This window comes from Ursus americanus, chromosome X (genome assembly GCF_024610735.1).
Source record: "Ursus americanus isolate L20-20 chromosome X, mUrsAme1.1.p, whole genome shotgun sequence".
Lineage (NCBI taxonomy): Eukaryota > Metazoa > Chordata > Mammalia > Carnivora > Ursidae > Ursus > Ursus americanus.
Genome location: NC_142164.1, coordinates 114,243,650 through 114,387,828, shown reverse-complemented (window position 1 = coordinate 114,387,828; position 144,179 = coordinate 114,243,650). Strand labels below are relative to the sequence as shown.

The window sequence follows — 144,179 nt, the reverse complement described above, 5'->3', positions numbered from 1 at the left end:
TGCCACATAAATAAATAAAATCTTTAAAGAAGAAGCCCACATCCCTAAGATCCCTATAAAACAAGGGGCACGGCCTGGGACCCAGTCAATAATTTGGGCTTTGGAAACCCCGCAACCTCTCTTCATCAGAATGACAAGAAGGAGAAGCCCCCCCCCCAGCAAAGAAAAGACAGTGAGACTGTGGCCTCTGCCACAGAAATAATGGATATGGATGTAACCAAATTATCAGAAATGGAATTCAGAGTAACGATGGTCAAAATGATGAGTAGAATTGAAAAAAGTATAAACGAAAAGGTTACTGAGAATATAGAATCCCTAAGGACAGAAATGAGAGCGAATCTGACAGAAATTAAAAATTCTATGAGCCAAATGCAGGCAAAACTAGAGGCTCTGACAGCCAGGGTCGCAGAAGCAGAGGAACGGGTTAGTGAATTGGAAGATGGGTTAATAGAGGAAAAAATGAAAATAGAAGATGGTCTTAAAAAAATCCACGCCCACGAATGTAGGTTACGGGAGATTACTGACTCAATGAAACGATCCAATGTTAGAATCATCGGCATCCCCGAGGGGGTGGAGAAAAACAGAGGTCTAGAAGAGATATTTGAACAAATTGTAGCTGAAAACTTCCCTAATCTAGCAAAGGAAACAAACATTCGTGTCCAAGAGGCAGAGAGGACCCCTCCCAAGCTCAACCACGACAAACCTACGCCACGTCACGTCATAGTGCATTTCGCAAATATTAGATGCAAGGATACAGTATTGAAAGCGGCCAGGGCAAAGAAATTTCTCACGTACCAAGGCAAAAGCATCAGAATTACGTCAGACCTGTCTACACAGACCTGGAATGAGAGAAAGGGTTGGGGGAGCATATTTAAAGCTCTTTCAGAGAAAAACATGCAGCCAAGGATCCTTTATCCAGCAAGACTGTCATTCAGAATTGATGGAGAAATAAAGACATTTCAGAATCGCCAGTCACTAACCAATTTTGTAACTACGAAACCAGCCCTACAGGAGATATTACGGGGGGTTCTATAAAAGTAAAAAGGCCCCAAGAGTGATACAGAACAGAAAGACACAGCCAATACAAAAAAAGACTTTACTGGCAACATGGCAACATTAAAATCATATCTATCAGTAATCAGTCTTAATGTAAATGGTTTGAACCATCCCATAAAAGGCCACAGGGTTGCAGATTGGATAAAAAGAAATGACCCATCCATTTGCTGTCTACAAGAGACTCATTTCAAACCCAAAGATGCATTCAGACTGAGAATAAGGGGATGGAGTACCATCTTTCACGCAAATGGTCCTCAAAAGAAAGCTGGGGTAGCAATTCTCATATCAGATAAATTGGATTTTAAACTACAGACTATAGTTAGAAATGCAGAAGGGCACTATATTATTCTTAAGGGAAGTATTCAACAAGTGGATATGACAATTATAAATATATATGCCCCCAACAGGGGAGCAGCAAGATACACAAGCCAACTCTTATCCAGAATAAAGAGACATATAAATGAAAATACATTAATAGTAGGGGACCTCAACACTCCACTATCAGAAATAGACAGAACACCCTGGCAAAAACTAAGCAAAGAATCAAAGGCTTTGAATGCCATACTCGACGAGTTGGACCTCATAGATATATATAGAACACTACACCCCAGAACCAAAGAATACTCATTCTATTCTAATGCCCATGGAACATTCTCAAGAATAGACCATGTTCTGGGACACAAAACAGGTCTCAACCGATACCAAAAGATTGAAATTATCCCCTGCATATTCTCAGACCACAACGCTCTGAAATTGGAACTCAACCACAAGGAAAAATTTGGAAGAAACTCAAACACTTGGAGACTAAGAACCATCCTGCTCAGGAATGACTCGATAAACCAGGAAATCAAAAATCAAATTAAACAATTTATGGAGACCAATGAGAATGAAAATACAACAGTCCAAAACCTATGGGATACTGCAAAGGCAGTCCTAAGGGGGAAATACATAGCCATCCAAGCCTCACTCAAAAGAATAGAAAAATCTAAAATGCAGTTTTTATATTCTCACCTCAAGAAGCTGGAACAGGAACAGAGGGACAGGCCTAATCCACGCACGAGGAAGCAGTTGACCAAAATTAGAGCTGAAATCAATCAAGCAGAAACCAGAAGTACAGTAGAGCAGATCAACAGGACTAGAAGCTGGTTCTTTGAGAGAATCAATAAAATTGACAGACCACTGGCAAGACTTATCCAAAAGAAAAGAGAAAGGACCCAGATTATTAAAATTATGAATGAAAAAGGAGAGGTCACGACGAGCACCATTGAAATTGGAAGGATTATTAGAAATTTTTATCAACAGCTATATGCCAATAAACTAAGCAATCTGGAAGAGATGGAATCCTTCCTGGAAACCTATAAACTACCAAGATTGAAACCGGAAGAAATTGATTCCTTAAACAGGCCAATTAATTATGAAGAGATTGAGTCAGTGATAAACAACCTTCCAAATAACAAAACTCCAGGCCCGGACGGTTTTCCTGGGGAATTCTACCAAACATTCAAAGAAGAAATAATACCTATTCTCCTAAAGCTATTTCAAAAAATAGAAACAGAAGGAAAGCTACCAAACTCATTCTATGAGGCCAATATTACCTTGATCCCCAAACCAGGCAAAGACCCCCTCAAAAAGGAGAATTACAGACCGATTTCCCTAATGAATATGGACGCCAAAATCCTCAACAAGATACTTGCTAATAGAATCCAACAGTATATTAAAAGGATTATCCATCACGATCAAGTGGGATTCATACCTGGGATGCAAGCGTGGTTCAATATTCGCAAATCAATCAGCGTGATACATCATATCAACAAGAAAAGACTCAGGAACCATATGATCCTCTCAATCGATGCCGAAAAAGCATTTGACAAAATACAGCATCCTTTCCTGATTAAAACCCTTCAGAGTGTAGGAATAGAAGGTACATTTCTCAATCTCATAAAAGCCATCTATGAAAAGCCTACTGCAAATATTATTCTCAATGGAGAAAAGCTGGAAGCCTTTCCCTTAAGATCAGGAACTCGACAAGGATGCCCACTCTCGCCACTATTATTCAACATAGTACTAGAAGTCCTTGCAACAGCAATCAGACGACAAAAAGGGATCAAAGGTATTCAAATTGGCAAAGAAGAAGTCAAAATGTCTCTCTTTGCAGATGACATGATACTCTATATGGAAAACCCAAAAGAAGCCACTCCCAAATTATTAGAAGTTATAGAGCAATTCAGTAACGTGGCAGGATACAAAATAAATGCTCAGAAATCAGTTGCATTTCTATACACGAATAACGAGACCGAAGAAAGAGAAATTAGGGAATCCATCCCATTTACAATAGCACCAAAAACCATACGGTACCTTGGAATTAACTTAACCAGAGACGTAAAGGACCTATATTCTAGAAACTATAAATCACTCTTGAAAGACATTGAGGAAGACATAAAAAGATGGAAAGATATTCCATGCTCATGGATCGGAAGAATTAACATAGTTAAAATGTCCATGCTACCCAGAGCAATCTACACTTTCAGTGCTATCCCGATCAAAATACCAAGGACATTTTTCAAAGAACTGGAACAAACAGTCCTTAAATTTGTATGGAAACAGAAAAGGCCCCGAATCTCCAAGGAACTGTTGAAAAGGAAAAACAAAGCTGGGGGCATCACAATGCCGGATTTCGAGCTGTACTACAAAGCTGTGATCACAAAGACAGCATGGTACTGGCATAAAAACAGACACATAGACCAATGGAACAGAATAGAGAGCCCAGAAATGGACCCTCGGCTCTTTGGGCAACTAATATTTGATAAAGCAGGAAAAAACATCCGGTGGGAAAAAGACAGTCTCTTCAATAAATGGTGCTGGGAAAATTGGACAGCTACATGCAAAAGAATGAAACTTGACCACTATCTCACACCATACACAAAAATAAACTCCAAATGGATGAAAGACCTCAATGTGAGACAGGAATCTATCAAAATTCTAGAGGAGAACATAGGCAACAACCTCTACGACATCGGCCAAAGCAACCTTTTTCATGACACATCCCCAAAGGCAAGAGAAACAAAAGATAAAATGAATTTATGGGACTTCATCAAGATTAAAAGTTTCTGCACATCCAAGGAAACAGTCAGAAAAACTAAGAGGCAGCCCACGGAATGGGAGAATATATTTTGCAAATGACACTACAGATAAAGGACTGGTATCCAAGATCTACAAAGAACTTCTCAAACTCAATACACGAGAAACAAATAAACAAATCAAAAAATGGGCAGAAGATATGAACAGACACTTTTCCAATGAAGACATACAAATGGCTAACAGACACATGAAAAAATGTTCAAAATCATTAGCCATCAAGGAAATTCAAATCAAAACCACACTGAGATACCACCTTACGCCAGTTAGAAGGGCAAAAATAGACAAGGCAAGAAACAACATTTGTTGGAGAGGATGTGGAGAAAGGGGATCCCTCCTACATTGTTGGTGGGAATGCAAGTTGGTACAGCCACTCTGGAAAACAGTGTGGAGGTCCCTTAAAAAGTTAAAAATTGAGCTACCCTATGATCCAGCCATTGCACTACTGGGTGTTTACCCCAAAGATACAGACGTAGTGAAGAGAAGGGCCATATGCACCCCAATGTTCATAGCAGCAATGTCCACAATAGCTAAATCGTGGAAGGAGCCGAGATGCCCTTCTACAGATGACTGGATTAAGAAGTTGTGGTCCATATATACAATGGAATATTACTCAGCTATCAGAAAGAACGAGTTCTCAACATTTGCTACAACATGGACAGCACTGGAGGAGATAATGCTAAGTGAAATAAGTCAAGCAGAGAAAGACAACTATCATATGATTTCTCTCATCTATGGAACATAAGAACTAGGATGATCAGTAGGGGAAGAAAGGGATAAAGAAAGGGGGGGTAATCAGAAGGGGGAATGAAACATGAGAGACTATGGACTATGAGAAACAAACTGAGGACTTCAGAGGGGAGGGGGGTGGGGGAATGGGATAGACCGGTGATGGGTAGTAAGGAGGGCACGTATTGCATGGTGCACTGGGTGTTATACACAACTAATGAATCATCGAGCCTTACATCGGAAACCGGGGATGTACTGTATGGTGACTAACATAATATAATAAAAAATCATTAAAAAAAAAAAAGAAAACATACTATGTGAAAGCAGCCAGTCCCAAAAGACCATAAAGATGATATGATTCCGTTGATATGAAATGTCCAGAATAGGCAAACCCAGAGAGGCAGAAAACAGATTAACAGTCACTTAGGGTGAAAAGGAGGCCACAGATGGAGGGGGGGGCTCTGGGGAGGGAATGCTCATGGGGACAGGATTTCTTTATGGGGGTGATGAAATTGTTCTAGAATTGGATAGTGGTGACAGTTGCACAACTTTGTGAATAAACTGAAAACTGCTGAGTTGTACACTTTAAAGGGGTGGATTTAATGATGTGTGAATCATATCTTGATCTAAAAACTGCCATGAAAAAGATGCTATGGGAATAAGAATATATAATCATACCAAAAGAAGGGAGATAGAACCATTTTCTACTAGAAGCTCAAATGGTTAAGGCAGGCGTGTTAACCATTATTGTAAAAGGGTGACATGTTTTAAAAACATCTGGTATAAAATTAGGGGCACCTGGCTGGCTTAGTCAGTAGAACACATGACTCTTGATCTTGGGGTCATGTTTCAAGCCCCATGTTGGGCGTAGAGCTTACTTAAAAATAATTTTTTTTATCTTTAAAAATCTGATATAAAATTAATCAGTGAAAGGAAGATATGAGAATGTATTTGATGTCTTCTGCCCAAGTCAAATTTCAGATTGTTAGGCTCAATCTTTTTATTTTTTTATTTTTATTTTTATTTTTTATTTATTTATTTTTTAAGATTTTATTTATTTATGTGACAGACAGCCAGCGAGAGAGGGAACACAAGCAGGGGGAATGGGAGAAGAAGAAGCAGGCTCCCAGCAGAGGAGCCCGATGTGGGACTCGATCCCGGAACGCCGGGATCACGCCCTGAGCCGAAGGCAGACGCTTAACGACTGCGCTACCCAGGCGCCCCAGGCTCAATCTTTTTATACCAATTTTCATTTTGCTGTGTTTTTGAACACTGGATATTAAGCATAATATAACCTTTTCTATTTTGGTCCAGGGTAATTACTGCATACCTTGGTCATGTTAGGTACTCAATAAGCATTTGTTAACCGCACGGATAAATGAGTGTTTTTACTATGTTTTCTTAAGATATTGGGTGTATAAGATTCTCAACCCCCTGAAAGTGAATTATTTCAGAATGTTGTATTTTGTATTTGTCTACTTTAAAGTTTTTCCTTTTTAATTATATACTTAGTCTTCTTTTTCATGATTTATTTGTTCAGATCAGAATAGAAATAATGTTTAAACATTATAATTATTGCTTTGTCCTTTGGTCTTTAATCTGTAGGTTTTCTCCCTCCTTTTTTTATCCTCTTTCGATTTATTTTTTTAAGAAATTAGTTCTTTGTCATGTAAAATTGCTTGCAGGGTGGATTTTGCTAATTGCATTTACATGGTATTGTTTAACATGTTCTTTGTCCTCCTAGATCCTTTATACTTGTAGAGACAACCAGAGGCTTAAAAAGATTCAAGTTCAAATTTTTGGGCCAGCCTACTTTATAGCTGCTATTGTTACTTATTATCAAGTGGCACTTCAGGTCTGATTGGCCCACTTGTGATAGCAGCAGCCATTGATGATTATAGTATAGATTCATTCATTCAGTGGCAATTGGAAAATGGTGTCTGTGGTAGCCAGCCTCTAGAACAGTCTCCAGTGTTCCCTGCCTCCTTGCAGTCCTGCCCCTATGTGATGTCCTTCTGCATTGTATCAGGGTTGGGAGAAGTAATGGTATGCCATTTTTGAGATGAGGTCATAAAAAGTAGTGTAGCTACTGCCCCACCCCTTTTTCTTGGGTCACTTACTTTGAGCAAAGCCAGCATCCATGTTATATGGACTGTGTGGAAAGGAGCTGAGGCCTTCTGCCAATAGCCCCACGAGTGAGCTTGGAAGTCAGGTCTTCAGATGGCTGCGGCCCTAGCTGGCATCTTGATTCCACCCACTGGAAGGTCCTGAGCCAGAACCCCTAGCTCAGTGACTCCTGAATTCTTGAGTGGCAGAAACTGTGTTGTTTTAAGCCTCCATGTTCTGGGGTAATTTGTTACTCAACAAAGATGGCTCATTCTGTGTTATTCTAAGTCTTTCATTCAATCTTCATTTTTTTCCCCTGGAATACTTCTTTTTTTTTTTCAAAGATTTTATTTATTTGTTGGAGAGAGAGAGAGAGCACAAGCAGAGGGAGCAGCAGACAGAGGGGGAAGCAGGCTCCCTGCTGAGGAAGGAGCCCGGTGTGTGACTCGATCCCAGGACCCTGGGATCGCGACCTGAGCCAAAGGCAGATGCTTAACCTACTGAGCCACCCAGGGGTCCCTTAGCTGGAATACTTCTATAAAGAGAAACTTTCCTTCAACAACTGTTTGATTCCTCTGTGGTACAGTCGATATAGGAAAGAATAGTTACTCTTTTCACTCCAAATTATAATCATGCCATATATATGCTTTTGTACACATACATACATGCTCATGCATATGGACACATATATGTATAGATAGATTGATAAGTGTAAAGAATTTAGAGCATTTTCTTATATTTTTACTAGATGTCCTGAACATCATGTTACTGGTTGTGCAATATTCCACTGAGTTTATACAACCATTCTTCTTTGTTGGAAATTTGATTTTTTATAATGTTACTGCTAAGAGCTTATCAATTGGAAATATTTTTGCAATAAGGCTTTTTATGCCTTTAAGACTATTTTTTTTAAGGTCAGATTCCTAAAATTATAATTGCTAAATCCAAAATTACGGGCATTTTTAAGGCCTGATATATTTTTCTAAATTGCTTGCCAAAAAGAAAATATAATTTCTCCTGGCAACAGCAAAATCTGGTTGCCATTTCACTGCATTCCTGTCAGGGGTATGTGTTATTTATACGTTCAATATTTATACAACAAATATTTGTAATGTGCCTCCTATGTGTGCAGTGCTGTTTGTAAAATGAAAAAACTCAACTTTTAAAAATTTGTCTGGTCCACTAGTACCTCACAATGTTCTGAAAATTTTATATCTACTTTAAAAGTATCTCCTGATAAACTTTTCTTTTTTACCCTCTGGGCCCGGCCGGCATTTCTTTCTGTCTGCTCACCCCCACCAGCCTTACAATCTACATCTCCGAACCTTGTCTCTCCGTCCATCGCCTATTTTGCTGCTTTCAGTTCTTGTACCCTGGGAAGCCTGATAACCAGCCTTGTTATGACAATGAATTAAAGGAGGTGACTTTGATTCATCTACTGCCACCATCCATTCTCATAAACAAAAGTGTAAATCCGTTTTTAGGCCATATTTTATTTAGCTTGATTTATTATTTCTCACAAGAATAGATTTCCCTGAAAGTCCTAGAGGGAAACCAACCTTGTAAAGACGCAACGAGACATTTTCTAAGAAAGACTCTTTGTAACAGAGACTGTCATCCCCTAAACTAAAGAGACATGGACTAGTTTCTCTTTCGGCCACATTTAGGACGATAAATTGAGAACTGAGATGAGGTCTCCCTTAAAGTGGGCATCGCATAGATTACGCCTTCAAAGGAAGTGGTGGTTAATTCCAGGCCAAATCAGCAAGTAGATTTGTTTCTTTTGAGGGGCTACCATTTGGGTGGTTTCATGTTCGTTGGCGATAGCTATCGTCCCTGACTCCACTCTAAGGGTAAAGCAGAAAATTAGCAGTCAGAATAGTAGAAAGAAAACAGCCATTGCCCACAGCCCTGCCACCCAGACATGATCACCCCCAGGATTTCAGCTTACATCTGTCATACAGGTGTCCTTTGGCTGCCTGTGGGTCACCCATCAAGATTTGGGATAAATTATATGTTACATAGTATGAAGTAAGAAGTAGGCCCTATAGGGAAAGGGTAGATATGAAACCAGGGTTGGCAAGAGATAAGAGGCATGGACACTCCATCCTCCTAATATTCCACTGAAAGGAGTGTTCAAGTCAGGGCTTTTTGCTATATATATGCATCAGGAGTCCATGTTCTAGAGGAATTACCCTGCCCCTCGTGAGTTTTCATTCTTACAGGAGAGCGTGAGAGCGACCATGTCAAGGGTGGAGTAATCCGAAGGTTGGCCCTGGGAGGTCTAGATTTGATTGCCAGATGTTTGCAGGACTTGTCTGGAAATGCTAGCTACCCAGGACCCAAGGCTTTTGGAGTCCATGAGAACCTCAATGGGCCTATGGGAAGCTGAGTTCAGCTGAGGCCTCTCTCACTGGGAGAACGGGTAGAAGCATCCTTTTTACATAAACCATGATCCCAACCATGTTTTAGTCCAAGTGACCCAAATGGGGGTGGGCTCCTGGGTCACTCTTGTACCCTAAGTTCCTTTTAACTGGTTATGTGTGTGTGTGTGCCTATTTATTTCTCTCTCTCTGCACACACACACACACACATTCTGCACAATTTCTAAAAGGAATTTAGTTCACTTTCTGACACAGTTCTTCATACTATCTCCATAGCTTTAAGCATCCTATCAATTCTGCTCTGTTTTTAGGAATGCTTTTAACTTGGAATGGTTTTGCTAGTGTTATATTCTTATTTTTTTAATTCAAATAGCAAGTAATCTTCTGTAAGTGTAAAAGTTTCTGTGTTTTGGAAAGGTAACCACGATTCAATCTATGAAAACTGGATTGCTTTGCACCTTTCCAAGGACAGAGCTTTTATGTCAATCAAGCCATGCATTCTGTTATTTTCTATTTCTGTTGTCAGGTCTGGCTACTTCTCCATTCTTGGGGATAAAAATGAGAAAGGGTGAGGTCCAGGTTGTGGCTTCTTCATTTACCTCAGTTTATTTCAGTCAAAATTGGGATTTTTTCCACAGAGAAGCCCCAGGTAATTATAAGACCATGATATGGTTTCTGTTTAATCCCTTGCACAAAGAGAACAAAGCAGGGGGAAGATTTTTAGAAACTTAGAGGCAAGGTCAAGGTGCAAATCTTGACAAAGTGTCCCCTGAAACGTCCGCCGATGCCATCTGGCTGGAAGCTTGTGTGCAGAGGGCGGGGGAGGAGAGACGCCATCAGTTTAGCATGAGCTGAGCCGAAGCTTCATACGCATGCTCATTTCAGCCTTCCAGCAACTGCCGGAGGGCTCTGTAGTCCCATTTAGCTGACGAACAGACTGAGACACAGACATGAATAGCATGCAGTTAATAAGAAAAAAGCAGGAATCTGAACCAGATCTGCTTGTCTCCCAAAGACTGGGTATCTCCTAGTACCAGGGCTGATGATGGTGACCCCATCCTCCACACAAAAATAAATAAATAAAATAAAAATAAATATTATATTTTCCCACTATTTTGACATAAAGACAATATAATCCAGGCTGGATTAATTATTATATATACATTACTATTTTTTTTCTTCTGATTTTTTTCTTTTCTTTTTTTTTTATTTTTTATTTTATTTATTTATTTTTTTTATTTTAATAGTGATTTTTTATTATATTATGTTAGTCACCATACAGTACATCCCCGGTTTTCGATGTAAGGCTCGATGATTCATTAGTTGTGTATAACACCCAGTGCACCATGCAATACGTGCCCTCCTTACTACCCATCACCGGTCTATCCCATTCCCCCACCCCCCTCCCCTCTGAAGTCCTCAGTTTGTTTCTCATAGTCCATAGTCTCTCATGTTTCATTCCCCCTTCTGATTACCCCCCCTTTCTTTATCCCTTTCTTCCCCTACTGATCATCCTAGTTCTTATGTTCCATAGATGAGAGAAATCATATGATAGTTGTCTTTCTCTGCTTGACTTATTTCACTTAGCATTATCTCCTCCAGTGCCGTCCATGTTGTAGCAAATGTTGAGAACTCATTCTTTCTGATTGCTGAGTAATATTCCATTGTATATATGGACCACAACTTCTTAATCCAGTCATCTGTTGCAGGGCATCTCGGCTCCTTCCACGATTTAGCTATTGTGGACATTGCTGCTATGAACATTGGGGTGCATATGGCCCTTCTCTTCACTACGTCTGTATCTTTGGGGTAAACACCCAGTAGTGCAATGGCTGGATCATAGGGTAGCTCAATTTTTAACTTTTTAAGGGACCTCCACACGGTTTTCCAGAGTGGCTGTACCAACTTGCATTCCCACCAACAATGTAGGAGGGATCCCCTTTCTCCACATCCTCTCCAACAATTGTTGTTTCTTGCCTTGTCTATTTTTGCCATTCTAACTGGCGTAAGGTGGTATCTCAGTGTGGTTTTGATTTGAATTTCCTTGATGGCTAATGATTTTGAACATTTTTTCATGTGTCTGTTAGCCATTTGTATGTCTTCATTGGAAAAGTGTCTGTTCATATCTTCTGCCCATTTTTTGATTTGTTTATTTGTTTCTCGTGTATTGAGTTTGAGAAGTTCTTTGTAGATCTTGGATACCAGTCCTTTATCTGTAGTGTCATTTGCAAATATATTCTCCCATTCCGTGGGCTGCCTCTTAGTTTTTCTGACTGTTTCCTTGGATGTGCAGAAACTTTTAATCTTGATGAAGTCCCATAAATTCATTTTATCTTTTGTTTCTCTTGCCTTTGGGGATGTGTCATGAAAAAGGTTGCTTTGGCCGATGTCGTAGAGGTTGTTGCCTATGTTCTCCTCTAGAATTTTGATGGATTCCTGTCTCACATCGAGGTCTTTCATCCATTTGGAGTTTATTTTTGTGTATGGTGTGAGATAGTGGTCAAGTTTCATTCTTTTGCATGTAGCTGTCCAATTTTCCCAGCACCATTTATTGAAGAGACTGTCTTTTTCCCACCGGATGTTTTTTCCTGCTTTATCAAATATTAGTTGCCCAAAGAGCCGAGGGTCCATTTCTGGGCTCTCTATTCTGTTCCATTGGTCTATGTGTCTGTTTTTGTGCCAGTACCATGCTGTCTTTGTGATCACAGCTTTGTAGTACAGCTCGAAATCCGGCATTGTGATGCCCCCAGCTTTGTTTTTCCTTTTCAACAGTTCCTTGGAGATTCGGGGTCTTTTCTGGTTCCATACAAATTTAAGGACTATTTGTTCCAGTTCTTTGAAAAATGTCCTTGGTATTTTGATCGGGATAGCACTGAAAGTGTAGATTGCTCTGGGTAGCATGGACATTTTAACTATGTTAATTCTTCCGATCCATGAGCATGGAATATCTTTCCATCTTTTTATGTCTTCCTCAATGTCTTTTAAGAGTGATTTATAGTTTCTAGAATAAAGGTCCTTTACGTCTCTGGTTAATTCCAAGGTAACGTATGGTTCTTCTGATTTTTTTCAATTTAAATTTTTGGTTTTTTTTTTTTAATTCTTTTTTGAGGGGAGCTGGGCAGAGGGAAAAGGAGACAGGATCTTAAGCAGGCTCCACACCCAGCATGGAGCCTGACACAGGGCTCGATCTCACCACCCTGAGATCATGACCTGAGCCGAAATCAAGAGTTAGATGCTTAACTGACTGAGCCACCCAGAGACCCCCGATTTTTTTTTAAGTTGGCTCCCTGCCCAATGTGGGGCTTGAACTCAACAACCCTGAGGTCAAGAGTCGCATGCTTTACTGACTGAGCCAGCCAGGAGCTCCTCTTCTGACTTTAAAAGAAATGAAAATTAAAATAATTTTCGTAGGCCTCTAAACATATTGTGGGCCCTGGACTTATTGTGCTTAGTGGAGAAGTAGGTCCTGTCCACTCTAATATGACTCCTTCTTCATTTTTTTTTTGTTTTATAGGAGAAGGGAATGTTACAGGAAGCCAGCTCTTTAAGGTCAAGGGAAGTGGAATGAGTCACAGCAGCAGAAAATGTCTAACACTAAGCAAAGTTTCTTTTTTTAAGATTTTATTTATTTATTTGAGAGAGAGTGAGAGAGAGAAAGCACGAGAGCAGGGAGGCTCAGAGGGAGAAGCAGGCTCCCCACTGAGCGGGGAACCCTATGCAGGACTCAATCCTGGAACTCTGGGATCATGACCGAGTCGAAGGCAGAGAGACGCTTAACCAACTGAGCCACCCAGGCACCCATGAGCAGAGTTTTAAAGTCATCGTGGACAATCATTTTCAAAATTTTTCTTTAGTGTTGCACCTCTTTGTTGTGAAAAGAGGAATTCTTATATGCAAAGTCAATGTATAAAACTGGACAAAGTGGGCAGGTGCTGGAGCTCCCATTACCATACCCTCTCATCCTGAGGGGCCCTTGAGGGACTCTCACTGACCCGTAAGGTGCACTAGAACATACTCTAAAGTGTCACCTCTTTCTCAGGGGAGGTTGGTGAGATGCAGAGAAGCTAGGCTGCTCACAGTTGCTCAGAGGATCAATAGTAGCATTTGGACCCAGGCCTGCGTTATCTGGCCCCCAGGCTGGGGCTGTTTCCACTCTCCTTCTCCTCCACCTACGCCTGCCTGGGTCCAAAGAGTCAAAGTCACATCCAGTTTTAAAGCCTCTAAACATGATTCAACTGAAAGATATGTGAAAATAATGATGGTTAGCAACCTTCCCTCCATCTTCCGATGACTTTTTAAGCCTTGGTTCTGTGTTCCCTTGATGCATTGTTTTGGGACCAGGCAGTTGTGCTGTCACGTGGAGGAAACTTAGCCCCCCTGCTGTCCTTGCTGTGTGTGGCGTGCTGCAAGGGGGCCCTACTGACCAAGGTCTGACCATCTGAGCCAGGGGGAGGTCTCTGACAAGCTCCTGTGCAGTGGGGTCTCGTGGACAGAGGCCAGTCCCGGCTCTGCTGCCAACCCTCCCCTCTGTGCTCCAGGTCATGGCATCTGGCCTTTCCCTGAAGACCATGTATGTGACGACTCAGACAACAGTCCAAGCAAGGGCACTCTCTGGTTGTAATGTGGGAGTCGCAGATGGGAACACAGTCCCCCAAATGATAAGTTTTGCTTGGCACACACATAGTAGCTGATCAGTTAATATTGAAAATGAATGAAAGAGGGGCACCTGTGTGGCTTAGTTGGTTAAGCATCCAATTCTTGATTTTGGCTCAGGTCATGATCTCAGGGTCATGAGATCAAGCCCCATGTAGGGCTCTGTGCTAGACAAGGGGCCTGCTTGGGATTCTCTCTCTCCCTGTCCTTCTGCCCATCCCTCCTGCTCTATCTCTTTCTCTAAAAAGAAAGAAAGAAAGAAAGAAAGAAAGAAAGAAAGAAAGAAAGAAAGAAAGAAAGAAAGAAAATTAATGGAAGAATGAATGGTGAAGACATTCATTCACATGCCAGGAAACATTTGGAGTTTCTCTGTGAAGTGTTCTTTGGGCTTGAGCCTCAGACCGTCAGTCCTCTTTATCTTCCCTGTAATCGGTCCTTGCCCTTCTCAGATTTGCTACTGAAGATCCTGGGGAATAATAAAAGGCTGGAGAGGAAGAGACTTCATCTGGGGAAAGGCAGAAGAGTCTAGAATGTGAGTGCAGACTCACACAAATCCCTCCGTGGCTCCCTTCTGTCAGTGCCAGTTCTGCTCTGGGCTTCATTCTCTTTTGCATCTAGAGGTTTCTAAGGAGAAAGTAAGGTGTGAACTTCAGAAAATACAGGCATTTGAATGCTAGCTCTGCTGGCTAACCTTGGGCAAATTATATAATCCCTTGAAGCTTTGGTTTCCCCATCTGTATCACGGAAAACAATGATGCCTATCTCACATCATCTCTTAGAAGAGCAATTGTGATAATATCTGAAATAGCACTGAGTAATCTCTCTCCTGGTTGTATGTCTTGGGGAAATTCTCACACAGATACATAAGGAACATTTTCAAAGGTGTTTATTATGACATTTACAGTAGTGGAGCATTGGAAATGCCACCACGGGCGGTGTGGGGAGGGCAGTTATTAGTAAACTGTGATGAAAGTATACTCTGGAATATGAGTTAACAGAAGGAGCACACTGGAGCAGCATGGGTAGACCTTAAAAACAGTGCTGTGTGAAAACGAAAGTCTGAAAGAGAATGTTCTGGGTCTAGATCCCAAGGCCATGTGTGTAACATAAAATGCATATATACAAACACACGCCTAAATGCTATATAAGGTCATATACGAACAAAAGGATACAGATCAAATGCATTAGAATGGTGGAATGGGGGAAAGGGGATAAAAAATAAATAAAAGAAGGTCTTGTAGAGTTCAATGATGAAAATGTGCCATAAACTGGGGAATTTGATTAATTCAACCCTCTGCATCTGAACTCCCTAAATAAAACTGCTTCACAGTGAGCCCGTCACACAGTAGACCTAGTTAGACCTAACTAGTTACACCCACTGTAGAGCAGGGTTTCTCAGGCTCAGCACTACTGACATTTTGGACGGGATCATTCTTTGTCCCGGGGGGCTATGCATCGGAGGAAATGTAGCAGCATCTGCGGCCTCTAACAACTCAATGCTAATAGCATCCATTGCCCAGTTGTGTCAAATCCAGAATACCTCCCGACATCGCCAGATGTCCCTAGCAGCGCAGAGTCCGCCCTGCCTGCGAACGAACCGGCTGAGGGAGCGGTGATCATGAAGTTGAGGCTGGGCTACCCAGAGCAGTGTGCATAGCCTTACTGCTACACGCCGCGTGAAGTTAGAGGTCAAAAGTCTGTATTTGGTCTGAGAAGCAGGTGTCCAGGCAGAGAAGCAAAGAAAGAGATGAGACCAAAGCATCAACAATAGTCAGACTGCTGCACAGCTACCAAACCCTTTTGAGGGCACTCCCCACTGGAAGACACGAGCATATTTCATTCGTAATGAGGTCGAGAAAAAGCACTTTGTCATTATGAAGATGCGTGTGTATGTGTACCTTCACACGTGTGCACGCGCACACACACACACACACGATTCTGCTTTCATTTAGTCATTCGTAAGAAGATAGTATCCTGAATATTGTCGTTTCTTCCCCTGTTGGTTCTGAGCATGGTGATATATTATGCTTCTGTTTTTGAGTCAGCTTCTTAAACAGTCCATAATTTGACAGAGTGAAAGCATACTAATTCGTCAGGAGAAATTTGGGAACTTTCTATCATGCAGTGGGTATTCAATAAATACCCACTAGACGACATCTCCTGTGATTTTGTCTGCTCTGTGCTTCACAGTTTAATGCATTCTTGTGTGCCTTGTATTCTGTCACTTGTAATTTATGTCCCTTTGGAAAGGTAGATCTTGGGCTTAAATATATTATTAGTGTCCCTTGAAAACATCTCTTTTGTAAATATCCCATCAATTCTATTTCCACGACGTGTTTATGATCAACTTGGAAGATGTTAGAAGACGTAGAGAAAAGGCGAATAAGGATGTTACAGCTTTCTAAAACTCTGGCTGGTGTTAATTGAAAATGAAGGCACTTTTATTCCCCCTGTCATTTTGATGTATCTCTGAATTTTTGTAAACGGATTTTCTTTGAAGCCTCGGAGATTACGCGCTACACAGTGTTCCACCTTAGCTGCTGTAACTGATTAGCCACTTCTTCCATTTCAGCAGCACAGTGGCTAGGGTGAAAAATAATACATTACAGTTCCGGCCTTCTAAACTGAACTTCAGTCTGTTGCGCTTCGGTCTGGGACAAAAGATGTGCCTTAGAGTGTCTTCATTTCTCTTCGACATTGGCGTTTTCAAGTGTGATGCATACTTAATTTTGCAGAAACCGTTCTTTTGATTTCAGTCAGTGAAGATGTGCTACTGGGGTTTGGCTATAAACTAAAGTTAGTTCCTGCACTCAGATGGGTAGAAGACCAAAACAGGGCCTTTTTAGTTTTAAACAATAAGTGGGTCCAGGGTCAATAAATGTATCTGAAAGAAAAGACTTTTCTCAGGTAAGAGAAAAACTTGTCATCTTCCTGATTTGGCACAGTCTTTATGAACATGCATTTTTATCGCATAAGCTTGGGTATGTAGAATTACAGCAGTTTAAAGATGATTTCCATTCAGAAATATACCTCAAAACACGAAATTGAGGAAAAAAATTCAGTGTATCAAAAATCCAGTATGCGCTGCCGGCCCAAAGGGTTATATAAGGTGGGAATTTTTTCAACTGCTTTTACAAAATGCGAAAAAGGGATTTATAAATTTGGGATAATATAAACCTGCTAACCTTTGAGTTCTTTAAACTGTTCCCAATTATTAGCTGTCTTATCAACATATTCCTACTTGGTACACATCATTTCTCAACTTCCACCCAGAGTGCTGGGGGAAAACGGGGTGATGGGCCCCTGCCTGGATCGGGGTTTGGAATCTGTAGGGTAGAACACTGGATGCTGAGAGCCAGATGGTTTGTTTAAGGTCCAAGCCAAGGGGGAAGCAGCTGAGGTTCACACTCCTTGAAATTTCCCTCCAACAGCCGGGCCAACAGTTAGAAGTGGACCCGGCGTAGGTGAAGACGTCACAGTTCCGAGCCCAGTAAGGACAGAGAAACCATTGCAAGAAGAGCTCCTTGCACACTCTCGAATTGTCCACCCATCCCAGTTCATGGACATAAATGCCACAGTTCTAGGGAGAGGGGACTGAAAGTAGGAGTCTTTTTTTAAGTAATGGAGGGCACCCACGCACTGCCGGTGGCGTGTTGGGACTGCCCCGGTGGGGGTTGGAGGGGTCACTGGAGAGGCTTGGGGACCACAGAGCCAACAACATTTTGAGAGGGGACCACGGCCACCTGGTCACAGAGCCCCACAGCAGAATATTGAGAGCTGCACAGTTGTCACGATAGAACACAGGCATAAGATGTCATGACATGTGCGGCCAGTGAGACCACACTGAATACAGGTGAGCTGCAAAGAATGCTCTTTGCTCTTCCTCGTGTGACCTCGTGCCTACTACTCTCCATGCTGGTACAGCCCACAGAAAGAGCATCAAATACTAACTCGTTATTACATTCTGCCTCTTTTATGGAAAGTAAACATTCTGTGTAACAGTGTTAGAACGCTTGCTGTAGTTTCTTAGAATCATGCTCTATTTGGAGCCTTTGGGGAAAAAACATCTTACGTTCTATAATCTTAACTGTAAGATTCTGGAAAATTTCTTATGAGTAGGGAAAACACGGAAGCAACAATGTATGTTACCCATGAAGAAGAAATTTTTACTGAGGCATAATGTACACGCAGTAAAATGCAAAGGTCTTTTTCTTTTTTTAAAAGATTTTACTTATTTATTTGAGAGAGAGAGAGCATGAGGGGGGAGGGTCAAAGGGAGAAGCAGCCTCCCTGCTGAGCAGGGAGCCTGATACGGGACTTGATCCTGGGACTCCAGGATTATGACCTGAGCCAAAGGCAGTCACTTAACCAACTGAGCCACCCAGGTGCCCCAAGGTCTCTTTTTTTTAAATGCAAAGATCTTAAGTGCACAGTTCCATGAGTTTTGATCAAAGAATACACCTATGTACCCATATCCTCCCTCAAGATATGGAACATTTCTGTTCCCCAGAAAGTTCCCTTATGTCCCTTTCCAGTCAGATCTACCTCCAACTCTTCCACCTCCAGCCCCAGCTGCCCACCCACTATTTGATTTCTTCACTACAGAAGTTGTGTCTGTCCTAGAACTTGCTATAAAGAGAACGATACAATACGTACTCGTCCACATCTGCTTTGTTCATTCAACATACTGATTTTGAGATTCATTCACATCGCATGTGTCATTAGTTTGTTCCTTCTGTATTCCTGGGTAACATAACATTGTGTGAATATACCACAATTTGATTATCCACTCACTTGTTGATGGAAGTTAGTTTCCAGTTTTTGGCTACCGTCAATAAAGTCCCTATGAACATTTACGTGTAAGTCTTTGTGTAAACGTATGTTTTCATTTCAGCTGAATAACTACCTAGGAGTGGAATATCTAGGAGTAAGAGTATGGAAAATTTATAAGAAAGTGTCAAAACTGTTTTCCAAGTATATTGCATACCGTTTTACACCCCCACTAACAATATATGAGAATTCCTCTTGCTCCACATCCTAGCTATCACTATTATTAATGCTAACCTTTTCATTTAAGCCATGTTATTGAGTTTATAGTAGTAGCTCATTGTGCTTTAGTCTTTTTTAAATTTTTTTTAAAGATTTTATTCATTTGAGAGAGAGAGCAAGGGAGAGAAAGAGCACGAGATGGGGGAGGGTCAGAGGGAGAAGCAGACTCCCCCCTGAGCTGGGAGCCTGATGCGGGGCTCCGTTCTCCTGGGACTCTGGGATCGTGACCTAAGCGGAAGGCAGATGCTTAACCCACTGAGCCACCCAGGCGCCCCTCATTGTGCTTTTAATTTGCATTTCCTGTTGACTAATGGTGCTGAGTATCTTTTCATGTGCTTATTTAAAGCCATCTATATCTTTTTTGTGAAGCGTATTTTCAAGTCCCATTTAAAATAGTACGTTTTCTGTCGTTTTGTTACTGATTCGTAGTAGCTCTTTTTATCATGTAGATTCACGTACTTTGTCATTCATGGTATATTACAAATCCAATCACAGTTTGTGGTCTGCCTTTTCATTTTTTTTTTCTAGGTAGGCTCCATGTCCAGTGTGGAGCCTAATGTGGGGCTTGAACTCAAGACTCTGAGATCAAGACCTGAGCTGAGATCAAGAGTTGCATGCTTAACCAACTGAGCCACCCAGGTGCCCCTTGCCTTTTATTTTCTTAAAGGGGTCTTTTGGTGAGCAGAAGCGTTTAATTTTGATGAAGTGCACTTTATCACTTTTTGTTTTCTGGTTAATTCTTTTTGGGTCCTGTTTAAAGAAAGCTTTGCTTACTACAAGGTCAAGAAGCTATTTTCCTATGATTTCTCAAAAACTTTAATGGTTTTTGCTTTTACATTTAGGCCTATGATTCTATGAAGGTATTTCTTATTTACTACTTATATACAAATCTGTCAGCGACATGAAAAACAAACTTACATGACAAAACAGTTCTTTGTGAAAATAATGGCATGCAAAACATATGTCCTAAAAATAAGCTATTCATAGTGGCCTATTAAATTGCAATCATGTATTAGTAAGCAAGTGATTTAGAAAATCAGCTGCCTTTCATTCTGTTGGGAGAGCTTGCTAATTAATGTAAAACTCGCTTTGTAATAATACGGGAAAGATTATCTATCTAGCTGAATTCAGTTTTGCTAACAAAAGAATGTGCAGGTTTTTACATGCGTTTCTTTTACACAGATGCATTTCGCAATTTGAAATAATTTCTTATCAATGGCATATTGTCTCTGGAAATAGTTCCGGTTTTGGAAATCTCTTCCCTCAGCTTCTATGCAGAACTCATCAGCCCTTTTCTTTTCTGAGTGGCACATGGTGAACCCTCCAAGAGGTGCTGAGAATGATCTTTATCAGCACCAAGGCCAGCTGCTCTAGAGGACTTCCCTCTCTATTTCCAAGCAGAAACTCCAGAAAAGTTTGCAGATGGAAATTCCTTCCTCTAGTCTTCCTTCTTCCACTTGTCAAAGATGTATGAAGCACCTGTGATGTACCAGGGGGCAGTACACAGACTTAGGGGAGCACCAAGGATACTTCTTGTTTGTTAAATGTAATTTTCTTCTTAATGTTTGCCTACATGAAATATGTGAATAAGTAACTCTATCCATCAGGGTTCTCTAGAAAAACAGAACCAGTAGGGTGTATGTGTATGTATATGTGTGTGTATCTATATGTGTATGTACATACATACATACATTTAAAAATTTTATTTGAAAAAGTTGGCCCATGTGATCGTAGGGTTTGGCAAATCTGAAATCTGTGGGGCCGGCTGGAAACTCAGAAGTTGATGTTGTAGTCCTAAGTTCTAAAGGTGTAGTGCAGGCTAGCAGGCTAGAAACCCAGGCAAGACTGCTCTCTTATAGTCTTAAGGCAGAATTCCTTCTCCAGGAAACCTCAGTGTTTGGTCTTAATGCCTTCAACTGATTGGATAAGACCCACCCACAATATGGAGAGTAATCTCCTTTACTTCAAGACGACTGCTTGTAGATGTTAATCACATCTACAAAATACCTTCACTAAACTAGTGTTTGGTCAGCCAACCAACAGTAGCTAGACAAGTTGGTGCATAAAATTTAACCATCACAATAAGAGTGAGCAGATATTTGACTAGTAGGTTATTTGGAACCAACATATTTTATTTAAGAAGTCTAATTTTTCAAAAGCAATGCCATTTGTCACAAATCTTAGCATAAAGAACTGCGTGTCTTCAAAGCTTTGATAATGAAAAGACCTATTCCTGCTTACCTGAAGATAAACAATGTCCACCATAGGCAGAAAGTTGTGATTTAGTTTCTACAGAAATGATAAAGGGGCAGTGCGGGTCTTTCTCTTAGATCAGGCAGCAAATACACCTAGTGGTGGATAACCCAAGTCTTGTCTTTTATTCTGGAGATAAAGCTGAAGGGTCGGACTGTCTGATGAAAAAAACACCCCTGCGTTCTGTCTCGGTGCTGGAGCTCACTCCCCACCCACTTCTCTCCCCATCTCCCCCCACCTGGGGCTCCACAAACTCCATCTTGTCTGTGAAAACCACCAAAGCTTGGCTCACAAAAATTCTTTCTCGAGGTAATACTGCCCCCATGGGGTAGCTGGAGGCCTGCATGGCTCCCTCCTGAGCTCTCGACTCTCACTTCCTAGGGGACTTTATCCACTTCGGCTACTGTCTATATGCTGATGACTTGCAAATTTGTAATTCTAGCCCAGACTTTTCTTCCAGCCCCTCAGGCTCAAATTTGTAATATGATATTGCCATTCGATCGTCTAAAGGGTACCTGACGATTCTAGGACCCAATTCCAGTGTGTATGCGGAGGGGTTTTCCCCACATCACTAAGCAATTCCCCAACACCGACACCAGCTCGGGGTCATACAATTCAACTGATTTCTGACACTATCTGCTTGGAGATAGTGTCAGACCCCACAGGTTAAGGGCTCAATCCTACAAAACTGCTGCCCACTCCGCTTCCAACACCAGGCAGTCACGAGTCTACATTGCCATCCATCTGCACTTCTGACATACCTGCTATAGGCTGGACGTCCCAATGCCCCTCTCTTCAGGTTCCATTCCTTTGCTAGAGCAGCTTGCAGAACTCAAGAAAACATTGTACTTACTAGATTACCAGTTTATTCTGAAAAGATAGAACTCAGAAAGAAGCAGATGGAAGAGATGCACAGGGCCAGGGAGAGGAAAGGACGTACAGTCTCCATGCCTTCTCCCCACATCTCCGCAGTTCACCAACCTGGAAGTTCTCCAAACCCCAACCGTTTTTGAGGGGGGGTTTAGAGAGGCTTCATTATATAGGCATGATTGATGAAATCACTGGCCATTGACAATCTATTCAACCTCCAACCCCTCTCCCCTCCCCAGAGGTCAGTGGATGGGACCCAAAGTTCCAAACCTTTACATGGTCAGCTCTATTAGCAACCAGCCCCCATCCTTAGGTACAGTCTGAAAGTCACTTCATTAACATAACAAAAGACATCTTAACCGTGCTCCTCACTTATGAAATTCCCAGGGTTTTAGGAGCTCTTCCTGAAACAGGGACAAGACCAAAGATAAGTATCTTATTATAAATCACAGTATCATAGTGATGTGGTATGAAGTAGTGGGATCTGGGAGAGATGACCAAGAAAGAATTCTTGAGACGTCTTTGGTGCAAAAAGGTGGTTTTATTAAAGCACAGGGACAGGACCCATGGGCAGAAAGAACTGTACTGGGGTTGTGACAGGTGACTGACTATATACTTTCAAATTGGGAGGGGGTGAAGGATAGCACAAGCCTCCAACGTATTTTGGAAACAAGGTGGTTGGGGGACTAGCTATTGTTAAGAAAATGTCATTTATTACTGTTTAGTAAAAACTCAGTCAGGAGACCCTTTAGATGTTATATCAGTGGGTCATATGCTGGGGGATGATTGCTAACATATATCTTGGGGGTAGAGATAAAGGAAGTTTCCAAAGGAATTTTTATAGGTTAAAGAAGACCTACGGGACCCTGGGGGTCGGGCTCAGATTGCCTTTTGCCCTTAGCAAGGTATTAACATCGAGGTAGTTGAGTCCCTAGAGGAATGTTACTCTGCCTGTTTCAAGGACTTGTCAATGGACTGTAAGTAGTAAGGAAATTTTTCTTTTGCCTTGTTTCCCACATCAGTAGCATCTCAACCTTAACATGTCTAAAAGAAAATTATTGCCGTTTCTCTTGAAACTTCCCACTCAAGTCTTCGTGCTTGCTGTAGCACCAACCTCCTGGTTGCTCAGGCAAATATCTAGATGTTCTCCCTGATTCCTTTCTTTCTTCCCACAGTTACAATTCATCACTAAGTCCTGCCAGGGTTACCTCTAGAACATAATCCTGATCTGTGCACATATGTCCATTTCCACCAGTATCACTCTGGTCCCAGCCACCATCCTGTCTTGCCTGGGCCACTGAAAACTTTCCTAACTCTCCCTCCTGCTTCCATTTTTGCCCCCACAATCCCTTCTCCAGCTGTATGTTATTTTAGTAACTACAGTACTATGACTTTACTAGATAGTGTTAAAAAGAAAACCACAGCCCCCAAATGGAGCCACTGAGTCCCAGACACCAAACCAGGGCTTAATATCTAATCTCATTGCAGTTTCAACCTCTTCCAGAAATGTAGTCAGGAATTGGTCAGTCAGGAATTTTCCCATAAGGACCAATGAGGTCATCTGTCACATGGCCCTTTTCATCTCCCAAAAGAAGAAGAGGTCATCTGCATAAGACACCGCCCCCTTCTTCCCCTTAAGGGAAGATGACCTTGCCTGGAACATTTTTTGGTTAATAACTTCCTTGCCCCATCTTCCTTCCCATAAAAACCTTCCATTTTGTTCACCTCTGCAGAGCTCCCTTCTACTTGCTAGATGGGATTCTGCCTGATTCGTGAATCACTTAAAGCCAATTGGACTTTCAAATTTAGTCAGTTGAATGTTGTTTTTTAATGATAGTAAGGATATGAAAAGACTACAGGGTTCACTCAAGTCTTTAGAGCTAGAGGAGAAAGTATCCAGCATCTTCATGAGCCAAATATATTCAAAACCTAATCATTTAGATTTGGAGAAGGGGTTCCAGGCTTTCACTGGCAGACTCAAGTGTCAGATTACAAGGAGTTGAACTGTGAGACCATCCAGTATGGAGAGCATTAATGTATCAGCTATAAAGAGAGCTCATTTTGTTCCTTGAGGGTTGTGTAAAAGCATCTCAGGGGCTGAGGCATGGGCCTTTTCACTGGGAACTAGAAGACAAGCCCAAACATCACCTGGGGAGGTAACCCAGCATTCTTGGGGCATGCCATAAATGCTTGAATGAAAACATCAAGGTGCTGAGTGCTTAAGGAAACAGTTATAGTTCCTTAGTGGGTAAACATCTTTTAATCCGAGGAAAAGTTAGAGTTTAGAAACAAATTTAAGAGAATCAAAACTGTAGCATTAATATTTTTGTGTTTAGGAATAACCTATACAGGGACGCCTAGGCGGCTCAGTCAGTGAAGCGTCTGCCTTTGGCTCAGGTCATGATCTCAGGGTCCTGGGATCCAGCCCTGCATAGGGCTCTCTCCTCAGCGGGGAGTCAGCTTCTCCTTCTCACTCTCCCTCTGTGTTTTCTTTTTCTTTCTCTCTCTCTCGCCCTCAAATAAATAAATAAAAATCTTAAAAAAAAAGAATAACCTATACATATTTAGTATTTTAAGTGTTTATTATATTTAAGAGAATTTGGCCTATTAAAATAAACTATCACTTCTATGATACAAATTCAAAGTGTGTTTTTTAGTTATTAAATTTATGATTGTAGCTTGAAATCTAATGAAATTTATAAGTAATCATAAAAATTCAGGAAACCTTAAGTTTATCAACATATTTACAAATTTAATCTATTAGATTTGTAAATATTACTTAAGTACTCGGGAAGGTTTGTTATGCAATTGAAACATGTAAAAAAGAAATAGAATATATTAAAATTTTAAGTGCTGTTTCACATACTAAAGAGAGTCTAATCAAGTACATTGGCAATGGGAAGAAACATTAATTAAAGATCCCCGAGGAGTGATCATTAAAATTTGGTAAATTAATAAATACAGTAATATGATTAGTAAGTTGAATGTAAAAAAAGCTGAGAGCTAGTTTTTTAGTTGGAAACTTTAATAAACTGATTATTTTTCAAAATCAAAGTTATGTTGACATATTATTTTTGAGCATATAAAAGCTGATATCAGAAAAAGTGAAAAACATTTATTGACTTTCAATAATTAACCTTACTATTTTCAGGAGCGACCCAAGGATTAGGATTTGGCTCTTAACATATGTATGTGAACAAGAAGCCTCACAAAAAAGACCCCTCACACAACAGAGTCAGTTGCAAGGACAAATAACTGTAGCAGTTGAGGAAGTAGAATTCTAGAAGTTGTTTTTCCTGCCAGAGGCTGTTCTAGCCAGTTCCAAAGGCCTATTCCTGGACCTCTTGGCAGTTGTCAAAGGATGAAGGGTTTGTGTAGCTTGTCATCACCTTCTTACAGGAAATGAAGTTTGCCTCAGGTCTACCAGCAAGCCTACTCAAGTCTTTGTCTATTCTCTCTTGCCTTATGTGATGATTTAAAATATGTCCACAAACTCTTTGACACATTCTTCAATAAGTGGAGTCTAATCCTCTCCCCTTGAGTGTGGCCTTGACTAAGTGTCTTGCTTCTAATAAATAGAGGTGAAGTGATAATACATGACTTCTGAGACTACATCATTAAAGGCATGCAGCTAAAAGATGCTCAACATCACTCATCATCAGGGAAATGCAAATCAAAACCACAGTGAAATATCACCTCACACCTGTCAGGATGGCTAAAATTAAAAGCTCAAGAAACAACAAGTATTGGCGAGGATGTGGAGAAGGAACCTTTGTTCACTACTGGTGGGAATGCAATCTGGTGCAGCCACCGTGGAGGACAGCATGGAGGTGCCTCAAAAAGTTAAAAATAGAACTACCCTATGATCCACTAATCACACTACTGGGTATTTACCCAAAGAATACAAAACCTAACTGAAGGAATATATGCAGCCCTATGTGTATAACAACATTATTTACAATAGCCAAATTATGGAAGCAGCCCAAGTATCCATTGATAGACAAATGGATAAAGAACAGGTGGTATATATATATATATATATATATATATATATATATATATATATATATACACAATGGAATATTATTCAGCCATAAAAGAGAATGAAATCTTGTCATTTGCAACGACATGGATGGATCTAGAGGGTATAATGCTAAGTTAAATAAACCAGTCAGAGAAGGACAAATACCATATGATTTCACTTATATGTGAAATTTAAGAAAGAAAACAAATGAATAAAGGGAAAAAAAGAGAGAGACAAGCCAAAAAAGAGACACTTACCTATAGAGAACAAACTGATGGTTACCAGAAGGGAGTTGTTTGGGGTGATGGGTGAAATAGGTGATGGGGATTAAGAATACACTTATCAGGACACCTAGCTGGCTCAGTTGGTAGAGCATGTATTTTTTTTCTACCCCTAACGTGGGGCTTGAACTCGCAACCCTGAGATCAAGAGTCACATGCTCTGCTGACTGAGCCAGCCAGGTGACCCGAGCATGTGGTTCTTGATCTTGGGGTCGTGAGTTCAAACCCCACAGTGGCTGTAAAAACAAAATGTACTCTTATGATGGGCACTGAGAAATATATGGAATTGTTGAATTGCTATGTTGTATACTTGAAACTGATACAACACTGTATGTTAACTACACTGGAATTAAAATAATAAACAAACAGATAAATAAATGGCATGAGGCTTCCTCCTTGCCCACTCTCGGATCACTCACTCTCGAGAAAGGCTGCTATCATGTCATAAGGGCATACAAGAACCCCTTTGAAGAAGTTCATCTAGCAAGGAACTGAGGCATCCTACCAGTCACCAGGATCAACTTGTCCTCTGTGTGAGCCTTTTTGGAAACATCCTTCAGCCTCACTCAAGCCTTCAGATGATAGTAGCCCAGCTAATGTCATGACCTCAGTCTCACGAGAAACCCTGAACCAGAACCAGTCCCCTAAGTTGCTCCCAAGTTCCTTACCCACAGAAACTAGAAGATAATAAATGCTTGTTGTTTTAAACTGCTAATTTATAGGGTAATATGCTATGTGGCAATAGGTATCTAATAGATACACTTTCCTTGGTTGAACCCCAATCTGGGCATCTCCACATCCTCGCTCTTTAATAAGTCCTCCTCACACTGACTCACTCAAGGTTCCTAGGAACATGTCTGTCTTTTCCCATTACCTTCGAACATCTCATACTTAAAATAATATTTGTGTCACAAATTCCCTTGTGCTATGCCTTGGATTAATTTTCACATGATCAACATTGTATTTTCTTCTGGTATTAACTCTTTATTTTTTTTTTTAAGATTTTATTTATTTATTTGACAGAGAGATAGATAGCCAGTGAGAGAGGGAACACAAGCAGGGGGGAGTGGGAGAGGAAGAAGCAGGCTCACAGCGGAGGAGCCTGATGTGGGGCTGGATCCCAGAACGCCGGGATCACGCCCTGAGCCGAAGGCAGACGCTTAACGACTGAGCCATCCAGGCGCCCCTGGTATTAACTCTTTAAACAATGAAGGATATTGTTGGTAATCATCATCATTCTTCAGAGAGGAATGCCTGTAATTTTGGGATAGTTTTAATGCATTACGTCTATTCTACATTTCCTTCTGGATATGAAGATCTTACTGATATGACTTCATTCTGATAAAGCCCCTTGGACATGAAGGAGACACATCCTCCTACTTTGTGGTCTGTGGTTAAGAACGATGGCATATGTTATATGCTAAAATTTTACAGTAGTAGTTCTCAACCCTAGCTACACATTAGAATCCCCTGGCAAGCTTCATAAAAATTTAAATCAGAATCTCTGTTGGGGTGGGGGCAGGAATTTATATTTTAACAGACTTCCATGTGCCTCTATTAGGCAGCCAAGATTGGGACCACTGCTTTGGATCATACCCAGCATAGAATTCAGTCCTTTGGTAGCAGCTCTAAAGAAAGCACAGTGCCGGTGGTTCTGCTACTATTTAGCTATGTCATCTTAAGGAAGTCACTCTACCTCCAGAATATCTATTTTCTAAAATAGAGCAATGGTTCTAAATCTTGGTTATAGTGCAGCGGAGATTTGAAAACACTAATTTTTGGGGGCTCCTGGGTGGCACAGTCGTTAAGCGTCTGCCTTCGGCTCAGGGCGTGATCCCAGCGTTATGGGATCGAGCCCCACATCAGGCTCCTCCGCTGGGAGTCTGCTTCTTCCTCTCCCACTCCTCCTGCTTGTGTCCCCTCTCTCGCTGGCTGTCTATCTCTGTCAAATAAATAAATAAAATCTTTAAAAAAATGAAAACACTAATTTTTTGAGTCCTACCCCCAGAGATTTTAATGAAACTGTTTTGGGGTGTACTCTGGACATCAGGATTTTTCTTTTCTTTTTGAGAGAGAGGGAGTGAGGGAGAGAAAGAGAAAGAGAAGGAGGGCTAGAGGGAGAGGGTGAGAGAGAATCTTAAGTAGGCTCCACACCCAGCAGGGGGCCCGACGTGGAGCTTTATCTGATGACCCTGAGATATGACATGAGCAGATATCAAGAGTTGGATGCTCAACTGACTGAGCCACCCAGGTGCCCCAGGACATCAGGATTTTAAAAAGTCCCCCCTGGTGATTCCAAATATGCAGTCAAGTTTGAGGACTAGAAAAGAGATAATTGCTAAGACCCTTTCGAGCTCTGCTTCTATTTCCAATGCCAATGATTTTGGTTGACACAATTCATAATATTAAAATATTTTACACTCATTGGGAGAAGGAATTCTCAAGCTACATAGCTGACTCTTGACACACATGTAGAATGATGCTACTACATGACACACATGTAGAATGAATGATGTAGCATCATTCATGAGTTATTTGAAGTTATTCAATAAATAGAATGGTTGGAACTGGAGAGGGTTAATCTTGGAACACATTCAGAGGAGTTGAGTTTTTAGTAAAGTTGGGAAGTCAGGAGGACTAGGGGAAAACTAAGAGGAGGAGCTCTTCTGACACCAGGTTTCATGGATTGTGCATGAACATGGACAAAAGGCCAATGTACAAAATCTTTCCAAAACTACATACCATGATTTTTCCATGGTTGTCCCCCTAACAACCTCCTTTACCCCCTAACATCCTATTGTCTTGATACTGCACCATGACAAAGTACACATCATCTTTTCTTTTTATTCCTTGAATGGTGTGACAGAGGAATAGTTGTGCTTTCATTTGTAGAAGCAGGAAGGGAAATGGTAATTTCCATAAGAGATACCTATAGTAGGTGGTCTCTAAGATGTCGTCAATGATCTCCAGCTCCTGGTAGTCATGCCTTTGTGTAAGCTCTGCCTTTTGAGTGTGGGCTGGACCTAGTGATATGCTTCTAACCAATAGAATACAGCAAAAGTGACTGGATGTCACTCCTGGTATTATGTTACAAGACTGTTATTTACAAAATATTTACACTCTCTCTGACTCACCTCATGGGCTGTCTCTGATGAAGCAAACTGGATGAGGCCAACATGGCAAGGAATTGAGGGTGGCCTCTGATCAACTGCCAGTGACAATCTGAGGCTCTCAGTCCAACAGCCCTTGAAGTGAATTTTGCCAACAAGGAAGTGAATCTTTTTTTTTTTTAAAGATTTTTATTTATTTATTCGACAGAGATAGAGACAGCCGGCAAGAGAGGGAACACAAGCAGGAGGAGTGGGAGAGGAAGAAGCAGGCTCATAGAGGAGCCTGATGTGGGGCTCGATCCCATAACGCCAGGATCACGCCCTGAGCCGAAGGCAGACGCTTAACTGCTGTGCCACCCAGGCGCCCCAAGGAAGTGAATCTTGTCAACAACTTGAGTGAGCTTGGAAGTCGATCCTTCCCCACCAAGCCCTCAGATGGGACAGGTTCATGGCAATTACGTCACGTGTTCAGACTCTAACCTGTGTTTTCCTAAATACGAATTTTCCACTATTCCAAGCTGCCTTTGTAACTAATCATTGTGATCTGAATGGGTTATTTCCACCAACAATTACTGCTACACAAATGTAAAAAATGATCCCCCATTAATACACACCAATTTTTGCTGAGTTATCACCATCATCATCATGTCTGTCATTTCTGTGGAGACAGCAGTAAGCAATGCAGCCTGTTCTTCTACATCTGGTTGCAACTTCAGTTGTGTTAAAGAACAAAAATTCAATGGAGTCAATTTGAAGATCTGGTTGGCTTTATTAAGCTATTTGTGAATCAGGCAGCACCCCATCTAGCAAGTAGAGGGGAGCTCTGAGGAGATGTGCAAAATGGAAGGTTTCTATGGGAAGGATTGCTCCAGGCAAGGTCACTTTTCCTTAGGAGGAAGACCAGGAGATCTTATCCTGCAGATTACCTTCTCTTCCTTTGGGGAATGAAGAGGGCCAAGTGATAGATTACCTTTTTGGTGCTTAGGGGAAAATTCCTGACTGACCAGTTTCTGACTACATTTCTGGGGGAGGTTGAAACTCCAGTGAGGTTAGATATCAAGCCCTGATTTGGTGTCTGGGCCTAAGTGGCTCCATTTTGGGCCTGTGGTTTTCTTTTTAATAGTTGGAAATAGGTTATGTTTCCTTTGCCAATGTCAATTGATTGGTAGTTTTTGCTGGAACTCAGTGTTAAGGATTATAAGGAGCCCAAGTCCAGGCTCTGTTGGCGAAAAGGGTTGTGATCAGTTAGAGATTAGTTGGGAGTATAGTATACTTGCCAAGAATTGCGTTGTTCTAATGTCAGTCCTGACACAGGCATCTGGGTCAGATGACCAACTCTTCCTGGTTTTAGCAAGGAAAAGTGCTGCATCCTGGCAACCCCCTCAATCCCAAGTAAACTGGAACTGTTGGCCACCCTATATACCCATCCAGGTATCTTTCTGGAAGCCAGAAAAACTGGGAACTGGGTGTACTGTAATACTTTGCTTCTCAAATGTGATCCATGGACCAGCTGTACCAGTATCCTCCGGGAATTTATTTACAGGGCGGATGCTCCTGCCCCACCCCAGACTTACTGAAGCAGAATCTGTACTTTTACAAGGTCTCCTGGGGATTCATGCACATTGAAGTGTGAGCAGCTCCTCTAGGGCTTAAGTCCTGCTGGAAGATCACTGTTTATGGATCAATGGCTCCCAATCTCCTTTCACTTGGAACACCCCCAAATGATCACATCACCCATGTGACATAATGTCACACACACAGCCTATGCTTTGCAGAAGTGGGCAATGGCACACTTCTCTCCCACTCCAGATTTATATGAAAATGAGAGGAAGGAGAGTGAGGCTTTGCAGAGCTACCTTGAAACTGCTCTAATATTTTAGTGACACAGCAGTATGTGGGGGTGCTGCAGAGGGGAACTGCTGCTTGAAACTCTTGCTTCAACGGCAATTGACCCTGAGTGAGAGAAGGGGAGGTTCATTTGTCCTCTCTTGCTCCCTGTTCACCCTCTGGTCATGTGGCCAGTGGCGTCCGTCCTAAGACCCCCCGCTAAACGATGTGTAGGGGAGATAGGGGTTGGATTCGTAGAGAAGCCCTTAAGTCCTTAGTCCAGTGGTTCTCAAACTTGAGCATGCATCACAATCACCGGGAGGGTTTATAAAAGAGCAGATCAGCTGGGCGCGAGAGTTGCGGGGACCGCCTGCTGAGCGAGCAAGCACTCTACGGAGAGGAAAGGAGGGACGCGCGGAAGGAGAAGAGAAGACTGAAGACCTCTTTCCGAAAAGTAGCAACAGTGTAGGAAGCAGGGAAAGAGAAAGAGCCGGCGTGGCCTGAAGCCGCTCGCCCCAGTTCCCACGCGCCGGTTTCCCAGGAAGAGGCAGGGAGGCCAGGGGGCGTGGCTGGCGGGGCTGACGGGGTGGGGCGGAGCGCGCGGGGCGCGCTGCCCGGAAAGCGTCAGCGCGGGTTGGCGGGGCGGTCTCGGGGGCGGCTCCGTGGGAGCGGAGCGCGAGCGTCGGGGGAGGGAGATACTCGTGAGCTCTGGTGGCGAAATGACATTTAGTAATAGTTAATCTTTACGACTGTCAAGTTTTACTAGGGCCTATCTCTCGCCATTGTGGCAAGGGTCCTCTGAAGGGGAAAAAAGGAAAGCGAATGGCGGGAGCCTTTTGCAAGCCCTCCCCTCCTGCCGGCGCGCGCAGCATGGGCGGGGAACGTCCTTCTTGCGCCGGTTACGTCATCGCGGCCTGCGACCGGGGCGGAGCGGGGCGGAGTCTCTAGATCTAGGGCGAGCCTGCGCAGAGCGTGGGAAAGGCGTGCAGTGTGGCGTCTGACGTATCTGTGGAGACATCTTAACTTTCCCTCAGTGGGCAGGGAAGAAAGAACTGCAGGTTTGCTTGGCTCCCCGCCGGTTTTTCCGCCCCCGCTCGGCAGCGGTCTTCTTGTACTCGGCGAAGTGAATTTCCCGGCGCGGTCCCTGCGGGTCCCTGAGGAGCAGCAGGTGCCCCCGCTACTCCCCCTCCCGGGCTCCTGCCGGCCCCGCCGGCCAGGAAGCGTTTCTGCGGCCGTAGCCTTGAGGACCCGGGGCCCTCTGGCGCTCCACGTGGGCACGTTGCTTAAGATTTACTCAACACTGAGAAAAACAAAAAGCAAAAAACAAACTTCGGAAATGTTAAACTACAGCTCCCTGTTTTGGTATAAGTTTTAGGGGACCTGGACTCTTTAGCAATAGCTGCGAATATATAATTACAATGCATTTTGTTAGTTTTAGCGCTACAATAGTTAAAATGAGGAGTAGTAGTTTTTTCGAGGAACAAATGGTTCCTGATAACGGTATTCATTATCTGGGTCTTAACTGAGTTTATTTTAGGGATTGAACAAGGGTTTTTAGAAGAGCCTAGTAACTAGCAGGTATAGATCAGCTCTCCTGGGGCTGAATGAGAAGGATCTATACTGCATTATCAAAATCAATTTATCTATATGATTCTCAACAGCTATTTGATTGTAAAAGTCATCCTTTTGAGAAGCCTTGTTGAGGTTACTGTTTTGTCCTTCGTGATGTAACAGTTCAAACTTTGGGAAAAAAACCCCTTAGGACATCTAGATAATATATTTACTATTAAAGTGATTTTTTTTTAAAGATTTTATTTATTTATTTGACAGAGATAGAGACAGCCAGCGAGAGAGGGAACACAAGCAGGGGGAGTGGGAGAGGAAGAAGCAGACTCCCAGCGAGAAGCCTGATGTGGGGCTCGATCCCATAACACCGGGATCACGCCCTGAGCCGAAGGCAGACGCTTAACCGCTGTGCCACCCAGGCGCCCCTAAAGTGATTTTTAAATGATATTACATTGAATACAGATTGGAAGATTTAGTCTTCAAAGCCTTGTAGAGTGACTACTTAAGAAACTTGGCTGCTACAACTGAGGACATTCTGCCACCTTTGGCAATAATTTGATTTAACTTGCCTTCAAGCACCTCAAAACCAGACACTGTGAAGTTATGAGCAGAATCTCAGATGAGGATTTCGTAAGAAAAGAGTTTGGTGTAAATGGTCTGGAGATGTCAGCTCTGCTAAATGCTGCTGAATTGCAAACTAGGCAAGTTATTACTAAATTGGGAATTTCTTACCCCTAACATCTTTTTTACTTGTCCTGTAGATGTGTTCAATTAATACTAGATAACTTATGTGGAATTAAACACATAGTGCTTTGAAACAATAAAAGTACTACATACATTTTTATTTTTTTGTTAGAATGAATGATTCCATTGGCATTCTTGTCAGTAAACTGAGTTGAGAGAATTAGGGCTTAGTGAGACACTATTTAGGGGAGTAGTAACAGGATTAAGGAAGAGGTGTATGGAAAAGATCTTTAGAATTCTTAAACTATCCTCAGTCTCCAAATCCTTGCAATTGTATAGGCATCATTTGGAGAGTGGAATTAAAAAAAGCTTCCTAGTCTATACAAATTGAATCTTGAAAAATATTTGCTTTGTATCTAAGTATTTTACATTTGTTTAAAAGCTCTTATTTTTTTTTAGTTCAGTTTTCTACATTTTTATCAAGAAAGATAGTCTTCAAGAACTTAATACATTCCTCAAGGGAAGAAAAAGGCTTAGAGCTGTAAGAGATAGACTCGAGAGTGTTTTAAAGTACTGTATTAGGGTTCAGGAAAGATCAGTAACTGAATGTTAATGTACATTACCCACCTATCTTATAAAATACAGATGTTTTTGACTAATGGACTTTAACATTTAAAGTTCTTCCCATAAGTTTAAATAATGGCAAATAATGTAATTTCCAGTGCATTATAAAATGTCATTTTACACTGTTGTGTAAATGTATGCAATGGAATTAAATTATTTTGATACCTATCATCCATTTTTAAAAAGTGAACTAGCTCTCTGATAGTAGAAACTTTACATTGTATTCTATGTGGTTCTGATTTAGGGACAGGGGGTTCCCAGAGGGCATTTGGCAATATCGGAAGACATTTTTGGTGTCCTACCTAGGGAGTGGCGGGCACTGGCATCTAGTGGAAAGAGGCCAGGGATGTTGTAAAACATCCTACAATGCTCAAGGCAACCCCCAACAACAAGGAATTAACCAGCCCAAAATGTCAATAGTGCTGTGCTGTTGAGAAACCCTGACCTACAGAATTCTACTCTCACTTAGTGTGGTTTTTAGGAATGAAAAAAGTATTTTTTTAAGATTTTATTTATTTATTTGACAGAGAGATCACAGTAGGCAGAGCAACAGACAGAGGGAGAGGGAGAAGCAGGCTCCCTGCTGAGCAAGGAGCTGGATGAGGACTCGATTCCAGGACCCTAGGATCATGACCTGAGCCGAAGGCAGATGCCCAAACGACTGAGCCACCCGAGCACCCCAGGAATGAAAGTCTTATTGGTTTTCATTCTTTCCTGCAGCAAAAATGTGTGTATATTTAAATTTATTGAATATCTTGTGATAAGGTTCTAAATGTTAAATCAATCCAGAGAAACACTTTTTAAAAATCTTACAGGTATCCTCTGCTTTTTGAAAGTTTACATTATGTCACTTTGCTTTTCGAAAGAATTACATTAGTACATGTTTTTTCTAACCGGAAAAAATCCATAGAGGATTTTCGCTTTTAGAAATAGGTGAAAAGCAAAAATTAGCGTTCAGCTTTCTGCAGCGAGCAGGGTGCACCCTGAGCAAGAGTGGCGCCACCAAGCTCCTTTCCCGGTAGTTACACCCAGCATCTCAGCATTTAGTAGCCATAGCTTTTTTTTTTTTTTTTAAAGATTTTATTTATTTATTTGACAGAGATAGAGACAGCCAGAGAGAGAGAGGGAACACAAGCAGGGGGAGTGGGAGAGGAAGAAGCAGGCTCATAGTGGAGGAGCCTGATGTGGGGCTCGATCCCAGAACGCTGGGATCACGCCCTGAGCCGAAGGCAGACGCTTAACGACTGCGCCACCCAGGCGCCCCAGTAGCCATAGCTTTTGAACTGTGTCTGTCAGCATCTGTGCTGTATCTTGATCTATTTTGTGCATCTGTTGGCGAGATATGTTCTAAGGTATCAGAAAAGCCTAAGAGAGGTGGGTTTTTTGGGTCTGGAAACACTCAAAAAATTTTCAATGTAAATTAATGGTAATTGCTTCTTCACTTTACGCCATTTTGGCTTACAAAAGTTTTCATAGGCGTGCTCTACTTTCAGATAGTGAGGGAAACCTGTACAACTATTATTAGTATATAGCTGATTATAAATATCACGATTTTGAATAATTATAAAAGTAGTATTTTATTAAATGTATTTCTTAATGAGATTGGGCTTTTTATTATTTAGCTTAAGTTTCCACGGATGGGTATTATTCATTGCTAGAACGTGACAGAAGTCAACATCAGTTCTTTCTCTCTCTTATTTTTAGAGCTGTAAGGCCAAAACATCTTGTTCATTTAAGTTGAGAGGAATAAAAAGAATGTTAATATAGTAATGTCGTTCAATTCTTTTTATTCCTTCTGAGTTCTATGCCAAAAATCATTTAGTGAGAGTGATCGAGCAGAATATCGTTAATGACCTATCTGTTACGTGCTCCAGTTTAGTCTGCTTTAGAAGCGAAGTACTGCAATCCCAACTTGAAAAATGACTCCTTACCTAGTCATTCATTTTCTCAGTATTGACTGTTTAGTGCCGTGGCAGTTGTGTCCTAGAACAAGACACCGTATGAAGATTCAGGATGGGTAAGAGGTATTCCTTTCATAGAGGCCAAAAGGGTGATCTCTGTACTTAAGTACCTGAATGTCTGGTTTAAGTGATTGTTTATTAGTAGTTGTTGGAAGGGTGGACGGAGGAACACTTGAACAAATGAACACTTTAGGATTAAATTTTGTAATAATCCAAGCTAGAAATCACGAGTGATAGCAAGGAAGTTGGGGAGAACATTCTGGATATATTCTGAAGACAGACACCAAATTTTCTCAAGGTTTGGATGTGAGAGAAAGGGAGGCATCAGCTATCCCTGTGTCGTTTTTGTCCTAAACCACAGAACAGTTACCATTTCCTGAGCTGGGGGAGGAGTAGGGAAGAACGAGGCGGGTACAGGTGCAGGCCCCCGTGCATTTTCTCAGGGCCACCCTGGTGTGTCCCAGCTTAATTGAGCTGTTGAAACCTGTGGCTATGTATCAAAATACAAAGAATATGATCACTTTTAATCAGATTAAAAGTCTTACACAGTGATTTTCCCACAAAAGATGTAGTCTTTCCCCTTCTTTTTAACTCCTGTGCCTCAAATTCAAACGCTTGATGATGTTATTAGCTCTGTTATTAAGGAATGTTAATTATCTGATTTATATATATTAGATGTACCTTAAGGCCAAGTTTTGTAGTTTAAAGTTGTTAAGCGTTTTAATAGATTTTTTTAAAGATTTCATTTTTTTAAGTAATCTCTACACAACGTGGGGCTCAAACTCACAGCCCCAAGATCAAAAGACACATGCTCCACCAACTGAGCCAGCCAGGCATCCCACAGAATATAAACACATTTTATTGTACTTTATTTTTTTAAAGATTTTATTTATTTATTTATTTGACAGCAAGAGAGAGAGCGAGAGAAAGCACAAGCAGGGGAGCAGCAAAGGGAGAGGGAGAAGCAGGCTCCTCACTGAGCCGGGAGCCCGATGTGGGGCTCCATCCTCGGACCCTGGGATCATGACCTGAGCTGAAAGCAGATGCTTAACCAGTTGAGCCACCTAGGTGCCCCGATTTTATTGTGCTTTAAATCAATAATTCTCTACAGAGGTATTGTTTAGGACAGATTTAATATTTAACAGTTGACTCTATTGGATGTAAAAGTAGACTTCGCAAGCTCCTCAACACCAAAACCATGATTTTGCTTCAGATAACTGAATCCTAGCTTTCTGACTTGGTCAGAGTAATGCAAATTAGCTCAAATGCAACTTATAATTTATGATTTACATTAATGCACGTTAACATGCAATGTTATGTAGGGTTTACCACCTTGGCTAAGCTCATCCAGAGAGGCGTATTTTTCTCTTAGTAAATTTTTAATACTTCTGTTTCTTTTCCCCCGTTTGTTTCAGCAGAGAAAATAGTATGTGCAAAGACAAAAGAATTAATACCATTTCAGTGAGAGGGCACTTATATAACCAGTTGTTCAGATCTTTTGAAAAGTTAACCCAAAACATGTTTGCCTGTGTAAATTAATGTTAATACCTGTCTTACGGGTTGGCATATGTACTGAGAGTGCCCCTTATTTAATTCCACCTATGTACAAGATTCTGAGGATGTGGATACTCAGAGTCCAATGGACGAGACAGATACCTACATACCAACTTTGTGACCACGTTTGTGCTAAATATTGAGATGTAAGCAAATATTAAAGGAGCATAAACAAGCAAGAAATTGCTGTACCTTCAGATATGATCTTTGCATTGACCACACTCCTCTCGGGAGAGGAGGTTGTGTGCACTAGGGTAATTTTCCCTATTTCTCCTGTTTCCCTCCTAAGCCTGGCATCCTATGTCTCCTGCCTGTCTGCATCTCCGGGCGGGTGCAGCGATGTTCCTGCCGCTGTGCTGGATGATGGCCCCTGCAGCCCACCGCTGTTCTAAGCGAGCATGCCAGAAAGCTTGGAGGACCGCTGCTGCCCTTTCAGAGTAAAAACATCCTCTGGGTAGCTAAAGCTCGGACTTCTTTCTAAGCAAGGTATCTTTTACCAGGATCCCTTCATGGAAAGCACATATATACATAAAAGACCTGCCGTGGTCTTCAGCCACAGCTGAGGAAGGCCTTTTACATTTTGTACTTGGGTATCAAACATAATGTATATTTAGTGCGCAAAATTATATTGTAGAGACATGTCAACTTTGGTTTTTTTTTTTTTTTTCTTACAAAAGGGCCTATAAACCGTGTATGTAAATAATTAGGAATTCCCATTTTGGGGAATTAAAGTTCCTGGTCACCAAAACAAACAAAAAAACAAAAAAAACAAAAAACCTCAGGGTGTTCCTGATTCTGTAAGTCGGAGATGGGACATGAATAGTTGTAGTTCTTGCCAGTTCCCAGGTGAGCCTTGCTGCTCAGATTGTGGTCCATGGGCCCGCAGCATCAGCAACACCTGGTAGTTTGTTAACAGTGCAGACTCTCACAGATTCTCAGGCCCACAGCAGACCTTCTGTATCAGAATCTGCGTTTTAACATGGTGCCAGGTGATGAGTGCGCCATGGCCTGCAGGCCAGAAACTGAATAGGAAGGGGTTGAATAGCCCCGAGAAGTTGTTTTCCTTGTTCCAGTCTTGTCAGAGGCGATGGCAGGCTTTAGAGCTGTTTCCCCCTGAGCCTTGACTTTGTGGTTGGTACCTGCCAGTCAGTGACGTGCTCTGTGCTGTTCCCTGCCTCTGTGTGACTTGCCTGGCTTTGAACACTCCTTGAATGAAAATACTACTTGGCCCTATGCTGGAATATTAGTTCTGAAAAATGTAAAGAAGGTAAATGCCTAAAAATCTGCTTATCTTCCTGCTTCCTGCTCACTTCTCTCAACTCCCACATTGGTGAGCTCTTTTCCTTCAGCATCCTCTAGCAAAAATGTACAAGGCCAAAGCACTGCCTGTGTGGAACACTTTTATAGGAAGGCTGCAGATACATATTTAAAGGTCCAGAAAAATGAGTGGTGATCAGGTGCCTGTGCTGGGTATGGTTGGAGGTTATTCAGCAAGAATTGTTGACCAGCCCCATGGGTCAGGGATGCACCTATGGTCCTGGCCTGAAAGGAATCTAAAAATGTTCAGAAAGAAAACAAGGACAGCAGCAATGCAATAGATCTTAATGTGCTAGCCCAGCATCGAATAGGCTGAAATTGAGCAAAACTTTCTCATATTTTGCCCTCATCAGCCACCACTCTTTTGTCTGCAAAAGATTATAGAAGTAATATAACAGTGCAAAGCGTTTGGAAAATAGAATAGCGAATATTTACCTACTGTCCCACTGCCCTATTAGTTACATTTTTATATATATTTTTCTATCTGTTGGAAACCATATGTGATAGGCAGAGGAATGGACTCTCAGAGATGTTCGTGTCCTAATTCCTTGAGACTGGTAATTTGTTAGGTTATATAAGAATTTGGAAATTAACATTACAGAAGGAATGAAGTTTGCTTATTACTGACCCTCAATATGGAGGTTATCCTGGATTATCTGGGTGGGCCCAATGTAATCACAAGAGTCCTTAAAAGTGGAAGAGAGAGGCAGAAGACTCTGAGGGAAATGTGACTGGAGGTAAGTCAGAGTGATGTGATATGAGAAGGACTCAACGGGCCTTGGGGGACTTGAAGACAGAGGATAGGGCCACGGGCCAAGGAGTGTGGGTGCCCTCTAGAGGTTGTGAAAAGGAAATGGATTCTCTTGTACAGCCTCCAGAAAAGAATGCCGCCCAGCTGACACCTTGATTTTAGCTCAGTAAGACCTGTGTTGAGCTTCTGATCTCCAAAATTGTAAGATAATAAATATGCATTATTTTAAGCAGCTAAGTTTGTGGTAATGTGTTACAGCAGTGATAGAAAAGTAATACACCATATTTCTCATAGTTACATCATGCCTAAAAATTTTTTGTGTTGCTATAGTTTTTATAATTCTTTGAATGGTCATATATTATTCTGTGGAGCTGAAGTACTGGCATTCCTTAACCATTCCCTCATTTGAACATCAGATGTGTGAACTGCTTTCTGCATTTCCTTTTTTCATGTTTCATTGTTTTCTAAGGATATTCTATCAGAATTACCTTTGGACTTTGAATTTCTTCCAGTTTTTCTATATTTAATTTTAAGAAAAAATCTCTTAAGTCCACGTGAAATTTTAAAAAAAGATTTATGTATTTATTTTAGAGAGAGAAAGAGCGTGTGCGTGTTGGGGGGAGCAAAAGGAGAGGGAGAGAATCTCAAGCAGACTCGTTGCTGAGTGCGGAGCCTGCCTCAGGGCTTGATCTTAGGACCCTGAGATCATGACCTGAGCCAAAATCAAGAGTCGGATGCTCAACCACCGACTGAGCCACCTAGGCGCCCCTCATTTAATTTTTTAATTGATTTTTTCAGATGAATAGCTCCTATAAAAATCCTATTGAGGGACACGTGTGTGGCTCAGTGGGTTAAGTGTCTGCCTTTTGCTCAGGTCATGATCCCAGGGTCCTGGGATAAAGCCCTGTGTCAGGCTTCCTGCTTAGCTGGGATCCTGCTTCTCCCTCGCCCTCTGTCTACCACTCTGCCTGCTTGTGCTCTCTCTCTCTCTGTGTCAAATAAATAAATATATAAATCTTTAAAAAAAATCCTATTGAGAGTTTCTGGTGTCCATTGCCTTGGCAGACTCCTTCAACACCCATAGACTTGCAGTCAAAGCCTTCAATCTTGTGATCCCACTTTTCCTATTTCCATTTTTCACAAACTTAAATTATGTTTAGGCCATTTCTTTCATATCTTCCCTATTGATTATTTTCCATTTTAAGTCTTTGTGTGTTCTTTTCCCAGTCCAGGTTGTACTTTTCACAGTGAAATTATGTGTGATTTGTCTTACAAGCTTTTTCCCAGCAGTTTGGTATATGACAAGTGTGAGTGTTAGAATCAGACAGTGCTGGATTTGAATCCCAGTTCTGTTTCTCACTAGCTGTATGGCCTGGAATGAGTCACTCATCCTCTTTGAGCATCAGTTTCCTCTTTAGAATGAAGTCAACAGTGTCTTCCTTGCATGGTTGTCAACTGTATTATAGCTAATGTATACAAAGAATCTAGCAAGATCCCTGCTACTTAGTAGGCAATCAGTGAATATCATTATTCATCTTATGACTTTTTTAATCCACCCTCATTAAACTACAAATTCTTTAAAAATAAGAACAGTTCATTGTTCTCACATGTATACCCTATGAAGCCTAGGATATAATAGGTACTTAATAAACATTTACTATTTCGATTTCCTCCTCCCTCTCCCTGTCTTATTAAAATCCCATTCATTCTCCCAGGCTCCTGCTGTAGCCCCATCTCCCTTATGACTCATCCTTGCCACCTTTACCACACTTAGCCTGGGTGAGTGAGTACAGTTGAATGATGTAAAATGGAGGATAAGGGAGAAAAATAGAGGTTCGTGGAGATAATCCATTGGATCCCTCTTAGCTCTAACTTTTTAAAAAAGATTTTATTTATTTGTCAGAGATAGATAGAGAGAGCACAAGCAGGGGGAGTGGCAGGCAGAGGGAGAAGCAGGCTCCCTGCTGAGCAGGGAGCCTGATGCAGGACTCGATCTGAGGACCCTGGGATCATGACCTGAGCTAGAGGCAGATGCTTAACCCACTGAGCCACACAGGCGTCCCTTAGCTCTAACTTTTTATATAATTTTGGAATTTTCTGGGGGAAGGAGTTATTACTGAGCTCTTGTTAATATGCCCAAATGTTCTGCATATGCTAGGGCTTGTCGTGCCATTTAAGACTCAACCCAGAATGAGAAAATATTTGCAAAAGGCATATCTGATAAAGGACTGCTATCCAAAATATACAAAGAACTCTTAAAACTCAATAAGAAAACCACCCAATTAAAAAATGGGCCAAAGACCTTAACAGACATACCACTGAAGAATGTATACAGATGGTGGACTAAACATAAAAAGATGGTCTATATCATATGTCATCAGGGAAATACAAATTAAAAGAGCAATGAGATACCACTACACACCTATTTGGCCAAAATCTGGAACAATGACAACGCCAAATGCTGGCAAGGATGTGGAGCAACAGGAACTCTCTCATTCATTGCTGGGAGGAATGTAAAATGGTATAGCTACTTTGGAAGACAGTTTGGCAGTTTCTTGTAATACTACGTATACTCTTATGATATGATCCAGCAATTGAATTCCTTGGGATTTACCCAATGGAGTTGAAAACTTCTGTCCACACAAAAACCTGCACACACAAGTTTATAGCAGCTTTGTTCATAATTGCCAAAACTTGGAAGCAACTAAGATGTCTTTCAGTAGGTGAGTGGATAAACAAACAGTGGTCCATCCAGACAATAGAATATTATTCAGCACTGAAAAGAAATGAGCTATCAAACCATAAAAACCACAGAGGAAACTTCAATGCATATTACTACATGAAAGAAGCCAATCTGAACAGGGTACATATTGTATGAATCCAACTATATGACATTCTGGAAAAGGCAAAACTATAGGGACAGTAAAAAGATCAGTGTTTGCCAGGCAGTGGGGCAGAGTGGGTAGGGAACGAATAGGCAGAGCACAGAAGATTTTTAAGATAGTGGAAATACTCTTTATGATACTATAATGGATACATATCATCATACATTTGTGAAAACCATAGAACGTACAATACCAAGAGTGAATCCTAAGGTAAACTATGGACTTTGGGTGATGGCGGTGTATCAGTGTAGGTTCATCATTTGTCACAAATGTCCACTCTGGTGGGGATGTTAATAATGAGGGAGGCTATGCATGTGTGGGGCAGAGGATAAAAGGGAATTCTTTGTACCTTCCTCTCAATTTTGCTGTGAACCTAAAACTGCTCTAAAAAATTCTTTAAAGAAAATCCCTACAACTCAAGCCAGCCCTTATCATACTATACTCATTTTTAGAATAAGGAAATGGAGAGACAGAGGTGAAGTGGTAGAACCAGGACTTTCATCTCAGTTTCTTTGCCTCCAAAGCCCACAGTCTTTCTACTCCCATCACAACGGAGCAACGCTGACAGTGCCCTGTCCACAACCTCTTGGTTCTCACTCTTCCCATACATGGCACACATGCCTACAGCTTCCTCTCCGAGCCCCTGTGCTCCTCCACCTTCTCAGACTGCAGAGGTGTGCTTGGCCCATTTGTCGGGTGGGCGAGAAGGACCAAGAATCAATATCCTGGGGAGCAGCCCTTGATAATGCTGGGTGGGTGTCAGTGGATAACTGTTCCAGCCTCCTCATCTGATAAAGACAATGGGGCTGTGGATAGTGGTGATGGCCATGGCTAAAGTCAAGGGCCCGAGCTGTCTGTGATGTTAGGTGCAGAACTTCAGAGTGAGCTTTTAGAAGATCTTCTAGTAATTGGACAGAGACATCATGTCTTTTGATTCTAATAATTAAAAAAAAAAACACCTTCTGTGTTTTGGTATGTCTGTTTTTTATAAAATTTCATTTTTCTAGTGATTCATTTTTGTTGTTTTTACAAGAGTCTTGTTTTGCAGTGGATTGGGCACTTTTTAAGAATTGGTTCATCATGGGAGTTGGAGAAACACTATTCTCCAGCAAGGGGTTGACAGACTACAGCTCTTGGGCTGGTTGCCTGGTTTTGTAAATAATGTTTTATTGGAACACAGCCATACACGTTCATTTATGTATTATCCATGGCAGCTTTTTCTCTACAGTGGCAGAATTGAGCCATTGTGACAGACACCGTGTGGCTCCCAGAGCCTGAAATATTCACCCTTTGCCCTTACAGGGAAGTTGGGCCAAGTGCTGTTGTACTCTGTCTCCCCCAGTTCCCCAGCTGGGTTGAGCTCCACAGTGCTAACTTGCTTGCTAATACCTTCTATTGACTTCTTTCCCTCCCCTGTCTCATTTTTTCACTCCCTGCCGGTTTTTCCTAGATATCCTAAATAAATGACTTATACTCACATTCTTGACCCCAAGTGGAGTTCTGGGGGAACCCAACCAATGCATACATCATGTCCGTGTTTGTCCTAATTTCAGGACAAACTTACTAGCAGAGCAGGGGCCCCTTACTAGCAGTGTCAACCTCAGCATGACGATTACACTGTCACGTCCCTCCCACCCCCACCGTCCTGTCTCTTATGCAGCACTGTTAGAAAATACAACCTTGTGGGCATGACTTTTTCTGGTTCATATATTCTATCTTATTGAGTGCCACCTTTGCACCAGGGATGATGGAGGAGAGGATAAAGAACAGAAGGAAGAAAGAAAATCCCATTTTGTCCTACATAGGATGCTCCCTTTTTACAACAGAAGCCTGCTTGGAGCTGATCCCAAGGTGCCCATGCACCTGAGTCATGGCCAGTTGTTTTCAGCCTCACAGGACATGGCCAAGTCAGTGACCACCCCCACTTTATTGCTGCTGCTTTCATTTGTCTCTGTCTGCCCCTCCTAATTACTTAGGTCACTTCAGACTTTAATTCTGTCTTCTAAAGTGTAACACAGCCATAATTAGGCCATATGTTAATTAGCAAGATGACGTCTTGTCACTCGTGAGAGATGTGGATCATCCCAGAAAGTACCATAGAAAGGGGAGTTCAGCAGGAAGAGGAAGTCTAAGGAGGCTGGAAGTGACTCTCTGTCTAGCCGAAACTACCTTAAAGAGCAGGAGAAAATGGCAGGATGCAAGAGGGCAAAAGGATGGGGTCACACAAAGAAAAAGAGCTAGAGTTGACCTCTTTTCCACTCCAGGAATGAGCTGTAAGCCAGGAAAGAAGCCTGAGGCCGAGAAGCCACCAGGGATGGCAGAATCTTCTGAAGGACTGGATGTGGCCAGGGCTGAGGTCAAGGCCCCGGTGGAGGCTACAAGCAAGGTGAGTGTCAGGCACGCGTGCTCCCATCTCTTACCCCTGGAAACCTGCGGGGATCCCAATCACAAATCAAGGCCATTCTCTGCTTCTATGGCCACTCCAAGGGGCCTGCAGTTCTGGAAGACAGGGTTCTGGTAGCTCAGAGACTGTTTCTACATGCTGTTTACTCACTCAGTGTCAGTTCCCCATTTTCTATTAACTTATTTTGTGACATTCTTGGGATGACAAAGTTGGAAAGAGGATTGGGCAGGTCATGATAATTTCCTATTTCAGATAGTGTCACCTTTATCACTCAGGAGACAATTTTCCAGGAAACTAATTACTCAGGGAATTCATGACTGGGTACAATGACATTTGAATTATTAAGATATTAACCTTCCTCCAGTTTGCTGTCAAAACATGATGTGATGAGAACTTGTTCTGTCATCACCTAGCTAATGGATGAAAGGGACTAGGACAGTCATTTGAAGTTGTATATTTGCTTGGATTTCAGAAAAAGACATTTGACATAGGAACTCTCAAAACATATCAAAGGGGAAATTTTGAGGAGTAAAGTTTGTATTAATATTAATAAGCATTATTATTATTGTATTTGTAGAGTTCCTACTATATTCCAAACCTTTATGGACATTACTTTTAATATTCCTAACAATCCTTCAAGGAAAGTATTATTATCCTCATTTAACTTGAGGCTCACAGATGTTGAATCATGTTCAAAGATCATACTGCCAGCTGCGACAAAGTTGAAATCTGTTATTTTTTCTAAACTCTAAACTTTGAGCTCTTATCAGTATCCTGGGCTCAGCAAACTCTTTCTTTAAAGGGCCAGATGGTATTTTTACTTTTGCTGGCCAGATGATGTGTGTTGCAACTACTCATTTCTGCTGTTGTAGCATGTAGGGAACCATACGCAATACACCCATGAATGAATGAATGTGGCTATGCTCCAATAAAACTTTATTTACACACACTAAAATTTGTTTTTAACATAATTCTCTTTTTTAAAAAAGATTTTATTTGTCAGAGAGAGAGAGAGGGAGAGAGGCAGGCAGAGGAGACACAGGCTCCCCGCTGAGCAGGGAGCCTGAGGCGGGGCTTGATCCCAGGACTCTGGGATCATGACCTGAGCTAAAGGCAGATGCTTAACCGACTGAGCCATCCAGGCATCCCTGCATAATTTTCATATATCATGTGTTATCATCGTTCTTTGGAATTTTTTCCCCAAACTATTTAAAAAATGGTAAAATCATTCTGCTCACAGGCCATGCAAAAACAGGTAGCAGCCCAGGTTTGGCCCACAGGCTGTGTGGTTTGCTGACCTCTGCCCTCCACGAAACCATCTATCTCACACACAATGACTTACGAAAACAAGTGAAAGCAGCTGAGCTGCATATTTTACCTAAAGGAGTCAAGTCATCTACAGGAAAAGTTATCACAACCTTTAGGACACACAAGCTATGGGGAACAATAATCCTCATTCTGGCTGTACCATCAAATTTAATGTATAGACTTAGGTACATCTCAAGAACTTCTGGGTCTTGCTCACCTCATCTCCCGAATGAGATAGATCCCTAACAGCTCCACTGTTCTTTGATTCTACTCGGAGTATGCCGGTACCAAATGATTTCCATAAAATCGGAATTTAAATCTAAGACGATTACTTGGATGATGTCATCATTAACTTGGGAAAGGCTGGGGGAGAAGCAGGTTTGTGGGTGACAGCAAGAGTTTGGTTGTGGACCAGTTAAGTTTGAGGCACCTAACAGACATAAATGAAGACAGATGCATATAAGAACCTGGAGTTGGCAGGGGAAGGCCAGAATAGAGATTAAACTTTAGAAGTGGTCAACATGTAGACTGACTCTGGGTATATCATAGCATTGAATAAGATCTTTTAGGGCAAAATTTCATAACCTTGGCACTATTAACCTCTGGGGAGGGATAATTCTTTGTCGGGGGGCTGTCCTATCCTACACTGTACATCATAGAGTGCTTAGTAGCATTCTTGCCCTCTCCTCATCCCATCCCCAGTCGTGGCAACCCCAAATGGCTCCAGACACTGCCACATGTCCCCTGGGGTGAAAATCACCCTTGGCTGAGAGAGGATCAGTGTCTTAGGAAAAAGGCTGAGGCTGGTCCTCAAGGACCGCAACTTTGGAGGACAGAAAGAAGAGGAGGAAATGGGGAAAGGGACTGAGAGGGGCGGCCAGCGAAGTAGGAGAAAAATTCAACTGTGAGGTCCCAAATGTTTAGGCTGGACTGGGTGTAATAGTTGAAGAAAGGCAGAGGTGGAGGTCAGACAAGAAGTAATGGCCCATAGCTCAGGGCTGAGCCCCAATGAGGTCCACTGCATTTCCTTTATGGGACCCCCCAGTGGTAGTAGGAGGACAAGGGCACATGAAGCGTAAAGGTCATACATTTTCTAATTGCATGGCGCCTGAAGACAGTGCATTGGACAGAGTGTTTTCTAGTAGGAACTAAACTAGATAGCAGGTTAAAAGTAACATTTACAAACCAAAGATAGAGACTGTTCCATGTTTCTTCTTTTTCATTGTATTTTTAGAAATAATCCTCAGAGGATAAAAATGTTATTGTCTGGGTGCAGGAGAAAAGCAAGAACAGAAATAGAGTTGCTATGGTTTTGAGGGAAAGCGAAAGGGACTTAAGACCTGGGGCTTTTGCTGTCCTGAGTTGCAGGATGGATCCTCTTTGTTTTGTGATCTCTTCACTTGCTTCATGTCTAATGGTAGGTAAAAAAAAAAAAAAAAAAGAAGATGTGAACTTGTGTGAACTTCCTCTTTATACATTTGAAAATTGAAGGGCTATGACTTAATGAAGGCCCAATATAAAAATTAAGAAAATCAATCCCTCATGTTGAAATTGATGTCATTAGACAATAGTTCTTCCTAGTCACATGCCTGATAGTAAAGGGCCAAAGAAGGGGTGATGTATGCTTTCTCCTTTTTATATTTGTCTTCTCACTCCAAAATGAAGAAAATAAGTTTACCTCATGAGGTCATTATGTAAAACTGCCTAACAGTGCCTAGTGCCTGGTTGGGCTTCCATAAATGGTTTTTTTTTTTTTTTAATTTATTCGACAGAGAGAGAGACAGCCAGCGAGAGAGGGAACACAGGCAGGGGGAGTGGGAGAGGAAGAAGCAGGCTCATAGCGGAGGAGCCCGATGTGGGGCTCGATCCCAGAATGCCGGGATCACGCCCTGAGCCGAAGGCAGACGCTTAACCGCTGTGCCACCCAGGTGCCCCTCCATAAATGTTTTAAAAGAATACCAATGTGTATCCTGCTTGTGATGGTGGTTACACATGTCTAAACATGTAATAAAATTCCATAGAACTAGACACTGAACCCCCACCCCCAAAAAAGTACAGCAAAAGAGCGAAATCCGAATGAGATTATTAGCTGAGTTGGTAGTATTCTATCAACATCAATTTCTGGTTTTGACAGCACCCTATAGTTATGTAAGATGTTACCATTTGGGGAAGCTGGGTGCAGGTACAGAGAGCTCTGTTATTTTTGCAACTTCTTGCGAGTCTTAAACTATTTCAAATAAAAAAGCATTAAAAACAAATAATTACATGTTAAAGTAGATGAAAAAGCCCCCGTTTGTGACTATTGCGTAGCTCTGGATAATTTGGTTTTGTTGTCAACTTTACCTTGTAGATTCATTTTGATTTTAATGGAGAGTCGTATCATGAGTAAATCAAATTACCAGGTTTTATTTATAAGTGACAAAGGGGAATCAAATCACTGTATGTTTAGGCTAATGCAATAGGTTATAACCCCCAGATTGTGAACCAAAATTGATCTTAATAAATATGTAGTCATGAAGCCCAATGATAGGTGAAAGTCTGAAATTAAACAGGATTACCGTTTAGTCTTTAGTTTCGGAATATTTTATTTTTGGATAGTCCAGGACTCATCTAAGTTTGCCAAAGATTGAAATTTTCACACAACACATCCTTAAATTCCCTGAGAAGTAGAAAGTAGAGGTGGCTTGCATACTTTTTTAGGTGAGAATTTCTACTTCAGCAGACTTTGGGGAGGGCAAGCCTCCTCTATCTTGCTGATATGCCTAAGATGTGATCTATTTATATTGCAAACCATATGCAGAGCCTGGCAAGCCTTTCTGTAAATGAGCTCATCGGTTCTGCCCTAAAATAGGAGGCTGGAAGGAGGGTGCCAAAGACATTAGGGACCTTTCACAACCATTACACCTCTCGGTGCTGATTGAACAGGAAGGATAAACAAAATCTATGAGTTCTGATAGGAAGGATAAATAAGAAATACCTGTCAAGGGGAACAGCATGCTTTCCTTGGTCTTCTTTGCTGGCCATCAAAGTCAAGTTCTTAAAGACTTGAGTACTTTTTAATGGATTTTCCTTTTCTGTGTTTGTACAAATTGCAAGTAAAGATAATTTCAAATCTGTCATACTGATGGGCCTCCTTCAAAGTGTGATGAGTTTTATCTAGAGCTTCATTCAAAGCAACCAGTATTTATAGAACATTTTATCCAGTGTTAAGTCATTAGATTTATCTGTAAGGAAATAGAGAAGAGCAGTTGCTGACCTTAAGAGGCTCTCAGACAAGTAGGAAAGAGATGAGAAAACAAAGAAATGTATTACAAAACGACAAGCACAGCCAGAGAGGCACATACAAGCTCCAGAGAAAGGAGTAAGAGGGAGGTCATTAACTATTTAGGACAGCGTGGCTCAAACTGGGTCTACAAAAGGATATATTCTTGGAGTGTGTTGTTTGCTACAAGAATGTAAAAATTTTGTGTTTTCATTAGGTGGAAATTAAATGTACACATATACACATTAATATTTTTTTCTAGTTATCTGGATGAGTGTGTAAAAAAAGAAATTTCTTTTATTGTAGGAAGAACATTTAACATGAGGTCTACCCTCTTAAATTCTTTTTTTTTAAGATTTTGTTTATTCATTTGACAGAGAGAGCACAAGCAGGGGGAGTGGCAGGCAGAGGGAGAGGTAGAAGGAGGCTCCCCGCTGAGTAGGGAACCCGCTTATCCCACTGAGCCACCCAGGTGCCCCCCCCTTAACAAATTCTGAAGTACACAATACAGTATTGTTAACTATAGGCACAGTGTTGTAAGCGGATCTCTAAAACTTATTCATCTTGCATAATTGAAACTTTAACCTGTTGAGTAGCATCTCCTCATTTCCCCCTCCCGCCAGCCCCTGGCGACCACTATTCTGTTCTCTGCTTCTATGAGGTTGACTACTCTAAGTTCCTCATCTAAGTGGAATCATATAGCATTTGCCTTTCTGTGACTGGGCTTATTTCACTTAGCATAATGTCCTCCAAGTTCATTTATGTTGTAACAAATGGCAGAATTTCCTTCTTTTTTAAAGCTGAATAATATTCCGTTGTATGGATATACCACATTTTCTTTATCCATTCGTCCACCTGTGTGCAAATCAGAAATTGCATTCAGCTACTAGTAGTAAAAACCCATAAAGAGTGGCTTAAATTATGGCTTTATTAATCCACAGTGGGTAGTCTAAGACTGCTATAGTAGTTACATGATATAACCAGGGACCCATACTCCTTTTGGCTTTGTGCTTTGACATCTGAATCATCCTGTTCTCAAAACGGCTGTCAGACCTCTAGCCATCATATTTTCATTTTAGCCATAGAGAAGGGGAAGAGCAAAGAGAAAAGAAGATATATGCCAACTGTGTTGACCCCTTAAAATTGCCTTCCTAGAAGTCCCCTTGAGTGACTTTTTCCTGCATCTCATTGACCGGGACTATCTCAAATACTCCTAGTTGTAAGGGAAACAGGACATTTCATTTTTAGCTCATCGCATTGCCCCTTCAAGTAATCTCAGGGTTCAAATAATACAGAAAAGAGAAAATAGATATTTGGTAGACAGCCAGTAGCCTCTGGACATTAGGATCTTATTATCCTTGGGCTCTTGGTCCAACTTGAGCAACTACCTGCTGCTGGACTTCTTGATACATGAAAGGAAAAAACCCTATTTGTTAAAGGTAGTTACTTAGATGTTTGTTATTCACAGCTAAACATATTCCTACCTGAAACAAGTATGAACACTGCTTACTGATGTTTAACATTTGAAATTGACTCTTTCACCAGGAATCACAAATTCAAATACATTCAGAACTAGAGAGGCAATGGGAGTGAGCGATGCTGGTTGAGGAAGGGGCCGTGACAACCTGCAGAGCGTGTGGCCCATCTAAAGTGGGCCACTGCTGCTGCTGGTGACTGAGAGGGTTATTTTCATACAGGATGACCAGCCCCTGTTACCAGATAAAAACATTTCAAGAGGACAAGAAAGCCGGATACTTTAAAAAAAAAAAAAAAAGATTTTATTTTTAAGTAATCTCTACACCTACCGTGTGGACTCGAACTCACAACCCTGAGATCAAGAGTCACACACTCCACCGACTGAGCCAGCCAGGTGCCCCAGAAAGCTGGATCTTTATGCATATCACAGGGTAAGAAAATCCTTTTCATACCACATTCTAGATATGAGGAAAAGGAGCTCATTTCATTATTTAGTCTGTAATTTTGGCCTCTCCCAATCTCCCTTCCTTTGGTTAGAGGAAAAACATAAGAAGACACCAACAACACCTAAAAGTCAAACTTGTTTAAATGTTATTCCACTCTGAAATTTTAGGAGATGTTTTCCTCTTTTCTAAATTTTTAAGGTATAATTCAAATACCATAAAATTCACCTTTGAAAGTTATAATTCAGTAGTTTTTAGTTATATTCATAAAGTTGTACAATTGCCACTATCTAACTCCAGAACATTCATCACCTCAAAAAAAACCCCAAAACCCATACCCATTAGTAGTCACTCCCCTCCCCCCAGCCCCTGGCCACCACTAATTTACTTTCTGTCTCTATTGATTTGTCTACTCGAGACATTACATATAAATGGAATCATGCAATACATGCCTCTTTGTGCCTGGCTTTTTTAACTTACTATAATGTTTTTAGTGTTTATCCCTGTGTAACATGAACAATACTTCATTCCTTTTTATGTGTAAATAGTATTCCATTGTATGGATAGACCACATCCTGTTTATGGGTTGATGGACATCTGAGTTGTCTCCACTTTTTGGCTATTATAGATAATGCTGCTTGTACATTCGTGTACAAGTCTTTATGTAGACATATGTTTTCACTTCTCCTAGGTATATGCCTAGGAGTGAAATTGCTGGGTCAAATAGGAACTTTGTGTTTAACTTTTTGAGGAACTATCCAACTGTTTTCCTAAGTGGTTGTACCAATTTCCACTCCCACCAGCAGAGTGTGAGGGTTCCAGTTTCTCCACCTCTTTGCCAACTCTTGTCATTGTGTGTCTTTTTGATTATAGCCCTCCTAGTGGGTATGAAGTGGTATCTCATTGTGGTTTTAATTTTTTTCCTTAATGACTAATAATGTTGAACATCTTTTTATATGCTTATTGGCCATTTGTAGATCTACTTTGGAGAAATGTCGATTCAAATCCTTTACCTACATTAAAAAATGGGTTATGTCTTTTTATTATTGAGTTGTAAGCTTTTTTTTTTTTAAGATTTTATTTATTTATTTGACAGAGAGAGACAGCCAGCGAGAAAGGGAACACAAGCAGGGGGAGTGGGAGAGGAAGAAGCAGGCTCCCAGCCGAGGAGCCTGATGTGGGGCTCGATCCCAGAACGCCGGGATCACGCCCTGAGCCAAAGGCAGACGCTTAACGACTGCACCACCCAGGCGCCCCGAGTTGTAAGCTTTTTATGTAGTGTTTTGTAAGATTTTATTTATTTATTTGACAGAGAGAGAGAGTGAGAAAGAGCACAAGCAGGTGGGAGGGGCAGAGGGAGAGAGAGCAGCAGACTTCCTGCTGAGCAGGAATCCTGATGTGGCTGGATCCCAGGACCCTGGGATCATGACCTGAGCCGAAGGTGGACATTTAACTGACTGAGCCACCTGGGCACCCTTTTTATATAGTTTGAAATATATATTGTGGTCATATTTTGCAGGTCATTTCAACCATTTCAACAAAATAGGGTGTGGGATAGGGTGTAGCTTTTGTAACCTCCTGGCAGGAGGGTAGAGTCAGGCTCTTTGGGTCACCTTCTGGGTTCTTAAAGCATTTTTACTTGTTCCCTTGGGTGCTGCTAGCTTGGCTGGCATTTGCGGCTCACATCTTTGATGGGAGGACTGGTGACATGGCTACTCTTGGCTTTGTGAGGGTCTCGTGTTGCGGTGGCTGCTTTGGCCTTAGATCTTCCTCTCTTGTCACTGCAGATTCCTCTGAGGTCTGACCCAGACTTTCATTTGGCTGTTCTAACAAAATACCAAAGATTGGGTATCTTATAACAACAAAAATTTATTTCTCACAATTCTGGGAGCTGGAAGTCCAAGATCAGGGTGAGAGCCCTCTTCTGAGTCACAGACTTCTCATCGTATCCTCACATGGTGGAAGAGGCTAGGGAGCCCTGTGGGATCTCTTTTATAAGAGCACTAATCTCATTCATAAAGGCACCACCCTCATGACCTAATCACCCTAGGGCCCTGCCTACAAATACCATCACCTTCGAGGGTTGGAATTTCAACAGATGATTTGGGGGGTGGGTCACAAACATTGAGACCATAGCAGTCTTGACTTAAGTGGCCTTCTGTAGAATCTTCAGTGGATGCCACCTTACCCCCACTGTGGCCATTCTCTTTAACAAATTCTACATCTAGAAGCTCAGCTGTTTTCTGTCGTAGAAACCAGGGCAACCTGAGCAAGCTGAATTTCAAGGTCTTCTCCTGCATGACATGGTTGTCAGGCAAGGTATATGATTGCACTGCAGAGGGGTATGAGAGCTTCATCTCAGAGTTCCAGATTGTCTGTATTCTCCCACATTTTGTCCATGATGTCTCTCCTTTGCTGGGCACAAGCTAAAGAAAAGAAATCAGGAGACCCAACTCTTTACTTTGCTCTCCTGCTTTTCTCTCTCTCTTTCTCAGAGTTCCTCAGATCAGAAGACAGGAGGGTGTAATAGGGTTCTTCAGGAAAACAGAACCAATAGGGTGTGTGTGTGTATAAAGGTATTTACTAGAAGGAATTGTCATGCAATTATGGAGGCTGATGAGTCCCAAGATCTGTAGGGTGACTTGGCAGGCTGGAGACCCAGGAGAGACAATGGTATAGTTCAAGTCTGACTCAAAAGGACTGAGAATCAGGAGAGCCAGTAGCGTAGTTCCAGTCTGAAGGCTAGCAGGCTCAAGACCCAGGAAGAGCCAATGTTTCAGTTAGAATTCCAAGGTGGGAAAAAGTGTACCAGTTTGAAAGCTATTAGGCAGGAGGAGTTCTCTCTCACTTGGGAAAGGGTCAGCCTTTTTGTTCTATTTAAGCCTTCAAGTGATTGGACAAGGCCCAGCCAAGTTAGGGAGGGCAATCTGCTTCACTTAGTGCACCAATTTAAGTTTTAATCTCACTCAGAAACACCTTCACAGAAATACTGAGAATAGTGTTTGACCAAATATCTGAGCACCGCGTGGCCTGGTAAGTTGATACATAAAATTAAGCATCACAGAGGGCTGTCCCTTAACTTCCATCATAACTAGGATGACCCATAAAATGGATCATGTGACTTGGAACACATGTGAGAGCTGAAAGGAGGTACTACGTGGAGGGAATGAAGGGATAGCACGTGTAAACTGGGACCGTTTAGTCAGACCAGGTTGTACAGTGAGCGTACATGTAACATCCTCTGACTGCCACAGCATGTGTCCAGCTGGCAGAGCTGGATTACCTGCTGTCAGGCTCCTGTGGAAATCCATGAGGCCGGGTCCTCAAAGCTTGATCCTTGGCAAACTTAAGAGGGACATAAAGTAATTGAGAAAATCCTCTCTCAAGCAATAAGCTAGTTTTGGAGGATTAGTGTCCTGCTTTATAGCCTGATTTTAAGACCTGGAGATTAATATTTCCTTGGGTTTTCTCTTCAGATTTTTTCTTTAATGAATTCCAGTCTCTCTCCAGGCAGCTGGATGACTGAACATGTTAGGGTGAAGGTCATGAAATTGAGAAGGCAAAAGAATGAAGCACAAAAGAAGTAAGAAAAGAGTACTTCGGTTACTGGTGAAATTTCTCAGTTTAAAATACCGGGAAGGTAATTTAACTTAGACATTTCTATTTAAATTAAACAAAAAACATTTACATCATTGTTCACTCCGGGGCTGATAGTTTGCAACCCTTGCTGGGCAAATCACAGATGAGTTTTACTATAGAATCAAGTTCGTAGGGACAGGGAAGGAGTAATAAAAGAAAGGAGAGAGCATTACGGCTTCCCTTTACAGAATGAAGAGCCAAGAGACAGTGCCTATGGTAGAGAGAACATGAACTAGAGAAACAGAAGTGTACTTACTTACTAGCAGTAGTGACCAATGGAGGTCTTGATCTGGAGATATAACTGGAATATACGCCCAAGTATAAGTGGACCCTGAATATAAGTGAAAGCATCCTTTTCCCAAATGAGAGAGTTGAAAACAACTTCTCTTTTTTTCAACTTGAACATATAATATTTAGGGAAAGAGTTGAAATAGCCAAATGTCTACCTATAGTATTTAACTCGAGCTTTAATTACTTTTTTTAAAAAGATTTTATTTATTTCAGAGAGAGAGAGCACGCTAGCGCAAGTGGGGGATAGGGGCTGAGCAGGGAGCCCCATGCGGAGCTCCGTCCCAGGATCCCGGGATCATGACCTGAGCCGAAGGCAGACGCCTAACCGTCTGAGCCACCCAGGTGCCCCTAACTTGAACTTTAATTATATCTACATGTTTTAAATCTCATGTTATATAAAATATAGTTATACAAAACTGCTCTTTTTCACTCTCATATTTCATGATACAATTTTTTTCAAATGCTTCACATGCACATTGACATTCACTTCTCCTCCATCAAGAGCCAGTTGAAGACAGTGCCATATTCACTTCCACAAAGTTGTTTGATTGTAGCACTTTTTTATTCTGAGCACAATGCTGCCATTACAAATTTTACCATGATTCATATATGCCCATTGCTTTGTTGTAAGCTCCATAACATATGTATTTAATGTATTGTAATAAACTGATTTTTATAAAAGGCTTGTATGCAGTGGCACCGAGAGCTGCAGTTTGAAGTCATGTCTCTAGAAATGGTGACTCAATCTGTGTTAAATTTATTTACCTTCCCCCATCATGTCAAGTGACCTCTATAAGCATTCAAGCTGAGTTTGATTGAGGTCATTTCAGGTTAATGCGTCTTCCCCAAATAGTACTTTGTTGTTCAAAATTAAGTAATTGAGAGACTGCCTACTGCCTGTAATATGAAAATCTTAATAAGGACTTTATTTTATTTTGTTAAGACTTTATTTATGATGGGATAATTTTGAGGAAAAATCTTGCCTTATATTTGGGTATGTATAGAATTTTGGGAAGAAGGGCTACTGGAAATTTGGGAGTGAAAGAGATAGGTTAAATCTCATCTAGAGTAGCAGAAAATTAATAGAAATTTGATTTTGATAAACCAAGAAATTGTGACATAAAGCATACTCTCTAGAGATACTGTAGCAACTACTAGATGATCAAATACCTGTAATGGTTTCAGTTAGTGGCTTGTAGGAAGCTAGACTGGAACAGGGTAGGTTCCAAGTCAAGAAATTTGTTGTTCAGGGGTCTCCTGGCTGGCACAGTCAGTAGAGCATGGAGCTCTTCATCTCGGGATTGTGAATTCAAGCCCCATGTTGGGTGTAGAGATTGCTTAAATAAACTTTAAAAATCTTTAAAAGAAATTTGTTGTTCATTATAAAAGCACTTAAACTATAATGAAGTGTATAATGAAACATGTAAAAGTTAAAGCTGGATGTTACAACAGTCCAAATGAGAGATGATGAACCATGTCGTTGGGATGAGGATGGAAGGAAGAGGCAGATTTTAGGGGCGCCTGGGTGGCTCAGTCGTTGCGTCTGCCTTCGGCTCAGGTCATGATCCCAGCGTTCTGGGATCGAGCACCGCATTGGGCTCCCTGCTTGGCGGGAAGCCTGCTTCTCCTTCTCCCACTCCCCCTGCTTGTGTTCCCTCTCTCGCTGCCCCTCTCTCTGTTAAATAAATAAATAAAATCTTTAAAAACAACAACAACAACAACAAAAAAGAGGCAGATTTTAGAGCTGCCTGGAGATAGAATTGAGGGGACTTCATGCCTGGATTATGGAAGTTCATGGAGAATAAAGAGTACAGGATGACTTCTGATCTCCCGGCTTTGGAGACTGGGTAAATATGGTGCCAAGTTGGAAATGCATGAACAAGGGCGTAAATAACAGTGGGATCCATTGTGAGCACCCATACTCCTGGCATCTGTGCCCTGTTTAGGTAGAGGTAGATTGGGAGTGCAGGAGAGAGGCTCTGGGGAGATATGAATTTGGAATTCGTCAACATATTAAGTGTAGATACAGCCATGGGCGTGGATAGATCGCCCAGTAAAGATGTCTTATTAACAAGGCTGGGGATTGGTTTTTTGGGAAAACCACCACTAGTAGAAGGAAGGAGAAAGAATCAAAGGAGGTTGAGAGGAAATAGGCCCAAGACAAAGAAGTTTAAGCCAAGGAAGAGGGAAGTGTCAAAGAAAGAGTATTTAGTAGTGTTAGATTTCTAAGGAATACCAAGCAAGATAAGGAATGAGCAGTATCCACTTGATTTGGCACAATTCTTTTATATTTCCTAAATAAGGTTGTGAACTTCTTAGATCCTTCTGTCTATAATCAATTTAAAAGAACCTTTTGGGGAAGGTATGGTATAGAAATGTTTAGTTGAAATAAACTCAATATTCATCAGTAGGCTGATGACCCTCCCCAAACAAATGATGGTGCTCTGTGGCCCTACGCAGTGATAACCTCACAAGCACCTCACCTGAGCCCCTGCCTCCGTCCTTCGGGACCTCAAGGTCACTCTGAGTCTGGCTTGCTGTCTGGTTGTCACTGATCCCTGCCTCACTTACCTGCAGAGCCTACCTATAAGGCAAGGGCTTCACATTTATTGGTGGGATTTCTGTTGAATAGGTATTAGATTTGCCTCCAGACACTTTTTGCTATCTTTCTGATAGCAAAAAGGGTGGGAATTATGGAGATACAGGTTGGCTCAATGTAAGGATGACTCTCAGACAGGGTGATTCGAGGAGGTGCTGAAAGAGTTAATCAAGGAGGCACCAAATTTCCATTCTCTGAAGATCTTCCAGCATAGACTAGATGACCTTTCAGCAGTCCTGCTGCAGGGAAAAGAATTCATCCATTGGTTGACCTTTAAAATCCCTTCTTGTCCTAAGAAATCCGTGGTCTCTCAACACCAAACAGAGCATAGAAATCAGGGAACCTCAGGGTTAGAAGGAATTTTAAGAGGTCATCTGATTCACTTCGTGCCAAATAAATACATCCCTTCTACTGCCTTATTGAAGAGGGATATCCCCACTTTTGTTTATTAATAAATTTTATTTTTTAGAGTCTTTTAGGTTCACAGCAAAATTGAGGGGAAAGTACAGAGAATTCCCCTACACCCCACGCCCCCACACTTGCACAGCCTCGCATACTACCAACACTAGAGTGGTGCATTTGTTACAGTTTATGAACCTACACTGACACATTGTTATCACCCAAACTCTGTAGTTTACATGAGGGTTCACTTGTGGTATTGCACACACTCCGTAGGTTTTGACAAACACATAGTGACATGAGTCCACTGCTGTCGTATCATACAGAATAGTTACACTATCTTAAAAATCCTCTACAGTCTGCCTGTTCATCCCTCTCTCCCCTCCAACCCCTGTCAACCATAATCTTATTACTGTCTTTATAGCTTTGCCTTTTCTAGAATGTCATATAGTTGGAATCATATGGTATGTGGCCTTTTCAGATTGGCTTCTTTCACTTACTAATATGTGTCGAAGGTTCCTCCATGGCTTTTTGTGGTTTGATAGCCCATTTCTTTTTAGTGCTGAATAATATTCCCTTGTCTGGATGGACCACTGTTTATTTATCCATCCACCTACAGAAGGACATCTTGGTTGCTGCCAATTTTGGCAATTTTAAATAAAGCTGCTATAAACATCTCTGTGCAGGTTTTTGTATGGACATAAGTTTTCAGTTCATTTGGGTAAACACCAAGGAGTGCAATTACTGGATCATATGGTAAGAGTATTTATAATTCTGTAAGAGACTGCCAAACTGTCTTCCAGAGTGGCTGTACCGTTTTGCATTCCCACCAGCAATGAATGAGAGTTCCTGTTGCTCCACGTCCTTGCCCACATGTGGTGTTGTCAGTGTTTTGGATTTTGGCCACTCCCCAGCTTCTGTTTGAATGCTTGAACAATGGTAACCCACCATGTCAGAAATTCAGAACTTATTTAATGGCTGGGCAAAGAAGGCCTTATAGGGTAGTAGCTGAGAAAAAGAATGTTTATAGCATCTCTGCCTGGAAAGGGTTTTGTCTGGGCAGTGCACCCTCCGGCAACTGAGCTCACTGAATGGCCATTTCCTCCCCTACATTTCCTAGCCTCCCTCATTGCTGGGTTGGGGCATGTGACTAAGCTCTGGCCAATGGGAATATGAGAAGTGAAGCCTCCCTGTAGTTCTGAGTCACTTAGGAGTCTGCGTGCTCCTGCCTTTTCCTGTTTCTTATATTCAAAGAACTTGGAGGCCCCGTGATACAGATGAAGCAGCTATAACGCATCAGACCTCTGTGAGCTCAGCCCTCAGAATAACTGTGTGAAACAGGGCTCCCTACCTACCTGCTTTGGGAGCATGTATTTTGAGCAAGAAATAAACTTCGTTGTGTTAAACCACTGAGATTCCAGGATTAATTTGTTACCTCCACATAGTCTAGTCTAACCTGAACTCTCTTGGCTGAACCTTAAGTTTTCTCTTGGGGCTCAATCCCTTTCTCTCTAACCAGTTGAAATTCCCTTCTATGTTTGTGCTAAACTTCAACTTCAGACCTCTTCAGTTATGTTTGGCCACCTGACCCATGTCACAAGGCTTTTGGAATCTGCCCCATGTCAATAAGGTTCCCAGTCTCCCAATTCATTCTTGGTAGCCCATCGTTGTCTTTGGCCTCTGTGGGAGTCTGTGTTCACTCTTCTGTCCAGTCCTTCCATTGGTTCTCCACTGATTTCTCCGGGTCTCACTAATACCTGCATTCCAGTCTTGAGCTCTCTCAGTGACATGCCCCTCACTTGACAATTGCAAATGAAGTAGCCATTCCATTTCTAGACAGGACTAATACCAGATAGCAAGTTTTTCGTTAAGTGAGTTTAATGTGCCTAAAGAAAATTGTCTACTCTTTGTTCAACCTGCATCCTCTGGAGTTGTCAAAATATCTTCTTCTTTGTCCGTGTGTGGTAGACTTCCAGGTAACTGAAGATGGAAAGCTATCATGTTTTTTCTAATTTCTTCTCTTACCTAAGATATCTGTCTTTATCCAGATGAATACGTATATATTTTTTACAAAAGTAAAATCTTCCTGATAATATGAAAATGGAATCATAAGAGGACATATATTTCAGTACATAAATATAATTAATATTATACATTTAACACAAGAGAGATGAACTTGTTTAAAAAACCATAACATGTGTGTAGGCTGTATGATTATACCTATAATCCATCTGCTTTTTATATATCTTTCAGTTTTCTTGATAAGATTTCACTTGGGGTTGAAACTTGGCAAAGCCTTAGTCTGACAGCAATTTTTAAAATACAAAATGTGAGAAAAGGAGAAAAGGATCTGTTATATTTTTCAATTACAAAAGCACCAGGGCAAGAAATAGCTCGCTTATCTTCTTTTCTTTTTTATGAACTTAGAAAGTCCAAAAAAAGGGAGGGTTGGAAGAATAAAACCCTAGTATCTTTTAACTTTAAAAAAAAAAACAAACTTGCTCTAGATATTTAAATGGGAGAAGTAACCAATGACGTCTCAGAAGTCAGGGAGGCCACTGTAATTAGAAGTACACTTGACCCTTGAACAATACTACTTTGAGCTGCATAGGTCCCCTTGTATGTGGATGTTTCACAGTACAGTGCTGTAAATGTGTTTTCCTTATGATTTTCTTAATAACATTTTTTAGCTCACTTTATTGTAAGAATACAGTGTATAATGCATATAACATACAAACTATGTGGTAATCAACAGTTTATATTATCGGTAAGGCTTCGGGTCAACAGCAGGCTATTAGTAGTGAAGTCTTGGGGGGAGTCAGAAGTTATCCGCAGTTTCAGCTGCATGGGGGGGTTCGGTGCCCCTGATGCCCACGTTGTTCAAGGGTCAACTGTACATTTGAAAAGAGTCCATTCTGCCATGATATTTTCCCAGTATTTCTTGTCTTCTAAAGCCAGAAGGACTACGTATTGCTTTCAAAGTTCAGAGGGGCTCTGGGAGCCTGTTATTGTCCTCTTGTTCCATTTAGCTCAAATGACTTTTCCTATTTAATCTTATCACTGTTGGATTTTTCCTCCCTTATCCTTCGATCTCCTTATCAAAGCAGCCAGATTACACCAAGGCAGGACAAAGGGAACAGATATATATGTATATAAACAGAGGGGATGAAAGTAGGCCTGTACAGGGCAGCCCTGCGGCATCTTACAAAGTGGAGTGTGAGGTGGGGCTGTGGGAAGAGCAGCCCTGAGCCAGGAGCTGGAGAGTCAGGGGGCCGGAGTAAGAAGTCAGGTCGGGTCAGCCCAGCGATGATTTCCTCTTCTTCCTGCCCTCCCTCTTCCTTTTCCCAGCTTCTTTCCTTGTCTTCCCTTGACTTCCTTTTCTCTCTTTCTTTTCCACTATTTTGTCCTTTCTCTGCTTCCCCCAGTTCTTACTACTCTTCCTTCCTGCAACTTGTGCCCTCCTTTGCCAGTTGCTCATTTGCCATGTGTGCAGGAAGGCCAAGGCTGCTATCTTTAAAAAGGCCTTCTTACAAGGTTGGTCCTTGGCTGGCGCCTGGGCACTCTGCCTTTGAAAGCTTGTCTAAGTACTAGGTTGTTTTGCCCGTTGGGGCACTAAGCACCTGCTTCCTTCTGGGGATCTGACAGTTTGGCCCTTGTGGCAGGTCATTACGCCGATGGGACAGACCCCCATGAAAAACCCTGAACTCTGAGTTCAGCAGGACTTTGTGGGGCAGAACACCACACACATGTTGCTGCATGTCCTTGCTGGAGGAACACAATCCTTCCTGCTGCTGGGGAGAGAGCAGGAAATGTGGGCATGGATTCCTCTAGACTCCTGCTGGGTCCTCCCCCCTTGGTGATGGCTGTAACACACTATACCCCTGAGTGCAACTGCGTCTGTATCCTGGGAGTCCTTCTGGCAAATCACTGCATGTATGGGTGGTCTTAGGATTCCTGAAACACGTACCAAGGCTAGTGTTTTACCTGGCCCATCTTTACAGCCTTTAAACTGGCATTTAAAAGTCAGAAAAAGGACTGCTGGTTTTTTTGTTTGTTTGTTTGTTTGCTTTATCTTGTGAAAGTTACTACTCTTTCCCACTGAGAAGAAACTTCTCTTAAAAGAAGAGGTGAGTGGAGTGGAGACTACCACATACCAGGCACTGTGCTAAGGGCTTCTATATATCGTGTCATTTAATTAACATCCCTGTGAGGTCGTTCTGTCGTTCCTATTTTGAATGTAAGAAGCTGACTCACTGGGGCGCCTGGGTGGCACAGCGGTTAAGCGCCTGCCTTCGGCTCAGGGCGTGATCCCGGCGTTACGGGATCGAGCCCCACATCAGGCTCCTCCACTATGAGCCTGCTTCTTCCTCTCCCACTCCCCCTGCTGTGTTCCCTCTCTCGCTGGCTGTCTCTGTTAAATAAATAAATAAATAAATCTTTAAAAAAAAAAAAAAACTGACTCACTAAAGATCACAAAGATGGGAGTCAGAGGGCAAAACTTCAGTGGTTTAGTTTTGCTTAATGAACATTTTTTTTAAAGATTTTATTTATTTATTTGACAGAGAGACAGCTAGCGAGAGAGGGAACACAAGCAGGGGGAGTGGGAGAGGAAGAAGCAGGCTCATAGCGGAGGAGCCTGATGTGGGGCTCGATCCCAGAACGCCGGGATCACGCCCTGAGCCGAAGGCAGACGCTTAACCGCTGTGCCACCCAGGCGCCCCTTAATGAACATTTTTTGAACAAGGAATAGCAATGTGTTAGGCGCAAGAGAGAAAGTGATCAATGAGACTGAGAACCAATTGTAAAGTTGCTCACTATTTAGGCAGATGCTTAACTGACTGAGCCACCCAGGCCCCCCCACCTTTTTAAAAAGATTTTATTTATTTATTTGAGAGAGAGAGAGAGTTGTTTACTATTTAGGGAGGAGACAGAGAAACCTAACCATTATGCTCTAGTGAACACTTAAGACAAATATACCTGGAGTGCTATGGAGTTTGAAATTAGGCTTTTTAAAGTTCATTAGTGCTATGGCCCTCCTTTCTTTCAAGGGACATACATAGGAGGAAGTGAAAAGGCTCTGTGTTGTTCTTGAATAATTTTTATTAGATTTTGAAAGGTAAAAGCAGTATATGTTCATGACAAAAATGTCTGACAGTACAAAAAAGCAAAGTGAAAAGTCAAAATCCACATCTGGTTTTTAGTAATAGCCCCCATTCCATTCCCCAGAGAGAGCCACTTTTCCATTTTTCCATTGTCCTACTTACTCTTTAGTGCTAGGAAATATCAAATAAAAGGATATAAGCCTAACGATTCCTAAATTTAATCCTTAAAGTAATAAATCACTTTTTTTTTTACAGCCTTTCTGGGCAGAGGTTAAGCATCTTGCCTGCCCATGGCCATGTTGGACTGAATATATATTTCTGATGATGAATTATATTTCTGACTATAAATTATACTTCTGACTATGAATTATATTTAGTTTATCTTTGAATTCATTTAAAAAAAGATTGTATTTGAGAGAGAGAGCATAAGTGGGGGGGTGGTAGAAGAGGGGCAGAGGGAGAAGGAGAAGCAGGCTCCCCACTGAGCAGGGAGCCTGAAGACTGGGGGCTCCATCCTAGGACCCTGGGATCATGCCCTGAGCCGAAGGCAGGGACTGAACCGACTGAGCCACCCGGGCGCCTCTCTTTGAATTCATTTTTAAACTGAAAAAAAAAAAAAAAAAAAAAAAAGGAGTTGTATTTCAATACATTTCTTTTTCATTAAAAAAAAAAAAAAACAGTCCTACTGGTTAATGCTTTACATTAGGAATCTCAAATCTTTATGTGAATGTTGGATTTTGAGAAAGCTATTTTGAAATGTTCCTGGATTCAGTTTTTAAAAAGCTGAGATTTTGTTTCTTCTATTCTGGATTTGAAAAAAAAAAACCTTACTTTCCTAAGGATTTATTCTTGGTAAAAGAATAGTGTGACAAAAATAGATTCATGCACAGCTACTACAGAAATAGGTGATAATGGGTAAAAATGATAAATAAAAGGAATAACAGGGGGTCATGATTTATGTTAGAACTGGAAGGAATCTCTGAGGTCATCTGGCATGTCCCTTCATTTTACATGTAGAACTCTCCATACTGCTAATGATGAAAAGCAGAAATGACTATTAATCCACAATGAGACGACAGTTTGTGGTTTGTTTTTTGTTTCTTATTTTTACCCTAGAGGCTACTTTTTGTTTGTCCCTGGATATGAGTATTCTTGTGTACATTTGGGGAATTTTGAATGGTACAAGCTGAGTAATTAAGGAGTACAAAAGCTATGTTTGATCTGATTCAGGAGAGTGGTTCAGTCTTATCATGCTTATTCCTACGAATTTAAACCAAGTAAGTTCAGTCCAAATTAAGTCATCAAGAATTTAACACGAATTCCTGTCCTGTATTTACTTCATCTCGGGAATAGGACCCTTAACAGGAAGAATTCGAAAGCAATATCAGAGTTCAAATATGAGACCCAAACCAAAGGTACTAGAAGGATAGTCGGACATTTTTATGGGCTGAAAAGGCAATTTTCTTATTTGTAAAATAAAGATTTTAGATTAAATCGACCCAGTGGTTTTCTTTTTTAATTTTTAGTAAATTTATGGACTTGTGTAACCATTACCACAATCTTGTTTTAGGATTTTTCCATTACCTTCTAAATTTTCCTTGAGCCCATTTGCAGACAATTCCCAGCCTTATGCCCCTACCCCCATCCCTACCAGCTCCAGGCAAACACTGATCTGCTTTCTATCTCTAGAATAGAGTTGCCTTTCTGAAATTGGATATACATTGAATCGTATAATATATAGTCTTTTGCATCTTGCTGCTTTTATTTAGCATGATTTTTTGAGCTTCATCCATGTTGTAGCCTGTATCAGTAGTTTGTTTTTATTGCTGAGCAAAATTCTATTGTATGGATGTATCACGTTGTGTTTATAGAGTCACCAGTTGATGGACATTTAGGTTATTTTTACTTTTTGACTATTACAAAGAATGCTGCTATGAACATTCACATATAAGTGTTGTGTGGACATATGCTTTCATTTTTCTTGGGTAGATTCCTGGGAGTAGACATGCTGGTTTGTATGATAAATTTAATTTTTAAAGAAACTGCCAAACTGTTTTACAAAGTGGCTGTACCATTTTACATCCTTACCAGCAGTATATAAGTGTTCTAGTTTCTCCAAATGACTAATGATGTACATCCTTTCATATGCTTATTATTTATTTGTGTGTCTTTCTTGGTGAAATGACTCTTTATGGCAATTACTCATTTTTAAAAATTGGCTTGTGTTTTTATTGAGTTACAAGAGTTCTTTATTCTGGATACAAAGAACTAAAAAAAATAAATGTTAAGTCTTAAACTCTTCTAATGGATTTTGTTAACAAAGGATTTTGAGAAGTACTTGGCTTTAGCTTAAGTATGATGACAATAGAAATTTTCAAGAATGGCCAAACTCACACCTTGGAATGGAAATTATATATAGTTTACCTATAGTAATGGATATAAATATATACAAAAAATCCAATTCTAACAGATATACAGTAAGGTTCTGTTCTCAACTTCTAATTCTTTATCACAAGGAAGCTAATGAAATCCTTTCATCCGGTATGACTAAGGAAAGAGTTGTTTTGGTCCGGGAGCAAGACTCCCTTCTTCACTGCATATTAGCTGAAAATGAGAGACCAGCCCACTGGGCTGAAAAATGGATGATGGGTGAGGTGGGGCTTGGGATATTCCCATTTGGCCATTTTGTGTCATCTGGGCCACACAGTCATACCTTCTACTTGGGAATTAATTTATATATGAGCAGGAAGGAAGGAAGCACTAGGCTTCATCAGTAAAATGGACCACACTCCACTTTCTCAGAGTCAATGGTGACAACAGTTTGTATGACTCCAGACTTTGCAAATTTATTGTGACTTGTTTTGTGGCCCAGTCTATAGTCTATCCTGTAGAATGTTTCATGTGTACTTTAAAAGAATGCTTACTATGAAGACTCTTACAGAAGAAGTTGATGCTGACTCTAAAGTGTCCTGTGAAATGTACTTTGAATCAGTTTATGACACTGTTGTGTAAATGAGGCTTCTTCCTATTCCCCTAAGGTAAACTTAACAAGGAGGTGCATATTTATGATGCAAATCATTAAGAAAGCAAATATTATACTTGCAGAAATCCTTAAAAATGTAGCTGTTGAAATTATTTTTTTGCTATCCCTGGTTTTAATAAACAGGTGAAGCTGTGAAGATATTATTTTTTCCTCACCATGTTCTTCAACATTTGTGTACATAATTGAGGCTTAGTAAGGCCGTTCCCATGCTTGAACTGAGCTATTTGACGTTTATTTAATTAAAAAATTATTCATTTACTGCATATGGGAAGAACTATACTTGCAGACAAGGACATAATTATCCAGGATATCAATTTTTATTCTCTGTAGTGTGAAGTTGATAATAACTAAAAGTAGGAAGCACAATGAGGCAAAGCATAGCATTATGCAATGTTTTGAGGCTTTGTCATGCAGTATTATAAAGAAATTTCAAGGGGTGCCTGATGGCTCAGTCAGTTAAGTGTCTGCCTTAGGCTCAGGTCATGATCACAGGATCCTGGGATCAAGCCCCACATTGGGCTCCCTGCTCAGTGGGGAGCCTACTTCTCCCTCTGCCCCTCACCCCCCACTCATGCTCTCTCTCAAGTAAATAAATATTTTAAAAAAAAAGAAATTTCAGGTTTTCACGTGATAAAAATTTTGCAAAATATACTTGCTTTTGTCCTTTCAAACTTAGAATTGATCATTTTGAGGTAGAATCTTGAGATGAGGTGGACATTTTCTAGGGTAATTAAAAAAAATAATGTCCATGTTGGGATAACAGAATTCCTCCATTTTGCATAAAGTAAGGAAGGCCTCTTTCGAAGACTTTGAGTTCTTGCCTTTTTGTGTTTCAATAGTTTAATAGTTAGGATTGCATTGTTATTCAGTTTATCACTACTTTAGAAATAACGTTGAAGTTGAAGGTCAGGGAAGAATTACTGAAATTGTTTTCTCCACGTATTTTGAGAGTTTTGGTTTTGGAGTTATTTACCACCCTACTTCTGTTCCTTGTTACATTAACTGGTTTCCCCTGGAGTTTAGGCTAGCTGCTGTTGCCACTTCACACGAAAGGCTCCCTGCTCTTTCCTGATGTTTTTGCTCTGCCCGTGTCCTTCTCCCTCTTCGGGGATATATTCCTCTTGTTGGCTGTGCCTTTTCCGGTCTTTATATTTGAGGATTTGGACTGTCACTTTGATGGGGTTTGGAATATCGGTGAGGTTCAGTGGGGTGGAGTCCGGAGCCGAGGACTGAGAAAGAATTCTTGAGACGTCCTTTGTGCAAAATGGTGGTTTATTAAAGCACAGGGACAGGACCCGTGGGCAGAAAGAGCTGCTGCCCCGGGGGTTGTGAAGGTGGCTGATTATACACTATGGGGTTGGGGGAGGTGAGGAAAAAGGGATATTGAGAAAGTACTTTTCTATGTTAAAGAAGACTCAGGGGATACTGTAGGCCTTGCCACTGTCAAATTAAGGTTGTTTTTCCCTCTAGCAAGGCATTAACATGCAGATAGTTGGGAGCTTCCTGGAGGAACATCACAAATCCCACCCAGGAGTGGGGGTGGGAGAGGTCGCAGGGTGTCAGCTTATGCTTTGTCTTCAGCTAGCCTTCTTATCGACTTCTATTAACTCTGCTTAACTTTTGCCTTGTGTGTTGCAAACTTCTAAGAATGATTGTTCACTTAAGTGAGTCAAATGAGCAATTAAATGCAGCCAGGATACTTCTCAGGACAATATAAAATTAAGAACACATTTGCCAGAGCACTTGAAATCTATGACAACAGGCATATATTTTGGAAATAATAGTTTCTCAATTTACTGTTTCCTAAGAATGCATTGCTGTAGTCCTTAGCTCGCTAGTCTATGCAAACTTATTATACGTGGTTACTATTTCTCAGGTTGATCACCTTTTTTTTTAAATTAAAAAAAAATTTTTTTTTAAAGATTTTATTTATTTATTCGACAGAGATAGAGACAGCCAGCAAGAGAGGGAACACAAGCAGGAGGAATGGGAGAGGAAGAAGCAGGCTCATAGCAGAGGAGCCTGATGTGGGGCTGGATCCCATAACGCCGGGATCACGCCCTGAGCCAAAGGCAGACGCTTAACGACTGAGCCACCCAGGCGCCCCCAAATTTAAAAAAAAATTTTTTTAAAGATTTTATTTATTTGACAGAGACACAGCGAGAGAGGGAACACAAGCAGGAGGAATGGGAGAGGGAGAAGCAGGCTTTCTCAATGAGCAGGGAGCCCAACGAGGGGCTCAATCCCACTAACCTGGGATCATGACCTGAGCCGAAGGCAGACCCTTATCAACTGAGCCACTCAGGCACTCCTTTTTTTTTTTTTTTAATTTTTATTTATTTTTTATTTATTTATTTTTAATAATGATTTTTTATTATATTATGTTAGTCACCATACAGTACATCCCCGGTTTTCGATGTAAGGCTCGATGATTCATTAGTTGTCAGGCACTCCTTAATCACCTTTTTGAGATTGAAATGTAAGAAGAACTTTTTGGTTGAGGATTTTCTATGGGATGTTGGCCTGAAGTTCACCTTCTTCCAGGGTGTAGCTGGACTCTGCTTGAACTACTCCGTGACTCAGGTGGCATTTGGAATCCTGATTCATCCCTTGCCAAGCAGAATATTGATGCCAGAGGATGTCTCCTGATAATCATCAATGTTCCTTTTGCTCAGATATACTTGGTTTTTCCAGGAAAAGGAGTTGGCAACTTAGAGCCAGTTGGTACTTGACTAGCTATTAGTGATGTGTTCTTTTTCCTCTGGGTGTCAGCTCCCCAAGGGCTCTGTGGCAATCATACTTTAATGATATTTAGAAGACACGAATTGTCTTGGAGAAAATGTTTCTGCCTTGGAAGCATCTTATGAGGTTCTTGAAACTTGATTATAAATGAACTCATGAAACAGATAAAAATATTATAAGTCGGTTGGATTTTCCCTAAACCAAGTTAGGAATACACGGTTTGTTTGTTGCTTCAGGTAACATGGGCTGAGTTTTAAGGGCTTTCTGTAAAGCTCAAATTCCAGGTTATCCTTGAGATAAAGATTGATTGATCTTCATTTGCTACTGGTTATTCTTTTATTGAAAAGTTTATAAGGTTCTCTATTTACATAGGAGTAGAATTAATTTGGAGATTTTAGTCTAAGACTTTTGAATTCAACTGAAATACTTTCTCAGAGGATATAATTTTTTAAAAATAAAGTAGGTAGATCTTTGCTTTGAGACTCTTAAGCAACTTCAAGGCATTTATTGATTTTATTTCTTTGTATTAATTATGGATATATTTGGTACAAAAGTGAACAAGAACCAAAAGCTCCAGTAGAAGATTGGCGCGGAGATATAACGTAAGTGATATAGTGATAAAAAGGGCATAGATAGCTGAAGAGCTTTTATTAAGAGAAACTGAAGCATATTTTAAGACTTTGAACAAACACCAGTTGGAATTAGTACCAAACAAAGTGGTTTGGAGCCTTTCACCAACAGGAGCTTGGGGAGAGACTTCTGTAGAGCAAAGGAGGAAGCAAAGTAAGGAAATGATTGAATAGCTGTACCTCAAAGCCTAGTTAGCTGTTTCTGATTGGTGGTCCTTAGCGTTTTGATTTTGTAACCTTGAGGCATTTACAGGCTTAGATTTGGGTTTGCTTATATAGGCTGCCACAGGATTACAGCCACCTCAGTCTAATGACCTCCTTATTTCATTAATTTAACAGTTCCCCCATGGGTCATCCTCTCATACATGACAGATAGAACACGTCTTGGTATTAGTGGCACTCTTTTTTTCTTTTTTAATACTTTTTTTTTTTTTTGAAGTAAACTGTATGCCCAGTGTAGGGCTTGAACACACAAGATCCAGAGCCTCGTGCTCCAGTGGCCAAGCCAGCCAGGCGCCTTGCTATTTGTGCCACTCCCAGTCACCATCAGAGTCAAGTTGCTCTTGAATCAGTGTGAAGCTCACAGGTTATGATGTCAGATCTGTGGAAGCAATGTTTTTGCTGTTCATCTCGTCGTTCATCTTGTTTCTGTTTCTCCAAGCCCAGCGAGACCATCTCATGTGCTGCTGGTGGCTGTGAACCTGCACTTAAGACTTTGGAGAAAGCATAGTGTACGAGGGGAATTAAAGTGACAACTATAAGAAGGATACTGTGGAGAGACTTAGCCGGGGCCCCCATGAGCCAAACCAATTGGTATCAAATCAAAGAAGGGACAGCAACCTGTTGTAGGCAAGTGGCTGATTTGTTAATTTATTGCATTTGCTGCAAGACCAGGCGTGTCGGTCCAGGTAGTGCGGGAGGTGTTTGCTGCGGCACAGGCTCCTCCTCGGTCAGCCAGTAGGTCATCTAAAGCAGTGCTATTATCTGAAACCATCTTAGCAAGAAAGTCTAGAGACTTTGTTGTGTGGCTGTGGCCTTAGCAGCAGATTCAGCAATAGTTGCCCAAGCGAAGGAGCATTATTTTCCTGTGCGTTACCAGAGAGAAGAGGCAAGTAGCGGAAAGGCAAAAGGAATAAAGCTTCAGATTGGAGATGAAGATCTTGATCCATGATCTTGGGGAGCTGTCCACCTCAAGATGCCATCTGCTTCTGAGGAGGACCCTCCGTAGTCGGCTTTAATTTTAGATCTCCAGCTGGTGTGCACTTCCAAGAGTCTGGAGGAGCCCTTTTTAATTGGGAGAAGTGGACCCAAGTTCAAGGCCCTGCAGTTTGGCTGTGGTCTTGGCAGTGAGAAGGACCGGGTATGGTTTCTTCCAGGGAGGCTCCAGGGCAGCCTTTGTTCTTAGTGATTCCAAGTCAGAAGGGTGGGAGAAAATGGGCAACAAATGGGCAACGTTAGTCTGGAGAGTTGTAGCCGGACATTTGAGGAAACCAGGAGAATTCAGGATCCAGTTCAGGTTATAGATACACAGGAGTTTCCCTCCTTTACTTTTCTTTTCTTTTCTTTTCTTTTTTTTTTTTGTATCAACTTTTTATTTACATTGTAGTTAGTTAACATACAGTGTAATACTGGTTTCAGGAGTATACGGTAGTTTCCTTTCACCCTTATTATTTCTAAGTAGGATTTTTACAGTTTTATTTATTGAAGGAATTTTTACGCCCTGTATGGGACTTGAACTCCCGAGGTCAAAAGTCACATGCTGCTCTGACGGTGCCAGCCAGGTGCTCTTCCTACGTAGTTTTAATTACATATGTTGATTAGAATTCTTAACCCTTAGAATCCTTTATTCCTAGTGAAAACTAAGAAGTAAGCCATGTGGACTGTCGGTTACACTGGCATTCTGTGGATTGGGAAATTTATAAATACATTTCACAATTTCTAGAGGTATATTCTTCCTCATAGTAAAATTTTCAGTATGGTACAAAACATATTTACTGATAGAGCCAAATATCTTTAGTTCCTCTGGAAAAGAAAGGCAAAAGTGGATAAACTTGTGTTCAGTAATTAATGTTTTTAGTATTTTATCGCATTTGGAATGATTGAGATATCAATGAATAGCCATCATTTAACTTATCTCAGTATAACTTTCAGGTTTCCAGTTACTAAAAAGATTTTGAGGGGCACCTGGATGGCTTAGTTGGTTAAGGGTCCTCTTGATTTCACTCAGGTCAGGATCTCAGACAAGCCCTGCCTAAGGCTGTCTGCTCAGCGGGGAGAGTCAGCTTCCTCCTTCTCCCTCTCCCTCTGCCCCTACACCACCACCCCCACCCTGCTTGCACTCTCTCTTTCTTTTTTTTTAGGATCTATTTTATTTATGGAGAGAGAATGAAAATGAGAGAGATCACAGAGGGAGAGGGAGAAGCAGACTCGCCCCCAAGCGGAGAGCCCGATGTGGGGCTCAGTCCCAGGACCCCAAGATCATGACCTGAGCCGAAGGGAGGTGCTTAAGCGACTGAACCACCCAAGTGCCCTGCACACACACTCTCTCTCTCTCAAATAAATAAATAAACAAACCTTTAAAAAGAAGATTTTGAAAACTATCTTTTTTGACCTCCCAAAATGTATAATTCATTGATAATCATAATATTAACAAAATCTATATAGTGTTTTTTATGTTCCAAGCACTTTATATTTAATCTTCATATTAACCCTATAAAATATGTACTATTAGGAGTGCCTGTCTGGCTCAATGGGTAGAAAATCCAAGTCTTGATCTCAGGGTCATGACTTCAAGCCCCATGTTGGGTGTAGAGATTACTTAAAAAATAAGTAAATAAAAAGAAATATGTACTAATATATGGATACACACAAATATATACACGAACATATATGATTGCCAAGAATATACATATTATTAATACATATATAATTTTATATTTGGTTCATATCTTAAAAATATTTTTTTCATCATGTAAACAATAGAACATGATTTTTGGCAAATGAAAGTATATACATAAAACATATAACAGGATTCAGTGTCGCAATTCATTGTATAAAAATGGTTTGAGTTCTTCATTTTATTTTTTAAGTTTTCTTAATATACTGTATAGATGTGTTGTTTATATTATCTTTTTTGTTTTTATTTTTAATTATGTATAGTTGGCATATAATATTAGTTTCAGGGGCTCCAGGCTGGCTCAGTCAGTTAAGCTCTGTCTTTGGCTCAGGTCATCATCTCGGGGTCCTGGGATCGAGCCCTGTGTTGGGCTCCCTGCTCAGTGGAGAGCCTGCTTCTCCTTCTCCCTCTGCCTCTCTGCCCCATTCGTGCCCTCTCTCTCTTAAGTTCGTGAGAGCTCTCTCGATTAGGTGACTAACATAATATAATAAAAAAATATTATTATTAAAAAAAATAGAACTACCTAAGGAAAAAAATAAGTAAATAATATTAGTTTCAGGTGTGTAACAGTGCTTCAAGAATTAAAAACATTATGAAATGCTCACCACAAGTGTAGTTACCATCTGTTGCCATACAAAGTTATTACAATATTATTGGGTATATTGCCTATGCTGTACTTTTCATCCCTGTGACTTATTTTATAATTGGAAGTTTATACCTTTTAATCCTCTTCACCTGTTTTGCCTATCCTCCCACCCCCTGGATTTTGGAAACTATTTTTAATTAGATATACCATTAGGCATAATTATTCTTGAAAGTGCATTTATAAACCTCTATCTTCCTTACATATATTTAATTTATGTGTTCTTAGCAATTATGTTTAAATTACTTATGAAAATTTTATAAGGCATTAAGTAGCTAAGCATCATTCTTGCTGACATATTCTGTAACAGAGATAACACAAGCTTATTTCACTTTTAGTAAACCTAGGTAGAATAAAAGTACTGTATTTAATGCTGGTAACTCTAAAGACATGCTTATTTTAATTAAACCAACACACTTAAACTAGCTTTTATTTACCGAAGATTATTCTAGATCATGGGAACTTGAAAACCATTTGGGTTATTTTCTATATTTCTGAGAGTATGCTGATTTATGTAAATACTTTTTTGTCTTTAAGCCCATTAAATAGAGGTCTTTACAAATTAATTTTGGCGATATCATCTGGAGGTAGAAAAATATCACACATCTGTAACATACATACGTAGATATACAGACAAAGAAATCTTATGGCTTTCATTTTTAGAAGCGCCTGGGTGGCTCAGTTGGTTAAGCATCTGGCTCTTGATTTTGGCTCAGGTCATGATCTCAGGGTCATGAGCTCAAGACCTGAGTTGGGCTCTGCACTTAGCAGGGAGTCTGCTTGAGATTCTCTCTCTCCCTCTCCCTCTGCCCCTCCCCACCACAGTGCTCTCTCTCTCTAAAATAAATAAATAAATCTTAAACAAAAATTTAGCCATGAGACTAACAGACAAAGATGCTCAACTTCACTAATCATCAGGGAAATGCAAATCAAAACCACAATGAGATATCACTTAACACCAGTCAGGATGGCTAGTATCAAAAGGCAAGAAGTAACAAATGTTGGCAAGGATGTGGAGAATAGAGAACCCTCATCATCTGTTGCTGGGAATGTAAATTGGTGCAGTCAGTCTGGAAAACAGTATGGAGTTTCCACAAAAAACTGAAAATAGAAATACCATATGGTCCAGTAATTCCACTTCTGGGTATTTACCCAAAGAAAATGAAAACACTAATTTGAAGAGATACACACACCTCTCTGTTTATTGCAGCATTAGCTATAATAGCCAGGATATGGAAGCAACCTAAGTGTCCATCAAAAGATGAATAGGGGTGCCTTGCTGGCCTAGTCAGTAGAGCATGTGACTCTTGATCTCGAGGATGTAAGTTTGAGCCCCAAATTGGGTGTAGAGATTACTTTAAAAAAATCTTTAAAAAAAAAAAGATGGATAAAGAAGATTTGGTATATATACACAATGGAACATTACTCAGCCATAAAAAAGAATAAAATCTTGCCATTTGTGACAACATGGATAGACCTAGAAGGTATTATGCTACGTGAAATGTCAGAGAAAGACAAATACTATATGATATCACTTATATGTGGAATTTAAAAATAATAAAACAAAGAAACAAGAGTGAAAGAAGAATAGAAACAGATTCATAAATATGGAGAACAAACTGTGGGCAAGGGGCAGGGAAGGGAATAGGCAAAATAGGTGAATGGGATTAGGAGCTTCCAAATTATAAAGCTTCCAGTTATAAAATAAATAAGTCATAGGGAATATAGTAAACAATAATATAATAATTTTGTAGAGTGACAGATGGTAACTACACTTACTGTGGTGAGCATTTCATGTTAGTAATTGTCAAATCACTATGTTGTATACCTGAAACTAATATTATATATCAACTATACTTTAATTAAAAATACAGATAAATTTTGGGGTGCCTGGCTGGCTCATGTGATAGAGCATGGGACTCTTAATCTCGGGGATATAAGTTCAAGCCCCATTTTGAGTGTAGAGATTACTTTAAAAAAATCTTTGGGGCACCTGGATGACTCAGTCGGTTAGGTATCTGACTCCTGGTTTCGGCTCAGGACATGATCTCAGGGTCGTGAGATGGAGTCCCCATATTGGGATCCACGCCTTAAGATTGCTTGAATATGCCTAAGGTTCTCTCTCTCTCCCCCTCATTCCCTCCCCCAGTCACACATATGTCCTCTCTCTCCCTCTCTTTAAAAAAAAAAACAAAAAACGTTCCTATTAGGTTCTGTGTATCAGCTGCCAATTTGGCCAATTTATGGCTATGGAACAACTTGTAAAAAAAAAAAAAAAAAAAGGTCCTTTTGAGTATCTTGTCAGGTTTCAGCTGGGGCAAATAGTAAATATTCCTGGTAGTATTGAACAACCCTATGGAGCCAAGACGGGTTCTCAAACAGGTGCAAAAGATACTATTTTCCCAAATCCAGAGCCACTCCCAAAGATAACCAATAGAAAGAGGACTTGGACAGTTACCTTGAGAGCTGGAATTACTGGGAAATTTTAACAGTTGGTAGGACTCAAGCCACAAATGGAATGCAATCCACGTTTTTGCCCAGGCTTATCTAGCCATGAATAGGGTGCAACACACGTTTCTGTTCAGCTATCTTTTTGGGGCCCCCAGTCTGACAGTTGCCAAGCCAAGTTTTCAGGATGCAAAATGAGACAAAAAAGAAGGCTGTCGCTCTCCTTAGGAAAGAAAGGATGGATAACCATTTTTTTTTCTTTTTCAATCCGATTTTGGAAAGGAAGGGAAAATGTGAAATTTACCTTCTCTCCACCAGGCAACAGACAGAGGTCTGGGAGAGCTGACTTTGGTAAAAATTGTTACCCTTTGCAGGCCTCTGCCAGTTTTCCCAGGATGCCTTCTGCGTGCTCCAGAGTGAGCGGGGGTGTCCCAGCAGGTCTTACGCTGGCCACCAGAAACTGTAGAGGAGGCAAAATAATTTTCTCTCTACCGTTTGTAGTCAGTGTCTGGCTGAGAGCCCTCTTTCTCTAGGGCACCTCGTAAATTATAAAGTTATCTAAGATGGTTCAAAGTTCACCGTGGCCACTGTAATTGAAGATTATCTTTGGTAAGTTTAACCTACTTGTTCTGTCTTAAAATTTTATTCACCTGAGGCCTCCCATTGGCACTGGTTCAGTACCTAGTCCGACCCCCGATCCAGTCCAGTTTTTAAGTCAGATCCAGTCCATTTCTAGCAGTTTTGGACCCAGTCTGGAAAAAGAAATGTTAAAATAAAGTCTGAAAGCTCATAACGCAAAAGCTGCAGAACTAGGATCCAGGAAGCAAGTAGGACTTCCCTACCATCTCCACAGGCAGCAAGAAAGCAGCAAGCTCAAGGGGCTCAGCAGGTACCTATGTTTGGTTTCTCAGTGCTCTGGAATTGTTAAAAGACTGAGACGTATTAAAATTTTTTATTTTTATTTTATTTTTTAATAAAGATTTTATTTATTTTGTCAGAGAGAGAGGGGGGGAGAGAGTGTGCACAAGCAGGGGGAGCAGCAGGCCAAGGGAGAAGCAGGCTCCCCGCTGAGCAGGGAGCCCGACGCGGGACTCAATCCCAGGACTCTAGAATCATGACCCAAACTGAAGGCAGATGCTTAACCAACTGAGCCACCCAAAATTTTTTAGAGTTTATTTGAACAAAAATCGATTCGAAATGGGCAGCATCAAACCGGAAGTGGTTAGGAGCACTCCCCTCACAGGAGCTGGGGGTGAGAGTTTCATAGAGAAAACATGGAAGCAAAGTAGGGAAATTATTGATTGGCTATCACTCCAAGCCTAGTTGGCTATTTGTGATTGGTTGTCCTTAGCATTTTGATTTTGTAACTTTGAGGCATCTAGAGGCTTAGATTTTGGTTTGTTTTTGTAGGCCTCCACAGCATTAGAGCCTTCTCAGTTTAATGGCCTCCTTGTTTAATTTAATAGGATTTTATATTTAAATCTCTCACAGAATACTCATTTATGGGGTCAGTTTCCTATGTCAGCTAATTATACTGTGTGGATTCTCTATGACTGCAGCAGTGATGATGTTCTTTCCCAGGTCAGTGGGGGTTTTTGCATTGCATTTGAGAATCAATATTAGTTTGGATTTGATAGTTCCTGTTTATCTTTTTTTTTTTTTAAGATTTTATTCATTTATTTGACAGAGAGAGAGAGAGTAAGTGAGAGCACACACAGGGGGAGCTGCAGGCAGAGGGAGAGGGAGAACCCAGCTCTCTGATGCGGGACTCAGTCCCAGGACCCCAGGACCATGACCTGAGCAGATGCTTAACTGACTGAGCCATCCTGGCGCCCCTCCTGTTTATCTTGTAAATGTTTTTTTTAAACAACACAAACATGAAAGTAAGAAATAAAGAAGTTCTTCTGGCTTTATTTTTAGTCCTGGGTCAATAGATATGTGCCAGGCCAGAATCTGTCTTTCATTAGCTCATTTGGGTTTTTTTTCAGTGCACTGTTTGCCCAATAGTACAGGAATACACACTTGAAATGTTTGCATTCCTTCCTGGGGTTGGCTATGGAGATAAAACTTAAAAGAACTAAAGCAAGTAGAAAGTGCTTAATATTCTAAGCACAAGAGTATACAGAGTTCTCTGGATGTTCTAAGGTGGGAAGGAACCTTTCTACAAGGGTAGGGGTTGAGCAAATGGGGTGTGGGTGAGAGTTTTGAGTTTGGTCTTAATGTTGAATTGGCATTTAAGAATGACCTTATAGCAGAGTAGGTAGGAGCTTGAAAAGAGGGTTTGAGCTGAGGAAAGTATTAGAGGGAGGGAATAGTATGAGGGAATGCATTTTGGTCACCTCTGGAACCAAGGGGTTACTTAGACTAAAGTAAACATGTCAAAAAAGGAAGTGCCATAAACTAAAGTTACACATGGGTTAGGTGGAGATCAGGGAAAATTTGGATGCCGAACTCAAGATTTATTGCACAGATATAAACCTGTGAATTTCTATGTAGTAGTCGTGTGTTGTCCCTGAGAACTTATTTCATAGGCCTCCTACTCCGGGCAGCAGTTGTCCCAGGGCCCCAGGCTCCGCCCTCTGGGATCCTTTGTGGCTCTTGCCTCTCATGGGCTGCTCCCCAGCAATGACTGAGTGGGGATGCTAAAGCATGCTGTTTCAGGAAGCAAACTCTTTGTTGGTTGATCTTGGCTCAAGAACTCCCAGACAGCTTTGCTGAACCTTCCTTAGATGTTAAGGGGTCTAGGATGCTTCTACTGAGTAAATGGGGGTCTGTCAGCTCTCTCAACCTTGCCTCAGCCCATCTGTTATTTCCCTTCGCATAGGCATTTCTATTAACAAAATGCTCATATATTTAATCTTCTCTTGACTTCTGCTTCTTAGATAAAGGACCAGGACTAGCTTGAAGTGTTTAGGGTAGCAACCTGGTTGGAGGTGTATGACTTGGAAAGTTGTCTCAAAGATGTGTTTGTATGGCAGGCACAGTGCTTTTATTTAGATCACAGGGATATTTGAAGCTACTTTGGTGGAACTAATGGCGATTATAGAGGTCTATAGTACCCCCCTATGTTCTCCTGGGTGTTGGTAGTGGGAAGTCACTTAATATTTTTGACTTATTACAAAAATGATGACCCAGATTATTTCATAGTTCAGTCATAAACTATATATTATTACATGATACTACTCATTTTTGCCTCTAGTTCAGTGCTTCTGACTTAGAACTGATGTGTTAAGAGTTTGACAAAGACAGCTTAGAAATTCTTTTCTCCATTATTTTCTTCCCTCAGTATCCTTTTAATACATTTTATCAGGAATTATGGCATGGCCATATAATGTCTTCATTTACAATGCCCCTTCTTTGTGTAATTTGTGAAAGAACTCTTATGACAGCCAGAAATTCCTTTGAGTCAATTTAGCATTAATAAAGACATGCTCCTTGTTCGCCTTTTACTCAGCTTGGGTTCTGCTTGGTCTTGCATTGAAATAATTCTATGTTTAGGACCTTGCCGTTGGTCGCTTTGGATCTCCTGGTACTGTCACAACTTTGGGCTGTGACTTTGCTGCAGGTGCTAACAGGAGGAGACAATAGGCTGCCAGGCAGAGGCAGAGGGAGGGAAAACTGGATTCCCACACATTCCACGGCCTTGGCAAGTGGCACACGTCGCATGAGTCTGTGAAAATAACTTCTACTGGGAATATGTGCCATAAGTAAACAAAGACTGCTCAGAAAGTTAACAAGAACGAAGGAATGAGGGAGGAAGAAGAGAGGTGCCTGGGTGAGGACTGAAGGTCCTTGAAGGGCACTGGATTGGCAGCACTAAGTGGGTGGTCAGACACAGCAGCGGCAGGAGGACACAGGAAGCCAGCTAGGGGACACGAGAGCCCACAGGAATCAGCCAAGACTGTGAACAGGGTAAGTAGAAGGGAAGTGGAAAGTGGCCAGTAGTTTTGATTTGCATGCACAACTGCACAATTGGGCGCTTTTGGTATCCTTTAGGGAAAGCGTGTGCTTCTTCCTGAGTGACCAAGGGGTTATTTAACAAATGCAAAAGCAACCAGGCCTATTGTCTTGATATACAAAACCCTCCTGTCATTCTTTTGTTGCTCTGGGAATATTCTAGAGAACTGATGCCTCATTTATCCCTGAAGACTTCCACTCATCTGCTGATCCCCTAAGAACAAAGATACGTTCCAAAATTGAAGAGTTAATGGACATTTTCCATTGACCTTCCCATGCTTTGATTTTGTTGGCATTCTTAATTTCTGTTTATAGTAAAATGTGAGTGTTTCCCTGTATAGTAAAATGGATTTTTCTCTAGTAAATGTTTGTTCCTGTGCAGAAAAATGTGAACGAGGCTTTATAATTCATTGTTATGAGTAGTTTCATAAAGTTAATCATTATTTAAATTGAGGGTGGTAGAGAGAGAAGAGTCGGAAGAACAGCTATTTGTGACATTTTCAGGAGATGAATTCTTGCAATGAGTAAAACTGAGTGGATTATACTGTTCTTTAAAAATGTATAACACATTTTGTACAAAGAAGATAGTCAAAACCAGATACCATTTATCTTCTAGGTGGATGGAAAAGAGACCAAGAAAAAAAAAGTGGCTTAATGACCCAACTTCACCCAGAGAATGGAAAATAAAATGCAAGATTCCAAAACCCGCCCTTCCATTTCATCTTCATTTTTGAAAAATACAGGTGAGCATCATCATTTCGAAAATTGATCTAGTGGCTATGAAAACAAAATGTCCAAGACAGCATCACAGATCTGATTCAAAAATTGGTTGGGTTTTCTGGCAAATACAATTAGAATGGTATTGTTTTCTTATTCATGAATGTGGAAATGTGTGACTTGATTTTTTTTTTAAAGCACATCTCTGTGAGTTGTGTAGGACATACGGAGATGGGCTACACAGAACTCAGTCTCCACAAGAAGGACAACTACGACAATAGCGATGGTGATAGCCCCAGCCTAGGCAGTACTCATTTTGTGCTGGACATTGTACTAAGGTGTGCTCCCTAGGTTTTCCGATGAATCCTTATCATAAGATTCATTAGGGAAGTATTTTCAGCATTTTATGAATATGGAAATGGAGAAATGGAGAGGTTAAGACATTGGCTGAGGCTCTTGTATCTAATATAATTAGTCCAAGTTTGTTATCTCTCTCCAAAGGTAATTCTTTTAACCAGGGCAGATTATATAACTGGTAAATGGAGTGGTGATTGGAATACACCAGCTCCTTTCACACATTTGATTCTCCTAAAAGGATATCCAGATTGTAGAGTAAGCCAAATCAGAATGCTCTGATTCATAGAAGGCTTTGGCCTAGGAGTAACTACTGTGTGGCTTGGTCTTATGATATCTTATGTCCAACTTATGTCCAATCTTATGTCTTATGTCCAACTACTTGCTTTTGGGAGAAGGACTTCACCAAGTAGGTAGTTTCCAGGCAAGTAGTTCAGGTACGAAAGGACAACAGACATTGAGTTTAGGCGAAACAGTGTGAAAAAGCACAGTTCTTAGTTCTGGGGTCTTAGAAATCCACAGGCAGCTACTGAAGGTCCAGGGTAGACAAATTCCGTGAGCTATAGTGGTAGTCTCCAAATTTATTTGTTCACAAAAAATGCCGAGATCAGCCATAGATGCATGTGTCTGTGTATGTATATATATATGTTTGTAGATTACACACAGCAGTCCCCTCATACCCGTGGTTTTGCTTTCCACGGTTTCAGTTACCCTTGGTCAACTGTGGTCCAGAAGTGGATGATCCTTCTTCTGGCATATCATCAGAAGGTCAGTAGGAGCCCAGCGCTCCATCACAGTGCCCACGTCATTAGTCTCACGTCATCTCATCACACAGGCATTGTGTCATCTCGTCATCACAAGAAAGGTGAGGACAGCACAATATGATACTTTGAGAAGGAGAGAGACCACATTCACATGGCCTTTATTACTGTTTATTGTTATAGTTGTTCCATTTTATTATTAGTTATTATTGTTCATCTCTTACTGTGCCTAATTTATAAACTCTATCATAGGTATGTATGTGTAGGACAAAACATAGCATAGATATGGTTTGTTACTACCTGGGGTTTCAGGCATCCACTGAGGGTCTTGGAATGCATTTCCCTTGGATAAGGGAGGATGACTGTATTACTGAATTAATATATTAAGAGATCGTCAATGAGACTTTTATTTATTTTTTTTAAGATTTATTTATTTGAGAGAAAGAGAGAGAGTGCACGAGCAGGGGGAGGGCAGAGGGAGAGAGAGTGAGAATCCTCAAGCCGACTCCCCACTGAGCATGGAGCCCAACATGGGGCTCAATCCTACAACCCACGAGATCAGAGATCACGACCTGAGCCAAAACTGAGAGTTAGACGCTCAACTGACTGAGCCACCCAGGTGCCCCTTGGTGAGACCTGAGACTTTTAAACATACATCGGGTTTAGTAAAATTTTGCAAGGTAATGGACTGAATGTTGTCTCATGGTTTCTTTAAAAATTTTAATTCCAGCATACTTAACATACAACATTATATTAGTTTCAGGTGTACAATATAGTGATCCAACACTTCCGTGCATCACCTAGAGCTCATCAGGACAAGTGCACTCCTTAATCCCCATCACCTGTTTCACCCATCCCCCCACCAACCTCCCCTCTGGTAACCATCAGTTTGTTCTCTACAGTTAAGAGTCTGTTTCTTGGTTTCTCTCTCCCTCTCTCTCTGTTTCTCTCTCTCCCTCTCTCTTTTTTCTTTGCTTGTTTTGTTTCTTTAATTCTACATATGAGTGAAGTCATATGGTATTTGTCTTTCTCTGACTTATTTCACTTAGCATAATATTTTCTAGTACTGTTAATATCATTATAAATGGCAAGATATCATCTTTTTTTTAATGGCTGAATAACATTCCATTGTGTACACACACACATACCACATCTTCTTTATCCATTCATCAGTCAATGGACACTGGGCTGCTTTCTCATAAAACCATGAGGTTCATTATATTACTGAAAAATATGATAGTGGTTTGTTTTCATAGTCTGGTTGTTTAGTTTTAAAATATTTTGCAGATATTGATGACTTTGTGCCAGCATTAGCCAATTTCTAAGATGGAAATATACTTTTGTACTGAGATTGATAGTTAACAGTACTGTATGGAGGGAGTCTTCTTAATTTCAATGTTGTGTGGCTGATTTCTCCTTGGATCTAATTATATCAGTATTTTTCAAATAGTGCATATCACCACGTATTGGTAGATTATAATATTAATATCACAACCCATTAGTGGGTTATAAATAATAACTAATACCACTTTTTAATAAAATAAAAGACAAAATGTTAGAGTACATTATTAATAAGTATTGTTTTGAGAAACTCTTCTTTTGATTCTCTGCCTGTATCTCTATATTTGTATATATTTACACATCTATATAGCTGTATCTAAATATTGAATGATGACGTGAAATGTGGCAGTCAGATGCTTTTGAAAGTACTGAATTTCATCATTATTGTTTTTACTCAGGACTTGTCATTGTTCAAGAGATTATAATAGGAGAAGGAGAAACGTAAACTCTAGTTTCTTGCTTTTCTCTTATGCTTGCATTATTTGTATTAGTGTCAGTCCTTGATTCTTTTACACAGAGCTTTTTAAGCCATTCGTGTGTTGTGTGAGGGTTCATTTAGTTACAAGTAGAGAATATAATCTGTAAAATCATTTAGCCAGGTATGTATCAACTGCAACAGAACAGAAGTATTCTGGTGCCTGACAAACCCTTTGATAACTCTTTTCCCTCAGGAGATTTCCAGTAACATACTTGGCTCATGACCTTCAGATATCCCAACTGAGCGAGAGTACCACACAATCTTTATATGACCCAGTAGCAAAGCTTAATTTCTTTCTTGCCATTTTAGACAAAAAATACATTTAAATTAAAGTGCCGATATTGTTATCTTGCATCCCAGTGGATTGTTTTGGGTCGTGCCCTGTGGGGCGTGGGCCCTGCTTTGTAGACACATTCTCTATTGCAGCCACCCCTGCCTTCTATTTTGACCTCCTGTCACACCATTGTACCTGCTCTAGCCTAACCACACTGAACACGCCAAACAAGTTCCTGTCTCAGGCCATTTGAACCAGTGCTTCTCACTGTCCCACATGATCCAGATGAGTCTAGCTCTTTGTCATCATGCAGCATTTGGCTCAGAAGATACCTTCTTGAAGAGGACCTTCTTGATTATTGTATTTCGTATAGCCCCCTCCTCTTTCCACAGCCCCCAGTTACTCTCTATTCCATTATTCACTTTTATTTATTAATTTTTATAAAGGTTATCACTATCTGTTTAATCCCACACACATACTCTAAGCCCCTCTAGAATGAGATCTTGTCTCTACAGTATACTCCAATATCCCCAGGATGTTTTTGGAGGCTGGTAAATATTTCTGGAGAGATTCAACAAATGACTTAACATTTCTCCTGCCCCTCTGCCTCACTTGAGCCAGTGCCTTTGGATCTAGTTTTCTCATTTTTCTCCGAAACCAGTTCTTCCCATGGTATCTGTTGGCAGAGACACTGTATTAGGAAGAATGGGTGGTTGTAGGGTAAGCCAAATGCTGTGAGAACTCCATGGGAGAAATGCTCATGACCAGGGTTTGGGTAGGGATGCTGGTCCTGGAAGTCCTGATGGCTTATTTCCATTAATAAAATGATTATTACACTTATGCATTTGAGAACAGAGACCTACAACTGCCGATGAATTATGCTATTAGCTCTGAAGGACATCAAATTTTTGTGTCCATGGACAATTTCCATGATCAGAAATTTGATCTCCAATTGGAGATGTTTTCTTAAGACACAGTTAGTAGAGACCGCTAGATTTTATTCCTGTAGACAAAATATTACACTCTGAATTTGGAGTTAATCAGCTGTACTAAATGCCCTACCGTCCTGCCTTATGTCTGGTACTCAGTAGACTCTTAATAGGTATTTGTTAGATGAATAAATAAATAAACATAGTTAGTAATGGAAGTTGGATCTGGCCTGGCTCTGACATTATTCAGTTGTGCAACCTGGATCAGGGTCCGAGAAACTGTGGCTCATAGGCCCAGTCCAGGCCACCACCAGTATTTATAAATAAAGTTTTATTGGAACACAGACATGCTCATTTGTTGAAGTATTGCCTTTCACATGACAGCAGCAGAGTTGAGTAGGTGTGACAGAGACCATTTAGCCCACAAAGCCTAAAATATTCACTATTTGGACACTCACAGGAAAAGTTTGCTGACCCCTGGGCTGGAGAATGTCATTTAACTTCTCCGGGCATTGATTTTGTCATTCGTAAAATGAGTTGAATGGACTCAGTGGTGTCTGAGGTCCTTCTCAGAGCTCACATCTGCTTTTTCTGGAATCCAAGAGACTATGTTTGGAAACTCAAAGTGATATGGATTTAAGGTTACCCTCACTGTCTTCTTAGAAAACATGATTTCAAGAAGCTATGTTTTCATTAAATGGACGTAAATGTTTTACCACATGTGTCTTAAAGATGTATGGAACATTCCAGGTTGAGTTAATTTCTCTGGTTTGGTGTTTAAGTGCTTAGAGCAGCAGACTTACTATGCTTCTTAGTTCCTTCCCACTGCTTTTGCCAAGGGCTTTGCTAAAGTGGAAGTCAAGAGTTGTAAAGAAACTCTGAAAGGTGGGTTTGCTTATTATCTGTAATGCTTTAGGCATGGGTCTAGTATATTGAGTTAAGAAGTGAAAAATAATGTTAAATATAACATTAAAATCTCAGCTGAATTTCTTTGACTTACTGTGAGATCAGTTATGGGCCAGATAAGAAAATTATTAGTTGCTACATGTTGCAGAAGAAAAATTCTGATTTGGGAAGAAAAAAATGTCTATTAAGTTAGAGTCAATTACTTTATCTTGATTGGTTTTCTTGTTCAGGTTTAAATTACAAATGCTTAAGTAAATAAAAGCCTTGTGGATACCTTTCAAAGATCATTAGATCTGCACAAATTTTGTTCAGGTCACAGAATTTGCATTGGATATTTCTTCTTGCCATCTTTGCCCTTAGCTACTCCTATTTCTATTGCCTGCCCTATAACAGAGATCACAGAAGGTGAACAACATAATCAAATCATGTAGTCAGGAGTTTCTAACAAACTGAACAAAAAGAAGTAGAATACATTGAATTTTTATGTGAGGATAAGCCATGAATTGCAATTCAGGGACTCCATCCCTTATTCGTTAAACATTTATTGAGCTCTACTATGTGGCAGTTCTACACCAGGAGCTGGAATATCTCAGTTATATGTTATCTTTTATAGATTGCAAATCTATAGGAATTTAGAGATTTCACACCATGATCCCACTTGATCTTCACACAAAACTTTGGGAGGGAATCAGAACAAGGATTCTGTCTACCCCTAAGGTTTGTGTGGGACCCCTCTGGAGGAATACTGGAGTGATAGAGTGGAGAGGTGAACCCAGCCTAGTCCAGCCTCCTCCAGGTGAGTTTTTTCAGATAGGATCTTGGTGTGAACTAGGGAACACCGGGCACCTCACTGACGTGAGGGTGGGGAGCAGAAAAAAGTCAGTGACATGGTCCTAGTGCAGGGCAACCTCTGCATGCCAGAGGTGTGATTCCTAATTTATATCCTACTCTGTCTCCCAGACCCAAGCAGGAGGCTGGATTTTTAGCTCACAGTGAGTGCATCACTTCAGGGTCTACATAATTACCAGATAAGTATGGTGCTTGCCCAACACCCCACTCCTAACCAAACTCAGAGAGCTACTTCTCTCTTGGGTGTAGAATGCTCACACCGGCGTCCGTGAAATGTGAACATTCTTTGCACATCATCCATCAGTCTTTGATGGTGACCTAATAATAGTAGAAATAGCACCTTAGACCTGTCAATAGGTAACTCTTTGCCTTTGGGTAAGTAACTCCCTGAGCCATAACACCCTGATCTGTGAAATAAGGGAGTTGGACTGCATTATCTTTGAGGTCTTTCCCAATTCTTACTTCCCATGATTTTTGGACTTAAATTTGATTCCCAAATTAACTCAGTTTATATAGGGCTCATGATCCAGAGATATCACTGTAGCAGATGCTGTCACGGCAGTGCCTGTTCATATCCCCTTGGCACTCCCCATTTCTGCAGGCTTTCACTATCACTCTGCCAGAGGCTTTCATCTGGCTGCCGAGGCATGCTTGGCTGAAAATGCAGGGGAATTCAGATCCTCAGCAGTGGTCCTCAATTAATGCCAAATGTGAGCTGAAGAAAGATATTGCAGTGTTCTTGTTCTTGGGGGGAGACATCTCTGAAGGGGGTTCTCGCTTATCCACAGCAGTACCTTGTTGGTTAATGCACACTGCATTGACTTCCTTCTCTTCCCTCTCTTCTGTCACTTCCCAAATAAACTACTTGCACGCAGATCCTTCTCTCAGGGTCTGCTTCTGGGGGGAACCCAACCCAAGACTAGTTCCAAGCAAGTCCTACTGTAATTCATCTAGTAGTACATGCATTAATTCACACTGGTCAGTTCCTTCAGGAATGTATCATGTTTACCCTGAGTAGGGTTACCAGATTTAGTAAATAAAAATACAGGACTCCCAGTTATATCTGAATTTCAGATAACGTCAAATAATTGCTTAGTATAAGTACGTCCCATCTCAAATATTACACGGGATATACATACTTACACTAAAAAATTTTATTGTTTATTTAAAATTCAAATATAGTGGGAGTCCTGTATTTTACCGTCATCCTTTTTTTTTTTTTTTTGAAAGATTTTATTTATTTATTTGACAGAGACAGCGAGAGAGGGAACACAAGCAAGGGGAGTGTGAGAGGGAAAAGCAGGCTTCCCACCAAGCAGGGAGCCCGATGCGGGGCTTGATCCCAGAACCCCGGATCATGACCTGAGCCGAAGGCTGACGCTTAATGGCTGAGCCACCCAGGCACCCCTTTACCTGTCATCCTTAATCCCAACTCTCACTGGGGGCAGTGGGCATTGCACCTAGACCAATTCCCGAGCTGAGGAAAGGAGAGTGATTAGGACTGGCTTAGAAGATGTAGAACATAGAGGGAGTGAGGCAGACCTGAATAGCAATACTTTAGAGATAAAGACATGTTGAGTACCAAATAGGAGATGGGTGTGAAGTGGTGGATGAGGAATGATCAAAGAGCCTGGGCAAAGAGGCAAAAACCCGGTACAACAAAATTGCAACCAGCAGTCTCAAACATTGTGGGGAGGGAGGTGCTAAAGTCAACGAACTCGTCCAGACATTAATCATTTCTCTAGCCCTGCTGCCTGGCACAGTGCCTGGCTCACTCTGGGTACTCAGTAAACATTGAATGAATGATAGGGAAGGAAGATTGGTGGAAATAGGAAATTCTGCCTTTGTGAGCTTTATGGAAAATGGTGCCCACTAAAAACTGCACAGGGCCTTTTAGAGCAATGACTTGCATCTGATTATAGAAGCATAGAAAATATGAATTGCTGTGTGAATTCTAAGTAATGAGCTTTTCTAATCCTTTCCTCATTTTTCATTGCAAGGACAATTCAACTTAAATCTTTCATGGCTAGCCAGGTTTTTGAATGCCACTTGCATGTTCAAAGCTAATTTATTTAATAGTCAACTTATCTGAACCTTGAACAATATTACTGGAGCATTTAGATTGACAGAGGGAGTTTGGGATGAAAATTCCCCATTCAATTTGAGAAGATTGTAATCAATTTATGTTTTTAATGATATTTCGTTTTCTTTCGGCAGGAAGGATAAAATCTCATCCTATGTTTATTATTTCTAACTATAAGTTCAGAGTTGAAAAAGATTGGTTTTATCCTCAGCAAGCTATGTGAAATTTCCTAACTTTTATGGAGAAAATAAAAGGAAATACAAAAATAAATGACAGCATGTAGATAACAGAAGAGTAGTACTAACATGTCCTCAATTTTCATTAAAGTCAGCTTTTATTGTTACTAGACAAAAAACATTTTTTATGAAACACTAAGCAGGCCGGTCTCCAAAGGGTGATTTCAACTTAAAAATCATTCATTCTGTAGATGATGTATCTTTAGAGTTAACATGTTCACTCTGTGTTAACAGTGTGTCAGCCACATGAGAAGGGCAGAAATCTGTATATGGAGAAATACTAAAAATGCACGTAGGAATTCAAAATAATATATATGTTAATGTAAAATTAAAGATGTATTTGTTCTAACTATTCTCTCAGAAGTAAAAGTTTTCTCTGATGCTGTAGAGCTGTTAAAGAGAAAACCATGGGCCCCAGATAGAGTCACTTGTATCAGGCCCACGTCACCAAACCAGGGCTTACTACCTAGCCTAATTGCAGTTTCTGACTTCCCTGGGAATGTAGTCTTCATGGGTGAGTCTGGAATTTTCTGGTTAGCACCAATGAGGTAATCTGCCACATAGACTCTCTTCTATCCCCCAAAGGGAGATGACGTAATCTGCTCTTTCTTTATCCCTGCTCCCTTCTGTCTATAAAAGCCTTCCATTTTGTATAGCTCCTTGGGTTCCTTTCTTCTTGCTAGATGGGATGCGAGCCCAATTCCTGAATCATTTAACATAGCCAATTAAATCTTTACGTTTTACTCTGTTAAACTTTTGTTATTGAATAGAGCCAATGATATTACCTGGAGGTTTATTACCAAATCTGCGTGGTACTGTCATAGAAGTTTGCAGAAGAAGTAAAAGGAGGTCTCCTATTTCTGAGAGTGGCAGGGTCAGTTATTCAGACCAAGTCTCTGGATTAAATATTTTTTATAAAGCTTAAAATTACCGGAGAGCTGACAAAAGCACAAAAGTGAAGGAAAGTGTAAAATAACAAGCGTTGGCAAGGACGCGGCAAATTGAAACCTTCGTGCATTGCTGTGGGAATGAAAAATGGTGTAGCTGCTGTGGAAAACGGTTTGGCAGTTTCTCAAAAAGTTAAACATAGAAATACCATATGATCCAGCAATTTCACTCCTAGGTGTTTATTCAAAAGAATTGAAAGCAGGAACTCAAACATACTTGTACATCAATATTCATAGCAACATTTGTCACCATATGCAACATGTGGAAACAACCCAAGTGTCCATCAGCAGATGAATGGATAAAAATGTGCTCTGTCCATACCATGGAATATTACTCATCTATAAAAAGGAATGAAATTCTCGTACATGTAACAAGATGGATAAACTTTGAAAGCATTATATTAAGTAAAATAAGCCAAACACTAAAAAACAAATACTGTGTGGTTTCACTTACATAAGGTACCTAGACTAGGCAAATTCATGGAGACAGAAAGTAGAATGGGGATTACCAGGGACTGTGGGAAGGGGTTATGGGGAATTATTGCTACAGAGTTTCTTCTGGGGATGATGAAAAAGTTTTAGAAATAGGTAGCGGAGACGGTTGCATGGCATTGTGAGTATACTTAATGTGACTGAACTGTACATTTAAAAATGGTTAAAATGGCAAATTTAATGTTATGTATATTTAATCACAAGAAAAAAAAAAGGAAAAAAAATGAAGGAGAAACCTGGCAGGTAAATGAGCACAGAAGCTGCTTTTAACCTGAAGGCATTTACCAATTTTCAGAAAATTAAGACCTATTCTTTATAGCCTCCTGCAGCAAGAGAGACAGAGAAAGCAAAGCATAGTCTTTTTCTGGGGCTTTTAGTACTTGTCTCGTTAATTTTATCCTGATTGTGTCCACAAGGTTTCTGAATCAGAGACAGACTATCATTAGTGTTATTTACATAATAATCATCACATTGGCTCCTTTGCCCCAGACCTTACCGCCTGGGACCTCACGATGAAAGTCAGATGGAAAAATCTCTCCTGTGAGGGACCAGATGATCCATAGGTGAGGGATGGAGAAGAATGGATTTTCTCTGCTTGTATACAGGAGAAAGAGGCAATTGTCTCCCCCCTCTTCTCTCAAAAAGAGGGAATAAAACTTTTGCTTCTTGGGGATGGGATGAAAGGATCCTGGGTTCTCACTTTAACCTTTTGGAATGTAGCTTTTTAAGGACCAGAGAAGCCTCAATGACTCTGGCTCTCCAAGGTCCTGAGCCTCATTTTCCCTTGAAACGTTAACATATACCTCCAGAGTTAGGTGAATCTGTCTGGAGTTCTCTCAGTATCTATACTGTTCTAAATTACCTTTCCAAGGCTTGCTCTTGCTCTGGATCCCAAGTTTTCAGCAAAATTTATTCAGAAATCCCTACCTCTGCAGAAACACAAAAATATTTTCTCTGTACCCACCCTGTTGAACACCATGCTTTAAAAATTTTGATAAAGTTCAGTTTATCAGCTCTTTCCACTATTTAAGAATGATTTCCCCATAAGGTCAGGAACGGGGCAAGGATTTCCCTTCTCCCCACTTCTATTCAACATGGTACTGGGGGTTCTAACCAGTACATTAAGGCAAGGGGGAGAAGTGGGGAGAGAAGGATGAGAAGAAGAAAAAGCAAAACTGATTTCATTTGTAGATTACACAGTCATCTATGTAGAAAATGCTAAAGTGTCTACAAGAAGCCTATTAGAACAATAAGTGAACTTAGTAGACTTGTACACAAGTACCTGTAATGTATGGCAGAATGTGATAGCTGCTTTAGAGAGGTACTGTGTCCTTTCCAAGTACTGAGTTGGCGAGATTAATTGTCTTGGAGAAAGTGGAAGGCATCATAGGAAGTAAGCTGTGAATCAGGTGTTTGAGGAAAGATTGATTTCGGTCAGGAAGAAGGCAATTGGTGTTCTAATGGGAGGACAGAGAAAAAAACAAATGTTTAGAGGTGGAAAACCATGGCACTGAAATGTCAGACCTTGAATGTCAGACCCAGAATTAAGGACTTTATCTGAACAATTTGAAATAATTCTCAACATCTTCCTTAGAGTGTTATAAAATTGTCTTCTCAACTATAAAATAGTAGTCTTATTTTTCTATTGGCAAGTCAAAAAAGATGATTATGTTCATAAGTAATTTAAAATCACTCAAAGGGATGCCTGGGTGGCTCAGTTGGGTAAGTGTCTGCCTTTGGCTCAGTTTCTTGATGCTGGGGTCCTGGGATGGAGCCCTGGGCTCCCTGCTCAGCAGGGAGCCTGCTTCTCCCTTTCCCTCTGCCCCTCTCCCTGCTTTTGCACACTCTCTCTCCCTCTCTCTCTCTCTGTCTAATAAATAAATAAGATCTTAAAAAATAATAAATAAAATCACTCAAAGTCTATCTTAGTATTTTGAAGTAGGCAAAATAATCCAGTTTGATGTAAAAACAAATGAGAACATGACATGAAGTATTCCAAATCTGCTGCTCGTGGATATTTACCATCTCCCCGTAGAATCCTAGAATATAAGTTTTTTGAGGGTAGCAGCATGTGATCTAAGTCTTTCATATTTGCCACTGTGCAGACCATTTGGCAGGTGTTTAATAAATCCTTGCCATCCAGCTATGATGTAAAACTGCAGCAATCCAGTTGGTAGCTCTTGACATTATTAAGAAATGAGTACTGCCAAGTTAAGAAAAGAAAAGAAAAATCCACAGCACACAGCCAAGGAATAAACATGGGGAATAGGCTAGAAATAGATTTATTTCTTGAAGCTCCTGCTTTGAGGACCCAGCGCTTAACTGGAGGGTCCTTCCCCCCCATCCAGGCCACGTTGATCACCCTGGACATTTCCCAAGGTAGACAGCCTCCTCCTCCTCCGATCCAGCCCATAGAGGAGGACATGGATTACCAATTTCGGGACACCAATGTGCTCTATTAAATACTCTGGTTCTCTTTCCTATCCCAAAGCAAATGGGGCATGCACCTCTCTTTCCCTGCCTATTCAGTACCCTTTTTTCAGAGGAGCCTGAAAGCACAAACCTCAGCACTTTAGAGACTGACCCCTCCACACTAATTTCCAGAATGAGCCCTGGAGAGGACAGATGGCCGTACTGACACAGTTGATCATGTGAGGAACTTGCCTTCCTTTGGGTCACACCCACTCCTACTCAGCAAATTCTGAGGCTCTGAAGGCTGTTCCTTCCCCCAAGACAACTTCCTGTCTGCAAGATTGCTCCCTTAGGCATGCCATTCTTCTTAATGACAAGATGTCTGCCATCACCTGTGGACTCCAACCGCAGTTTTGCTTTTGAAACCATCTGCCTAATTTTCTCAGTGTTGAATTTAAATAGACTGCTGTTATTGTATTTAATTGGAAAGGCTTTTTTTTTTTTTTTTTTTTGCACCAATCTAAGGCTCATAAGGAAACATCGCAACTGGGGTTGGTTAAGGTTACACGAATAGGCAGGGAATCTATGTCCTCATTATCTCTGCCTTGATTTGTTTGGCTGTCAAAGATCAGCTCAGAATAGTTTGCCAGAGCAAACCCTACTTGCAATGGGATGACAGAAACCAAGGTAAAATGAAGGATATGTAACTAAGGGGAAATTAGCATATTTTAAATGGCAGGTTTGGGAGACTTGCAAACTATAGTAGTGTATTAGTTAGGACTGTCCAAGAAGCAGAACCAATAGAATCCACACACGCACGTATTTGGGCAAGGGTTCATAGAGATGTATTCTAAGGAATTGGCTTGCATGATTCTGGAGGCTCAGAAGTCCCATGATCTGCCATCTGTAAGCTGGAGACCCAGGAGAGCCAATGTATAAGTTCCAGTCAGAGTGCCTGAGAAGACCCATGGCCCAGCTCAAGGCTAGGCAGAGAGAACAATTTCTCTCTTACTCCACCTTTTGTTGTATTCAGACCTCCAGGGGACTGTATGAGGCCCACCCACATTGGGGAGGGCAGTCTGCTTTATTCAGTTTACTGATGGAAATGTTAATCCATTTGGAAGCACCCTCACAGGTACACCCAAAATAATGTTTAACCAAAAATCTGGGCACCCATAGCCCAGTCAAGGTGACACAATTAATCATCACGGGTAGTGAGCAGTTTAGCAAATGTCCATGGAGACTTGGTATTCCCCACTTCAGATATGTCTCCATTTTGACAAATCGGATTGGCCACCTGCATATGCGTCGTATGGTTCACCCACAGCCTTGACTTTACCTACCACTTGTCTTTGGCAGGAGCCTATCTCAAATGTAAATAACACTCCTCTTTTGAACAACTTCACCAAAGAAATGGGTCTAGAACAGTGGTTTCAGCTGGGGGTGATTCTACCTCCTAGGGGATATTTGGCAATGTCTGGAGCCATTTTTGGTTGTCACAGCTGGAGAGATGCTGCTGGCATCTAGTGGTTAGAGGCCAGGGATGCTGTTCAGCAGCCTCCAACGTATAGGGCAGCCCCACAACAAAGAACTATCCGGCCCAAAATGTCAATAATGCTGAGGTGGAGAAATCCCGGTCTAGAGAAAAAGAGACATTCCATACCGCTCAACACAATGTGCCCCCAGTGTCCCCTGTCTTTGCCATGAGAAACCAATGCTTTTTTTTTAAGATGTTACTTTTTGAAGGCTTCCTGGACTGGCGTTTTTCCACTGGGTTTAAATTACTGGGTAGGATCTAGCATTAAAATCGGCAACTTTTGAATAGCTTTAAGGTAGACACGCTACATATCAAATTTGGATGAAACACAAGAAAGCCGTGAGAGAAGTTAAGCAGCACTTTGAAATCTAAGAGAGCTGTGTGAGTTGTGTGCAGGTGGCTTTATTCCAGCTGATAGCGCAAAATACCCCATAGTGCGTTCTCAGATGAGGAAGAGCAAATACTCATTTTCGTCAGAGGCAAATGCTGAAACTGCAGTTGTGACCTGTTCAGACTGTCAGAGGTGCCAGTTCGTTCCCAGTATACTATCGCTCTGATTCTAACTGCACCGGGCTGTCTTGATTCATAGTGGTCAGGGGCAGAACTTTGATCAGGAGAAATCTTGTTTCTTGACTTGTCGATTTATATGCTCTATTCCAAACCTGATTGCATTTTTCCAAAATGGGTAACCTGTATATCTTTGCTCATGGTCAGGAAAAAAATGTCCCTGTTAATAATTTACAAAAGACAGAGCTACTCCTCTTTTGCATCCTCAAATCTCTCAAAGCACGTGATTGTCTAAGCATATCTGGTTTCCAAGTAGCTGAGTGATGAAATATGATTGGCCTCTCAGCATCGATTCCTCCTCTCCTTCCTCTCTCACTCTTCTTGCCTAGCAGTTGTTTGCAATGATACAATCATTCTTCTTTTAAAAGAATAAAGAACGGAGTTCTTTTTTTCTATCCTTAGGAAAAGGTGGGCTGTTTTGCCTTCCTACCATGGACGAGGATCTTGAAGGAGAAACTTGGCAGACTTTTTCCATTCCCTGGGGCTTCGGCCAGGCAGTAGAGGACGAAGGAGAACATATATGCCAGTGAGTAATAGTCCTCAAGTACAAATATCCGGGGTCTTATCATTGTTTTCTGAGATTAGCTTATGTTTTTTGGTAGGATGAATTTATTTGGACATGGGTTGAAGACCATGTCTCAGAATTATACAAAAATGATGCCTTTGATAGAAGAGTGATGGGATCCTTCTGAATTTTGTCTCAGTAATTCTAATTTTTAAAAAGAATATTGGAGGTGAGGCAGGAATATCCTATCAAGAAAAGTATGACAACCGTATACTTCTTTGGCTGTTTATTTCCTTAAGACTAACTGTCCAGAGGCACTTTCGGGAAGAGAGAAACTGACTTTAGCTGCTCGTCCTTATATATGGTATTATAATAGGCTATCATTCACAGTAAACTTTTGACTGCTCTGTTTGCAAGGGAAATTGGATTGTGCTGTGTTTATTTTCTTTTAAAAGTGGTATCTTCTCAGTGACAAATGTATCTGTCAGGATGAAAAGTTTTGATTTTTAAACAGAAAATGCATGTTGGCTATACAAATTGGTTTGTATTTAATTGCTTCTTTATCTCCAGTGGTCTTGATAAAAAGTTTTTCTCCTTTGGAAAAAACTACTTTTTACAGAAAGTTCAGATCCTTGATGAGTGGCTTATGGTTTATAAAAATATGTAAGTCTTTCTTGAGGTGTTGAACTTCGAAGTATGAGAAATTTGTCAGTAATGCATACACTTTGCAATGCCAATTGGAAAGTTTCCAGTCATTCTGCTATTTAATGCTTCCTCATTAATCACTGGCACTTATAAATTTGTTTAAATGGTATTCTTTCAGCAGGTTCTATGATTATTGAGTGTTTAAGCGTTGCAGTAGGAACATTGTGTGGAGGCCCACGTATAAAGAAACTGCCACAGGTTAAGAGAAGCTCTCCAAATGGGTAAAAATCATTACCCTTGACTTTTATTACGTGAGACTTTGAGCCAAATGTGTTTAGAGTTGCCATAATTTTCCATAGTAGTAATCACTTGGTAGCACTATCTGTTTTAAAACAGTTGTGACAATTTGCATGGGTGCAAATGAAACCTCTTTCTGTTGTGTAGTTCATTGTAAGGGAAATTTAGAAACTGATGTTGTCATTCTGTGGGATTAAAACGCACAAAACTGTGACATTTTGGAACAACTCTGATCTCCCAAAACTACTGTTTGCTTGTGATGTCATTTCATTGGATAACTTTTCTTTTTATGCACGCATTTTCTTCCTGATTTCATACCCAAAGGATGAAATGATTGAATATATTTGGATTAAGGAGAATGACTGCTTAAGACCTAGGATCCTGAGATTTGTGTCTCTTGCTTGCCTGATCAGTAACACGAAAAGAAATAGATTCAGCTCCAAGCTCATTGAAGCGTATTATTTACAGGTTTGGGAGAAAGTAGGTAATAAAAGAGATAAGAAATATTGTATATCAAAATACTAAAGCCAAACCCCTGAATTCCGGTTTGATAGTTTGTTGGCCAGTTTTAACTCCATGTATCCAGTGAAAAGTCTAGTGTGTCTTGTTTTATTAGAATTAGTGCTAGATAAGTCTCTGAAGACTGAAGTTTGATGTTATCCCTGGATGTGCTTAGTCATTAGATGATCTGAGTTAGCATATTATTAGTTTTCTTTTTATACATAAAATATGATTTTATTTTTAATGACTCAACACAAAAAAGCAAGCCATTATTATAACTTCAGCTCATATCTACAGCAGAGGATGCTGTCAGGTATAGAACATAGAACTATGTAAACGTGGTTCAAGATTCAATGCGCGGGGGCAGTCTTCACAGAGCAAGTGCTGCTGGTCCAGTTCACTCAATTGAGTCTCACTTGTGCTGCTGACTTTTCACAGGAATAAGATCTAAAATCCTTAGTCTGTCCTCCAGTCAGGCAGTGCAGGGACCCGAGACTGGGAGGTCCCTGAGAATGGTTCACTTGCCTGCAGTTTTATTACCTTCAAAATTAAAGTGACTTGAGGTTGTTTTTGTTGTTGATTAAAGAGCACCTGGTTCCTTTGCCCAGCAGAGCGGCCGCACAGAATGGTCAGGACCGTAGTTTCCGGAATTAGTCTGACCTGGGTGTTGCTTCATTTCCTGGCTGTATGGCTTTGGGCAACTTTGTCAGTTTCATTAAGTCTCAGTCCTCATGTCTGTAAAATGAGGATCATACCTACCTCTTGGGGTTGGAGGGGTAAGTTAGTTATTAAAACAACATCTCCTTTCATAGTGCCTGGCTCATCCAGTTACCTACCTACTGATGATTAGTCTTACTGTTCTCTGGTAAGCTAGTAGCAAGGATAGCAGAGCTTTTCAGAAGCAATCTGGATTGTAAGCCTTCAGGTTCAGTGTAAATTTGAGAGAAAGCTGTAAGTTATGTTGCTGTATCTTCTGGTAGGAAGATTCTAATCTCCTAGTAGGAAGAATGATTCATTTAGAACTTGGTAGGAGGAGTGAGTACAGGCAGGTAGGAAGGAATGTAACACTTTTCTGCAGTTTCTTTGGTTTTTAAACCCAAAGCTTGGTAGAAAGTATAAAAACAGTAGTGAGGGTAAAAACAGAAGTTAAAAATGGGATGAGTTGATTTCAGTTTAATGAATATTTATGGATAACCTACCCACGTGCTAAGTGCTGGGGTACAAAGATAAACGTCAAGGCTACAGCGGGACGCTGCGCCACACCTACTAGCATCGCAAAAAGGAAAAGTGCTGGCCGTGCCAAGTGCTAGCCAGGCTGTGGAGCAACCAGAACTCTCATGGGTTGCCAGTGCAGTGGACCAGCAAAGTGCTAGAGCCGCTTTGGAGACTATTTGGTAGCTTCTCATAAAGCTAAATATACGTTTGCTATAAAACCCATACAGTCCCACTCCTGGGTATTTCCCCAGAGAAATGAAAACTCATGTTCACAGAAAAACCTTTCACAGAAGTTTATAGCAGCTGTGTTCAAAATTGCCCCAAACTGGAAACAACCCAAGCATCCTTCAAGGGACGCCTGGATAAACAAACTGTGTTAAATCCTCACAATGAAATACGACTCAGCAATAAAAAGGAACAGACTATTGATACACACAACAATTTTGGATAAATGTCAGAGGCATTATGCTGAGTGAAAGAAGCCAGTTGCAAAAGGTTATGTACTGTATGATTCCATTTATATGACATTCCCCAAAAGACAAAACTATAGTGACAGAGAACAGATCAATGGGTGCCAGGGGTGAAGGGTTAGGGAAGGATGTGATGGAGCTATTCTGTATCCTAGTTGTGATCATGGTTACAGGAATCTATACATGTGATAACATTTATAGAACATTTATAGAACTGTACATCAAAAAGTCAACTTTACTGTGTGATAATTTGAAACATGAAAAATGAGAATACAGGGTTCTTGCCCTTGAGGACTTCACAGGTGCAATGAAGGACAAACACAAATAATTATAATGCAATGGGGTGAATGCAGTGATTGTGACATGCTGAGAGCAGAGCTACCAACTAGTGTGACATGTCATGCTGGTATGCTATGACTGGGTTACAAGTGTACCCAGACGTTGCTGCATGAGGACTGTGGTGTCATGAGATCCAGGCCAATTGCTTATGGCCATGCACAGCCTTGCCCCTTTACCCTTAAACTTCTTCTGTGTGTACCAAAATGTGAAAAAGTTTGGGAAGTCCTGGATTAAGGTATAACGAGAGCACAGAGGAAGACCGCTTTGTTGGCTTGCCTGGGAGGAGGACGGTACTGGGAAAGGTTCCATAGGGGAGGTAATGTCTGCAGTGGGAATTAAAGGATACGAAAGAGATAGCTGGGCATCGCAAGCAAGCCAGACCTTGCCTGAGAAAGGCTCAGAGGAGACAAAGTGGGATTCAAGTTGGGAGCTCTAAGGTTTTCAAGATTACAAGGGTATGAAGGGTGAGGTCGGGCTGGAGAACTGAGATTGGAAACAGATTTCTGGATAGCTTGTATAATAAAGGAACATTTGGTTTTTTGATAGTAGATTCTGAGCATATTTAGAGACAGATAGGGATGAGGCATCAGAGAGGGTGCTTTGATGGAAGAAGAGGAAACTGGAGGGATGAGATAATGGGAAGAAGTATAGGTTTCAATCTTAACTGTCAAGTGCCAAAGAACACTCCAGCAATGTGTAGCAGTAATGGAAGACTCGGCCTTCTGGGAAGATCTTTTCACTCATTCATTCATCAGTTCATTCAACAAATCTTTATTGAACACCCACCTGCATGATACGCACTATTTTAGGTCCTAGGGATCTGACAGTGAACAAAACCAAGTCCCAGCTCTTGTGGAGCTGATATTTTATGGGCTAAGTGAGCTAAGCTTGGGACAATTTTGAAGTAGAAAGGGCCTCTGAGGTAATAATACCTAGTAGACAGGCCCTAAAAGACTAGTCTGGGCTGAAAATACAAATTGGTAGTCCCTGGTACAAAGAAATCAGAGCCTTGGAAATTGGTTGAATAATCTATTTTTTATACCTCAATAAAGCTGGAAAAAAATGGTGTTTTTTTTTTCCACCAAAATTCTCAGTGAATTGTCATGAGGATTTGTTCTTATGTGAGAGAGGGAGAGATGCGTCTAGCTTATGCTGTAGTCTCAAGGGCACTCATCCACCCAGGTTCCTTTTTTATGATATCGTGGTAAAGGGTTCTCTAATCTTTCTAGAAGAGACTGTCTTAAAATTAACAGATTTCTGACATTCAGAGCATTATACTAAGCTCTAGGGTGGGGAGGGGATGGAAAAGAAAGAGTAGACCTGGTCCCTGTTCTGAAAACACTGAAGAGTCTAACTAGGAGAGCTAGCGCCTTTACCCTTTGTGTTTGTAGTGCTTGAGAACAGCCATAAGCAAATAAGTAGAAATTCTAGGTTGCTAAGGGTACTGAATCTTGCAGTACATATGCACAGGCAGAGTTGCAAAGCAATCATCAAGGACACTTCCAAAAGGAGTATGTTCTGAAGCCAATTTTTGATGACCTGACAATAATTGGAATGACATAGGCCAGGTTCTTGGGTTTGACTTTGGGCAGCATAAATGGGCATGTGGTATTTTGAAGAGATTCTTTTAATGAAATAGTTTTAACCCAGTTGTGTTGTTAGAGCTAGTGTGACTCAGGTTCCTGTTGATGCTACCATGTTGATGTGACAACCCCCCCCCCCAACCAAAACATTAAAATTTTAGCTGTTCTGACAACCAGGAAATAAACAAATGGATGTCCTGTCTCCATCCTGGGGCTGTATCTCCCTGTGGTGGGTTTGGAACAAGATGTGAGTCAAAAGTTGGAAGGTAAAAGTTTCAGGCACTATCTGGTAGGCAAACTACCCATGACAGGGAATCATGTGCTCACCGTTGTCCTCAGCTCATAAAGGACTTTTGGTCATTCTAAGCTGAGTGACCACTCATTTTTGGAACTGCCATAACATCTTGAATGGTCTACATCTCATGTTAAAATTATAATCGCTCTACTTGTTTACATGTAATGAAGAATTATACTTACTCAACTAAAAATTTAACTTATTTTCTTTTCCTTTTGATAATTCAGGGATAGACACCTCTGTTATTTGAAGTCTTCTTGAGTATACTATTTCATTCATCAGTGTTATGTTGGACACTAAAGGTTAAGAGGAGGAAGAATTTATGTGTCTTTATTCTTGGCTCCATTTTGGACAGAAAGTCTTCAAATAAATTTCTAACAGATCTAATATATATTTTATTAGAATATATACATATTCTCTATATAGAATTCATTTACTAATATTCATATTATAAATTTCCTTTTAATTGATGTGTTAAGAGATCATTGAGATACCCTTAAATACGTAGTTCTAACAGATTTTAAAAGATCTTTATTGCCTTTTTATTATAAATTTAATGCATACTTGTAAAAATTCTAAAAAATACTGAAAGGAATAAAGTTGAAAGTAAAATTCACATAATCGAGGAGGGAATAAGTATAGCGTAAGAATCAGAAAGTCTGTCATGTGCATGACTTGGTAATGAAACACCAATTTCACATTTTGGAGGGACCCTTTTGACAAGGGACCTGATTCAGAATTGCTGAGTTATGGTGTTCCTTGCATAAAAAGGGCCCATCAAAATGGCTGTATTAAAACCATCGTGTCATCCCACTTCTCGGTATATATATCTAAAAGAATTGAAAGCAGGATCTCGAAGAGATAATATCCATTCATGCATGTTTATGGCAAAATTATTCATAATAGCCAAGAGGTGGAAGCAACCCAAAGCTGTATTGACACATGAAAAGGTAAGCAAAATGTGGTATATGGTATATAGATACACTGGAATATTATTCAGCTTTTAAAAGGAAAGGAAATTCTGACAAATACTACAACATAGGTGAAGAACCTTCAAAACATTATGCAAAGTGCAATAAGACAGACAAGAAAACCCCAAATATTCTCTTATATACCACTTATATCAGGCACCTAGAGTAGTCAAATTCGTAGAAACAAAGTAAAATGGTAGTTGTCACGAGGGACAGGGAGGGAGAAATAGGGACTTGTTGTTTAATAGGTAGAGTTTCCCAAGACAAGAAGAGTTCTGGAGACTGGTTGTACAGCAGTGCGAATACACTTAACACAACTGAACTGTACACTAAAAAATGGTTAACATAGTAAACTTTATGTTATGTGTATTTTACAACAATTAAAAGGATTTTTTAAATATTAAAAAAAAATACAGCTGTATGTCAGCACGGCCTGCCTGGGTGTACACATCACGTACAGAATGAAAATTCTTCTTCCAGGGCCACACAGACCTGAGGTATTACTGTTATCTTCCAGTGTCTCGAAGGCAGGGGCCTTCCACAGTAGACTCAGGGGACCCGTGAATTCCTCCATACTTGGTGCACGTTCTTATCTGTTGAGGTATTCTTCTCAAAGAGGCACATGACTCCCTCCTCCCCCCAAAAGACTTAAAAGTGCTACTCAACAAATTGTCTCTATTCAATAAGCTTAATTAACAATGCACAAAATCTATTATTTCAAAGCTTTGAGTTGAATATATACTCAAATAAAGCAAAATTGTATTGAGGGGCACCTGGCCGGCTCTTTCGATAGAGCATGAGACTCTTAATCTCAGGTGAGTTCGAGCCCCACATTGGGCATGGAGCCTACTAAAAAAAAATCTTATTGAGCTCATTTATGTGATTGATTATTCCATCTGTACTTTCAGTGGCTGGGATGAATTTATGGCAGCATACTTATAAAACCAAAGTGCCCTTGTGAGATGCTCAGCTTAGAGGGCACCTTATTTTGCAGGATGCACATTTGTTAGTTTCTCAGCTTTCCTCACACACATCAAGAGGGTGTATCCAGTAATAATCAATGATTCAAACCCCGCCAATTTGTACTCCCCATTCATAATTTTCCTCCAGTATGCACTTCTATTTTCTGAAGTTTTTTAAGACGATAATTAGGGAGTCTTCTGTTTCAGTACAGTGGATTTCTAGAAGGAAACAACTGGGAAACATGTTGGAATTACAGAGAGGAGATCGATTTAGACATTGCCGCACCCCCCCCCCAGCCTTTTTTTTTTTTTTTTTTTTTCCCCTGGTTAAGAAGCACAGACCAACTCAGTGCTTTGAAAAGCAAACAGAGAGGTCAGAAGGTCTTTCTCTAGGCAATTCAACATGAACTTGAAGGACCCTCGTCTGACAAGGACTGTGCTTTGCCCTTTCAAAGCCTACTCTCAGGTAAAGATGGTTATCCTGTATTACAGATAATTGCTGATGGGGTTGAACACAATCCTCCCAGGGGACTGGGGCTAATGGGTTGGAAGTTCTGTGTCTTGAATATATTTGCCATGGGAACACGTCCCCTTTCCAATACAAAACTCAAAAGCCCAAAGTGGGGGAATATGCACACACGCTCACTCACATACAAACCAGGTCCAGTAATCCCATCTTTCATTTTTTGTTTATATTTTTTCTGTTTTACTTATTCTATTTCTGTTTTTAACTATTATTGTTGTTGTTACCTGATAATCATTTCTTAATATCAACCCTCCCTTCTGACTCATGATTTTGTGCAAATTGTTCCCTTCATCTGCAATGTTTTATCACTCATGTCTCTGCTCAGATGTCTCCTCCCTGGAGAAGCTTGCACACACTGACATCCATTCATTTAATGACTCTATTTACTAACAGTGTACCTGGCACTGAGCTATATGCTAGTAGGAAGGTAACATTATACCATTACGAAGCCAGTCTTTTGTCTCTTCGTGAGTATGTGAACACTTGACCATGACTTTTTTTGTCGGCTATGATTTTTGGTTGAAACTTTCATCTAAAATGGGTACTATTCTGAGGTCTCACATTACCAGTATATCAGGATTGTGTTTTTTCTCCTTGCATTATCATGAGGAAAGAGGTAGCGAAATGATAACATAGATAAATGGAGTTTTGAGAAGGTGCCTACAAGATTAATTTCCTGTTCTAACAAAGTGGATTGATTTATTTATTATCTAGTACAGTTAAAACATGATTTGTAAGTACATAATTTCCTTACAGAAAATGCTTTATGAAGATGATACAAATAAGTACATTTTTATATTTTCTTGCATCTTAAATATAAAACTCATTTTATTGGAATATTATTGGAAAATTTTAATTCTGAGGTTTCACATGACCAGTAGCAACCATTTAATCCAACATATTTTCCAAAGAGCACATTATGACTGAGATGTGGATGAGAGGCCTAAAGCTGATCACTGCACCCATCAAATCCTTTCTGTTAATTTTCCAGTGCTAGTTTGTGTACGCCTTTTGCCTTCAAAGTTCTACATAGTCATCTTTTGGCTTTAACACTGTACCTTCACAGTTTTTACCTCTGTGACATCCCTGAAATTCTATTTCTATTTCTGGAGCATATATTCTAAGACATTCTTGTATCCTCACAATTTACTAGTTTAGTGAAATTATGTGTGCCATGTGCCATAGCAAATAAAATTTTAAGAGTGTATTTAAAATTATCATGCTCAGGGCACCTGGGTGGCTTAGTCAGTTAAGTGTTCGACTCTCAATCTCAGCTCAGGTCTTGATCTCAGGGTCATGAGTTTAAGTCCCACACTGGGCTCCATGCTGAACATGGATCCTACTTTTTAAAAAAATTGTCATTCTCTGTATAAAGGACTTTGAGAACTTTCTAGAATGTATTTGTCAGTAGGGCTGACATTTTCAGTTTTCTATACCAGATTTGAACACCATTGCTGAATCATTACATACTTGTTTTTACTCCTCCATTTATCCAGATTCAAGTTGTACTTCCTCTATTGGACTGTTCTCTGATAAGTCTAAAATACACTAACAACTTTTTCTAGATATCCATAGAATTTATTTCTAATGTTAAAATATTCTGATTCTCAGGTATATGCTTTAGTGTACTGTTATTGATTGAGGCATATTTGCTAATTGTTTTCTTTGTAAAATATTAGTATTCCCAAATATATTACAAATTTCTTAGAATTATGTTTCCAACTTTTCTCACATTACCCAGTAGCCCTGAATAAATACTTACGAAATTGAATTGAATATGGAAAAGAGGACTTCATGAAGAAGATCTACTCTAAATGCATAAGTCAGATCTTGGCATATATTCTGCCCTCCAGTTGGTAGGCATGTTTCAATATAGTTCTTCCAAGTGTTTTGGCTTTTAAAATTTCTGTTATCTCCTATGCAAGCAGAACATGTATATCTGCTACACTTGCTGTGTAATGAAGCACCCAAAACCTAATAGCTTGAAACAGACTTATTATTTTTCATCATTTCTGTGGATTGGGATCAGCAGGGTGGCTCATCTGCTGCTTGAGTTCTCAGCTGGAGCCACTTGTGAAAGCTAGGAGGTCACCTGGAGCTGGAATGTCCAACATGGCTGTGCTCACATATCTGGCATCTCAGCTGCAGTGCCTAGAGCTGAGGGCTAGCTAGCCCTCTCCCTCCTTTCTCATTCAGCAGTCTGGCTCAAGTTTGTTTTTACATGGCAACTGGGTTCTAAGCAGACAAAAAGTGGAAGCTGCTAAGCTTACTCAGGCCTAGACCTAGAAATCACATAACTTTACTTCTGCCACATTCTCCTGGTCCAAACAGGTCACAGAACAAGCCAGATTTAAGGGGAGGGACTCCACCTCTCAATGGGAGGAGCAGCAGAGTCACACTGCAGAAGGACAGGTAGGGTGGGAGGAACCGTTGGCAGCCATTTTTGTGGATAATCTATCACAGCATGGTAGTGTGGTAGGAATGTGAAATGATCTAGATAAACTAAAAATTTTGCATCTTAGAAAGCCAAAGCCTAGAGAAATGAGATGGCTTGCCCAAGGTCACGCAGCTGGTTTCCCAGAACTTTGTTACACCAAGTGTGGCCCCTGGACCAGCAGCGTCAGGACTGGGAACTTACCAGAAATGCAGACTCTCAGGCTCCACTCCAGATTTGCTGAACCAGAATCTGCCTTTTCCCAAGATCCCCAAGGGCTCTGAATGCCCATCAAAGTGTGCTGAAAAGCTCCATTGCTACTTTTACTTCCAAAACCAAGACGGAAGACCTACCACCTATGAAATAAGAATGTTTTACCTTCAGAGACTTGTCTCAGCACGGAAAAGGTTTCTTTTACTTAACTGCTACTATGTATTTTTTGAAGCACTGCCCTGAGCTCTTTAAAGTTATTACTGAATTTAATTCTCACAGCAACTTTCATTATTATTATATTATTAATAATTATTATAATTTACATTTTACAAAAGAGCAGACTGATGTTTCAAAACCCGCACTTGTACATGATGGAGCCGAATTCAAACCTAGGGTTTTCTTTTTTTTTTTTTTTTTAATGATTTTTTATTATATTATGTTAGTCACCATACAGTACATCCCCGGTTTCCCATGCAAGGCTCGATGATTCATTAGTTGTGTATAACACCCAGTGCACCATGCAGTACGTGCCCTCCTTACTACCCATCACCAGTCTATCCCATTCCCCCACCCCCCTCCCCTCCGAGGCCCTCAGTTTGTTTCTCATAGTCCATAGTCTCTCATGTTTCATTCCCCCTTCTGATTACCCCCCCTTTCTTTATCCCTTTCTTCCCCTACCGATCTTCCTAGTTTTTATGTTCCATAGATGAGAGAAATCATATGATAGTTGTCTTTCTCTGCCTGACTTATTTCACTTAGCATTATCTCCTCCAGTGCCGTCCATGTTGTAGCAAATGTTGAGAACTCGTTCTTTCTGATAGCTGAGTAATATTCCATTGTATATATGGACCACAACTTCTTAATCCAGTCATCTGTTGAAGGGCATCTCGGCTCCTTCCACGATTTAGCTATTGTGGACATTGCTGCTATGAACATTGGGGTGCATATGGCCCTTCTCTTTACTACGTCTGTATCTTTGGGGTAAACACCCAGTAGTGCAATGGCTGGATCATAGGGTAGCTCAATTTTTAACTTTTTAAGGGACCTCCACACTGTTTTCCAGAGTGGCTGTACCAACTTGCATTCCCACCAACAATGTAGGAGGGATCCCCTTTCTCCACATCCTCTCCAACAGTTGTTGTCTCTTGCCTTGTCTATTTTTGCCATTCTAACTGGCGTAAGGTGGTATCTCAGTGTGGTTTTGATTTGAATTTCCTTGATGGCTAATGATTTTGAACATTTTTTCATGTGTCTCTTAGCCATTTGTATGTCTTCATTGGAAAAGTGTCTGTTCATATCTTCTGCCCATTTTTTGATTTGTTTATTTGTTTCTCGTGTATTGAGTTTGAGAAGTTCTTTGTAGATCTTGGATACCAGTCCTTTATCTGTAGTGTCATTTGCAAATATATTCTCCCATTCCATGGGCTGCCCAAACCTAGGGTTTTCTGACTCCAAACTCCATGCCCTTAATTATGGGACCATATACACTGGCAACTACCACATAGCAGCTGTGAAGGAGTCTAAATGTTTAGAGAAAGAGCTTGTTTGAGGGGAGCTGTGGCGTGTGGCTCAGCCTGGTGAGCGGTTGCTTCTCTGCCGATGCCCTCCCACTCCCACCTTGCCTAAAATGCAGAGAGTGGCAGGCCTGTGACAGATGGCAAGGCCCCACTCTGCTCTATGCACCCTGCTCCCTGTTCCTGGGCACACAGCTGCCTGAGACAGGCCTTGCCAGTTGGGCGGCTGCCTCCTGAAGTGTCTCCAAGGGCTGTTGCTCAGAGAGTGCAGTCCAGTGTTTTCCCTTTTAGATGTGTCTTCTCTCTGCTTCTAGGTCTCCACCTGGAACAGAGAACACTGTTTGGGTTCTGACGGGGAGCCCGTGCCAGACCTTGCGCTGCACATAACAGGTGGTATGTGGACAAAGCTCATCCCAGAGTGGGTGAGCCAAGGCAAGGAGCAGGGAACAGGGACCGGCTTCTGGATCCCTGCTTCTGGGAGAGCTTGGCACCTGCCAGAGCTTCTTTCCAACAGCTGTGCGTGGGATGGAAAGGCAGTTTCCTCCATGCTGTTCCCTTTCCAGGAATGAGAGGAAGGAATGAGGAATGAGGAGCAAGTGCAAGCAAGGGCACTCCTCTTCCTAGACCCAGGAGCTGAGGGAAGAGGGGGCCAAGAAAGAAAGCTCCAGAACCTTTCCATCTTAGAGTAAACAGAGCAATATTTATGTTTGATTTGGTCCCGTCAGCACTTTATGCCACCACTAGATAGGTTAACACTTGCTATCTGACACTGAATGTGCGGTATGAGCTAGCTTGGGTGCTGTGATTACCCTCTCTTGATTAAAATCTACATGCTATCACTTTCTTTAGGTAAGTTACTTGATCTTGATAAGCCTCAAGGTTCTCATCTGGAAATTGGGAGTAATAATTTTATCTCCTCATATGATTGCTGTGAGCAATAAATGGGAATACATGGGAAAATACATGTACATTACATAGCCCAATAACTGGCATTTAATATATACCTGATAAATGTTATTTAGTAGTATTAAAATGTTGTTGAGGAATGTTAAAATTTTTGTGAGGGTAGAAACTGTCTTGTTCACTGTCATATCCCCAGCCCCCAGAACAGTTTCTGGCACATAGTAGATACTGGTTAATTATTTGATGAATGAATGAATTGATGAATGAATTAATATGTAAACTCTATAATAGTCTAGAATTCTTCTTGTGCTTTATCAGAGGACTTGATGGCTTTAGGTTTAGAAGGTTGAGTATGTGATTGTGTTTGTGTGTCTGTATACATAGGAGGTGTATATATGCATATAGACAGGGATAGATGCTTGTTTGGGCAGAGATGACACTGCCTTTTTTACCTGGCGCTAGCTGTCTTCCTATCTCCCTCTCTCCTTCCTTCATGTCACTGCACACTCTTGCATATTCCTGCTCTCAATGCGCTCTTTCTTACCTTCCATTCCATTCCATTGCATACCATTTTGGCTTTGGTGTTAAAATCCTGCCTCAGAGGGGGCGCCTGAGTGGCACAGCAGTTAAGCGTCTGCCTTCGGCTCAGGGCGTGATCCTGGCGTTGTGGGATCGAGCCCCACATCAGGCTCCTCTGCTATGAGCCTGCTTCTTCCTCTCCCACTCCCCTTGCTTGTGTTCCCTCTCTTGCTGGCTGTCTCTATCTCTGTCGAATAAATAAAGAAAATCTTAAAAAAAAAAAAAAATCCTGCCTCAGAGCCCATTGAGACAGCATTCATACTCACAGTAGACCCAGGGTGTTTTCCAAGTGAAACAGTACAGCCTTTCTGCTCTAACGATGGTCTTGCAATGGTGCGCTAGCTTGCTTTTGTCGTGTTAAACAAAGTTCGGAGAAGTAAGTTTGAAGATTTAATTGCTTTATTGAACGATTTATGAATTGGTCAGCATCCTGTTTAGCAAGTAGGGGGGAGTTCCACTGAGCTAAATAAAAGAAAGTTTTCTAAAGGTGGAGAGAGACCATTAAAAAAGAAGAAACAAATATATTAGCAAGGAATGCATTGTTTAGGCAAGTTTGCCCTCCTAAGGGGAATGGAAGAGGTCTATCAGTAAATTTCCTAGTATTGATCGGGATATTCCACGTTGACTGGTTAAAGGTTACATTCCTGGAGGGTTAAAACTATAGTTAGGTTAGGTTTTAAGTCTTGGTTTACCGACTCGAGGTCTTAATCTAAGCGATACCATTTTGTACCTGTGGTTTTCTTTTTAACTGTTGTGATTCAACTGCTAGGGCAGTCATTTTGCGGTCCTCCTTGGGATTGTGAGTGGTCTCCCAATCTTGGCCTGTTGAAAGCCAGGAGGCTCTGACTACCACCAGCTCCTTCACTCCCATGTGTGTTGGAAGGAAGACAGGATACGAAAAGGGACCCACGTGCACTAGGATACAACCAGAAGCGTAAGAATGAGTACATACAAATCTGGTGTGTAGAGAATGGATTTATAATGATCAATAATTAAGTTCCGAGATGATGAAACTGAGGGGACTTTTCATAGTGAAAGAAAGGGCAAAGAATGAAAGAAGTCTAACCTTGCATTTCCCCGGGCTCTGCAACTTTTGGTCAGAGATCAGGAAAGTGGAACACAGATCGTGGGCATGGCTTGCTCTCTTATTCCTCAGGTATCTGGTGTTTCCTGGAGGGATGATTTTATAATAAGAATTCAGAATAGAATATGTTCTTTTAGAAATGAGGCTTGCGATGGGTCTCAACCCCAGAATTTGCTTCAGAATCAATGAATATTTGTTACTTTGTTAAATAACCCTTTTTATTTTAGAATAAGTTCAGATTTACAAAAGAGTTTAGAAGATACCCCAGGTAGTTTGCATGCAGCCCTCACCCAATTCCTCCCATTGTTAACACCTTAGGCTTCCATGGTGCTTGGATACATTACTATTAACTAAACTTCAGACTTTATTTAGATTTCATCAGTCTTTCTACTATTCCTTTTTGTGTTCAAGGATCCCATCCAGAATACTACATTGCATTTAGGTGTCACGTCTCCCCAGTCTTTGGTCTGTAACAGTTTCTCTGTGTTTCCTTCTTCTCCATGACCTTGATCGTCTTGAGGAATCCTAGTCAGGAGTATAGTTACTTTTTTCAAGTTTCAAGTTCATTCTGATTCTGAAGGGCACCACTGTTAGGCTCTCCTTCCTGTATAGGTGTATAGGTGCTTGGGCTTGCATTTCTTTTCTGTATATATATATATATTTTTTTTTTCCTGGGTTCTTAAAGGTTTTATTAAGATTTCTTAACTGCCTGTCACATATCTATGACATTTTGGTGACAACCTATTTTTGGTTAGGGATGAAAACATATTTTGGCTGTAATAGAAGCAGGTTAAGTTGAATTTGAGATTTAGCCATGTCAAAACACATTATATGGCCAAGCACTTTGGTATAAGAATCTTTGGCTAAAAAAACTTTTATGGCGGTGATAAAGACAATAATCGCTTACTGAGTGCTGACTGTGAATGAGGTAGTGTCTTCAGTGAGTTAGACATGGCAAGGCATTTAACTCTGTGATAGCTTTAGATGTGTCAACTTGGCTAGGCTCAACGACGACAGCCTGGTGGTTTCCATCTAGGGAATTCTGTTTCTGGTTAGGGCAGGCTGCAAGGGATATTCTCCAGAGTATCAAAGGAAGAAAGAGACACAGTGACTATTTTGTAGCATACACATCTTATCTGAGTTATTCAAACTAGTCTAGATGCTGCCATGAAAAGATTTTCCAGGTGTGATTAAGACACATAATCAGTTGATTTTAAGTTGATCAAAAGGCAATTACTCTGAGTGAGCCTGACCTAGTCAATTAGAAGGTCTTTAAAAGAGGGGCGCCTGGGTGGCTCAGTCGTTAAGCGTCTGCCTTCGGCTCAGGGTGTGATCCCTGCGTTCTGGGATCGAGCCCCACATCGGGCTCCTCTGCTGGGAGTCTGCTTCTTCCTCTCCCACTCCCCCTGCTTGTGTTCCCTCTCTCGCTGGCTGTCTCTCTCTCTGTCAAATAAATAAATAAAAATCTAAAAAAAAAAAAAAAAGAAGGTCTTTAAAAGAGAACTTATGCTTCCCTGAGTTAAGAGATGTTTATGGGGGGTGCTTGGGGGGCTCAGTTGGTTAAGCATCTGCCTTTGGCTTGGGTCATGATTCCAGGATCCTGGGATCAAGCCCCAAACCGGGCTCCCTGCTCAGCAGGGAGTCTGCTTGTCTCTCTCCCCCTGCCCCTCCCCTTGCTCATGCTCTCTCTCTCTCTCATTCTTTCAGATGAATAAATAAAAAATCTTAAAAAAAAAAAGATGTTTATGGACAAGCTGAAGTTTATGCCTGTGGACCTGCAGCGTGCTTATGATCCTACCTTCCTGACCGTCTGCCCTAAAGACGTCGGGCTTCATAAGCAGCCTTTACAACTACATGAGCCAGTTCCTTGTAAAATACACACACGCACACACACACAATCTCCTACTGGCTCTGCTTCTCAGATTGAACCCTGACTGATGGAAGCCCTTATCATATGAGGTAGTTATTCCCATTTACATCTGGAGTAGCCAAAGCACAGAGAGATTAAATAACTTGTCCAGGATCACATAATCAGTAAATGACAGTTGGAATTCAAACCCAGGGAGTTTAATCCCAAAACTAGCTCTTGACTGCTTTATTATACTGACTCCTCTCTAGGTTGTGGAATGTATAAATGAAGGGAGCCAGTGTCAACCATAACAAGAATGATTAATCTGGAGTAGTGATTCTCAGCCCTGGCCACACATTAGAATCTTATGGGAAGCTGTAGAATTCCCAATGCCTGGGGTGAACCCCAGACCAATTACATCAGGCTCTGTGGAAGTGAAGCCCATGCAATCAGTGTTTTTAAAGTTCTCCCCAGAATTCCAGTGCACAGCCAAATTCTAGAATCACTGCTCTAGACTAGAGCAGTATGTTTCAGACTTTGATGTGTGTGAGACTCACCTGGGCATGGTGTTAAAATGTAGTTTCTAACTCAGTATGCCTGGGTAGGGGCATAGATTCTGTAGCTGGAAGAGGCTCCTCCTGGACGATTATGATATTGTTGGTGCAGGGACCACATTTGGGCAGCGAGGCTCTTAAGAGTCCCTCAAAGTAAAGGATATTTGAGAGGAGGTGAGAGACGAGAAAAGAGGAGGGTATTGTTGGCTGTGAATTATAGGATATGGAGCGGTCTACGTGGAGCATGTGAGAGAGGGCCCTGGGGACAGACCAAGCAAGCAGAGATACCTGCCTGATGGGTGCACCCAGCTGGATGTGGGGGCTGGGGGCTCAGGGAGGTTCGTTGGGAAAAGGTCTTAGAGCTTCCTCTGAGAAATATGAACTCAGAGGACTGGAAAGATTCCCAAACTGTTGATTTGGACAAAATGATTCTTGCTCTTGCTTGTATAACAGATTATAGTAGAGCATGGTTTCTGAACAGCAGCACCGATTGACATTTAGGGCCAGATGATTCCGTATTGTGGGGCGTCCTGTGCATTGTAGGCTTTGAGCAGCAGTCCTGGCCTCCACCGTCTAGGTGCCAGGAGCCCCCCTCGTTGTAACAACCAAAAATGTCTCCAGACATTGCCAAATGTGCCCTGGGGGATGAGATTGCCTCTGTTTGGTTGAGATCCCCTGGAATAGACTGAAAATTAGCACAGAGCTCTTGCACTAGGTTCCAAGATCAAGTATTTAGAGCATTAATGAAAACTTTTAGGAAGAAAGAATGAATGGCAGATCCAGTCACTACCCTAGAGAACAGGGAACACTCAGTTAAGGGGGAGAAGGAAATAAGAACAAAGGGACTTGGGTTCATCCAGTGTAACAAGCATGAACTTATTAAAATCAAAAAATTTTTCTGCACTTCCAATGTAGGCAGTTTGAGGATAGCAAACAGGGAGTATCCTGCTGCTCGTGGTAACACTGCAGAGACCAGTGGATGGGAAGGTAGACTGTTGTAATTTGCAGGTCCATTGTACATCATGTTAAGATGGGAAACGTCTTCTGCCCCTTAGCCTTCCATTAGTGCCTACCCAGGGCCTGTTTGCCTTGTAGTTCTAGAAAACTCTCAACCATGGAATAAGGAGAGCTTCCCTCACATAGTTTGTTTCCTTCATGAGGCTGGGTCAGTTTATGGTTCTGACAGAGTGGTGTAAGCATCCCGAGGTATGATAGCCCTTTTGAAAGTTCCTATTTATATTTGCACCTGAATCCCTTTTCCAGCATTTATAAATCCCCTGTAATCAAGCAGCCCTTCTGCTTTAGATGAATACATAAGAGCTGAAGGATTCTCTCTTTTAGAGGAACTATTCCTTATTGATGCTCTTTGATGCAATTTCTCAGTTTCAGACTTCCAGCCAATGCCTTCTGAATGATTTCCCCTGTGTAATTACAGGGACGTCTTCATTGAGCTCTGTAGGCTATCAGAGGTTAGATAATCCAATTAGCTTTCCCCAACCTCAAAGGCATATGTATTTTTAAGAAGGGAATTCAAACTTGACTACATTAGTTGCTTTGTCCTGCGGTATTCCTTCCTTATCTTTCCACCTCCTAGTGCCAAGCTGGTGTTTGTAAAGAGGCCAAGATGATAGTAGGAGTCCTTGCTTAGTTTATGTCAAGTGAGCAGCACGGTGAATTGTGTTCCAGCTGAGCGCTGGCTCAGTAGCCACACAATAGAGTGCGGCGTGATTTCTGCATTACCGAGCCTCTCCCCCAAGAGTATTTAAACAGGTGCTTCACAAACCAGGAGGTGCTGCCTAATCGCCTCGGCATTTTGTTAAAATGCAGATGCCAATTCAGTAAGTCTGGGACAGGACCTGGGATTCTGCATTTCTAGCAAGTTCCTGGGGGATGCTGATGTTGCCGGTCCCTGGGACAGACCACGCTTTGAATAGTGAGGATTTAAACCGGTCTTGTGATTGGAGATTTGAAAACTGCTAAATTCAGTGTTTGAATTCATCTGGGTATAAGTTATTTAACATTCACCTCACCTTGCTTTCCTCAAAAGCCTTGATAATTATTGTTCCAGTTTTCTACTTCAAGATATGGTATGAAACGTGGATGACTTGCAAAAACATTATGCTGAGCAAAAGAAGCTAGACACAAAAGAGTACATACGGTACGATTCTATTTACATGAAATTCTAGAACAGGGGAAACTAACTTAGTGTGACATAAACTAAATCAGTGGTTTCCTGGGGCTGGGGTTGGTGGTGATGGTGGGGTTGTCTACATTTGTTGGAGGTGATAATGGTCCTTACATTTTAGAGGTAATACCGATATATTTACAAATAAAGGATAGAATTCCTGGGACCAGCTTTAAAATAACCTGCTGGGGAAAATGGGTGGAGGTATATATAAAACAAGAGTGGTCATGTGTTGATAATTATTGAAGCTGGGTGTTTGGTCTGCGGCCCTCATTGTATTATTCTCTACTTCTGTGCATGTGTGTGTATGACCAGAATGCTTTTTTTTTTTTTTTAAAAAGGTGATTTTCTGTTGAGATGTTTCCTCTCATGATGAATGCCTTTTACAAATGTAAGAGATGTTATCTCCAAGGACTACTTTCGTTCATTCAACGTAAATTCCTTGTGCACCTGCTGTGTTCCATGTGCTGTGCTAGGTTATGGGAATATATCAATGAATGAACCTGAAAAAAAAATTGCTAGTGCCATGTTGCTTCTGGTACAGAAGACTGACAGAAATTGATTAAGGTGATAAAGTAAGTATGTTGTATAGTATGCTAGACACAAGTGCTATGGAAAACTAGACCAGAATAAGGGGATCAGAAGTGGTAAAGGGTGAGAGGGTGAGAGGGACAGGTGAGGGCTCATTGAGGAGTTGGGTGCTCAGGGTAGGCCTTCCTGAGAAGGTTTCATTTGCATCAAGTCCTAAAGGAAGTGAGGGATTTAACCCATGTAGGTAATGGGAGTCAGCGTTCTAGGCCAAGAGCTACCAGTGAGAAGGCCTCAGGCAGCAGCAGCTTGAGGCTCAAGCAGAAAGGAAGAGGCCCTTGTGACTGAGTGGTGTGTGTGGGAGGGAGGGCTCAGCAAGAAAGGAAATCAGGGTGGTGATAGGTCCAGATGAGCCATTGCAATGACTGACTTTTACTCTGAAATGGCGGCCTCCTGAGAGTTTCCAGCTGAGAGTGGCAGGACCTGATTGCTGTTTTGAGACCAGACTCTAGAGGGCAAGGGTGGAGGTAAGGAGGGCTGGCAGGCAGGAGACTTCACTTGCTTGGTCTGTCCCTGGTGCCTTCTCATATGCTTCCATATCCTATCATTCACAGCCAAGGCTACTCTCTTGTCTTCTAGTGTTTCCGCTCCTCTCATTTTTCCTTCAGTTTGAAACACACTCCAGAGCCTCACTACCCAAGTTTGGTCCCGGGACCAGCAGCATCAGCTGTGCATGGGAGCAGCCTCAGAGGTACTCCCTCACGAATCCAAGAGGGAGACAATGGGAGAGTCAGACAAGATGGAAGTTCCCAAGGTAGAGAGAAGAAGTTGGATTCTGGAAATAATTTGAATGTAGAGCTGATAGGATTTCCTGACCAATTGTACGTAGACTGTGAGAGTACCAGTGAGTTAAGGATGTCTCCAAGGTTGGAGGTTGAGTAAATAGAAAGATGGAGTTGCCTTTGAGATGGGAAGAATGCTTTGGGTGTCTAAGTAAGGGTTTAAAGGTTGCTTGACATAACCCTCCACTCTGTTGTGAACACACCATCTAACGTCCTTAAAGACTTATGTTTGTGCAATAGCTTCATAAAAACTACAAAATGGCTTTTCCGTCAAAGCAAATTTGAAGAGGTTATTGAGGAATGCAGGAAGTCTGAACTGTAAATTTGTAGGGCGCTGCATGTGACGCTAGCAGCTAATGGCAATATGCTCTATATTCCTCTTTGTAGCATCCTAATTTTTCATGCCTAGAATGCACTCGGGTGATTGAGAATGAATGTGTTTCTCTTCAGAATGTGGCTGGTGACTGTAGCAAGGGGAATATTGCAGAATAATTTGTTAGTACAGAAGAAAATGGCTGAAGGGTTTATCGTGGACTAAAACCTGACATCAATCCTAATCTCATTTTCAATTGCTGTGACTCAGGAGTGATGTTGAGGGTGCCTGGGTGGCACAGCGGTTAGGCATCTGCCTTCGGCTCAGGGCGTGATCCCGGCGTTCCGGGATCGAGCCCCACATCAGGCTCCTCCGCTATGAGCCTGCTTCTTCCTCTCCCACTCCCCCTGCTTGTGTTCCCTCTCTCGCTGGCTGTCTCTGTCTCTGTCAAATAAATAAATAAAATCTTTAAAAAAAAAAAAAAGGAGTGATGTTGACTTTGCAGCTGACACTTTGTGTTGCCAACCTCCCCCTTTCTTTCTTTGTTTTTGCTTTTTTTTTGGTCACTCCACCAACATCTTTCTCTTTCTTTTCATGAGAGTTAAGGATTAAAGTTTAAATGATAGATTATATAATATATAGATTATTTAGCCATGGTCATTGAGTTACCCAATAATACTTTTCATTTTTCTAAGGAGTTTTGAATGTAAGTACATACTCACTTAAATGGACTATCATGTGAAAGAATTTTTATGCTGGCTACTGGTTCAATTAGTACCAACAATAGAGCACACAATTCTAAATGGACAGTATTCAGGGCGCCTGGGTGGCTCAGTTGGTTAAGCATCTGCCTTTGCCTCAGGTCATGGTCCTGGGGTCCTGGGATCGAGCCCCACATCGGGCTCCTTGCTCAGTGGGGAGTCTGCTTCTCCCTCTGCCTGCTGCTCCCCCTGCTTGTACACGCGTGCTCCCTCTCTCTCTGTCTCTCTGACAAATAAATAAAATCTTTAAAAAATAAAAATAAATGGACAGTATTCTTTCCTTTCTATCAGTTTGTTATTCACAATCAGTATAGCATCATATTTCCCCGAATCATTTTCTGCTATTACCACAATCCCACAATAATACCAAAGCATTGGGTATTAAAGAATTATCCAAATGCATGGTCTTTGGGGCGCCTGGGTGGTTCAGTCAGTTGAGCATCTGCCTTCGGCTCAGGTCATGATCTCAGGGTCCTGGGATCAAGCCCCACATCCCTGCTGAGCAGGGAGCCTGCTTCTCCCTCTGTCCCTCCCCCTAACTCATGTGCGTGTGCACGTGGTCTCTCTCTCAAATAAATAAATAAAATCTTTTTAAAAAAAAAAATAACCAAAAAACCAATGTGTGGTCTTTGGAAAAATACTCATTGATTCAGGTTTCCGGGTTTCTTTCTTTCTTTTTTTTTTTTTTTTAAGATTTTATTTATTTGACAGAGAGAGACAGCCAGCGAGAGAGGGAACACAAGCAGGGGGAGTGGGAGAGGAAGAAGCAGGCTCACAGCGGAGGAGCCTGATATGGGGCTCGATCCCAGCGTTCTGGGATCACGCCCTGAGCCCAAGGCAGATGCTTAATGACTGCGCCACCCAGGCGCCTTGAGGCATCCAGGTTTCTGAACAGTTTTCTTTAGGTAAGTTTCTTTCAGGTCTGTCATGAGCTGAACTGCCTGTCTCTCTTTTGCTTTTTCATCCAGTTGTAAGCAATACTATATGAAAGATGTAATAATTTGATAGATTATTAAATTGCCTTTCAGTGAGATTTGTTATTTAACTCTCACCTCAGAAAAATGCAATTGCTAGGAATCTGCTCTGTGGCTGCTCACACTTGGCATGGGAAATTATGTCCTAGAATGAAATTGGCATGGAAGTGGCAGTGGCCTCTTACATCCCTCTCACACTCCCCGTGAGGGAGAATTCCCAGAAGGAAAACGAATGGCTGGTGAACAAAGGGCAAAGGTGGGGGCCAGGAGACTGGTTCAGAGGTTGTTGCAGTCTCCCAGGAGAGGGGTGATGGAGGCTGGCACCCCCGGGCTAGCTGTGGAACTCTTGGGAGATGGATAGATTTTGGATATGTTTTAAATATAGGGCAAATGGGATTTGCCGATGGGATAAAGATACGGTGCAGGTCAAGGATAACTCTGAGGTTTGTGGCTTGAATTACTGGAAGAATGAAGTCGATAGGAAGGGTGTTCTTGAAGGCCTGTAGAAGGAAAACTGAGGAAGGCAGGATGTGGAAGCGCAAAGTGGCACTGAGCGGGAACAGCTGCCAGTTTTCATTTTGTTGACAGTCTTTGAGCGTGATTACGAGTCTGATCTACCACTGGACATTTTCCAAAGCTTTTGAGTAAATGAAAAATGCAGGGCAAGATAAGTGGTGTGTGTTTATGTGTCAGTATTGAACATAGACTTCAACCCCAAAATGGAATCTATTGCCCTAGTTTGTTAAACTATAATATTTTCAACTTTAATATTTATGCTAATATAATACTTTTATTGAAGACAAATTGAATGCAACTTTTGTTGAAGATCAAATTAAAGCAAATCACACTTATATATAGTTTAAGTTCCTTGAGCTGGAACATCAAAACATTTAGTGTAGCTAGCAAATAATGAAGCTGGGTAATAAACCACATGGAAACCAACTCTTGATTCTTTAAGGCCCTACTTCCTCTTCTCTGATTTAAATCCAAATCACAGTTCTGTTTTGTTCAAGTTCCACCTTTTAAATTCCATGCTTTCTTGTTGAAGTCAAGGAATTTTGAAGTTACAAATTTAAAAGTCATTAAATTATATTAGAAACCCAATAATTGAATCATAGTTATAAATTTAGAGTTTATGTTCTCCAGCAGAATTCCATAGACATTTCTCTTTGTAGCCCTACAGGTTGTCTTTTTAACAATTACTGTTATTTTGAATCCTGTGCTATTTCAGTTTTAATATATCCTGCTGTTTTGAGTCTAATTTTGAGACTACTAAGTGAAACATCTGGATATTGCAGAAGCATTGTTTATTTATTTTGAAATGGTCGCATTTATCCCCTGTCTTTCTTTTTCAAGTAGGTGGCTATAAATAGTCATCATCTGGTTTAAAGCACTGTCATTTTTATTTTTTGCAGTGTCTTTCAAGAAAAAACAGACAGAGCCCTCCACCCTGAAAGATAGTTTTCATAAAGTGTTGCTTTACTCACTGAATTCAAATAACTAAGGAGAGACTTTGCCACTAAGCTTCAGATGAAGGAAGGGTATTCGTCGCTTTCATCAAATCCTGTTGATCCTTGGCCTTTTTAGTTGAAGGGCAAGGGACACTGTTAAAATGTTGGCTGCAAGGAAGACAGGAGCTTGATTTGGGTTTTAAATTTAGCATTCAATTTTATCCAACCAATATTGAGTCAAGTGGTTTTACACGATTAGGTGAAGTCAATATTGAGTTTCCTGTTTTGGTCCTCACTTTCACCCCTCTCAGGAAGCAACTTGGAATTGACTCTGCAGCAGCCTTGATTTCCAAGGCCCATGGGAGGTCAATACTCATCAGCCACCTTTTAGGAATATCAACAATGACCATACTAGGACAGTCATTATTGATCCTTTGATTGCTGTTCTCACTTTAATGTTAGGACTCTGAAGTCTTGACCTTGTCCCCATAAGCTCTGGAGCTTTTATAATATGATTATTTTTAAAGATACAAAAGTAATATTGACATGTAGAGAATAAATCTATTTTTGGTGTTAATGGAAGTAGCTCCTCAAATAGCAGGACTGTGTTTTTTTCTATTATTTTCTGTGGCAAAGTTAGTTATAACCATAATAACACTTCCCCTTTCTCCTTGCCACCAGGAACACGATTTTATTTAGGTGGCAGTATACACCCCCACCCCCCAGGAGATGAATCTAAACCAGTGGTCTAAACTGGTGGTCTAAATAAGTGCATTGTCATTCCACTTCCCTTGATACTCCCTTTCCCATCCCCTCTTGCAAACTAGGTGGTTATGTGACTTTTGGTCAAGGAGACATAAGGGTAAGACTGCTGAAGGATATCCAGGAGAGATTTTACTGCCTGAGAAAAGCAAGTCTAACCTCCTCAGCAGTTCACTTTCTTCCTTCTTCCTGCCTTGAATGTGGTTATGTGATGCTTGGATTTACAACATCCATCTTGAAACCATGGGGTTACAAATTAAGGCAAAATGCTAAAGATTACAAAGTGGAAAAATAATACTGATCCTGAGACCTTGGTGATTTTGTTGATCTGAGGCATTGAACCAGGAACTCCCTACCTTCTTTTGTTTTAAGATAATAAAAAATATAATATATATAATATATATATAATATATATATTTTTACATTGTTAATAATTCTATTCCTCAGTAAGAAACATTCCTTATTGGGATGCTTGGGTGGCTCAGTCAGTTAAGCGTCCGACTCTTGATTTCGGCTCAGGTTGTGATCTCAGGGTTGTGATCTCAGGGTCATGAGATGGAACCTTTGCATCAGGGCTCTGTGCTCAGTGGGGAGTCTGATGCTCTTCCTCTCCCTCTACCCCTCTTCCTGCTCACATGAGCACGTGCGCGCTCTTTCTCTAAAAGAAATAAATAAATCCTTAAAAAGAAACATTCCTTATTGATTCAGCTTCTCCACTTTGTAGAAGCAAGTTTTGCCTACTAAAATGAGTCTCGAATTAGCCCCGACTTGGGCTCTAGTCTTAGAACACTTGTATTTGAATGTCTGCTATTCATCAGATTCCGTGTTGCATATTGGGGATATTGAGATTGATACTATGTGCTTTTAACCGCAAAAGATCTTAGAAACAAGTGGGAGATATTGAGGTGCCTGGGTGGCTCAGTCAGTTAAACATCTGCCTTTGGCTCAGGTCATGATCTCAGGGTCTTGGGATCGAGCCCCACGGCTGGCTCCCTGCTCAGTGGGGAGTCTGCTTCTCCCTCTTGCTCTCCCTGTGTGTGTGCTTTCTCTCTCTCTCTCAAATAAATAAAATCTAAAAAAAAACAAAAAACCAAGTAGGAGATATTGGCTTTAAATAGATAACTTGGATACACTGAATCAAGTATAATAACAGAGGTATTAACTAAAAGTTATTAGAGCAAAAACTGGGGTTATGGACTCCATTTTGTAAGGCACAGAGAAAGCTTCTGAATAGAAGATTATTTTTATTTTAAAATAAGTTTTATTGAAGTATAATTTACAAACAATAAAATTCACCAATTTTAAATTTTATGTATAGTCATGTAACAGCCATCAAAATCAAGATACAGACTATTCACATCCCTCCAAAAAGTTCCTTTTGCAGCTAATCCTCTCCCCAAATCCTCTGATCCTGGCAAACATTGGCTTTCATTTTTAACCCCTTAGTCTTGCCTTTTCTGGAATGTGAAATCAATGTGTTTAGCTCCCTCTCATTTTGAAGATTAATTTTGCTGAATTTGAATTCTTTTTTTTTTTTAAGATTTTATTTATTTATTTGACAGAGATAGAGACAGCCAGCGAGAGAGGGAACACAAGCAGGGGGAGTGGGAGAGGAAGAAGCAGGCTCCCAGCAGAGGAGCCTGATGTGGGGCTCGATCCCAGAACGCTGGGATCACGCCCTGAGCCAAAGGCAGACGCTTAATGACTGCACCACCCAGGCGCCCCTGAATTTGAATTCTTAGTTGACAGTTTTCTTCTTCTTTTTGTACTTTAAATATATAATTTCACTGCCTTCTGGTCTTCATTATTTATGGTAAGAAGTCAGCTTTTAATTATTTTTTTCTACTGTCTGTAGTGAGTTGTTTTTCTCTTGCTGCTTGCAAGATTTTTCTTCTTTGTGGCTATAATAGTTTGACCATGGTATGTCTAAGTACAGATCTCTTTGTGTGTATCCTATTTGGGATTTGTTCAACTTCTTGGGTCTGTAGATTAATATGTATTATCAAATTTGGGAAGGTTGCAACAATTATTTCTTCAAATATTCTTTCTGTCTATTTCTTCTTCTGGTACTCCCATTACATGTACATTGGTACACTTGATATTGTTCCACAAGTCTCTGATTCCTTGTTAATTTTTTCTTTCATTTTTTTTTTCTCTATTCAGATTGGATAATTCTCTTGATCTATTTTCAAGTTTATTAATGCTTTCTTCTGCCATCTCAAGTCTGCTGCTAAGGCCATCTAGCAAATTTATCATTTCCATTATTGTACTTTTCAACTCCAGAGTTTCCATTTGGTTATTTTTAATATAGTTTCTATTGATATTTTGATATTCTCCATTTCTAGAGTCATCATCATTATGTTTTTGTTTAATTCTTTTTAAGTAAACATAGTTTCCCTTAATTGGTTGAACACATTTATAATAACTGCTTTGAAGTCTTTGCTGAACCCAGCCTCTGGACCCACTCCGAGTCCCACCTCCCCCCCCCCCTTTTTTTCCTCCGTTTGTTTTTCTGTGTATGGGTTATACTTTCCTATTTCTTTGTATGTTTCATTTTGTTGTTGAAACCTGGATTGAAAACTAGATGTTTTAGATAATATATTGTAGAAACTGAGTTCTGCATTTTTTTCCTCTTAGGGTCGTTGTTTTTGCCGATTTTTCTTTTTTCGGTTTTATTTTGTTTAGTAACTTGCTTTGCTTTGATCTGTGGAATCTTTTCCACCTCTCCCTCATTCTCCATGTTCGTGGCTGCAATGTCTCTGTTGTTTTGTTCTCTTCTAAGTTTTATTTTTATTGTTATTTTACTTTATATTTTTAAAATCTTATCATTAACATTTAGTGTTATATTAGTTTCACGTGTACAACATAGTGATTCAACAATCCCATACATCACCCAGTGCTCATCACCACAAGTGCACTCCTTCATCCCTATCACCAATTTCATCTATTCCCCCAGCCCAACCTCTCTGGTAACCATCAGTTTGTTCTCTGTAGTTAAGAGTCTGTTTCTTGGCTTGTCTCTCTCTCTCTCTCTCTCTTTTTCCTTTGCTCATTTGTTTTGTTTCTTAAATTCTACATGAGTGAAATCATATGATCATATGGTATTAGTCTTTCTCTGACTGATTTCACTTACCATTATACTCTCTGGCTCCATCCATGTCATTGCAAATGGCATACGGTAGCTCTATTTTTAACTTTTTGAGGAACCTCCATGCTGTCTTCCACAGTGGCTGCACCAGTTTGCATTCCCACAGGAGGATTCCTTTTTCTCCACATCCTCGCTGACACTTGTCTTAGTTTGGTTGTTTGATTTTATTTTATTTTATTTTATTTTTTAAAGTAAGCTCTACGCTCAGTGAGGGGCTTGAACTCACAACCCGGAGATCAAGAGTCACACGCTCCACCAGCATCCCAGGCACCCATTTATTTTTAACCTGGCTTCCTATGGGTCACTCTTTTGTCTGTGTAGCTTAGTTTTTCAAAAATTGTGCTAGAACAACTTACGTCAGTAAGGATTCTACTTTCTGCTGATGGATGTGTGTGTGGGGGTATGGAAGCACTTTCAAAATCTAGGTGGTTTTCAGTCTTCTTTAATATTTTGCAGGGTCCTCTTGGGTCTTCTCTGCATGTGCAAGCAACCTCCCAGTCATCTAGGAATGTATGGAGAACTTAGACCCACTCATATTGGCCCTGTGCCTGCACACAGCCTCCCAGTTAGCCTGGGGTGTATGTAGAGAATTTCTAGCCCCCCTATGCATCTTAATTTTTAGGATCTCCCTGTTAAATTTCTCACTTTCTAGTTGGTCTGCCACTTGCCCCCGGTGTGATTACACTTTAGGCTAATACAGCTGTGGAATTTCCTTTTTTGTTTCGTAACAAACTTGGAACTTTTACTGATAATACCACTGGTCATGGGTTTTCCACCTTCTGCTTCAAATCAAGGCAGCACCATCTAGCAGTAAATGTTTTGTTTTACACAACCAGCCCCACTTGATACTACTACGAAGTATTACTATTTTGCTTAATAATGTGAGTAGACCAGGGTGTGTGTGATCCGTTCCAGGCAAGAGTGCCATAGAGTCCCATTATTGTACTCAAAGTTTACCAGTTTTTCAGTAATAAATATGTCTCAAAATTTTTTCTGCCTTTGGTTGATTTTGAGAACTTTGAAATGGTTGTTTTTGGCAATTGTCCAGTTTTCTATTTGAAGTTTGGGAGGAGATTTGCTGACTGCTTTACTGTGCTATCACTGAAGGTCTTGCTTTTACATTGATTGGGTTTTTTTTAATGTTAGATCTTAGATTCCTAGAATAAACCCAACTTGGTCAAGACATGTTCTACTTTTTATATATTACTATATTTGATTTGCTGACATTTTATTAAGAATTCCCTGTGTTCCTAAGTGATATTTGTTTCTAGCTTTCTTGTCTTGTATTATCTTTGTTTGATTTTGGTATCAGAGTAATGTTAACCTCAACAAATTAGTTGTAAGTATTACCCTATTTCCAGTTTCTGGAAAAGTCTGTGTGTAATTAGTCTTATTTCTTCTTCAAGTATTAGGTAGAATTCACCATTGAAGCTATCTGGGTCTAGAGTTTATTTTTAGGAAGGTTTTTTGGTTTGTTTTTGTTTTTGTTTTTTTTTTTTTTTTTTTTAAACAAGAGAAAATCAAATTGGAAATAGGTATAGGTGCAGGGAATCACACAGACAAAAAATTCCAAAGAAAATGAGGCAACAGGGGGCTTATATGAGCTAAGGAGAGTTGTACGGTCTGAGGGTACAAACGGAGAAGGAAATTGGCAGGAAGGTGAGAGATGTTTTGAAAAACAAAGGTTGCCCTATTATGCAGACAAGTCCCTTAAGGGGAGAGTCTGTTAATAGCTCTCTTCCTGGTGTATGCTCTCCTTTCCAATGTAAATGTAGGCAGTTGACGGGGAGGCAGAGAGCTTTTCCTGCATCTGCTGGGTTTTGATTACTTTTAACTCGAAATAATCTTTATGCCAAAATGCTCAGCCTGCCCTCCTCTGAAGCTTTCTTTTTGGGAAAGGTTTTTAAGCTACAAATTGCTATTCTTTTTCCTCTTAAATGAGCTTTGGTAGTTTGTGTCTTTCAAGGAATTTTTCCATTTTACCCAGGTTTTAAAATTTGTTGCCTTAACATTGGTCATGATATTCCTGTAATATCCTTTCATGTCTGTAGGATCTATGGTGATATCTCCTTTTCTTTGAAAAAGAAGATTGTTATTATTTGTATTATTGTTAATATTTGTATTCACTTGTTATTTTGATCAGTCTTGCTAAATTTTTTTTCAGTTTTATTTATTTTCTCAAAAATGGTTTCATTAAATTTATCTTATTTCTGTTTTCTGTTTAATTGATTTTTGCTCTTTTTAAAATATATTATTTCCTTTTGCTTACTTTGGGTTTTATTTGCTCCCCCCCAAGGTTTCCTTGAGTAGAAGCTTAGAATCCTGATTTGAGGTCTTTCTTCTTTTATAATATATTCACTCAATGCTGTAACTCACTGCTTTAGCTTCATCCCACAAATCTTGATGTGTTGTGTCTTCACTTTCAAAATTCTATGTAAAATATTTTCTAATATCCATTGTGATTTTTCTTCAACCTATGACTTACTTGGGACTGTGTTACCTAACATATTAAATATGTGAGAGATTTTCCCAGTATCTTTCTCTATTGATTTCTAGTTTAGTTTTGTCATAGTCAGAGAACATCCTTGTAATCAGTCATCTGAAATGTATTGAGACTTGTTGTCTCCAGAATATGGTCTATTTTGGTGACTATTCTGTACATACTTTAAAAGTATGTGTATTCTTTTGTTGTAGGATGGAATATTCTATAAATGACCATACTGTCAAGTTGGTTGATAATGTTTGTCAGGTCTTTTATATCACTACTGATTTTCTGCTTACCTGTTAAACTTCTGAGAAAAAAATTTTAAAACTTTCAGCTGTAATTTTTGATATGTCCCTTTCAAGAAATCTTCAGTCACTAATTACATCATTGTAAACAAACCCCTTAAGTCAATGGGACTGAGTTTCTTCATGGTTAAAATGCTAATACTCTTCCCACCTCAGAGGGTTGTTGTATTCACAGAAATGGACAATTCAGGAAGAAGCATTGTAGACCATATACTACTATGTAAATGTAGCGTTATTATGTAAATGTATTATCTCATTAAAACCCACCTTGCAACATTACATAAACATAAACATGTAATAATATAGTAATAGAACACAGGACTTTGCATTTGTAATATGGTGCTTCTACCAAAGTATCAAGCCTTCTTCAAAGGTATGCAAAATGTCAAGGCACAGGGTAATGCCTGGAAGGACTTAAGCCTTTGTCTTTCGTGAATTAATATTAAACATCCATAATAGACTTTCAGAATCAACTGTTTTCATCATTATTTTTAAAGGAATGTAGTTATTTTTGCTGTTACAAAGAAGTGAAAATGTAGCCCTCAAATAAAATCTGCCCAGAATCCCTGTAGAGGGACTGTCTATTCTGCTAAGTGTTGTAACAACATATTTTTGGCTTTGGCTTGTTGTTAGTCTAGCACAAGGGTCAGCAGACATTGTCTGTGAAGCGACAAATAATAAATAGGCTTTACAGTCTATCTCAACTAGTCAGCTCTGCTGTTGTAGTGAAAAAGCAACCATAGACAATATGTGGAGGAATAGGCATAGCTGTGTTTCAATAAAATTTTGTTGACAAAAACAGGTGGTGGGCCTGATTTGGCCTATTGGGCCATAGTTTGCCAACTCATGCTATAGATAATAACCTCTGCTTTCCCCTCCCTCAATTCAAACACTGCATTTGTTTATCTCTGTACGTACGTATATTTGGTAACTGAGAGAGGTAAGAAGATATCCTGTTCATGGGGGATGGGGCGGTGACCAGTAGAAAGGATAGAAGGATGAAAGAGGTTGGGATGGCTATTTGGGCTAGTTGAATTCCCTACAGTGAAAGTAATGTAGATGCCAAGGTTAACAAAATCATTCAAGTACTTTAGGAGACCCTGACCACAATTACAGAAGCGTTGTGGTGCTGACTGTCAAAGGACTGGCAAAGAACTTCTCTGTCCTTTTAAATGGACTCCAATTCCATTCTGGCACCTCGGAGAGCATCCACAGGGAGACTCTGTTATAATTTTGGTGGGTCCTGTTGGGCGCTGGCAGCAGGGAGGCTTCTTCTGGAGACTGTGTGGACAGAGGATGGAGACCAGGTTAGCAAGAACGAGAAAGGAAGACAGTGTCGATACCTGGGATGGATTGTAGCTGGCAGACATTTTTGTGGACACATGGGAAGCATCCTCCCGAGAAGTCAGAGATACTGTGATCATAATGGTGGGAGAGAGAGCTGGGGCTTCAGTCCAGTTGCTTTACAAGGGAGTGTTATTGAACCAGAAGATATTTAACCAATAAGAGGAAATAGCTGAGGTGAGGCAAAGTGGTACCACAGCCAGATTTGGCCAGACAATAGCAGATGGGCAGGCAAGACCTATATTCTTTCCCTCGGGGTGCTTTGTTGGAAGAATGGAGGTGGCGTTCTGGCTCGGTTTGTGGGTTTAACTGACTGGCTGTTTATCAGGAAGAGATTAACAGTAGAGAGGGAAAGACTTTTACAGGCTGCTTGAACTGCAGAGCCTGGTTTTTCCTACTCAGAAACCACCACAGAAGAGGAAGAACATGCCCCTTGGGTCCTCGCAATTGAAGGTGGTAGTTAGGGAGGAAGAGAGTTTCTGTGAGCCATGCCTACGTTCTTCTCTTACTCTTTGCCTCTTAGTTTGAAAGTTCTAATACTACCAGGCTGGCCTCCCATCTTTATATGTAGTTCAGCCTTAGAATGTTACCCTTGGAAATGGAAACTCATGCTTTACACAGGACAAATTGTATTCTCCTTTTCTCAGAGATCAGAAAGGAGATCACTTAGCAGAAATATATTTTCCTGCGTGTCTTCCATCTAAATGATTGACCCAATGAGCAGAGAGTTTTAGTTTACTACTTCTCTTGGAGGTTAGATAGCAAATGTCTTGTTGGGATAATAACACATAAAAGAAATATAAAGGCTCAGATTCCTCTGAGGACAAAAATGCCACTTGACAGATGAGTCCATTGGCCTGACAAGCTAGTGAACTTATTTTGACCTGTGGAGAAAAAAGAAAAAATCCTACGTATACATGATGACAGAACAAGATTTAGAACTCTGCCTGAGGATCTCCTTTTGGTCAAGCAGACTACTTTAAAATGCTATCGGGGCGCCTGGGTGGCTGAGTTGGTTAAGCATCTGGCTCTTGGTTTTGGCATCTCATGGGTCATGCGATTGAGCCCGGCATTGAGCTCTGTGCTCAGCAAGGATTCTGCTGGAAGATTCTCTCTGCCTCTCCCTCTGCCCCTCCCCTGACTCACATGTGCGATCTCTCTCTTTCTCTCTCTCTCTCTCCAAAATAAATAAATAAATCTTTTTTAAAAATATGCTTCATCAGTTCTTGTAATATTTTAATATGTGGAAGCACTCTGTTATCCAATCACAGTTGTAGGACATGACAACAAATTGCTTATTTTCTGATATAGCAGAATAAATGAGATTCCAAAAAAAAAAGAGAAGCTTCTGGGGCACCTGGGTGGCTCAGTTGGTAGAGCGTGCAACTCTTGATCTTAGGGTCATGAGTTTGAGCCCCACGTTGGGGGTAAAGTTTACTTAAGAAAAGAGACTTCTTCTAGACAATAGCAAAATGGGGACGGGAATTTACGGGCCACCAACTCTGCTCCAAACATGGGACTGGGTACTATACTTTTATTACTTCATATTATTTATTTCTGAGGCCATTACCATTATCTCATTTTAGAGATAAAGAAACTAATGGTAAAGGATAAGAAACTGGCCCTCATGATAAAGAAAAAGAAAAGAAAAGAAAAGAAAAGAAAAGAAAAGAAAAGAAAAGAAAAGAAACATCCTTACAGGGGGCCCACAGCTTTCAAGTGGCCAAGTTGGTCTTACTATCCATATTTGCCTCAAAAGCCGTTGGTCCTTGTAGTTCTGTATTTCTGTCTAGCCTGTGGCTCACAGTCTTTTTTGGGCCTACATATTTCAGAGACAGCTGGGAATATGCAGATTCCTGAACCCTGGCCCCAGAGATCCTAACTCTGTTGCTTTTTTGGGGGTACAGTCAGAAATTTTATTTTCCAGGCATTCCCTATGATTGTAATGCTGACTGAACACAGTACTTGGAGGAGTGCTGGTCTGGCCCCGGGGATCTCCATGCTGGCTGCACACTGATCAGCTAGGAAGTTTACAAAATACCGACGCTTGCCGCTTCACCCCGACTCTCTGGAGTGGGGCCCAGGCACCAGTATGTGAAAGTAAAGTCCTGCCCCCGCTGGATCATGGTCATTCTGATGGACAGTCAGGGTTGTAAATCTCTGGTCTAGCTGTTTCTAGACTCTCTTTCATCATTGAGTAATTTCATGAGCACTGGCAGCCCTTCCTCCTCCACAAGGCATTAGACTATGATGGTTAATTTCATGTGTCAGTTTGACTAAGCTAAGGGATGCTCAGCTAGCTGATGAAACATTATTTCGGATTGTGTCTGTGAGGGTGTTTCTGGACGAGGTCTGCGTTGAGTCAGTAGACTGAGTAAAGAAGATCTGCATTCATCAGTGTAGGTGAGCATCATCTAATCCACTGGAGGCCCGGATGGAACAAAAAGGCAGAGGAAGGGCAAATTCTTGACCTCTATAACTACGTGAGCCAATTCCTATTATAAATCTCTTATGTATATCTCTCTATATAACCTGTTGGTTCTGTTTCTCTGTAGAACCCTGACTAATACATGAACTCTACCTTTAGGATCTCCTCCAGATAACTGGTTCTTAAAGGAAAACTAATTGATATGGGATGCATTTTTCATTGTTGAGTAAATCTTCCAAGTATCTTATATATTGTTGCTTTCTGGAATTAAAATTTTAAATATCGTTTTCCCTTTGGCAAATAAGGAGAAATACAATATTTGCAAGTAAAATCTGATTTTGTTTCAACACTTCCTGTAGAATGAAGATCAAGAATGTTCTCAAAGCTATGAAATAGAATGGGAAAAGAAGGACAAAAGCTGAAGATGGTAGGTAGAATAAGTAAGCAGAGGCAGGATGTGAACCCAGCTCAAGTTTCCTATTTCACTGGGATGCTCAGGAAACTCTGGAGGAAACAGATATGGAGGAAAGAGAATGACAGTATTTTTAGATGCAGTAATTACAATCATTTTAACTGCAGTAGATAGTGAGAGCTGCCAATACATCCTAGAATTCTAGTTCTGCTGGAATTCTGTGTCTTGAAGAACACAGGTCTGCAACTCTGTATCCCATAAATACAACTCTGTATTCCATAAATATTTCCTGGATGAATTAATTCCTCCAGATTTCTAGAAGGACCACAGATGCAGAAAGGGAATTTGTCCTTTTTGTTGAAAGGATTAATCCATCTACCATGGTGACTGATAGTGCCCTGCGTCTGAACAGCACACTGCACAGTGTCCTTCAGCTATGATGTCATTTGGATAATAACTAGATAAGAATATGACTTTTTTTTTGGAAAGCTTTTGAGTGCTCTTGAGTTCCTGTAGTGGAATACTGCCTAACCAGGTGTTGCAAACGCCAGTGTTTATGGGGGGCCAGGCAGGTACAGTAGATAAGAGGATGGAACAGACGTAAAACAAGAAGGGATGATGGGAACAAGGGAATATTTGAGCCTTTAAGTCCTATCTGAAAGCATTCAAATACACATTTCTAAAACACACATTGTGTGAACGGAATAAAACACATTCAAGGGTCACCACTTTGCAGCCCCTGATCCAAACAAAACCAATTAGTATCCTGTCGCAGGCTTAGATTGTATAGATTTAAGAGTGTAATCCCTGGAATTATTTGAAAATTCTTTACAACTTTTAATATACCACTTTGTTGCCAGGCTCTCTTCTCTCCCTGGGAAAGAAAACAAAACTCAAAACACACGAACAACCCTGTGTGTTCTTTAAACTGTAGCAGCTGGTGGCTAAACATATGAGAAAGTTATTTCTGTGGTTATTATTATTCTCTACACACTGTGCCAAATGGGGGAGAAAAATAAACTTTTTGTATGTATACGTTAAATAACATGGCATAGACTAAACATATATTGCCTTTGTCACTTAGATTCTATTTTCACATTGAGTTGTGAATAGTGTTCAGAAATTTATATTAATGTAACTTCTTGATACACATGTCTGCTGAAGTTTCTAAGCATAAATCTCCATAGGACTTACATATTTTTAGGGATAAAAGAAAAAAGAGCTTTGTAGCAACACAACACAAATAGCTGTGAGGATTTGCTTGTCTTTACTGTAGTTAACTTTTATTTTCTATTCCTTGGCACAATGTGCTGACCTCATAAATGTTATTAGGTGTTGACCTGTAAATATAACTAGGAATTGTCAATAAGTGGAATTGCATTTCTGAACACAGAGGTCAGATTCTTCTCTAAGCTGCATGAGATTACTTCGGAGTTTGTAATATCAAAAGTAATAAAGCATTTTTTTGAGAAGCATTTTCAATTAGAGTGGTTAACTAAATTTTATAATAATAGGGATTGTTCAGCATTTGCTGCAAAATGGGAAGTCAGGAAGATAGTCTTGGCTCTCAGTTGTAGCTGTAGAAAAGCTGCCCTACATTTTTATGGCCGAAAAGAAAATAGGCCTATTTCAGTCTCACAAACATTGAAAGTGGATTCTGGGGGCATCTGATCATGAACAAGCTGTAGTCCCTGCCCTCATACGGAGACGAATATGTTACAGAACTGTGTCGTCCAATATGGTTACCAAGAGCCACATGTGGCTGTTTACATTTCAATGAAATTAATGAAAATGAAATGAAATTAAGAATCCAGTTTTTTAGTCACAGTGGGCCACATTACAAGTGCTTAATAGCCACATGTGCTTAGTGGCTACCATATTGGGGAGCAGAGCTATACAACATGTCCATTATCACAAGTTCCATTGGACAGCACTGGTGTAGAAATCATGAACTCATCTCTGGAGTCAGACTAACTGGGTTTGAAACCAAGAAGAGTTCCTTGAGATCACTGTGCCTCAGCTTCCCCATCTATAAAATGAGGATGATACTTATAAGAGGGCTGCTGTAAGCATTAAATGAGTTTATCATATTTAATTCTTTTATAAGTATCTGGCCCATAGGAAGTATACAATAGAAACAGTGGGGTAATTCCTCAGTAGAGGTTCAATAGAACATTCTGAACTCCCAGAAGAGGCAGCAAATTAATTCTGACACAGAGACTGATAAAGTTTCATGGAAATGGTGACATTTAAGTTAGACCTAGAGTGATAAGTTGTAACAAGTAAAGAAGGGAAGTAGATGGGGAGGTAGGGTATTCAGGCTGTGCAAAGGCATGGAGGCATGAAATTATGTGCCACATCTGGGTAATGGCAAATTGCCCAACTTGTCTGTTGAAAAAGGGAAAGCAGAAGGAAGGTGAAGCCAGGAAGGCAGGTGAAGAAAGACTGTGTAGTGTGCCTTGCATGCCACACTAAGGAGGCCAGATTTTATTTTATTTTTAAAAAAGGGGGGGAGGGAGTGCCTGGATGGCTCAGTCAGTTAAGTGTCTGCGTTCGGCTCGGGTCGTGATCTTACGGTCCTGGGACAGAGCCCTGTTTCTCCCTCTCCCGCTCCCCCTCCCACTCGTGCTCTCCCCCCTCCAAATAAGTAAATAAATAAAATCTTTTTTAAAAATGTTAAAAAATAAAAAAAGAAGCCAGCAAAGGATTTTGACATGAGCATACCTAAGTTTTGGAAAGATAACTACGGTGATATTGTGGAAGATGGATTAAGTTGAGGACCCAGCAATCAGAAAGGGAAAAGGGGGATGATGAGATTGTGAACTAAGGCTGAAAGTCTGGAAGTAAAGGAGAGAGGGGTGGTGATAAATCTTGTGGGTGAATCACATGCGGGAATATGGAAAAGGGGGATTTGAAGATAATTCCTTGGGCTTCTGATGTGGGTGGAGATATTCTTCCTAAAGCAGGATTTCAGAAGAAGGGTCAGGCATGCATCTTTCGAGAAGCCTTCCTTGAGCTCTCCAGACAGTGGGGACAGCTCCTGTTTTGTGGCTTACATTCTAGATTTATTCATTTTTTATTTTATTTTATTTATAGTGGATACACAATGTTACATTGGTTTCAGGTGTACAGCTTAGGGATTTGACAAGCTTATACATCATGCTATATTCACCACAAGTATAGCTACCATCTGTCCTGATAGATTGCTGTTACAATATCGACTACATTTCTTATGTTGTGCCTTTTATTCCCATGATTTATTCATTCCGTAACTGGAAGCCTGTATCTCCCACTCCCCTTTACCTGTTTTGTCTACCCTCACCTCCCCACCCAGCAACCATCAGTTTTTTTATTTATAGATCTGATTCTACTTTGTTTATTCATTTTTTTTTAGATTCAACTAATGAGTGGAATCATACTGTATTTGTCTTTCTCAGTCTGACTTATTTTAGCATAATACCCTCTAGGTCCATCCATGTCATTGCAAGTGGCATGAATCTCATCCTTTTTATGGCTGAGTAATATTCCATTATGTATGTATAAATGTATGTGTGTGTATCCATACACACACTTACCCCACATCTTCCTTATCCATTCATCTATTGATGAACATTTAGGTTACTTTCATATGTTGGCTATTGTAAATAATGGTGCAGTAAGCATAGGAATGCATATATCTTTTTGAATTAGCATTTTTGTTTTGGGGGGTGGGTAAGTACCCAATAGTGGAATTATTGGATTATATGGTATTTCTGTTTTTATTTTTTTGAGGAACCTCCATGCTGTTTTCCTCAGTCACTGAATCAACTTACATTCCCACCAACAATGCACAAGGGTTCCTTTTTCTCCACATCTTTGCCAACGCTTGTTATTTCTTGTCTTTTTTATTGTAGCTATTCTAATATGTTTAAGGTGATATCTCATTGTGGTTTCAATTTGCATTTACCTGATGATTAATGAGATTGAGCATCTTTTCATGTGTCTGTTGGTCATCTGTATGTCTTCGTTGGAGAAATGTCTGTTCAGTTCTTCCTACTTTTTAATCAGATTTTTTTTTTTTTTTGGTGTTGGATTGTGTAAGTACTTTATATGTTTTGGATATTAACCCCTTATCACAAATATCATTTGAAAATATCTTCTCCCATTTAGTAAGTTGTCTTTTTGTTTTATTGATGGTTTCCTTTGGTGTGCAAATACTTTTTATTTTGTTGTAGTCTCAATAGTTTATTTTTGCTTTTATTTCCCTTACTTTAGCAGACATATCTAGAAAAATGTTGCCATAGACAATACCAGAGAAATTACTGCTTCTATTCTAGGATTTTTATGATTTCAGGTCTTAAATTTAGGTTCTTAGTCCATTTTGAGTTTATTTTTGGGTATAGTATTAGAAACTGGTCTAGTTTCATTCTTTTGCATGTGGTTGTCCAGTTTCCCCAGCACCATTTATTGAAGAGACTGACTTTTCCCCAATGTTAATCCTTGACTCCTTAGTCATAGATTAATTGACCATATAAGTGTGGGTTTCTTTCTGGGCTTTCTATTCTGGTCCATTGATCTATGTGTCTATTTTTGTGCCAGTACCATACTGTTTTGATTACTACAGCTTTGCACTATTTCTTTTTTAAAGATTTACTTATTTATTTTATTTTCTTATATTTATTTATTTAGAGAGAGCAAGAGTGGGAGGGACAGAGAGAGAGGGAGAGAGACTCTCAAGCAGAGTCTGAGCTGAGTGCAGAGCCCAAGGCAGGGCTTGATCTCACCACCCTGAGATCATAACCTGAGCCAAAGTCAAGAATCAGACACTCAACTGACTGAGCCACCCAGGTGCCCCATTTATTTATTTTAGAGAGAGAAAGAGAGAGAGTATGAGCGGGGGTGGGGGGGGGCAGAAGGAGAGGGAGAGAATCTCAAGCAGACTCCCCACTGAGCATGGAGCCCCATGTGGGGTTGATTCCACAACCCTGAGATCATGACCTGAGCCAAAAATCAAGAGTTGGTAGCTTACCCAACTGAGCCATCCAGGTGCCCTATGTAGTATATATTGAAATCTGGAATTGTGATACCTCTAGCTTAGTTCTTCTTTCTTAAGATTGCTTTGGCTATTTGGGGTCTTCTGTGGTTGCATACAAATTTTAGTATTATTTGTTCCAGTTCTTTAAAAAATGCTGTTGGTGTTTTGATAGGGATTGCATTGAATCTGTAGATTGCTTTGGATAATATGCACATTTTAACAATATAAATTCTTCCAATCCATGAGCATGGAATATCTTTCTGTTTGTGTCATCTTCCATTCCTTTCATCAATGTATTATAGTTTTTGGAGTAGAGGTCTTTCACCTCTTTGGTTTTTATTACTAGGTACTTTATTCTTTTTGGTGCATTTGTAAATGGGATTGTTTTCTTTCTTTTTTAATTTTGTTTGTTGTTTGTTTATTTTTAGTAATCTATACACACAATGTGGAGCTTAAACACCCAAGATCAAGAGCTGCATGCTCCTCCAACTGAGCCAGCCAGGCACCCTTGGAATTGTTTTCTTAATTTCTTTTTCTGCTACTTTATTATTAGTGTATAGAAACACTACCAATTTCTGGGTATTAATTTTCTATCCTACAATTTTACCAAATTCATTTGGTATTTCTAGTAGTTTTTTTTGGTGGAGTCCGGGATTTTCTATGTATAGTGTCACATCATCTGCGAATAGTGACAGTTTAACTTCTTCTTTACCATTTACCATGCCTCTTGTTTCTTTTTCTTGTCTGTTTGCTGTGGGTAAGACTGCCAGTACTCTGTTGAATAAAGGTCACAAGGGTGGACATCCTTGTCTTGCTCCTGAACTTAAGAAGAATGCTCTCAGTTTTTTACCATCGAATATGATGTTAGCTGTGGGTTTTTCATATATGGCCTTGATTATGTTGAGATATGTTCCCTCTAACTCTACTTTGTTGAAAGTTTTTATCATGAATAGATGTTGAATTTTGTCAAACACCTTTCTGCATCTATTGAGATGATCATATGATTTTTTTTTATTTTTCTTTAAAGATTTTATTTATTTTTTTGACAGAGAGAGAGACAGCCAGCGAGAGAGGGAACACAAGCAGGGGGAGTGGGAGAGGAAGAAGCAGGCTCCCAGAGGAGGAGCCTGACATGGGGCTTGATCCCAGGACCCTGGGATCACGCCCTGAGCCGAAGGCAGATGCTTAACGACTGAGCCACTCAGGCGCCCCTGATCATATGATTTTTATCCTTTGTTTTATTGATACGATGTCTTGTGTTGATTAATTTGTGAATATTGAATCGTTTTTGCATCCTTGGAATAAATCCTATCTGATCATGGTGAATGATCTTTCTAATGTATTGTATGTGGTTTGCTGATATCCTGCTGAGGATTTTGCATCTATGTTCATCAGGGATATTGGTCTATAGTTTCTTTTTTTTTTTTGTGGTGTCTTTGTCTGGTTTTGGTATCTGGCCTCGTAGAATGTACTTAGAAGCTTTCCTTTTCTGTTTTTTGGAATAGTTTGAGGAGAGTAGGTATTAACTCTTCTTGAAATGTTTGATAGAGGGACACCTGGGTGGCTCAGTCAGTTAGGTGGCTGCCTTTGGCTCAGGTCATGATCCAGGGTCCTGGGATCAGGTCCCGCATTGGGCTCCTTGCTTAGTGGGGAGCCTGCTTCTCCCTCTATCTGCTCTGCCTGCTGCTCCCCCCGCTTATGCTCTCTCTGACAAATAAATAAATAAAATATTTTTAAAAATAAAAATAAATAAATATTTGGTAGAATTCACCTGTGAATCCATCTGGCCCCAGACTTCTATTTTTTTGTACTTTTTTGATTACTGATTCAGTTTTGTTAGTTGCAATCAGTCCGTTCAGATTTTCTATTTCTTTCTGATTCACTTTTAGAAGACTGTGTGTTTCTAGGAATTTATTTCTTCTATTGTCCAGTTTTTTGGTATATAATTTTTTGTACTATTCTCTTATCATTCTTTGTATTTCTGTGATGTCAGTTGTTACTTCCTCTCTCATTTTGTTTATTAGGGTCCTTTCTCTTTTTTTTCTTGGTAAGTCTTGTTAAGGTTTTGTCAATTTTGTTTATCTTTTCAACCAAGTTTTCATTTTTTATTTTATTTTTTTAGTGTCAGTATCATTTATTTCTGTTTGTTTTATTTTGTCTTTCTTTTTAAGTAGGCTCTGTACCCAGCATGGAGCCCAATGCAGGGCTTGCACTCACAGCTCTGAGATCAAGACCTGGATGCTTAACCAACTGAGCCACCCAGGCGCCCCTTCAAAGTCATTTATTTCTGCTCTGATCTTTTTTATTTCCTTTCTTCTACTCATCTGGGGCTTTGTTTGTCCTTTTTCTAGTTCGTTTATGTGTTTATTTGAGCTTTTCCTTGTTTTGTGAGGCAAGCCTGTATCGCTATATACTTCCTTCTCAGAACTGCTTTTATTGTGTCTCAAAGATTTTGGACCATTTTGTTTCCATTTTCATTTGTTTGTATTTTTAAATTTCTTCTTTGATTGCTTCATTGCCCCTTTGGTTGTTTAGTGTCATGTTGCTTAGTCTCCACGTGTTTGTGTTTTTTTCCAGTTTTTTCTTGTGATTTGTGGTTTCATACCATTATGATTGGAAAAGATGTATGATATGATTTAAGTTTTCTTAAATTTATTGAGGCTTGTCTTGTAGCCTAATACGTGATCTCTTCTGGAGGATGTCCCACGTGTACTTGAAAAGATTGTGTATTCTGTTGTTTTTTGATGAAATGTTCTGTATATATATGTTATGTCCATCTGGTCCAAAGTGTCATTCAAAGATCTGATTACCTTGTTGATTTTCTGTCTGGATGATCTATCCATTGATGTAAGTGGGATGTTAAAGTCCCCTACTATAATTGTATTACCATCAATTTCTCTCTTTATGCCTGTTAATATTTGTTTTATGCATTTAAGTGTTATAGTGTTGGGTGCATAGATATTCACAATTGTAAATTGTACAGTATTTATAATTTACAATGTCCTCCTGTTGGCCTGAATCCCTTTATCATTATGTAATGTCCTTTTTTGTCTCTTGTTATAGTCTTAGTTTTATTTATTTATTTATTTATTTTTTAAAGATTTTATTTATTTATTTGACAGAGAGAGACAGCCAGCGAGAGAGGGAACACAAGCAGGGGGAGTGGGAAAGGAAGAAGCAGGCTCCTAGCAGAGAAGCCTGATGTGGGGCTCGATCCCAGAATGCTGGGATCACGCCATGAGCCGAAGGCAGACGCTTAATGACTGTGCCACCCAGGCGCCCCATAGTCTTAGTTTTAAAGTCTGTCTTGTCTGATATAAATATTGTTACCCTGACTTTTTGTTTTGTTTTGTTTTTGGCTTCCATTTGCATGGTGAATGTTTTTGCATTCACCTTCACTTTCAGTCTATATGTGCCATTAGGTCTGAGCTGAATCTCTTGTAGGCAGCATATAGATGGGTCTTGCTTTTTAATCCATTCTGCCACCCTATGTCTTTTGATTGGAGCATTTAGGCCATTTACATTTAAAGTAATTATTGATAAGTATATACTTATTGCCATTTTGTTATTTGTTTTCTGGTTGTTTTTATAGTTCATCTTTGTTCCTTTTTTCTTTCCTTGCTCTTTTTCTTTGTGATTGATGAGTTTCTATAGTGTATGTTTGGCTTTCTTTCTCTTTATTTTTTATGAACCTATTATAGGTTTTTGATTTATGGTTACTGTGAGGTTCATATATAACACCCTAAGTCAATAGCAGTCGATATTAATTTAATGGTCCTTTAAGTTCAAAGACATTCTAAAAAAGGAAATGAATAAACTTAAAAGCAGAAAAAAGAAAAAAATCTTTTTGTTTTTCTCCTCTTTTCCCTTTTTGCTTACTACTCCACATCTTTTGTGTATGTCATCATATTTTACATGTTTTCGTTCATAGTTTTCTTATGTCTAATTATGGCCATTTCTTTTCCACTTAAGAAGTCCCTTTAATGTTTCTTGTAAGGCTGGTTTAGTGGTTTGTTTATCTGGGAAACTCTGTTCTATCTTTGGTTGTTCAGAAGCTGTTCAGTTGGCCCTTAGTTCTTCTCCAGGAGGAATTGTTCTATATATAGGTGTAATTTGGTGTGTTCCGTGGAGGAGGTGAGTTCAGGGCCTTCCTGTGTCATCATGTTGGACCAGAACCCTCATCCTTACATTCTAACTTTAGATGGCAGCAGCTGTCAGCCACCAGCACTGCCTTGTACTAATCTGATTCTCCCTGCAGTAGGCAGTGTGTGCACTGTCATGTGCCTTCTTGTGGCACCTCCCACATTCTCTTTCTTGCTAGCAGGCACACCCTCCCAGTAAAATGCCAGACACCTGTGTTTCCAGCCTCCCTTGCCAGTAAGGCACGGGCATGGGCAAGTGATTCAGTCCTGGCCAGTGTGAACTGAGGGAACTAGTAGAGCTGAGTCTGGGTAAAAACTTTCTTCCTTGACGGAGGAGCAAGGTAAGATGGAGGCTTCCCTCCCCTTCCTCCTTTAAGACATTGTTCTATGAAAATGTAACAGAGCTGTGGTCACCATATTGTCACAATGAGGCAAATCTTAATAGATCGAAGCAGCTGACTCTGAACGCTGATATTGTTGAGGCCCTGGATCAAACATGGAACTGCCCTTTTCCTCATACTTTCTCCTGCTTTTTATATCCTCGTTATTTTTTTATTTTTATTTTTTAATTTTTTAAAAAGATTTCATTTGTTTGACAGAGAGAGCACAAGTGGGGGGAGCCACAGGCGGAGGGAGCGGGAGAAGCAACTCCCCACTGAGCAGGGAGCCCGATGTGGGGCTTGAGCCCAGGACCTTGGGATCATGACCTGAGCCAAAGGCAGACGCTTAACCAACTGAGCCACCCAGGCGCCCCTTTATAACCCCTATAAGTAGGTATTCTCTTATGTTCCCTCAGGGGCAAACTCTCCCCCAGTTGAGGACCACTGTTCTAGGCAAATGCTTTAGTTATATATCAAAATCTAAAGAGCAAATAATAAGGTGTACACAAATATCTCTTATAAATTACTGATGAGCCCATGAGAATCCATCAGTCTAATAGATTGGTTGGTGGGGAAAATAGGGCCCATGGAGGGTGGAAGGCTGTCCACAAGGGGGACTGGGTGAGATCATGGGTGCCAAGGAAGGAGGATTGGTCTGGCTGGAATGTTTCACAGAATTCCTAGGGAGTCAGGGTCAACAGTGGGCACCAAGAAATCATGCTTGGCAGTTATCATTGCAGGGACCCAGTGACAGTTCCTGCCTACTTCAAGAGTTAAATTTGGGGATGACTGTTTAGAGAAAATGCTGCCCAAATCAGGAACTCCACCATGAAAACTGGTGCATGTTTCTAATTCAAGGCTATTAATTGAAGCTGCATCCCTGTAGTCAGTTCTCGAGGTTTTGAAGCCTAAACAGAGAGAGCTTTTTTTTTTCCTTTTTTTGAGAGCATCGTCTTAGAAAGGCTTTCCCTTTTCCTCCTTGCTCGTTTTCAGAGATTATCTGGTACAGAGCTCAGGAGCTCTGACAGCACTTCATGCTATCTGCTGGGTAAATATTAAACTGTTCTGGAATTAGTACTGAATTACTGAAGGACAATATGGCATTGAAGAATAAGGAAATGGATATTTATTAGGGAGTAAATCTCTTTTTAGTCCTATAATTCCTGAATTAAAAACAATACAGCTGGCATCATTTTATGAACCTTTACACAAACACACCAAACTCTCCTCCCTCCCGCCATCTATATTCCTATAATTTCCAAAGCCCTCCCCCCCCCATTTTGTTTCTAATAAAAATAGAGAATTTTTCTTCTGGACCATTGAGATTCCGTATTGCTGAGACAAGTGGGAAAATAAGGGAGAAAAAAAAAAAAAAAGCCAAGCATGTTTTCAGCTTTTGCCATAGCTGTGGGCTTTAATCACAATTGATGATTAATGCTAACATCTTTATTTAAATGCCAGTGTTGTTATGACAAATAAACTCCCGTCAGCTGCATCGTGGCCTATTAAATAAATGCAGTGAACCTTTCTTCTTGCCTGCAGGTTGCCTCCAACAGCCTCCATTCTTCCTTTCCCATCTCCGCTCTCTCCAGTCCCCAAACAATTAATCACAGTATCTTCTGTACGGTAATTAGTCCTGTAAGATGAGCTCTGATTTGAAATAATGATTTATGGAACAAAGGAAAATGTCTCTTTTGATAAGATGGGTACATGCTAAGCTTTAAATTCCCCTCAGGATGAATTTCTTCAGTTTCTAACAAGAATGTAAAAGGAGAGCAAAATAACATTTGATGAAAACCTACTGTGTGGCAAGATTTTCCTCTCATTTACTTTTCACAGCAACCCTGGGAAGCAGTTAGCAGTATTCTTATTCGACAAACACAGTAGAACTCAAACAGTTGAAATCAGGTTCCAAGGACAAAGTGCTGTAGCTGTGACACCCATCTGTTCTACTGGGACCAGCAGCACATTCTGTGAGGTCTAAAGGCAGGGTCAGCCCTGTAAAAATGGAGAAGAGAAGAGTGTTTCACTATTGGTGCCCCCCCAAACCACCTTTCTCCACGTGTCTATTTAGACACTGCCGATGCATCTGAAAAGTCAGGGTAACACTAGCTCACTGCTTTAACGAACATCCCCTGACTTCAGTGGCATAATGTGGTAGATGGTTTCATTGTCCCTGATCATTTAGTCTATTTGGTAAGGAGACTTTTGTTCTCATCCATTGCTGTGTAACTTGCAATACCCCTTTCTGGGGGTGTATTAGTCGGCTAGGTCTGCCACAACAAAATACCACAAATGGGGGCGCTTGAACAACAGGAATTTATATTTTCACACTTCCGGAGGTTGGAAGTCCAAGACCAAGGTGCTGGCAGGTTTGATTTCTCCTGAGGCCCCTCTCCTTGACTTGCAGATGGCCACCTTCTTGTGTTCTCACATGGCCTACTCCTGGTGACTCTTCCTCCTATAACGACAGCAGTCTTTTCAGATTAGGGCCCCTCCCTTATGACTTCATTTATCCTTAATTACCTCTTTAAAGGCCCTATTTCAAATATAGTCACATTGCTGGTTAGGGTTTCAACCTATGAATTTTGGAGGACATAATTCAGCCCATAACAGGGGTAAGTAGAGTTTCCACCCTGGTAACTGCAGCTTGGCCATATGACAGGCTTTGGCCAGCGGAATGTAGGCAAACGTGATAGATGCCACATCTGAGCAGAAGGTTTAACAGCCTTGCGTAGCAGCTCTGCTGGTGGTCCATTTTCTCCTGTGCCACGAGAACAGCATGTCCCAAACAGGGGCTGATCCTTCAGCCTGGATTCAGGGACAAAGAGAATATAAGGGGGTGCCTGGGTGGCTCAGTTGGTTAAGCATCTGCCTTCTGTCAGGTCATGATCCCAGGGTCCTGGGATCGAGTCCCACATTGGGCTCCCTGCTCAGTGGGGAGCCTGCTTCTCCTTCTCCCTCTGCCTGCCTCTCCCCCTGCTTGTGCTCTCTCTCTCTCTGTCAGATAAATAAATAAAATCTTTAAAAAAGAGAGAAAATATAAGGAGCATAGCCACAGCCAAAAAACAGTTATCATGAAATATGAATTATAAATAAACATTTGTTGTCATAAGCTATTGAGACTTTTAGAGTGGTTACCACAGCATAACCTAACAAAAATTGTGTGATACATATAACAACATAAAAATGTATTTCTTGTTCAGTTATAGTCTAATGCAGGTTGGATATCTCTCCTTTATGTTTCTCTTTCCAAATAGTGACTCAGAAATCTGGGCTCCTTGCATGGTAGGGTTCTGTGATCTTGAGGTCCTCATTTCCAGCCACACAGATGGAAACAAGAGAAAGCCAATGATCTCTTGGGAGATTTTAGTGGACAGACCTAGAAATGGTGTATATCACTCTGTCTTCATTTCTTTTTTTTTTTTTTTAAGATTTTTATTTATCTATTTATTTGACAGAGATAGAAAGAGAGAGAGAGAGCACAAGCAGGGGGAGCAGGAGAGGTAGAAGCAGGCTCCCCACTGAGCAGGGAGCCCGATGCAGGGCTTAATCCCAGGACTATGACCTGAGCCAAAGGCAGACGCTTAACCGCTTAACCGACTGAGCCACCTGTGTGCCCCACCCTGCCTGCCTGCTTGCCTGCCTTCCTTCCTCCCTCCCTCCTTTCCTTTCTCCCTCCCTCCCTCCCTTCTTTCCTCCCTCCCTCCCTTCCTTCCTTCCTTTACTTCCTTTTCCTTTTTCCTTTCTTTTCTTTTCCTTTCTTTTCTTTTCTTTTCTTTCCTTTCCTTTTCTTTCCTTTTCTTTTCTTCTTATTGTATTTATTTATTTGACAAAGAGATAGAAAGAGCCAGAGAGCACAAGTGGGAGTAATGGCAAAGAGAGGAGAAGCAGGCTCCCAGTGGAGCAGGGAACCTGATGTGAAGCTCGATCCCAGGACCCTGGGATTATGACCTAAGCTGAAGGCAGAGGCTTACCAAACTGAGCCACCCAGGCCCCTCATTTCTTTGATGAGAATTAATCTCATGGTCCAAACTTAAATGTAAGGAAGGCTTAGAAATATAGATTTTCCAGAATGCCCGAAAAAGGGAAATATTGGTGAGCATTTTGTCACCCTCTATTTGACTATCTATCCCCAGTGTTTAATTCCTGAGAGGGGTCCTCTCTTCCAGCTGTTAATAATACCCCAGGTATGTTAACTGGCAGTGGCATAGAGTGTTAGATATATATCTGTTTTCTTTTTTTTTCTTTTCTTTTTTTTTCTTTCTTTCTTTCTTTTTCTT

At 40.6% G+C, this 144,179-nt stretch overlaps 1 long non-coding RNA gene across 2 annotated transcripts; it reads left to right on the top strand.

The window, feature by feature from the left end:
• The first annotated feature begins 32,451 nt into the window (after positions 1 to 32,451).
• Positions 32,452 to 101,209, top strand: LOC123797294 (uncharacterized). 2 transcript variants are annotated; one of them, XR_006780923.2, is made up of 7 exons: positions 32,452 to 32,535; positions 34,879 to 35,078; positions 38,156 to 38,352; positions 45,084 to 45,205; positions 80,717 to 80,843; positions 81,879 to 82,036; positions 95,386 to 101,209. It is a non-coding gene; the product is annotated as an uncharacterized LOC123797294 (long non-coding RNA). The 2 variants fall into 2 exon arrangements; XR_015723282.1 differs by lacking the exon at positions 81,879 to 82,036.
• The last annotated feature ends 42,970 nt before the right edge of the window (positions 101,210 to 144,179 follow it).